Raw genomic sequence first — 144,179 nt, 5'->3', positions numbered from 1 at the left:
CTTGTGTTTATAGTTGGGCGAACAACACTCCTTTGAAAGCAGCTCATTATACCTCCCAGAGCCATCTTAACGCATGGGCACGCTAGGCAGTTGCTCGGGAGCCCCACGACCATAGGGGCCCCATAGGTTTGACAACTTTTAGTATTCCGGGAATTTAATTCAGAACCTTCAAACCCTCTTTATGAAAATGTTTAGGTGGACTAATCATCTCAGAAATTTTGCAAATGTTTATGTTGAACACTTGATTAATAATAAATAATCAATTTCGTAATTTCTTACTGTGCCATCTCTGGGCCTGATTCATTAAGGAAAGTAAGCAAAGAAATGAGTAAGTTTTCTCCTGGACAAAACCATGTTACAATGCAAGGGGTGCAAATTAATTTATTATTTTGCACATAAGATAAATATTGCTGTTTTTTCATGTATCACACAAATACTTCATAGCTTTATTTGTACACTGAAATTTAAAGTTGATTGAGTTGATGATGATAACGTTGATTTAGAACATGACTTAACCCAATTATAAATCGGCCATCACATTTTAAATTTGCCTCCCCCCACCAATGCAACATGGTTTTGTCAAGGTGCAAAGTTACTAATTTTTGCTTCGCTTTCCTTAATGAATCAGGCCCTCCGTCTGTATGATTTACCAACTGAGTACCATTTTTATGCTGAATTTCTTGTTTTTATTTACTTAAATCTACTTGCATTTTTGGATTGTTTACATAGAACCTTCACATCACTCAGCCTTTTACCGGTAGTACACCTCCAACCCATTCTGCTGTGCCCAGCTTTCCATCAGGTCTAAAATTGTCCCCTCCACATGTAGAGTAGACTGGCTTAGGATTACTTCCTCCGTAAACATTTGAAGTTGATTGTCTCATAGTAGAGCCAGGAGAAGCAGGAAACCATTGCTTAGAACACAGAGGAGGAAGCCAGGCTTTTACACAGCTGCTTGGTGGCCATGTAGAAAAGTCCTACATGGCCACCTGGTATTCAGTGTTCTCCTATTAACACTTCATCTTTGAGTTCCAAGATTTGTTTCCTGGCAACTATATTAAGCTTGGACTCCTATGCAATGTAATGAAAACCAGAATCTAGTACTGAGCATCAGAAAACAGTCAAGTTAAATACATCTCAAAGGTCGTTTGTATTTTTGAACGGGCAAACAACGTGAGCGTTAGAATCAACCCTGTCTCTGACAATTTTATTTGGGGTCTCTAGTCCTGAGTCTTTCGTTGTCGGAATCTTTTTCCCAAACTGACATTATTCTGCACCCAAGTCCGTGTCCTCCTTCACCGTGAGATTATAATGACACCGGAGCACTGTATAGTAAAATGACTTTGAATGTATCTGCAATGAAATATCCTAGTTTTGGGGCCTTTTTTTCAACTTTTCCTATACTCAATAAAATGAAAAGATCTGGTAGTATTTCTTAATCAAATGTTGTGAAAATTAGACTAATAATACTTAGTTGTAAACCAGTAAATATACTCTAAAATTTGTCTTTGCCTAATTGTGGAAAACATATGTTGCACATAGTTTGGACAGCACAGTGGCTTAGTGGTTAGCACTTCTGTCTTACAGCACTGGGGTCATGAGTTCAATTCCCAACCATGGTCTTATCTGTGAGGAGTTTGTATGTTCTCCCCATGTTTGCGTGGGTTTCCTCCGGGTGCTGCGGTTTCCTCCAACACTCCAAAAACATACTGGTAGGTTAATTGGCTGCTAACAAATTGACCCTATTGTGTGTGTTAGGGACTTTAGACTGTAAGCCCCAATGGGGCAGGAACTGATGGGAGTTCTCTGTATAGCGCTGCGGAATTAATGGCGCTATATAAATAAATGGTGGTGATGATGATAGTTTTAGTCTATACAAGCTAAGAGCACTCTTAGGATGTTAAATCGCTCTTCCCTTTGCTTACTGCAGTGATGACTAACCTGTGACACTCCAGGTGTTGTGAAACTACAAGCCCCAGCATGCTTTGCCAGTAGATAACTAGCTGATAGCTGGCAGAGCATGCTGGGACTTGTAGTTTCATAACACCTGGAGTGTCACAGGTTAGCCATCACTGGCTTACTGTCTGACAATTCCCCCCCCCAGACCCTGCCCCTCATGAACACTATGTCATACCGCACCCCCAGTTACATCAGACCCACCCCTGCTACAAGGGCAGTCGTACGGCATTATCAGGCAGAATAATATTGAAAGCCGAGCTTTCAGAGTAAGTATTGTGACTCTGTCATTGACGCTAGATGTTTTTATTAATTCATTTCCAATTTTTCACTTTGGAGGAATTTAAAATAAAAAACAAAATAGGGGTAGGGTGCAGGTCCGCCGAAAGGTTGTTCGGGTCCTGATGCAGCAACTTCTTGGACCCTTCTGCAAAACCTGGTGCGATGCACCTGAGCACATAAGGACAGTTGCACAGACTATAGGTGTATAATATTTTATATTGAAAAAAAATCACCCTTACAAAATAAGGGTGCTGTACTATGCCAGTTTGTGTGGCACATCTTGTGTGATATCTCTGCACATGCCCAGATATTGGGTAGTACGCATAATTCTGGCACGTACGCCCACCTGCGTCTGGAGAGGCGGAACTGGTGAGGGGAGGGGCATACAAACGCAGGCTGAGTACACTAAAAGCGTGTTCATGCAATTGTGACTCATGCCAACCTGCAGTAACACATGTATACCTGTTAGGAGGAGTATGTGCTGTACCTGCTAGAGGGTAGAATGAAGTACACACTGATGATGACTTACCGCAAACCGGGCACGTATACTGCTGACACGGGGGTATCTAGGAATGACTGCGCTCTGCAAATGGGGGAAATATTGTTGTGTTCTGTGCTCTTTATTTAAGACTATGTTACTCCTGTTTTGCATCCAACTCTGCATTAGCCCGGGGTATTTAATCTTTAGTGGTAGAAAAATGTTAACACTTTTAATACTTGAAAAAAAATGTGCCTACTGTCTTCTTATAACCATCCAGACAGATGTTAAGTAACTTATCTGGCACTGCAGCGACTGCTACCAATGAGGTAATAATGGGGAAGTGGAAATGGTACATTTGGCTCACTGGCCAGTCCTGGGAATGTATTATAAAGGAATACTGTCTAACAAATAGACACCATCTCCTGTGTATTAGGAAATCTCCAGAGCCGTGATGTAGATCACAGTGAAAGAGCCTCTGTGTCCTCATACTCTATTCTAGTGTTTCCTCTATTCTCTCCGTTCCCACGTAAGCTCCTGTGTCCCATGTACGACTCTGTGGTGATATACACAGTCTCCTGCAGAAGTATTTAAACTCTTTTGAATTGCCTGCACACCTCTTTCCAATCTTTATTTTGTATTTCAAACTCACACGTTGAAACGAGATGTTTTTTGAAAGACAAAATGAATTGCTTAACAGGATATATCCTAAAATAGACCGATTATCTTTGCATGGCATTATATAATCTGTGTGTAGGGATGGGTGTGCATAGATTACTTTTTAAAGCTCTCCAATCTGTCTTTAGACATCACGAAACTTACAAACACAATTACTTGTTGAGCTGCTGTGGTCCTTCCAGGGCTGATTTTCCAATAGGCTGACTAGGCTCTAGCCTAGGGCGCGAGGCTTTCAGGGTGGGGGGGGGGGGGGTGGGGAGTGACAAGTGGTGCAACATTTTGGAAGTGCAGCATTTTGAGAGGGAGAGATGTAAACTAAAATCCATTCTAAACTGTAAGAGAATAGTTGTTCTCCAAAGTATAAAGAAAACATGAAAGAAAATTGTAGTAAGATTTTAATCTTGACGTATACCCATGGCAAAGGCTGAAGACAATGAGTCACCCTCCGGCGGGATCTTGAGGGTAAGCGAGTAGGAGAGGCAAAGTGACGGCCATGACAGCCCCTTTCCTCCACCTTCACATATTCACCATCAGTAGCGCTCGTTCACGCGGCCGTTCTGCTATATATTTCTGATTTTAATGAAGAAAAAATGATGAGCCTTTAAAAAAAAAACAAGTGGAGCTGAGTTTTGAGGCGGGAGCCTGAATTTTAAATTAAGGACAAGTTCATTTTTACCTACCGTGTATTAGACTGCCGTGAAATGGCGAGGGGGTGCTACCAATGCATTAGCCTAGGGGGGCCTGAACCCTTAATCAAGCCCAGGGTCCTTCTCCTCCGATTTTACCGCTGTTACCTGCTTGGCACAATTGGAGCCTGAATGCCCAGGATGTCAGGCAAATGGCGTTGGAACTGCTTGAGTGAAAAGTGCACATAACCTTTCAATGTTCGTGAAAAAGCATTTAGAGAGTCAGGAGACACTGGGATACAAACTACTAGAGAATGTATCTACCAACTTGAAGCAGTTTGAATAGATTCAGTAATTAAAAATTGTCCTTAAACATGTTGACTCTAAAGTTCCAATCTGTTCCCAATTATTTGCAAAACTGGTCAAACATTAATATTCACTATATGTGACAAAATCATTGATGGACTGTATGTAAGTCCCTGTTTTTGACCTATATGTTTTGAACCCCAGGGAAAATTGTTGGTGTTGGAAAGAAAGCTTTCCAAAAATTTTGGGCTCAAGTAGGAGCTGAATCAAGGTTTCCCTGCAGTGAATAGAGAGAGGGGGAGGGTCTCCATTCGTTAGAACCATTTCAGGTCTTCTAACCTGCCAGAGTTTGTACACATAGAGAGGGATTCTCTAATCTATTAGTTAGTCGGACAGGGTAGGATTTATTATTGTTGATTTATTTTGCTTTTCCTCTAGTAGAGCCTAGCTGTACCAGAACTTTCGACTGCTGTGACTTTTACGGCTGCTGTTTGAAAAGGTGCTCTGTCTACCAGGAGATGGCGTCTGTACCCTAATCTCGTGACAATTATTTTTAATGGGCAGTAACTATTTTGTTTATTTATTGTTTATACATATTATAAGGAAAAAACTGTTTCCTCCTCATGTGCTCTTATTTGTCTCCTCCAGAATATGACAATCTCACGTCAATTAGTGAAACAATGGAATGGTGCTGCATACTGCCTGGTCCAAATTAGAATGTTTATATGTTTATTGCATAGGAGAGCTGGAAGGTTTACTTAAGCCTGAAAATACCCAGATGGAGCAGAAATATCAAGTGTGTTGTATAAAATATTAAGAATAAAGATATTAAGAATAACTACCAAATTACAATTTTTCCCTGAATATTTAGCACTTGACCCTGAAGAGCTTTAGAATTTGTACTGGAAGATCAGCAAAAAGAGCAACATAATAAGTTCATTATTTATGTCCTCAAAAAATGCATCCTCCAACAATGGATATAATCAACTCCACATTCCTTATCGATGCTTATAGAAAACTTGGAAGCAGCTTTGCATAAAGAACTAAAGAGTTGGACACTTTTTCATGGTGCGGGAAAGTCTTATTGCAACACTTTTTGGAACAATCAAATCACAGATTAAAACCTGTTTCCAAATTGGACGGTTTAATTGACGATCCGCCAGTCCTGATGTAGGTTCTCGCATTTGGGATACCCACAAGAGGTCTCTGACCCCCCCCCCCTCCCCCGTTAGCCCCACCTCTTAATTCCCAGCTACCCTTACCCACCTGCAAATTCATTCTTACCCCTTGCAGGATTACCTTTTGTAATTACAAACAAATAATATTATTTTCAAAAATGAGGACATCAAATGTATCTCTTGTGTTGCGACTTATATATCGTTGGCTATTATAATCGCTCTGAAAACTATGTTACAGTTATACTTTCAATAAAAACTTTTAAATACAAAAAAATGATGTCCTCAAATAGACACATAGGGGCATATTCGATTGGCCGCTTTACTGCGCACTATTGCCGATATTACGGTATTACTATTACCGATATTACGGTAACAGTGCGCATTATTACAGTTGATACAGTAATTTCAACTCCCTGAGCCGCAAGCAGAAATCAGTGTTAAAATTACCCTATTAACGGTAATAGGTTTAATTCTGCGTTACTTCGGGGGGGGGGGGGGATTGAATTGCCCCCCCCCCATAAGGCCTAATTCAAGTCCAAACATAAATTGGACATAATTTCCGTATTTAAATGGAGAATGTAACTTTTGCGTAGTTCTGCCCTTATTCAAATCAAACAGTTTCTTAAGATACATTACAATTTGAATAAGGGTGGAAATACTCTCTGTACAGACAGTAATTTCCATATGCAGACACATAACAGAATGAAGTATACGCACATGCGTATGTACAATCATTTTAGAAAGCAGATCGTTTTTATTTGATGATAAAATAAAATAACAACTGCTAGCGATATAATACATTTAAAAAAAAGAATTCAAATATAATCCATATATTTTTTTTGTAGTTTCATAAATTATTTTACATTAACTAACTAAATAATTAACTCTACAATGCGTTTTGAAAATTAAATATTAAACTGAGGCGCAAACGTGTAATTGTTTAATCAAAGAGAACGCTGTGTCGGTCATCACCTGTCATTTATAGCTGCCCTGTAGCCTTACTGTACATGGGCTACGTTAGTCCCCTCTTCCCTCCCCCGTTACACCTCTCAACTCGTAAGGGGTCGTAAGTGTCAGATGTGTGCGCGAAGTCTGCTTCTGGGCATGCGCAATGCGGAATCATGCAAGATAGGCTACACAAACGGACGGACGTCTGGACTCCGGACTTGAGTCAGGTGCAAAATCACTGTTGTAGTGGTTCAGCGTGACTCTGTACCTGTCTAAGAAATGCACAATACCCCTTTCCGTCTAACAGAACTGCAAATTTTAATGAGGAACACTCTACAAACAGAAGGTTTTCCAGCTGGCAGGGAACGTGGAATATTTTATACAAGCTGTTCCAAAATAAGATTAATTCAACATACCTAACAGTCATGTGCCAGAATCTGGGCGGGTTGCAGTCAAAGAACCGGGTCAGTGAATTTCTTAGGGTGAATTTCCATTGACTCATGCCTCTACCTACTTGTCTTGTACAAATCGCTGCTTTTCACCACCAGCCCATCATGTCAACGGCAACATGTTGATGCAAAAATGTATATTTTTATGACCCGTGCACGTTCCGCCTTGAGTTCTATAGACATTGGCAATGGCTGTGAAGGCAGCACTGTAGTTACATTCATGATGTGCTTATTGTGAGCTTTGGAATTCCAACCCTGCCACCCATTATGAAACATGCCGTAATATCTGTAAATAAATTACTACATGACTCAATGTAGCTATTCTATTCAACATCACGGTTGTGTAAACTAAGGGGAGTGCTCCATTCACCATTACCAGTCATTTTCCAATACATAGGCAGTAAATGTATCTATAGACCATTTATGTAACACCAGAATATAGATGAGGGAAAGTGCAAAATTTAAAGTAATTCATGCCTCAGTAATACGAGGAATTAGCTATTGCCAAGATTTAACCTTTCCTCTCCAAGGATGCCACCAAAAACATCATCCATGCTCTTGTCATCTCCCACCTTGATTATTGCAATCTTCTCCTCTATGACTTGCCTGACAAATGTCTGTCCCCCCCTGAAATCTGTCCTGAATGTGGCATCTCGACAATTCCCTCCTCACGCTCCACCTGCCCCTTTTACTCCACCTCTATCGCCTAATCCTCTTAATATTAACTCTCACAAGTTTGGCCTCTCTGCCTCCTATTGCCTCATCCTTTTTGAAATGTTTCCTTTGTTCAAGTTGTGTCTTCTTATGTAATTGCTCTCTCTGTAGTCTCTTGTGTTTATTTTTACTGATTCTATAGTTTATCTTGTACCTTACTTCACTGGATTTTTTTCAGTTTATTTTTTTGTTAACTGCGGATTATGTGGAGCCATATAAACAAAGATAATTGAGGATGGTTAGCAGCTCCCTGTCCCTGATTGGTTACATTCCTCCTGCCTCAGCAATGTCACTGGTTCCTAGTGAATTGATAGGCAGTGCTCACGTGAATATTGGTTAAACCCACAAATTGGCCACCGAAGTAATGTCCTTGGTTCTTAGCGAGTTGATAGGTGGTAGGTCCATCAATATTGGTTTATAATGACTGCCTATACTGCAAGTAGATGAAAGGTGAACTTTATTTCGGACTGAGAGAAATGAAAACACTAACTAAAGCTCCATATAAGAGGCAGTTATTTGTGCCCATGAAAGTTATCAATGGGTAACACATAGTGACATCAGTTCTATAAGCTCATTTCTTGCTGATTGAAAGTAGACATGAAGATCTTTCTTAGGTAGTACCATGGACGCCAAGAGGAATTGCAGGGCCCGGGATAGAAAGTTGGGTCACACCATGTTGGGGTGTGACTGTGCCTCATTAAGGGCTAGCAGGCCCAGGTCCTGGTACATTGTACCCCTCTCTCATCACCCCTGGCTGGTACTGTGCCGTGTATGCCCAGTGTATAGAACACTTCTACTTATATCCTATTATTTGACAAAAAAGGAGTTACAGGAAGATTGATGATAACAAGCACAAACCATTCAAATTAGTGGTATTGAAAGCCTGTCCTATGTCTATTGATGATTCTATTATTATTATTACCATTTATTTACATAGCACCACTAATTCCGCAGCGCTGTAGAGAGAACTCACTCACATCAGTCCCTGCTCCATTGGGGCTTACAGTCTAAATTCCCTAAAACAAACAGACAGACAGACAGACTAGGGTCAATTTGTTAGCAGCCAATTAACCTACTAGTATGTTTTTGGAGTGTGGGAGGAAACCAGAGCACTCAGAGGAAATTCTGCATCTCATTTTGTAAGATGATTCAGTTAGAAACGTGTTGAATTGTTTTGCTGAAGTTTCTGCTGTCATGGAAGTTTATATTCTCTTCAAGTCAGGTATTTGGGATTGAATTTCTCAGAAACTGGACATTATTCAGTGAGCACAAACTCAAAAAACGAAGATAAAACTGAGAGAGGATTTCCTGAGTAAGCAGAGCTTCCTCACCACAACGTTAAGGCGAGGCAGTGCAATTCACTAAACACAACTTAAAGAGAGCTTTAGATATAAATTAAAGGGGAATAAAGTCTAACAACACAGCCAGGACAACGACACAGTATAGAGTCTACATACCAGACATCAGCGCTGCATTGTTTTATAAGGTAAGTATATAAGGCCATTAAAAATAAAAATAAAATAAATTTAAGGCAGAGAACCCTTTTAAAACAGAACATTTTCAGCGAATGAGGAAAGTTTTTTTTCTACTGTCAAAATCTGTGTTTCTGTTCCAGGCACCTTTCCAAGTAAAGTTTTTTTTTCCAATTTACATATAAATGATTCATTAAATAATTGTCAAATCCAATGTCTATACTATTAGCACATCACAGACACTATTTATAATGGAGCTACGGATCATGTCTGCAGATGGGGTTAAAATTCACTGAGCAAAAAGCCAATTCCTGTGTGGACAGCAAGTTGAAGATCCTGAGGTTTTCTGCAGGAATTCTTCAGCTATTTTGCTTCAGATAACATATCCAACATTCTTATAATGTTCTGTGAAAGTAACAAAGCTGTGAGGAGTGCCAACCATTCTCCTGCTAATTATCTTCTCCCACAGTCTGTATAACATGATTTACTGAGAGAAACATTGTAGTCAGGGCTAGATGCCTACAAAGGACCTGATTCAGTAAAGAAAGTAAAGCAAAAAAAAAGGAGTAACTCTGCACCTTGGCAAAACAATGTTGCATTGAAGGGGGTGGGAAATTTAAATGTGGAGACAGATTGATCGTTGGGGTAGGTAGGGCATGTCCTAGGTAAATTTTACATTTCAGTGTAAAAATAAAGTATTTGTGTGCTACATGAAAAAACAGACAGCATTTAACTTATGTGCAAAATAATAAACTAATTTGCACCCTTTGCAATGTAACATGGTTTTGTCCAGGAGAAAATTGACTCATTTTTTTCCCATACTTTCCCTAATGAATCATAATGTCGACAGTCACAATGTCTACATGTTAATAATGTCTAAATGTTTACATGCAAAATTGTGTAAAATAATGTCTACAGGGTTGTAATGTCGAAATAAATAGATGTAAACAAAAAAAAGGGCGATGCGTATAAAGAGAAAAATGGCAATAAATGTAAAAAAAAGAACGGTGTGCCCCATCCCCAAACAGCTTAACCAACCATAGTGCTGCTGTCACAAATTCTTGCCAGAACTGAAGGTTACTTGCTGGTATTGATGCTGCTAAGCTACGAGGCACGGAGTCTAACACGCCTCCGGTCTTCACCAGGGACCCCTGCAAGGAAGTTTGGGTTTTGCTGCGAGAGACGTGCAGGTTGCGGCCCTCCAAGTTAGCCACCAGCAAAGCAGGTGGTGAACAAGTGTAGTTATGCTGAGAGGGGTCAAACCAGACGGGCACATAAGGTACCGAAGGAGCAAACAGAAGCGAATTCAGGGAGCCAGAGGTCAAACCAAGGGCTGATCCAACAACAAAATCAGAGGAAGCCGGGTCAGAATCCAAGTAATCAGGCAGGTTGCAAAATACAAAGCAGGTACGCTGGAGCATAGGAGACCTAGATACTCTAGCACCTATCTAGTATCAGAGGTAGGTTTAAATAGAGGAGCCAGCACCCTGATTAGTGGCAGTGGCATTTCCTTCGAAGTTCATATTTCTATATACGTGCTTAAAGAGCCTTCAGGTTTTACCTGGGTCTCCCAAGATTCTCACCTAGGCATATGGCTCTCTAATTTACACCTAGTGGTTCTTTTGTGTTTACACTACCTATTGAAAGGAAGTCAATCAGAAAGTGGAATACATCATCAAAACAATGGATGTCTAGGATCTGCATATCTTAAGCTGGTCTCCTCACAAAGGGCCTGCTCAACCTAATTACCTCCTACTGAGCTAATTGACCAAATGTTTTAAAAAGGAAACAAACATTTATCTGAGGGGAAAATCATGTTAATTTCTATGTATCAATGCAATATTTTATTTATGCCCTGACATTTAATATTCTATTTCATCATATCAGATTTATGCTCTCATCCTGATACCTATAAAAAAGATAAAAAAATAAATGTTATATATATATCCCTGATCTACCGGTAAGAGCTCTTAGGAGCTAGTTTTGCATTTTGTATGAGAGTTTTTCTGTTTTGCAAACCCAAGGGTCCCTGGATCTATTATAGATGAAAAGCCTGCATCTGGGTGAACACTAAGGAGGATGAATGAGGGTAGTGTAGGGGTGTTTTTGTTCTAAATAAAATTATTTTTACACTTGTGTCTATGTATTATTTTAATTTTTCCTTGGTCCATTATAGATCCTATAGGCCCTGGGTGACTGGGATGCTGGCCCTAGAGGTTCCCCAAGTGCCAGCATGCCTTGACAGCCATGGGTATGCTGGTGCTTGCAGTACTACAAGTGACAGTGTGCCCAAACACTTAATGGTAGCCTGGAGCATGCTGGAACCTGCAGTGCCCCAGGGACAAAATGGATTTATAAATTTGAACAATTATTATTACCCCACACACACCGCTCCATTGGTGTGGGAAAAGCCCTAGTGCTATCAGCACAGGGCTGGTTAAACTTATGGGGGGGGGTTGCAGACCCAGTCTCTCTAAGGAATCCAGCCCTGTGCTGGCTGCCTGGAGCTGGTTTGGCATTATGGCAGGGGTACCCCACAATGCTGCCTTCCCCCCCCCCCCCCGATTTTGCTAGTACCAGCCTAGGCTGGCATCATTAGTGCTGGGTAAGCTGTTTGGGAGGGATGGGCATGCCTTTTTTTATTTTACATGTATTGCCTTTTTTTTTTTTTACATTTATTTATTTATATTGACATTATGACCCTGTAGACATTATGACAGAGTGTATACATTTTACATGTCGACATTATGAACATGTTGGCATTATAACTGTTGACATTATAACAGTGTAGACATTATGAATGTAAACATTTCGGGCTTGAGTCATTAAGGCATACATACTGAGGAACGGATCTAAATAGGACCAGATTAAGGGCCACATGGGCTGGGGCTGAAAATTATAAAGTGCTTTAACAGAAAGATACATGAAAAAAGCTAATTTTCAGGTTTTTAACATTAAACAAAGTACAGGGTACTGAAAACTTAAGAAAAATAAGTAAAAAAATAATACTGGAATCTATGTATCAATATGTATAAATACTCTGTCTATTGTATGTATCTATATTGATCCTAATATATAAACAATCACTGTCCACTTTATTAGTTATACCTGAACACCTGCTAGTTAGTGCAAATATTAAATCAGCCAATCATTTGGCAGAAACGCAATGCATAGAAGCATGTAGACATCAGGGACTGGCTCAGCTGGGGGGCAGGGAGAATCTTCTCCCCAGGCCTATCCCATAGTGAGTGGGCTACCTTGGGCTGGGTCACTGGGCCACCTGCATTTGTTTTCCTTTAAAATGTTCCTAAAAGGCTGAGATGAGTCTGCTCCCCCCCCCCCAGGCTAAAATTTGCCAGCCCTTCCCTAGCAGACATGGTCAAAAATAACAAATGTAGTTCAGACCAAACACCAGAATGGAGAGGAAATGGGATCTAAGTGACTTGTAAGGAATTACTTTAAAATTTGCACCCCCGACCACTAGAGGTCTCTGTATTTGCAAACTTGCCCCTTAGATTTGCCCTTATCCAAGATGGCCAGTATGGCATCAAAGAGAAACCATCTTGGATCCTGTTTCTTGTTTGGGCCTATAAATGGCACTTCCTGGTTCTGACATATGCTTGAGTATTCTGCTAGCTCAGCGCCAGTTACTTGCTACTCTACCTTGCATCTGTGATTACCCTCTTGTGTACCGACCCGGCAAACGTGTGACCTCCCTCTTGTGTACTGACCCGGCAAACGTCTGACTAACCGCTTGTGTACCGACCCGGCAAACGTCTGACTACTCTCTGGATATCTACTCGGCTATTGTGCTTCAGATAATACCACCAGTATCGTTACATGACTTTTACTGTGGAACGATTGTTGGTGCCATACAGGTTGTTTCAGTACCTCAGGAACTGCTGATCGCTTTTGATTTTTCAACACAACAGTCTCTAGAGTTTACAGTGAATGGTTCTCAAAACCAAAGCAACAGTTCTGAGGGTAGAAACGCCTTGTTAATGAGAGACGTCAGAAGAGAATGGTCAGCCTGGTTCAAGCTGACAGGAAGGCGACAGTACATCAATTATCCAAGGGTGGTATGCAGAAGAGCATCTCTGAATGCACAGCACATCCAACCTTGAAGTGGAAGACCACACAGCACCGTTGTAACCGCCATACAAGCCACAGCACTCTTGTGACCGCCAAACAAAACATAGCACCCTTGTTACTGCCACACAATACAGAGGGCAACCTTGTGACCACCACACAATACATAGTACCCTTGTGAATGCCACACAATACACAGTACCCTTGTGACCGCCACACAATACACAGCACCCTTGTGGCCACCATACAACACATAGCTCCCTTATCACTGCAAAATAATACAGAGAGCAACCATGTCCCTATCACACAATACACAGCACCCTTGTGGCCGCCATACAACACATAGCACCCTTGTTACTGCCACACAATACAGAGGGCAACCTTGTGACCACCACACAATACATAGTACCCTTGTGAATGCCACACAATACACAGTACCCTTGTGACCGCCACACAATACCTAGCACCCTTGTGGCCACCATACAACACATAGCTCCCTTATCACTGCAAAATAATACAGAGAGCAACCATGTCCCTATCACACAATACAGAGGGCAGCCATGAAACCACCACCCAGTCACTATTCATATTGAGTTTTTTTCGTAATCGCTCTATATTTGTTGTTTGCGCAATGTAATTTATGCTATGCACTGTTTAAAGATTGAAAAATGCCCTAATAAAATATGTTTTTTTTTAAAAAAAGAAACCTCCACCCAATACAGAGAGCAAAATATGATTTTATTGATACAAACTGTGCAGTTAATGTGTGAGAATGTGATTATCAGCTGTTGGTCATTTTCATACCATCTAACGCCTGAAATGGCCAAAGGGGAATGTATAAGATTCGTTATATATAACTATTCTTTCTTCAAGTATTCATACATCTGAGCAGACTTCAAAATACAAATAATCAAACACAGTTACCTGTCAGTGACACCAGGGTATAATCTCCAGTGAAAAAGTTGGTAATTTTCTTGTAAGAAAAGGAACGGATCCCTATGCTAATACACACGGGCCATTCACACATGCAGGGGCGCACCCTCCCCTCCGCTAAAGAAGTGCCCCTACATAGCGGCACTTTACTATATAGCAGCCGCGGCGCTGTCAAAGAAGCGTCTGCGGCGGTGCTGTATTGTATACAGCACCACCGTGGACGCTTCTTTGACAGCGCCGCGGCTGCTGTATAGTACAGTGCTGCTGAAAGGGAGCTTCTGCGCGTGCGCGGGCGCATGCACAACAGCTCTCCCGCCCCTGACATGAATATTATATTTTCGCATAACCCATGTTTTTTACAGCTATTTCAAGCTGTGTCATTATATACTTAAAATAATTTTTGTTACAATAGCTTTAGAAATGGTGTCTCATAGCGCATCTGAACCCACTCTCCCCAAACCTTCCCGTTCTTCCCTTCTCTAGTTTTAAACAACAAAAAAACAAAAGAGAAACACTATCTAACTTAATGCTGACTATGATAGAAAGGTGTCAGAATACACAGTGCATTGCAGCTTGCTGTATATGGGCTGCGTAGCAGCAGACCGGTCAGAGTACCCAGTGTGACATAAAGCGCCAGAACTGGACCATGGAGCAATAGAAGAAGGTGGCCTGCTCTGATGAATCAAATTTTCATTTACATCATGTGGACGGTTGGGAGTGTGTGCGCCGTTCACCTGGGAAAGAGATGGCACAAGGATGCACTATGGGAAGAAGACAAGCCGGTGGCAGCAGTGTGATTTTCTGGGCAATGTTCTGCTGGGAAACCTTGGGTCATGACATTCATGTTGATGTTGCTTTGACACATACCACCTACCTAAACATTGTTGCAGACCAAGCACACCCCTTCATGGCCAAGGTATTCCCTGATGGCAGTGGCATCTTTTACCAGGATAATGCACCCTGCTGCACTGCAAAAATTGTTCATTAATTGTTTGAGGAACATGACAAAGAGTTCAAGGTGTTGAATTTGTCTCTCGTTGCACCAGCTGGTCCCGTATAATTGGGGCACACTTGTTCTGCATATTCAACTCAGTGAACTGTGCCTAAGACAGACATATCTCTGCTGGGGATTGGAGCGTTACTAGCTGAGTAGCAGAAAGGAGTAAGATAACTCTGTCTGGGTTTGAATTCACAAACAGCAATGGAGGAGTTCTTGGTTTGAGTCCTAAGGCAGGTTTCATTTTTAGGCATTTGAATGTTGCACCAGACTGGTTGATAACGTTGAGAAAACTAACCTAGAAATACTGATGGCAAAAGCTAGCTTAGTTGTCTAAAAGCCCAGTACTTACCTGGTTATGATGGCAATGTCTATAAGCCAGGTACTCATTTGATTGTGATGGTGGAACTTGTTACTTGAATCCCTAGATGTGTTCTCTCTTACTACCATGAATGTTGCTCCTGTCTGGTTTGTGATATTGAGAGAAATACATGAACTTGCCCAGCAAGCCACTGTCAGTGATGGTAGAGTTCCAGGTTTGAATCTGCAGACGGGTGTAATTTTAGTACTTAGTGAACTTTAGAAAAGTTTTACCTCCTATAGATACTGTGCTGGGTCACTGGACTAGTACCCATGTGTTCTTCTAACAAAGATGTTGAAGGCCTGTTTTATATTCCCCAGGCAACAATCTGTTAGTAGATTGGATGTTGCTCCAGGCTGGTTGATGACATTAAGCATAATCCCCCTGCAGTACCTAACAAACAAGATGGCTCTGTAGACTTGTGTGCAGATTCTATGTTTACAGCTAATGATAGAGTCTCTGGTTTGAACCCCAATAGAGTCTTCTTTTAACTACATTGCCTGATGCACCTGAATGATTTATAACACTGAGGACAACCACTTACATAGTCTTAAGCTGGCTCAGAGCACTAGTAGCCTGGTTCTCTGCTTGTAGAGATGATTGAGATCTTAAAACTTAGTTCAAATCCACAAATAGTTGTAGATTTTGGACTTTGGATTTTATAACTGGTTTGTTGAAGACATTGAGAAAAGTCTCACCACTTGCTTGCACCATATGTTGGCTCAGCTGAGTAGTAGACTATGCTCTTCTACCATTACATGGCTGAGATCCTGGTTCAAGTCCCCTCTTTGAACATTGGTTGGTGCACTTGGCTGGTCCATGACATTGAGAAGAGGCTTTCTGCTTACCTAAAGGACTGACTGACTTTCTTTATTCACATTGAAGGCATAAGTTAGTGTGCATGCAGTCAGTAAAGTGCTCAACTGACAGCAGAGTTCCCAGCAAAAGAGAGTAAGAGTGGAGTAGGCAAGGCAACAAATGTAAGAAAGAGTTCTCTTTTTCATAAACTGGCTGTTGTACGTTTGGATACTACATTGCCTGATGCACCAGGATGAATTATGACACTGAGATAAGCCACTTATGTAAGCTTAAGCTGGCTCAGAGGACTAGTAGCCTGGTTCTCTGCTTGTAAGGGTGACCAAAGTCTTAGTTCAAATCCTCAAACAGCTGTAGCTTTTATATGTTGGATTCTACACCTGGTTTTTTGAAGATATTATGAAAAATCTCCCCCTCTTGCATAAGCCCTTTGTTGGCTCAGATGACTGGTGCACACAGTGCTCTCCTGTCAACAGTGATTGCTGACATCCTGGTTCAAATCCCCCCAGCATATTGGCCTGTGCACCCAGCTGGCCCATGACCCCAAGAAGAGCCATCCCAAACAATGCTCTATCTTTATTCACATTGAAGGCATAAGCTACCATGCAAGCAGCAAAGCACTCACAGCAGAGCTCCTCCCTGTCTTGTGGGGACACAAGACAGTAGTCCGGTGGGGACACAAGACAGTAGTCCGGTGGCGACACAAGACAGTAGTCCGGTGGCGACACAAGACAGTAGTCCGGTGGCGACACAAGACAGTAGTCCGGTGGCGACACAAGACAGTAGTCCGGTGGGGACACAACAATGTAAACAAAAGTTTCTCTTTTTATAAAGTGGCTGTTGTACTTTTAGATACAACAGCCTAGTATATTAAAGAAATCTATACAAACAAGTTACCATATCATCACCAGAAGAGAACCCAATAACCAGCCACAGACCAGGCTAATGACTTAGAAAGACCATCAAGCCTGTCTGGGGATTCAAACCAGGACCTCCAACATCACAGTCAGTAACCTTACTACTAGCCAACTGAGCAAGTACATGATCTAAGCAGCAGTGAGACTTTTATCAATACCATCAAGGGGCCTGGGGCAAAATTAAAAAGATCTCTAAATGTTACCTGGTTGGGGATTCAAACCAGGGAATCTATATAAACCATAAACAGGTCTCCTACCTACTGTGCCACCAAGCCAGAACATATGTTAGCCATATGGAGAGACTTCTCATGGAGTTCATCAAGATTGTTGCAATATGAAACATGCTAATGAGGAAGCCACTTGGAATTCAAAGCAGGGCCTCTACTATGACTGTCCATGGGCACCTCACTAGTAGTCAACAGAGCTAATTACACTTTTCTCAATGTCTTCAATCAGCCTGCTGCAACATTCAATTTACTAAAACGATACCCAGCAGGGGATTCAAACCAGAGATTCCTCAGTACTGCATATAAAGAACCTGGCAACTAGCCTGCTGAGCCACTTCTTCCTTCAAGAATGGTGAGTGATTTTTCTCACTGTCTTCAATGATTTTGTATCAGGAATGGGCCATGTTTCTGAACTGCAAGTCCCAGCAAACTCTACAAAACCACTTAAAGGAAGAAGTGGCTCAGCAGGCTAGTCCCTTGATTCTTTGTATGGAGTGCTGAGGAGTCTCTGGTTTGAATCCCCTGTCTGGTTTCATTTTAGTAAATTGAATATTGCAGCAGCATGATTGAAGACATTGAGAAAATAATAAGTCAACTAGTATCACATATCTCCCACACCTGTCGTAGCTTGGTAGTGCAGTAGATAAGTGATCAGTTTATGGTTTATATGTGTTTCCTTGTTTGAATCCCCAACCAGGTAACATTTATATTGCCTTTGATTTTGCTCCAGGCCCCATGATGACATTGATAAAGTCTAATTGCTGCTTACAACATGTACTGGCTTGGTTGGCTCAGTTGACTAATAGCCAGATTGCTGACTGTGATGGTGAAGGTCCCAGTTCAAATCCCCGGCACAGGCTTGACTGTCTTTCCCCCTTGTCATCCTGCTCACTGGGCTGATTGTTGGGTTCCCTTCTGAAAGTAATGATGTGTTAATTTGGTTGTCTAGCTTTGTTTAATAAACTTGGCTGTTATGGTACAACAGCCAAACTCTAAAAATACTATTTTTTTTTTTTTACTAGCTTATCTTTTCACATCTTTGTTACATTCCTAACATTGTTAGGAACACTGATGCCAGTTGAGCACTTTACTGCTTGCACACTTACTTATGCCCTCAATGTGAATAAAGACAGACCGTCCTTCAAGTAAGTACGTTCTTCTCAACATCACAAACACAGTCATGTGCATCAACCAATGTGCAAAGGGGATTTGAACCAGGATCTCAGCCATCTAAAGACAGAAGAGTACCTGGCTACTAGTCAACTGAGCCAACACACAGTGTAAGTAATGCTTGAGACTTTTGCTCAATGTCTTCAACAAGCCAGGTGTAAAATCCAAGTACAAAAAGCTACAGCTGTTTGTGGATTTGAACTACGACCTCAACGACCTCAACGACCTCAACGACCTGGCTATTAGCCCTCTGAGCCAACATATGGTGTAAGTAATACTTGAGACTTTTCTCAATGTCTTCAACAAGTGAGGTGTAAATCCAAGGTACAAATGCTAGAGCTATTTGTGGATTTGAACTAAGAACTCTGAGCCAGCTTAAGTTGATGTAAGTAATTTTCCTCAGTGTCATAATTCATTCTGGTGCATCAGGCAAAGTAGTTAAAATAAGTCTGTCCTGGGGTTCAAACCAGAGTCTCCACCATTAGCTGCAAACAGAGAATCTGGACATAAGTCTACAGAGCCACCACGCTTGCTAAGGATGACGATAGATTATGCCCAATGTCATCAACCAGCCTGGCGCAACATCCAAGGTACTAATAATGCTGTCTGGGGGGAACATAACCAGGACATCAACATCTCTGCCAGTAGAGCACATGTTTACTAATCCAGTGAACCAGCACAGTATCTTTAGGAGGTAAGACTTTTCTAAATGTCACCAAGCATGGGCAATATCCTAAGTACTAAAATGATACCTGTCTGCAGATTCAAACCTGGAATTCTACCATCACTGGTGGTGGCTTATTGGACCAACTCATGTACTTTTCTCAATGTCACAAACCAGTCTGGTGCAAGTATTAGCAGCAGAGACACTTATTCTGTGCAACACAGACCTTCAGATTTGATGACATTGAGAATAATCGCCCTCCCCCCATACTTTGCAAACAAGCTAGTTCTGTAGACTTGTGTGTAGGTTCTTTGTTTACCGCTAATGGTGGAGTCTCTGGTTTGAATCCAACAATAGCCTACTTGTAATTACTTTGCCTGATGTACCAGCATGAATCATGACACTGAGGAAATGCACTTAAATAAGCTTGGTTCTCATCAAGGGGCCTGGGGCAAAATCAAAAGATGTTTAAATGTTACCTGGTTGGGGATTCAAACCAGGGAATCTATATAAACCATAAACAGGTCTCCTACCTACTGCACCACCAAGCCAGAACATGTGGTAATGATGGAAGCCACTCAGAATTCAAAGCAGGGCTTGTACTATGACTGTCCATGGACACCTCACTACTAGTCAACTGAGCTAACTTACACTTTTTTTAATGTCTTCAATCAGCCTGCTGCAACATTCAGTTTACTAAAATTAAACCAGACAGGGGATTCAAACAAAAGACACCTCTATCACCGCACACAAAGAACCTGGCTCTTAGCCACTTACGCCATTGTCTGCCAACCCTCCTTGCACTGTTAGTAATTCAAACCACCACCAATTACTGGGCACATTTAGGGCTCATACACAATTGTTACAAGTGTTTTCTTGCAGATGTTTGCAGAATTTCACCTTTGTGGTGATCGCACCTGGATAGTCATTTATTATTATTAAGGATTATTTTTAATGCATTTTTGAAACACAGACTGGCAACTTTTGCCTTGCATTGCTTTAGAGATGACCCACTGTGTCTTTAGAGTTTCCTAAATGTTACTACAACCAAATTCCAGTAGTTCTAAATCCTGCCTACTTTTTGTATTGGCCCCACTAACAGTTGCTTTGGTCCCGCCCACATGATTCCACTTCAAGAATTTTTCTAGGACCACTTTATGTTTCCAATCCGTCCATGACTGTAGGCTTCCTTAGTGTTATAATACATTCACTACTGACTTTGTGCAGCAATGATGGGAGTAGGTACAAATTTCTTGACCTATCATATTCTGCTATTTGTCCACCACACGTGCCGCAAGACTTTCTGAAGCACTATAGATTGTGATCCCCGCTGCCCTTCTTCTGGTGATATGTCCATCTGACAATGGGGCTCCTATTGCAGTGATGATTGTTACCACGGTAGGACTTCTAGCAGAAGGCCTGCACAAAAGAGGTAACAGGAATATAATTAATGGTGCCTGGGAGCAGGGCCGCCGAGAGGGGGGGGGGGGGGGGCGGGTATTATTTATCCAGGCTTGCCAGGGGTCCCGGTCTGGGGAAGGGGGGTTCGGCAGTTCGGCTCCGCCCCTTCGTTGGCGGGGGGGGAGCAGCGACACCGGCGTCCCTCCTCCTTCCTCTCTGCTCTGTTTACACTGACTGCCGGGCATGACGTCATCAAGTCACGCAGAGAGGACCAAGAAAGAAGCAAGAAGAGAGAAGACAGAAGTAAAGAGAAGAGAAGAGAGGAAAACAGCTATGAGGAACAACGGGGGGGGGGGGGGGGGGGGAAGGCACACCATGAGGAAAAAGAGGGGGAGAGAGCGGCACAGTGTGAAGAATAAGGGGGGAGAGGCACAGTATGAAGAAAAAGGGGGAGAGAGGGGCACCGTATAAAGAAAAAGGGGGGAGAGAGGGGCACCTTACAAAGAAAAAGGGGTGAGAGAGAGGCACAGTATGAAGAAAAAGGGGGGGAGAGTGAGGCACAGTATGAAGAAAAAGGGGGAGAGAGTGAGGCACAGTATGAAGAAAAAGGGGGGGAGAGTGAGGCACAGTATGAAGAAAAAGGGGGGGAGAGTGAGGCACAGTATAAAGAAAAAGGGGGGGAGAGTGAGGCACAGTATGAAGAAAAAGGGTGAGAGAGAGAGGCACAGTATGAAGAAGAGGGTGGGGAGAGAGAGGCAGCTATAAGGGGGGCCCCATGAAGTTGTTGTACCGGGGCCCTGAATTCCTCTTGGCAGCCCTGCCTGGGAGAGAGGGGCTTGAGGGTTTACTGGCCATAGAATTGGGCCCAATAGGATCAGTCATTAAGCATGAGCTCCCAATGACCCGATCTGTACAAGTTTTAGATCCAGAACTCAGCCTAAGTGCAATTAATTGTGTAGGTGCAGCCTAATGCTAGATCTGCACTTTGTTAGCCAATCATTCACAATATATGTTTATACGATACTCTTCCATTTTCCATTCTATTTTTAACATTAAGAAAACATGTGAATTGCACGAACAGTAATTATGTTTGGTTTGCAAACCGGCTGTGTGTTTGGTACTTTTGTATTGCTGATACTGGCTCGCTCTTGTTTTCTCGTGTCAGAAGGTTACTCTATGAATTAAGAAGGCTGGAACAAACGCCATATGTAAACCAGCTGGTTCAACACAACCCAGCAAACCTATCGGAGCTGATTTATAACAAGTCATAAATATGAATATCATAATGTGTGTGTGCTCCTCTAGACCAGAGAATGTATGTATTGGACACGTGTCATGAAGCTATACAGAATATGGGGAGCCAATTGTTAATTAGTCATTTTGTCTAATAATTAATAAACCTGCACATAATTGGTTTTTGTGCCACAAAATAAATTTCTCTGAATTACAACTGATGTAACATAAATGTTACTCCAGATGCACAAAAAACAGATGGTGCAGTTATAAAATAAATTGCACAAAATCAATGTAATAAAAAATTGATTTCGTGCCACAAATAAATTGGGTGATATTAAATAGTTTTTGTGGCACAATTTTGTGTACTACAAATTAATTTTGTGCTAAAATTGTCCGGTGCAATGAAATTACTGCTGAATACAGGTCATTTTTTTTTTCATTTGGTGGGGGGTGGTGGGAGGTGTAAGGGGGTTTCTGCTCGTGAGTCTCTGCCCAGTCTTATATTCCAGCCATGGAGTTCTTAGTTGAGATAACGTCATCCTTATCGCGCAGGACTAAATACTTTCCTGCTCACTCTGCAGAAAGCTTCCATGGTTCCATCCTGATGGTGATGGATGTCAGCCACGTCTGCACAGGTAAGGACAGTGGGCTGTGGCTGGTGTGGGCACTCTCTGTGATCAGTGTTGTTACTCGTACATTCCTAATTTATCTAATATATTTATGGTACCGGAAGTGGGATTCTTTACCTGTGTTCCTAATTTATCTCCTAATATATTTATGGTAGCGGAAGTGGGATTCTTTACCTGTGTTCCTAATTTATCTCCTAATATATTTATGGTACCGGAAGTGGGATTCTTTACCTGTGTTCCTAATTTATCTCCTAATATATTTATGGTACCGAAAGTGGGATTCTTTGCCTGTGTTCCTAATTTATCTCCTAATATATTTATGGTACCGGAAGTGGGATTCTTTACCTGTGTTCCTAATTTATCTCCTAATATATTTATGGTACCGGAAGTGGGATTCTTTACCAGACGTAATGGCATTCTTGGAGTTAAAATTGTATGTTAGCACTTACACTTCGATTGAAATATCTGTACTTTTGAGATATTTACAGTAGCACTGATCTTTCTCACCTAAGTTGTTTTGAAATTTGTATTTGAAGTTCTAATATGTCATCTTAAATTATAACAAAGTTTAGTTCCTCTTTCACTCTACGACGAAAGTTTATATCTTTTATCTATTTTTAGTTTTTTGTTCTTCCCATCAGAAATGTCCAAATTAAAGTTATTTCATATTTGTGTGTTTAACTCTAAGATCGACATACCTGACAACTGCCATGCAGTGAGGTGGTAGGCGGACGAGGCGCTCTCCTGCCAACAGTGCACCCGGCAATGCAGGATTTTATTTGTAAGGGGGAGTAGAGGACAGCCTAACGCTTCTCACGTGCTAGCCACACCCAGACAAGGTCATGCCCCCAACACAGGGTGGTCATGCCCATTTTGTGATGGCCCACACACTCTGTCCTAATCATCTATGGAGGGAGCCCCAAGAAGCTGCTGTATCGGGGGCCCCAAATTCCTCTTGGCGGTCCTATGTATAGAAGGTTAGAACAGAAATGTGTAAGAGATCCCGTTATGAGATCCCGTTACGACAGTGTTCTAAAGATGTGGAATTGGTTTCGGTAATGGAGCATGGAGGCAACGCTCTCTCTGTCAAGCCTCAAGAGAACAATTTATTTGCCTTCATGCTTCACATATGAACTTTTAGTTATGGGAGTTCAGTGGCTCTTTGAAATATCCTGAATACTAGTATTTTGTCCCCGGGTGGCTGCTAATATATACAGAGCATTGATGGAGCAAAAATACCTTGAAATCTCCAGAGTCTCTGGACTAGAATGAATTAAGACCATTATGGAGGTTCTGCCGGCTAGCAGGCCAAAGTGTACCATGATCATAGCTTAAAACTTAGTTAGAATTGTACAAATAACAAAAATTAAACGCTTGCGCCAATCATACCATTTCACTGATGGATGCGATAAAAGTATAATTATGTCATTTTTCCAAAACAACATTCCCCTATTCATCTTCATCCCAAATAGTGCTGCGATTTTACAGGCCACCTGGTGTTGGACTGCACTAACATGTTAACAAGCAAATGCTAATATTAGACTGTTATTATACACACTCTCCAGCCAACATTAATAGCTAATTTAATTGTAGCTATGTTGCTAGTTTCTGTGTAAATACTCAATGAGGTGACTGTTGCATGGAGAGTGACAAGAAAGTGAAGTCTAATTCTCTACACCTAGCTTCGGGCGATTGTGAAGGTATAGACCAACGGCTCCCAAAGTGTGCGCCGCGGGTCCCAGGGGTGCCGCGGCCAAGAAAAAAAAGAACAAAAGAAAATGTAACCAATCCGGCGGCGCCCGGGACCCAGCATCCTCCTCCCTCCTCGCTTCTCAGCCGACATATTCAGTGAGAAGCGGCAGGAGAGAGGAGGATGCTGGGCCCTGGGCGCCGCCGGATTGATAAGAAGACAGAAGAAAAGACAGAAGAAATAGAAGAAAGAAGGTCAGGTATGGTAAGTAAAGAAACGGAGGGGAAATAGTGATAGGAAACAGAGGGGCAAAAGAATGAAGTGGAGTGAGGATGAAGAGGGGCAGAGTGAGGATGAAGGAGGGCATAGAGTCAGGATGAAGGAGGGCACAGAGTCAAGAAGAAGGAGGGCACAGAGTGTGTAGATGAAGGACCACAGAGTGTGTGGATGAAGGAGGGCACAGAGTGTGTGGATGAAGGAGGGCACAGAGTGTGTGGATGAAGGACCACAGAGTGTGTAGATAAAGGGGCACAGAGTGTGTGGATGAAGGAGCGCAGAGTGTGAGGATGAAGGGGCACAGAGTGTGTGGATGAAGGAGGGCACAGAGTGTGTGGATGAAGGGGGCACAGAGTGGGTGGATGAAGGAGAGCACAGAGTGTGTGGATGAAGGAGGGCACAGAGTGTGTGGATGAAGGAGGGCACAGAGTCAAGAAGAAGGAGGGCACAGAGTGTGTAGATGAAGGACCACAGAGTGTGTGGATGAAGGAGGGCACAGAGTGTGTGGATGAAGGACCACAGAGTGTGTGGATAAAGGGGCACAGAGTGTGTGGATGAAGGAGCGCAGAGTGTGAGGATGAAGGGGCACAGAGTGTGTGGATGAAGGAGGGCACAGAGTGTGTGGATGAAGGGGGCACAGAGTGGGTGGATGAAGGAGAGCACAGAGTGTGTGGATGAAGGAGGGCACAGAGTGTGTGGATGAAGGAGGGCACAGAGTGTGTGGATGAAGGAGGGCACAGAGTGTGTGGATGAAGGAGGGCACAGTGTGTGTGGATGAAGGAGGGCACAGAGTGTGTGGATGAAGGAGGGCACAGAGTGTGTGGATGAAGGACCACAGAGTGTGTGGATGAAGGGGGCACAGAGTGCGTGGATGAATGGGGCACAGAGTGGGTGGATGAAGGAGGGCACAGAGTGTGTGGATGAAGGAGGGCAGGATGAAGGAGGGCACAGAGTGTGTGGATGAAGGAGGGCACAGAGTGTGTGGATGAAGGAGGGCACAGAGTGTGTGGATGAAGGAGTACAGAGTGTGTGGATGAAGGAGGGCACAGAGTGTGTGGATGAAGGAGGGCACAGAGTGTGTGGATGAAGGAGGGCACAGAGTCAAGAAGAAGGAGGGCACAGAGTGTGTGGATGAAGGAGGGCAGGATGAAGGAGGGCACAGAGTGTGTGGATGAAGGAGGGCACAGAGTGTGTAGATGAAGGACCACAGAGTGTGTGGATGAAGGAGAGCACAGAGTGTGTGGATGAAGGAGGGCACAGAGTGTGTGGATGAAGGAGGGCACAGAGTCAAGAAGAAGGAGGGCACAGAGTGTGTGGATGAAGGAGGGCAGGATGAAGGAGGGCACAGAGTGTGTGGATGAAGGAGGGCACAGAGTGTGTAGATGAAGGACCACAGAGTGTGTGGATGAAGGAGAGCACAGAGTGTGTGGATGAAGGAGGGCACAGAGTGTGTGGATGAAGGAGGGCACAGAGTCAAGAAGAAGGAGGGCACAGAGTGTGTGGATGAAGGAGGGCAGGATGAAGGAGGGCACAGAGTGTGTGGATGAAGGAGGGCACAGAGTGTGTAGATGAAGGACCACAGAGTGTGTGGATGAAGTAGGGCACAGAGTGTGTGGATGAAGGACCACAGAGTGTGTGGATAAAGGGGCACAGAGTGTGTGGATGAAGGAGCGCAGAGTGTGAGGATGAAGGGGCACAGAGTGTGTGGATGAAGGAGGGCACAGAGTGTGTGGATGAAGGGGGCACAGAGTGTGTGGAGATGAAGGAGGGCACAGAGTGTGTGGATGAAGGGGGCACAGAGTGTGAGGATGAAGGGGGCACAGAGTGTGTGGATGAAGGGGGCACAGAGTGTGTGGATGAAGGGGGCACAGAGTGTGTGGATGAAGGGGGCACAGTGTGTGGATGAAGGGGGCACAGTGTGTGGATGAAGGGGGCACAGAGTGTGTGGATGAAGAGGGCACAGAGTGTGTGGATGAAGGGGGCACAGAGTGTGTGGATGAAGGGGGCACAGAGTGTGTGGATGAAGGGGGCACAGTGTGAGGGTGAAGGAGCACAGTGTGATGATTTTTGTACATGTTATTTTATTTTGTTTGATCTTATTCCTCTGAATATTAGCTGTAAATTATTGTTTGACAGAAATATAATTATTATTATTATTATTATTATTTATTTGTTAGGCGCCACAAGATTTCCGCAGCCCTGTACACAGTACAAACAGTAGACTATACAGGGTGAAACAGTACAGAACAATAAACAAAAATACCAATACTTCAGAAACTCCAGGCAGGCTGCTGCAATAGACACGGAGCAGAAGAACGGGTAAGGAGACAGGAGGGAAGAGGGCCCTGCTCATTTGAGCTTACATCCTAAGGGAGGGTTGACAAACCAGGCACAAGAGGAGCCGGTTGAGGCAATGGGAGAGAGGGGAGAATGAGTGGAGGAGATGGGGGTTAGGTGGATGGTTGGTAGGCTTTGAGAAAGAGGTGAGTTTTAAGTGCACGTTTAAAGGAGCACAGAGTAGGAGAGAGGCGGATGGAGCGAGGGAGGTCGTTCCAGTGAAGGAGGCTGCACGGGAAAAGTCCTGGATTCTGGAATGGGAAGAGGTGATCAGAGTGGAGGAGAGGCGACGGTCATTGGCCGAGCGCAGGGAGCGGGTGGGAGTGTGAATGGAGAGGAGGTTGGAGATATAAGGGGCAGTAGAGTGGGAGAGAGCCTTGTAAGTGGTGGTGAGGAGTTTGAAAAGAATTCTGTAGGGGTAGGGGAGCCAGTGAAGGGCAAGGCAGAGAGGGGAGGCAGAGGAGGAGCGGCGTGAGAGGTAGATGAGTCTTGCGGCCGCGTTGAGAATAGAGCGGAGGGGGGAGAGACGAGAGTGGGGGAGGCCGGTGAGGAGGAGGTTGCAGTAATCCAGGCGGGAGATGATGAGTGCGTGTATGATGGTTTTGGTGGCCTCCTGAGAGAGAAAGGGACGGACGCGGGCGATGTTGCGTAGTTGGAAGCGACAGGCTTGGGCAAGGGAATGAATGTGGGGGGCAAAAGAGAGAGAGGAGTCAAGGGTGACACCCAAGCAGCGGAGTTGGGTGACAGAGGAGATGGTAGTGTATTAAGAATATAGAATTGATTGAAAAAAAAATATAAAAACATTATTTTCCCTTGGATTTATGTGTATTATTTTTGCAAACAATTTACTAAATATTTCTGTCCTGACCTAAATACTTATTACATTAATTTGACCCAACTACTTATAAAAAGGGTCTGCTTGGTAATTATTTTGGAAGGGTGCCTTGAAAACATTAGGAGACTCTAAGGGTGCCGCAAACTGAAAAAGTTTGGGAACGACTGGTATAGACATTAAATAAACAAGTCAACTTATGTTTGTAATGCAGTTTACATTATTATATTATTTCTCCCGAAAATACCTTCTTCTAATGAAAGCGAATTATACAAATTTTTAAAATTATATCCACCAATTGATTTACACAATTTGCAAATTATTGTTATAAGCCTCCTGGTGAAACAATAAGTGCGTGAGCAGTGCCTGACGATCCAATATGCTCTCTAGGCTGCAGCCTAGGGGCGCAAGACTTTTGGGGGCACAGCATTTTTTGGGATGCAAAATTGTGAGAGGAAGAGGTATAAGCTGCATTAATTTTACAATATAAGAGAATAGATGTTCTCCAAAGTAAAAAAGTGAATGTAATAAGGTTTTAATCTTGACGTTTTCTCACGGTAAAGGCTGAAGACAATGAGTCATTCTTGGGCGGGCGCTTGAGGATAAGCGAGTAGGAGACAAAGACAGGGACAGGCGCAGACATGGCCAAATGTCATATAATATGAACTGTTTTTAGTTTTGATGTCTTATGGAAGCTATTATAAATGTTAGTAAAACAAATACAAGGTGCCTCTTCATTTACATTTATTAATGTAATGTGGCTGATGAAGGGGCTATTTATGTAATGTCTGGGCTGGTGGGACTATTAATACAATGTATCAGCAGGTGTTATTTAATATGGAATATCCTTATTGAATGTGAAGGCTATTCATGTCATGTGGGGTTGATGGGGGCTATTAAAATATTGCAGAAGCTAATAATGCAATGTGGGTACTCTATATTTACTGTGGGGCTAATAATTTCATGGCTGGGCTACTTGTGGGGAAAGAGAATTAGTTATTAAATGTGGGTTCTATTTTTTTTAATATAGCAGATGTTTGGAGGGAGGGGGGGGGGCTTTGAGTGTTCACTGCTGCTTGGCTATCCAGGAGGTGAAAATATATATTTATTTTCCAAACAGGACTCCCAACATTCCAGGATCTGGCCAAGTAGCAACAAAGCTTAGGACACCAGCAGTTCAAGCACATGTACCATTTGTTGATGACCATCTGGCATAGCTTGGTGCTGGTTGCCGCTTTGTAGGTGTCACGCCTTCCACTAGGAATATCATTGACTGGTATTAGCGCAACTAAACTGAGAGGCGCGGAGTTTAACGCATCACCGGTGTTCGCCAGGGACCCCCGCAAGGAGGTTTGGGCTTTGCTGCATGTGATGCGCAGGTAGCGGTTCTCCCAGATAGTTACCACTGCAGTGAATGGAGAGTAGTCAAACAGGCCGAGTCGAAACCAGAGGAGCGCAGTACAACGGAGAGAAGGCAAATCGTAGTCAGGAACAGTCCAAGGGTCAAACCAATGCGGGCAGCGAAGAACAAGGGATGACCCGGAAGAGAAGTCAAACTATAGCCAAGGAGCCAATACACATGAGTAACACAGGAAAAACAATGCTGGAGCTGGAAGAACCAATACTCTGGCACTAGACATGTGTCAGAGGCTGCTTTATATACCCTAAGGTGCCTCCTGATTGGGTTAGGGAGATTTTGGCGGTTTAGACATGCTGGCTGCAGACAGGGGACCAGAGATAGCGTTCTGCTGCTAGGCAACAGGACGTGGATTGCGGAGAGAAGGTGCCCATCTCCGGCTCCTGTGGAGAGCGCAGAGACGGCACCTGACAGTAGGTGGGTTCTATACTTGTTGTCTCTCTGCTTTAGTTTAATTTAGGGGAGCCCTACACAGGTTTTTTTTACATTTATTTAAATATTCTATGCTCAGAGCATATCTGAATATGGATCCATATTTATACTGTATTTTGAGTTGAACTTAAGGCTGCAGCTTTGGTGATAGCTCTAAATGTACAACACTGAAATGCCTTATAATTTGTAGAAGTTTTTTTTAATGACGCATTTAAACAATTTAGTTTTTTAATTACCATCAACATCAAGTTGTGTCATCTGAGCAGATCCTGTGACAGTATGCTGCACGGGGGCGAGTGTGGGAGGCTATGTGCATTATATGCAGATTAATACCTAGTTGAAGTCAATTGAAGGAAAAAGACAGGAATGAAGGACAGAAGCTGTGAGTATTGTCCACCAGTGATGCCAGAAGATAATGATTTTTTTCACAGCTATTTACACATATACTGACACCATTCATGTATTATATCATGTCTTTCCATATATCACTCACTTTCTTAGTAAACTCAACCAAATATATATTTTTCTTTTAGTTTTGGCTGGAATTCTTCTTTAAAAACTATTCAAACAGTATTCTGCTCAGTGCTGCTTTAAAACATTAGCAGGCTGCAAGAAAAAAAAAATCAGATCAGACACGTTCTCTGGCTCTTTGCAGAACATGAGTAATAATTTGTAAGACTATCCTAAAACGTAGAGCATATTACATTTCCTCAAGAGAACAGTATATGCCAAAAATAATTTTGTCTTTCTTTCCAGTGCTACAAAAAAATTAGGATTATGACTTCTATTAAGAGAAATATCAGTGTTTTATGATCCAGGAGATCTTACGACCTTGGTCAAGCAACCCCCAAGCAATACTCTTTAAAACAAAAGAAGAGAGGGCGGAGATAGAAGCTGTTTAATGGCCTTTATCGGAACGGCAAACAGGTTACACCATTTACACGTTTTGGCCGGTTACTTATGGTGATATAGCTATTTGCACAAATTGCAAATGTCATTTGCCGCTAATGTTATTTAGGTATTAATGCCAAATCTTGTCTTGTGGATGATCCAGAACTAACAACATCGGATGTTTGAATTATACCTACTCATCAGACTGTGACAGTAGATTGAATCAGATGTGGTGGATTAAACAAGATGCACATCATTAAAGTGAATTATATATATTCTAACTAGCATGTCCAAAGACAAGATCAAACATAAAGGCAGTGTGTACTGTGACACTGCACTGGGGCCCCTGAAACAATGGAAAGAGTCCTCAATCTGGTTACCTCTTACTCTTGTCCTTCGGCATCCATGGGAGATCGGCTGGTTTCCTAGCATGATAAAGAAATAGATGGTGCCGATGTAAGAACATGTTATGTAAAAAGATGGGGACTCATTGGTGACGGAGTGATTTCCAGTCTGCATGGGGAGTGAATCAGACCTAGAAGTGGTGAAGAAAAAATGTGGTGGTCATTAGGACTGTACAATTTAGTATATTAGTAGGATGCTAAGAGGGAGACTCAATTCCCAGCGATGTGGCGGGGGAACATCACCGGCAAATACGGTAGGAATCTCTTTAGGGTGCCAGCAAATATGAGCGGAGATTCCAGCCATAACATGGGCGCGACATGTATGCGTGGACGTTCCCGGAGACACCTTGCGCCGAATCCAATCTCCCAACTAGAATGTATACTTTTGTATTAAGTCACAACCTCTAATGCTCATAGGCACACCCCTAAGAGTAGGTCTAGTTCTGTGCTCAAGTCATTTGGTACCGCTGTGCGCAGATGAGAGGTGATAGGGAAGAAGGGGGGGGCTCAGTTCTTCCGGCACAGGGGTGCGTTGCTGTCTATGTCTTTACAAAATGATGATTTTCCATCCATTGGAGGTGCACTGTATATATTTAGCAGATCATGTCAGCAGCTTTAATTATCAATAGATTACTTTACTAAATGCTATAGCAATACTTGCTGTATTTTTGGCCTATGGGGTATTTAGCACTTTTAAAGCATCACCGCTTCTACTGACCACTAATTTTACAAGCGTCCAAGCTGTGGCTATAATTGTCTGAAAGCGCTGCTGGACAGCACAGTAGGAGGATGTAAAACTGCCCTTGTGTATGACCGCTGACTCACTGAGGTAAATAAACCACGCCCATTGGTTCTAATAACCCACTTGTGGTCGGGAGTATTTTTTGGACGCTGCTTACTGTATTCACTTGCGCACACTCCTCCCTCCACTTTGGACATACATGCAGTGCCCCCAACGTCTTCCTAATACCAGTGGGTATACACTTACCATACAATACTATACACAAAATTGGTTATAAGCGGAGGATGAGTTCACCCGTAATTCTCAACGTGGCCAGCTGAAATGACCATCTATCTGTGAGCGGCGGTAGTGAAGGAGAGAAAGGGCGTCATTATAATGATAAGAAACAAAACCTAGCAAAGTGGAACAGACATGTGTAAAACATAATGGGAACGGGAGGGGGACCTTGGTCCGCTAGTTACAAAACTGTATTTGTTGGCCTCAGAATGAAAGAGATGCCAATCTGAAGGGGCCAATAAAACCATACTGGCCAACTCTCCCTGAATGTCAGGGAGACTCCCTTAAATAGGGGTGATCTCCCTCACTCCCTGAAGAGTCTGGCATTCTCCCTGATGCTGATCCAGTACAAGACGTGGTTGGCTTCTCCATCTGTGGCATGATGACACGGTTCAGAAATTGTGTCCTATGTCCATGTATTGATGCCTATGGAGGTGGCCATTTTCATGGAGACCAAGATTTAATCAAAGACTGACAGGTAAGACAACATGACTTCAGTAATGGAGACAGAAATGTAAAAGACACTTCAGTTTCTAGAGATTCATTAGCTGTTTTTCTTTAACGCATAGTAGACTACTCTCCCGGAATATCTGGGAGACTCTCGCATTTCTGGGAGACCCCCTGGGCTCCCGGGAGAGCAGGGCAACCTCCAGGTTCTCGTCCCCGCAATAGATAAGTGGCGGGAGATGGGGCTTAATGACGCAAATATTGTGTCATCTTTAGCTCCGCCCCCTGCTGTACTTGGCCAAAATTGTGACAATCATTTAGAGGCGGGATCAAAATGATGCGATTTGTCAAGCCCCACCCCTGTACGCCCACCTCCCCCGGGATCTCCTTGAAGCCAACGAGGAAAAGTTGGCAAGTATGAATAAACCATACAATTCCTAACATTAACAAGCCTGCTTTTATTTCAGTAATATACACATTTCATACATTGTACACAGATAAAAATGAACAAACTTTGATTTGCTAACCCACACCGGCACTGGCATTTATGGTAACAAATGCTAAATAGAACACGCCTTGTCCTTCTTTCTATCAAGCTGTCACTAGTTAGCCTAGTATCACGACTGCTAGAAATGTCCTTGTAACAAGAGACCCTTTCTCTGATTTACTGCTGCCATCAAATGTATGGAATCAATGCTCAATGCAAACCGAAATCTTCCAATGAATCAGATATTAATTTTCTTTCTATGATCTTTAGTGAAATATCGTAGCGCTACACGTCCCGGGTCAGAGGCTGACCTAATGTATTGCTTGGTTACATCTCATGAACGTGTATAAAATAAATAAATATAGCAACTTTGTGTTGGAAGGCCGTGATTTAGGTTACGTTCAAAGAAACCAAAAAATGATGAGGATCCTTATGGAGACACCACGTCAGGACCGGGCAGTGATGACATGTTTGAATGACGAGTGATCGTGATTGGTCTCATCCGTCATTCTGACAAAACAATAATAGGATGTCTCAGGAAGACTGCACTGTAGATTAGCCCTTCCAGTGTGGATAGTTATACATATTGTTTTAAGTGTTTATAACACACACAGCAGCCACACTTCTTCGTAAGCCGAGCTGGTCCTCTCTCCTCTCCGAACGCCTTGCCTAGGGAGAGGACCGACACAACCTTGCGTAGCTCAGGCATCGTTTTTTTTTGTCCTTATGGTTTACGGTAAAGTTCGAGACTCCAGCCGCTCCTATGTCACACATCAGACAAATATCTGTATCCTCTCTCGGATGGCTTGCCTACAGATGGGGCAGGAGTTCAGGGACGTGCTGCATTCTGTGCAGGATCCATGGCCGCACTGAAACACCAGCTTGATGTGACTGTCGATGCAGATGGGGCAGGTCATCCGTTCCTCCATCTGGCGATACCGGTTCTGAAGCTCTTCCATTACCTTGCGCTGATCTGAGGCCTCTAAGCTGGAAACGCCGTCGACTTCTGTGCTATCTATAATATAGAACAAAAATCATATAATAATATGTGTTTGTTTAAAAAAGTGTACACACAGCGGAGGAAGGCACTTTGTGGGCTGAGACAATATTTACGACAATACAGCTTATTCATTCACTAGAACCGGTGACATCACTTCAGGATGAGACAAGGGTCAGTATTATCCCCACTAGTTTTTATTGAATATTGGTTTAGTCAACAAAATGGCTGCCTCCTCTGTGAGGAGACGATTTACACTATAAAATAATAAATGTCTAGGATTATATTTATGAAACCTTCTAAAAAGGAAACGTTGAGGTGTTGCCCATAGCAACCAATCAGATTCTAGCTATCATTTATCTAGTACATGCTAGAAAATGATAGCTGGATTCTGATTGGTTGATATGGGCAACACCTCCACGTTTACTTTTTAGAAGGTTTGATAAATCTACCCCTGGAGTGGACTACATTTTCAAAACAAGCAATGTCCTACAAGTGGGCAGAACCTCTTAGTTAGTACATAAGATAGATTGGAGTAAACAGTGAATTAAGGAATGGATTACATAAGCGGCCACTTCTAGCAGTATACTGAACTGGCCACGATGAAAACAAACACTGACGTTGCCACATATTGTGTGAAACAAGTACCTGGAAACTGAGCTAAGAGAGAATTATTTCATAATTACATCAGGAGACCGCGTGATGTTTATTTTTCCCCTCATCTCACGTAAGCTGGAATCAAAGTCCACCTCTATTATCTTTTGATAGCAGAGCGTGATGCCCAGGAGGCCAGAACGGCAACGTTGATCTCCTACCCAAATTTTGAGGATCGTCCCTGACCTCTATTAAAGTCTCAAGGCGAGATTTAAAATTTGGCAAATTAAAAAAATAGAAAATAATGTTAAAGTAACCAGGGGAAGAATACAGGACATGTATTTTTGTGATTTTTACCCATGTGCTCTATATAGGAAGATATTATAATCCACTAGGCTACCAAATGAAAGTTCTATATTTTCTGGGGGGTAAATAAAAATGATTTATTTAGAGTTAAATAATCTCCGGTCAGGAAGGGGTTTAAGCTACTGACGCTCGGGCATTGAGTAAGTGTGCAGAGTACTCAGAGGTCACACTATTCATGTCTATTTGGCTGTACGTTAGCGGGCGCATGAGCGTGGGTAAGCGATTCAAACCCTGCGGTGTTCGTTCGGTGTTAATACTGCCTGCTACGTGCTGGTAAACCGAGCCAGCTTATATGGCAATATTACCCGTCACATAATTATCTCCCACCCACCAGTGCTAAGCATGGATGACATTGCTCCTCTGTATTAGCTCATTCTCCCATATTCTGCACAATACAATCTTTTATTACCCTTAAAATGTTCCTAAGACACAATGGGCACATCACCATGGTTAGTCCAATCATAGATACAACCCAGCCGGTGACACAGTAATTCTGAGACATTGGTAATCATATAATTAGGTTGTTATTCTCCCTCTCACTGAGCACCTCTGCAGGGGTTGGGTAAGCTTTACTGATGTCCACTACTCCGACATGGAGAAGGCCTACAAAGAAAATCCAAAATTATATAAACCGATTGGAAAATAAACAGAATTCCCTTTAACCCGACGCTGGAGATCTCCGATGGGAGCACCATGCTGACAGCAAGTGATTCCGATTGGAGAAGTGTTCGGCACTGCAGGCTGACGTCATCGCGACGTCTGTCAATAAAAAATTTAAAGCGGCAATGTCAAGGTTAAGTGTTTAAACACTTAACCTTAGGGTTCCTCACATTGCCGCTTTAAATTTATATTGACAGACGCCTTGATGACGTCAACCTGCACTGCCAAACACTTGTTCAATCGGAATCACTTGCTGTCAGCATCGTGCTCCATCGGAGATCTCCAGCGTCGGGGTTGAAGCTAAGTCTGTTTATTTTCCAATCAATTTTTTATAATTTTGGATTTTCTTTGTAGGCTTTCTCCATGTCGGAATAGTGGTAATCGTAAAAACGATTACCACCGCTCTGCAGTGGGTTACAGCTGAGGAATCCGGTCTGCTCACCTTGCCTAATCTTTTTGGTGATTGATACTTGACACTTTATGCATTTCTTCATTCTTCTGGAGCATTCTGGGAAAATAAAGAACACAATTAGAGATAGGGACACATCATATTGTTTTTACCAATGATTGGTGACTGAGTAAATAATTTCATCTTGAGCCATAAGCCAACCTTATTACATTACTAACCACAATGGCAGCATGGACCTCATTCAGTTGCTATTTGTTACATAGGTACATGCTTCATTCATTATTTTGTTCCATTAAAATACTGCACATTTATGTCTTAAGTTAATAACGAGAGTGAGGGGACATCTGTGCTGTATTTATTTCCTGTGTCACTATTGTACATTAAACCGGTTTATTACATGGATATTTGTGCACATATAAATAAGAGTTTCTCTATCAAAAGCGCCTGTGTGGTGCCCTGAAGCGCTTTTACATATCGCGCCAAACAAAATGAAAACCTAAAAAACAGGTAGCGTGTGAGTGCACCCCTCCCACATTCAGCCAGGAACACACAGGTTTCCCCATCAATCACATGTTGTCCCCTCTCACACACTTGTCCTGCCTATCTATGCACTTCCAGATTTGCGCACAACAGGCGCATGATGTCACAAAACAGCATTTGTACTGTGTGTCTATTGTTCTGCATTCTCATAGTTCAAATGAAAATCATTTGTGATCACTGATTACTGCATACTATGAATTTACACAATTGATGGCAGTTGTGTTTCAATATTGAACAGGTTGTTGCATTCCGTTTAATAGTTAATGTCTCTCTTCCCCAGACATCTGTCAGAGATAAAAGAACCAGCCTGGACTGTACGGACGCTTACGCGGTAATGGACAGAGGGGCTGATGGGTAATCTCTCCTCTTACCTTCACATACTATGCTGTGCTGACAGGGGAAGAAGTTGATGAGCACTGCCAGCTCCGAGCAGACGAGGCATTCTGAGGGGCTGGTAGCACTGGGCATGCTGAGGTTGGTCATTGTATTAGGGGTAGTGTGTACCCTGCGGAGAGTGCAGCTGATAGTGGCTGAGTCAGTTTCAGCCTGTTGTTCCCTGAAACCAACAGAATGCAACAAGGTTAAGAAGACAAACCCTAGGCAACTCGATTGGCTGACCTAAATCTCCCAGCATGCTCTGCATTCTCTACTCCTGAACTAGGAAATTGTAACATAAACAGCCAGAAGCAGCGTCTTTATCCCCCACTTCATACAATTCTCACCATTGTATATATGTATAACAAATGCGGAGTTTTAACTCCCATTGTAAACTTACAAAGAATACATTATCCATTAAACATAAGTTTTACACTATGATTAACTAATCATCTTCCATCTTACACCCAAGTTATCATTGTCAATATAAATTATGTCTGTGTTTGTACTATATAATCCACTGAATTCTCCTCCTTGGACTCCTGTTCACAAGTATAATACATTACGGTTGCTGTATCTGACAATGTTTTGAGTTATTTTTACAGCGATATGTTCGTACCTGAATTTCTGCGAGAAGTTTTTCACCAGGTGTGCTAGCCTTCCATCAGTGATCAGGTCTAGAGGGGATTTTCCACGGTGATTGGCATAGTTAATGTCTGCGCCCGACAGTGCCAAAAAGCAGGAGATCGCCATTCCGACATTCAGTTCCATATTGCCAAGCAATCCAGTGTCCTGCAGCTAATACAAAGATATGAAGAGCTGCAAATGACTCGGGTCTGAGCACTTCATTGTGTTCAGTCTTCAACTCCGGCTCGTCTGCTATGACCCCAGTTTTTAGCCAATCGAATCATCTAAATGTTCATAGCAGCACAACGCATTTCATTGAATGGGGAGGCAGTGACCTGTCCATCCATGTGATTTTGTCAGTGGGGACAGGGCTGCATGTGACAGAGGATGTGAGGGGAACAGGGAATGCAACTTGGATTCCCTTATAATTTTCTCCAACAAGGCAGCCCCCCCCCCATCCCCCCCATCACTAGGTGCACCATAAACACCAATCGGCAGATAGCCCTATAACATACAAGTAGACAAGAGCCAGAGCTGGAGTCTGACTCCCAGTTGTCTCAATGACAGCTTATTACACGTCCCCCGTGCACAGCGTCATCTCTCCTTACCTTGCCGAGAAGAGCTGAGCCGTTGCCGTCTGGCTCCAAGCTGGTGAGGTGCTGCTGTACTAGAACTATGTGCATCGGGGTGTCCCCATCCTCATCCTCCGCGTTCACATCCGCCCCTTCCGTCACCAGCACCTGCACCTGGTTGATGTGCCCGTGTGTCACTGCCAGGTGCAGAGGAGACTGGTTTCTGTTGTTCCTGAGATTTACATCACAGCGGCCCTGTACCCAGGAAACAAGGAAGACAAGTATTATCGCTGAGAAGCGCCTTTCTGCCCCTTGTAGATGACCTCCTCTGTATAAAGACGCACCTCTTTGATCAAGATGTCCACGACTTCCTGGTGGTTGTTGAGCGTAGCTAGATGCAGGGCAGTGAAGCCATCCTCCTTCTTGGAGTCCACCAGCTGCCGTGCCCTTTCGAGAATCTTTCTTACTGCCCTGAAGAGGAAACCACACAGTTTATACTGGTGCTACATAAAGAAAACTCATGAAGAGGTTTGGTTACACCAACACAGATGTGAGTGCAGTGTTGACTATTGACAGGTCTATGATATGAGCGAGGTTCTCTGTGAGTGTTACATTCGTTTTTTTTTGAGTGTCCCTTTAACAACCCCACAAAGAATAGAAAATTGACTTCTTGAGCTTCAGTAATTCCATTTGTGATTGAGGGCAGCTGCTGTGGTCTGTGAGTAGGATTGCAAAATATGCGATGGAAAGGTTGATGGAAAAGAGCTAGATTTCACAATGAAACCACTTATTTGTCAGTGTGTCTAGGTTATCTCCGTTATACCCATTCGTCAACTCATTAATCAATGAGGCTCATTTACCAAAGGCAAAAATGTGGCACCACCCTGCTTCATTTTTGTGTCAGTGCGCCTAATTGTCTGCCCGGTGCATTGCAAGGCGCATGTCCACTTCCAGAGCAATTCTGCAATCTGGGGATGATCCTACTTTTCCAGATATTCTGGAAACTGCACACGGTGAAAACAATAAAATCTTCACTTCAAAAGTACAACCTACTTCCACGTTAGAACAACAACCTTCATTAGTTTGAACTTTTATGGTTTTCTGTTAAAATACAGCTTGTTTTATCCTCACTTGTCTTTTTTTCCAAAATATTTTTATTGCTACATTTAAACGTACAATAAAAGGAAAACATTGCATAAGAGCATAATAAACATGACAAAGACAATGAGAGTTGGAAGGTTTGCAAACTGTTGTTAATCAGACTGAACATGATAAAGTCCAACATTAACGGTGGGTTAGACTGAGCCTCAAGAATTTAACGTATGTCTACTTTTCTTCCTTAGCATTACAAAGACAAGGATGTCCCGTAACAGGTATGATATCATGTGTCACTAGACAAATGTGATCATCAATCGAGCATAACAACTAAGTAGATGAAAAAAAAAATCAAAACTATAACAGGAACATAGGGAGTATATATTATTACATTGGCTGGTTTACATCTGACGCCCTCCAGTAACTCTATGAACGCCCCCCTAAATGCGTCCTCTCCACCTCATTTAATTAATCTCACGCAGCGTAAAACAAATTCTCTAAAGCAAAGCCGGCCACAAGCAACCAAACCTCTCCCATCGGCAGTTTCACCTATCTGCACTTGTGCAAAAGTGACATTGTAAAAAGAGCATTTGCTGTGCGGTTTGATAACTAAGCATTTAAGTCTTTCTTAAATGCTTAGAAATAGCTAAGCTATTTCTTATAGCTAAGAAATCCTTGAGCTTCATTACTCGCCCGAGTGGATGTGAGTTGCATGACTCTCCAGTGACCGATTCCTCCACGTAGACCAGATGTGTGTGTGACTCACACTCACATGTCATTCCAGCTTATTACTCTCAATACAAATAGTGAACAGAGTATCATAACCCCAGTAACAGAGGGTTATTCCACATTAATGATACTGCTTACTCATTGACCTACATACAACATTTGTTGATGACTATATGAGTTTAGTTATGTCGTCTTGGACAGAAGAGGATCGTCAAGACTACTAATCCCGTTATGTTTGCAGAAACCTCCATCTCTCCCACCCTCGCTGTGTCTCCAAACTTAATCAGGAACTCACTCTTGATACTGGCTGTATCATGTATGTCTAACAGTATCCATCAGACAAGCACAGGCTACTCTTAGAGAGGAGCAATCACAGCTGAATTACTTAAAATGTTTTTCCATTTTCATGTGGCTTTAATTCATTGAATTTCACATGCCCTCCCAAAACTTTTACGAAATACTTTTTTTTTTTGGAATATCTCTCTAGCTTCCTTCTGTGCTTTTCAGCCATGTCTGCATATTTTGATGCCCTTGAATACAACACAAAGCTGCTCTTTGAAAATGTGGCTACAACTGTATCCAATACAAGAGAGCCTAGCAGATTGGTGTGACGTATTGCAGGGCAACGGAAATGAATCCTCCCGATGATATAAAGACATGGCTGAAATGTACAGTACTCAATTAAAAAATAATAACTTTCAATCATTTGCATGGGAAAAACTCATGTTTTAGAGTGCTTTTTTACACACGGTCCATTCTACTACCACAAAGTCAACCAAAATAGGCTGCATATTTTAATTACCACAAGGATGAATACCACTGTCAGTGCCGGCCCAAGTAACAGTCAGACCAGGCAACAGCCTAGGGCACCTGATTCTATGGGGCTTCAAAAGACAGATTGATATGTCTTAATTTATATTTTGCATCCAGTAACGTAATAGGTACCAGAATTCTCTAAGTATCCATGGAAACGTATCTTATGTTCCAGTGTTAAGTAGCACATTAGCTCCTCCCATTCTGTGATGCCAGCACATGTTTTAAATTGGCTCCTCCCATTCGGTGTCTCAGAATGGTTTGGGATGGCTCTGGCTACTGTGTGTGCATTGTGCAAAAATAAAAATCTGCATAACTAACTTTCAAATCCACCAGTCTTCCCTTGTGTAAACTTTGTGCTCGGATTTACTCCTGTAATACTTAGTCATATGTCCTAACCATTTCAGTTTATAGCAGGATTAACTCAACCTTTCATTATTTGTTTTAGGATTAAAAAGTTGAATGCATAGGATATTTATAACATAAGCTGAATTCCATTCCAAAAGGAAATAACTGGAATTCCCGAAGCCAAGGAAGGTTTGGGTCATTTAAGTTTCCAAAAGTCAAAGACACTGGAACAATTGGGAACCGTCACAAAAAGCATTTTACTTGCGTCTAATGAGCAGTCGCTGTAAGGGATTAACCTGACCAGTTACCACGATATTCTACAGAGCCTCTGTTTCCAAATCATAGGCTTTAGTACACTTAAGAATGGTATGGGTTGTAGTGGATCTCTCCTACTTACTACTATGTAGCTCCTACTGAAGATTACCCTGGATATGGCATCTGTAACGGCACAGAAACCAGTGGCCTCTGCACGAAACATGGATAAAGCGGATACATTAGGTGGGACACAAGAACTTGTACAGTTCTTAGAGGGTTAAAGAGGACATCTGCTATAATTATTTCCCAATACTCGTCATTTCCCAAGTGGGTCCACAACTTAGAATTCTCTACATTTTGCTGGAGAATTTAAACATAGGTGGAAACCAAGTTGGGAGATTGTGGAGGACAGCCCTTCAATTAGGGTATACATCTAAGTCTATGAAAGCGTTTATGTCATTAGCGGGGGGGGCACAAAATACTGTAAAAGGCCAATGGGCTTTCTCTCTGAGAAATCAAATCATAGCCTGTAAAGGAGCAAAGTATATTTAACGCCTTTCATTCTTATGGTGACCGCATCATGACCGGCAGGTTTATCCCCTACATGACCAACCGGTTTATCTCCCATCAAGACCGGCAGGTTTATCCCCTACATGACCTGCAGGTTTATCTCCCTACATGATCGGCAGGTTTATCCCCCTACATGATCGGCAGGTTTATCCCCTACATGACCAACCGGTTTATCTCCCATCAAGACCGGCAGGTTTATACCCCTACATGACCTGCAGGTTTATCTCCCTTCATGACCGGCAGGTTTATCCCCCTACATGATCGGCAGGTTTATACCCTACATGACCGCAGGTTTATCCCCCTACATGAGCGGCAGGTTTATCCCCCTACATGAGCGGCAGGTTTATCCCCCTACATGACCGGCAGGTTTATCCCCCTACATGACCGGCAGGTTTATCCCCCTACATGATCGGCAGGTTTATCCCCTACATGACCAACCGGTTTATCTCCCATCAAGACCGGCAGGTTTATCCCCCTACATGAGCGGCAGGTTTATCTCCCTACATGAGCGGCAGGTTTATCCCCCTACATGATCGGCAGGTTTATACCCTACATGACCGCAGGTTTATCCCCCTACATGAGCGGCAGGTTTATCCCCCTACATGAGCGGCAGGTTTATCCCCCTACATGAGCGGCAGGTTTATCCCCCTACATGAGCGGCAGGTTTATCCCCCTACATGAGCGGCAGGTTTATACCCCTACATGACCTGCAGGTTTATCTCCCTACATGAGCGGCAGGTTTATCCCCCTACATGACCTGCAGGTTTATCTCCCTACATGAGCGGCAGGTTTATCCCCCTACATGATCGGCAGGTTTATCCCCCTACATGAGCGGCAGGTTTATCTCCCTACATGAGCGGCAGGCTTATCCCCCTACATGATCGGCAGGTTTATACCCCTACATGACCGGCAGGTTTATCTCCCTACATGACCTGCAGGTTTATCTCCCATCAAGACCGGCAGGTTTATCTCCCTACATGAGCGGCAGGCTTATCCCCCTACATAATCGGCAGGTTTATACCCCTACATGAGCGGCAGGTTTATCCCCCTACATGAGCGGCAGGCTTATCCCCCTACATAATCGGCAGGTTTATACCCCTACATGACCGGCAGGTTTATACCCCTACATGACCGGCAGGTTTATCCCCCTACATGAGCGGCAGGTTTATACCCCTACATGACCTGCAGGTTTATCTCCCATCAAGACCGGCAGGTTTATCTCCCTACATGAGCGGCAGGTTTATACCCCTACATGACCAACCGGTTTATCTCCCATCAAGAACGGCAGGTTTATCCCCTACATGACCGGCAGGTTTATCTCCCTACATGAGCGGCAGGTTTATCTCCCTACATGAGCGGCAGGTTTATCTCCCTACATGAGCGGCAGGCTTATCCCCCTACATGACCTGCAGGTTTATACCCCTACATGATCGGCAGGTTTACACCCCTACATGAGCGGCAGGCTTATCCGCCTACATCAATGGTCAGGGAACAGGGGTAAATTACCCCAAATGGGGTAAAAATGTAATTCCTTGGGGTAATGCTGCCGATTCACTTGCTGTCAGTTGGATTGTAGACCCCTTTAAATGTGAAATTGCTGTTGTACCAGAAGAGCCTCAAGGGTTGGCAGAGGCACTTTTTGAGCTGCGATGCAATAATGACGCATGTATTGCATTTGAAAACAAAGCAGATCTGTCATATTTTTGGATTTCAACAGCTGCAAAGGCATCAAAATTGCACATGAGGAGGCAGTCAAAAAGTTGCTGCATTTTGCAACAACCTACCTTTACGAACAAGGATTTTCCACTCTAACGAACATAAAAACAAAGCAGAGAAATTGATTGGACGCTGAAGACTGTATCCAAATTGCTCTGACATCAAAATGCCCCAATATTGATGCTCTCGTATCAACAATGAATTAACATAATTTCTCCAAAACCTGAAGTTTTGAAGTTGAAGCTTTCAAAGAAATTTTTAATAGATTCAATAAAATTTTGAATTCCAATAATTAATAATATGTGATTTCCTTCCTTTCAAATCAGGGGGGTAACATCGGCGTATCTAAATATATTTTGGGGTAAAAGGTAAAAAAGTTCCCTGACCCCTGCCCTACATGATCGCAGGTTTATACCCCTACATGACCTGCAGGTTTATCTCCCTTCATGAGCGGCAGGTTTATCTCCCTTCATGAGCGGCTGGTTTATCCCCCTACATGACCTGCAGGTTTATCTCCCTTCATGAGCGGCAGGTTTATCCCCTACATGAGCGGCTGGTTTATCCCCCTACATGAGCGGCAGGTTTATCTCCCTTCATGAGCGGCAGGTTTATCCCCCTACATGAGCGGCTGGTTTATCCCCCTACATGACCGGCAGGTTTATCCCCCTACATGATCGACAGGTTTATCCCCTACATGATCGTCAGGTTTATACCCCTACATGAGCGGCTGGTTTATCCCCCTACATGATCGTCAGGTTTATACCCCTACATGACCGGCAGGTTTATCCCCCTACATGATCGGCAGGTTTATCCCCCTACATGATCGACAGGTTTATCCCATACATGATCGACAGGTTTATCCCCTACATGACCGGCAGGTTTATCCCCCTACATGACCGGCAGGTTTATCCCCCTACATGACCTGCAGGTTTATCCCCCTACATGACCTGCAGGTTTATCCCCCTACATGACCTGCAGGTTTATCCCCCTACATGACCGGCAGGTTTATCTCCCTACATGAGCGGCAGGTTTATACCCCTACATGACCTGCAGGTTTATCCCCCTACATGACCGGCAGGTTTATCCCCCTACATGACCGGCAGGTTTATCTCCCTACATGAGCGGCAGGTTTATCCCCCTACATGAGCGGCAGGTTTATCCCCCTACATGACCGACAGGTTTATCTCCCTACATGATCGGCAGGTTTATACCCTACATGACCGGCAGGTTTATCTCCCTACATGATCGGCAGGTTTATACCCCTACATGACCGGCAGGTTTATCCCCCTACATGACCCGCAGGTTTATCCCCCTACATGACCTGCAGGTTTATACCCCTACATGACCGGCAGGTTTATCCCCCTACATGACCTGCAGGTTTATCCCCCTACATGACCTGCAGGTTTATCCCCCTACATGATCGGCAGGTTTATCCCCCTACATGACCGACAGGTTTATCTCCCTACATGATCGGCAGGTTTATACCCTACATGACCGGCAGGTTTATCTCCCTACATGATCGGCAGGTTTATACCCTACATGACCTGCAGGTTTATCCCCTACATGACCAACCGGTTTATCTCCCATCAAGACCGGCAGGTTTATCCCCTACATGACCGGCAGGTTTATCCCCCTACATGACCGGCAGGTTTATCCCCCTACATGACCGGCAGGTTTATCCCCCTACATGACCTGCAGGTTTATCCCCCTACATGAGCGGCAGGTTTATCCCCTACATGACCGGCAGGCTTATCCCCCTACATGACCGGCAGGTTTATCTCCCTACATGAGCGGCAGGCTTATCCCCCTACATGAGCGGCAGGTTTATCTCCCTACATGACCGGCAGGTTTATCCCCTACATGACCGGCAGGTTTATCCCCCTACATGACCGGCAGGTTTATCCCCCTACATGAGCGGCAGGTTTATCCCCCTACATGACCGGCAGGTTTATCTCCCTACATGACCGGCAGGTTTACCTCCCTACATGACCTGCAGGTTTATCCCCCTACATGACCGGCAGGTTTACACCCCTACATGACCGGCAGGTTTATACCCCTACATGAGCGGCAGGCTTATACCCCTACATGACCGGCAGGTTTACACCCCTACATGACCGGCAGGTTTACACCCCTACATGATCGACAGGTTTATCCCCCTACATGACCGGCAGGTTTATCCCCCTACATGAGCGGCAGGTTTATCTCCCTACATGAGCGGCAGGTTTATCTCCCTACATGAGCGGCAGGTTTATACCCCTACATGACCGGCAGGTTTACCTCCCTACATGACCTGCAGGTTTATCTCCCTACATGAGCGGCAGGCTTATACCCCTACATGACCGGCAGGTTTACACCCCTACATGACCGGCAGGTTTATACCCCTACATGATCGACAGGTTTATCCCCCTACATGACCGGCAGGTTTATCCCCCTACATGAGCGGCAGGTTTATCCCCCTACATGATCGGCAGGTTTATCCCCCTACATGAGCGGCAGGTTTATCCCCCTACATGAGCGGCAGGTTTATCCCCCTACATGACCGACAGGTTTATCCCCCTACATGATCGACAGGTTTATCCCCCTACATGACCGGCAGGTTTATCCCCCTACATGACCGGCAGGTTTATCCCCCTACATGATCGGCAGGTTTATCTCCCTACATGACCGGCAGGTTTATACCCCTACATGACCGGCAGGTTTATACCCTACATGACCGGCAGTTTTATACCCCTAGATGAGCGGCAGGTTTATCCCCTACATGAGCGGCAGGTTTATCTCCCTACATGAGCGGCAGGCTTACCCCCCTACATGACCGGCAGGTTTATCCCCCTACATGAGCGGCAGGTTTATCCCCCTACATGAGCGGCAGGTTTATACCCTACATGAGGGGCAGTAGAGTTGGAGAGAGCCTTGTAAGTGGTGGTGAGGAGTTTGAAAAGGATTCTGTAGGTGAAGGGGAGCCAGTGTAAGGCAAGGCAGAGAGGGGAGGCAGAGGAGGAGCGGCGTGAGAGGAAGATGAGTCTTGCGGCCGCATTGAGTATAGAGCGGAAGGGGGAGAGGCGGGAGTGGGGGAGGCCAGTGAGGAGGAGGTTACAATAATCGAGGCGGGAGATGATGAGTGCTTGGATGACAGTTTTGGTGGCATCCTGAGAGAGAAAAGGATGGATGCGGGCGATGTTGCGTAGTTGGAAGTGACAGGCTTGGGCAAGAGAATGAATGTGGGGGGCAAAAGAGAGAGAGGAGTCGAGGGTGACACCCAGGCAGCGAAGTTGGGTGACAGAGGAGATGGTGGTGTTGTTGACGACAATAGAGAGGTCATGGTGGGATGGGAGTCTGGGCGGAGGAAAGACAATGGGCCTGAGTCATTAAGGCAAGCAAAGGAGTAAATGCTCTCTGGGACAAACCATGTTACAATGCAAGGGGTGAAAATCAGTTTATTATTTTGTACATAAGTTAAATACTGGCTGTTTTTTCATCTAGCACACAAATACTTGCTAGCTTTATTATTACATTGAAATATAAAGATGATCTAGGACATGCCCTACCCAAACTATAAATCTGCCTCACATTTTAAATTTACCTCCCCCTCCAATACAACATGGTTTTGCCCAGGTGCAAATGTTACTCCTTTTTTATGCTTTACTCTCCTTAATGACTCAGGCCCAATTAGTTCAGTTTTAGAAATATTGATTTTGAGAAAGCGCTTGGACATCCAGGAGGAGATGGCGGAAAGGCAGTCAGATACTAAAATGTATGTTGTATTTTTAGAACAGATAGGGTGTTTTTTTAGTAACTAAGTAGATTAGAGATAGGAGAGCACTTTGTTTCCCTGTATATGTACTGTAGCCGGCCCTGAGCCAGTTACTTTTTAACACACATCAATCATAAGTATCAATGTGTATAAATGGTCAACTTGTGCAAACCACTGCAACTTCCTCCCAGGCTGGATACTCTCCTTTGCTGTAATCCTGTGGTGAATACCAGATTGCCATATATAGCTATGTGTTCTTTGTGGCTTAAAAATAACATGTTGTGGAAAAGTGGATGTTATTTCTATTTTTTTTAGTCATAACCATATGGGGATGGAGGAATGCTGAAAACACTTCAAAGAATCTTCTGGTTTCTGACTAGTACCCTGAAGTCCGGCCCTCAGAAATACACACACAGTTCTCATAAAAAGTCTGTTAAAGTGCAACAGTCTCCTGTGGAGGCAGCCATTTTGCGTGCAGTACCAGTATTGACGTGTCTGTAGCCTATCAAATCACAAGGAACAAAGTGACATCACTGAACCACTAACTCCTAAGTGATATATTAAATGGGAAAAAAAATAGTGAAAAATCACAAGAACATGTTACTATTTACACGTCATTTCATTGTCACATTACTAGACATTAGATTTACTAGAAACCCATCACCACCACCACCACCACATAAAGCCCCATTTGTGTCTTTAAATCATTAATTAACCTGTTGAGATGTGAGACAAATGCAGTGTTGATAAGAGAACAAGCGGCTCAGAGAACTTACAGGACGTTGCCTTTCAGAGCGGAGTGATGTAGCAGGTTGAAGCCTTGCTGGTTCTGCACGGTGAAATCAATGTTCGGTACTTCAGTCAGGATCTCGATGATACTTCTGAAATCTGCTGTGATGGCATAGTGCAGCGGGGTGTCCCCGTGTAAGTCCTATGAGCGGAGACAGCAGGTTACCCACCATTCTGTCCTGGAACTTCTCATAGTGCATTGTAAGTTCCTAATGAAGATGATTTGTACATTTGGGGGTAGGGGGTTTACACACACCTCCTTCCTTCACGCTAATATAACAGCCATTATTATTACAAGTTTTCGCTGTGGAAGTTCTGCTGTGGGAGAGCTACCAATGAGAAGGTATCCTGTGCATGGATGGAACTGACAGCCGGCTCCTGATTGGATGGCCAGAGCACTCGTCCAATCATTAGCCGGCTATCATATCAGTATATACATCAGATCTCTCCTCTCCTGAGGCTTTCTACAGGCTCTTGTAGCAGCCCATCAGATACTCCCAGTAAAAGTGAGTATGAGGGACAGCTTCAATGTGGAGATGGCTGTGGTCTCAGGTAGCCAGCGGTGTACATGTGCTCCTCAATTTCAGTTTAGTTTGGTTTACCTACATTGCTGATTTTTTGGGGTTTGAGTCTTAGCAGAGTGCTATCTGCATGGAGGTTATATGATCAACATGGGTTTCTTCCTACGGTCCAAAGACATACTGGTAGGGTAACTGGCTTCTGACTATATTAACCCTGGGGTGTGTGTTCTGTGTGCGTGAGGTAGAGTAAACTGTCTGTGAGGTCCATAGGCATACTTGCCCACCTCCGTGATCTCCCCTCCGGGAGGGGAGAGCTCACTGTCGAGTCTTGGGGGCGTGACCACAAGAAATGTTTCATTAGGCCCCGCCTCTCAGCTAAACATCATCAATTTCAGTCTATTACAGCAGGGGGCAAGACCATGATGACACGATTCGCCGTGAATCGTGTAGATAAGCTCCGCCCCCATCCACTTCACTAACGAAGTAGGCAGGATGCGGGAGGTTGCCCAGTTCTCCCGGGAGGACTCCCAGAAATTCCGGGAGAGCTGGGCAACTATCTCCATAGTAAAATAAAGTGCAATGTAAATGTGATTTTGGCCGGCTGTAGCAGACATGCTGAATGGAGCTCATTTGGACTTTACTCACCCAAGCGAATCTAAACCAGACATATTGTCCTTCTGCTGTACATTTTATGTCACTCATCTTACATTAGTGTATACTGCAGAATGAGTGAAATAAAATGTACTTAGTTCTGTATCTTAACACAATTTTTTTTCCTGCTATTCAAAAAAAGTTGAATCACCCACAAACCGCATTTCACCTCTCTCCCCAAAACCCACCTGGGTATTGATGGCACAGTTGGGGACGCACAGGATCTGCACCACCTCCATGAAGCCTTTGTTGACAGCGATGTACAGAGCCGTGCACTTGGCATTGTTGAGCAGCTCAGCGTTGGCTGCGTTCCCCAATAAAACTCTAACGACGGCAGGCTGGTTTCTGAGAACAATGGAGACAAATGTTATGGAGCAGCTTCTGAGAAGCTGGAAACACGCGACTGGCGATCATTGGGAAACTCATCTTGACTTTAATATGAATTTGCAGAACGTAGGAAGAAACGACTACGCTCTAGGAAAAAATGTGGAAAAGGGACACATGGTGTCAGCAGTTGTTATATAATGTGTCATAACACAGACACAGACGCTGCATTACTAGACATTAAGGTGACAACATCCATCTAACAGATGTTTAGTTTATAATGGTGACTGGAGATTTCCGGGAAAGTCAGTTTATACTAATACGTTTCATTGTACTGGCTTATTTAAAGATATATGTATATATAAACCAAAAGTTACTTTAATGTATGTATAGACTTCAGGAAAGTTCTGTATAAGTTGTGATGTAACTACTTCAGAATTCATTAGGAACTCTCATGTATTATAAGGAATTCCATATATAAGAATAACTCCATTTCAAATGTTACTTTAACCTGTGCACGCTCAGAACATAGTGGGGGACTCAAAAGCGGATGAACACGTATAACAGTCCCTCCTACCCCCAGCTTTGCTAATAGGTCCATTGATTGAGTGCAACACCCCAGTACTAAGGCAGAAATAAGCAAAGGAAATAATTTATCTAAGTCATTCCTAGTCCTTTGGTGAGAGGCCCCTTTGTCTGTGGTTTGTAAATGGACAATTCCGCTATAGTGAGTAAACTGGAGCGGAATCTTGTGTCTCTGTCCTAAACTCGTGTCACCCTGTGCTCCTTCTGCTATCAACTTCTGCAGTGCCCGGAGTGCTGGGGGGGAAGAGAGGTATCTTGGGGGCCAGGAGACATGGTGAACATTTCTGCCGCCCTTGGGATGTTGCTGCCTAAAAAGAGGTTCCCATCTCGCCTCATGGGAGAAATGGCCGTGCTTCCAAGCCAAGCATGCAGAAAGCTGGCACCGGAGAGAGCCGCCGACCTGACTGGGCTGGAGATTTAAACTCCTGGCCCTGTGGGTGTGTACTGAAAGTGGCAGCTGATTGGACAGAAGCTGCAGAACATCCATCCAATGCACACGCTTCTCCTGGCTCCTCTGCATGCAGTCAGTAGATTGAAAGCTGAATGCAGGAAACAGTGGGGCCCTCAGGCAAGGGAACCCCACCATAGGATTGGGGTGGTGCTAACAAGCAGGGTTTATGCAAAACACTTCAATATGATTTATTGTCCTTATACACCATTCCATATAAGCTCAGAAAAGTACGTGCAATATAAATGAATGGGAAAAGGTTAAACATATTAATTTAGTTGGTCTTAGCACATTCAACTCTTACCCATAAGCAGCATAATGCAAAGCAGAATCGCCCTCGTCATCCTTAAGGTCAATGTTTGCATTGGCTTGAAGCAGGACCTTCACCACTTCCAAGTGCCCCAAGTGAGAGGACACCTGTAGAGCCGTCCTGCCCTGATTTCTTATATCCACCTGGCATGGAAAAAAAGATGCAATAATGACCCAAACAAGCAGAGCCCTCATTGTGCGGTGAACAGAGAGGTAGCAGAGCCTCTGAGTACGAGCCTGGCCTTCTTTAACCCTCGCTAGGTGTTATTTTTCCTTAATCTCCTGCCAGTGTGTAAACGTGTTCAGTTTCTGCTGAATATCAGCTGGAAGGAACTTTGGCCAAGGGTGACGGAGGCGCTTATTTTCTGGTTCTGACACGGGTCATAGCGCTGTGTACTTGAAGGCTACGCTTTTACTCGGCCAGACTGACTGTGATGTTAAGCAGCCCAGGCTCTGGTTTGCCTCATCTTACAGCGAGGAATCCTGCTGGATAACGGCCAAGTCCAACTAACCAAGCCACAGGCAATCAAGAACAAGGGAAGGAGGAATCTGTGGGGTGTGTGAATGATCAGACGTAATCCTATCATCTTACTTATTGCAGGGATAGTGATGAAATTAGATTACGGCAGGGTCAGTCCTACGTCATGCCAGACGTACCTTGTCCGGGTGTTTCAGGAGCATCTCTCGCACTCGGCTCGTGTTTCCCTGGGCTGCTTCAATAACCAATGAGCTGGGGCTCTCACAATCAATCTTCTGTGCAAGTATCTTCTCTAAAATGGAAACCAGTGTACCTGCCAATGGGAAACAGACAATCATTTTAGTTGTGTTTTGTCAAAGGCATTTACACATTTGTGTTCTTTGTAATTGACACTAAGGGGGTGATCCAAGTGCCGGCGTAGCGGCACCAAGATGTCCGGCTGCGCGCGTTGCCGGGAATTCTGGTAGGAATCTTCCAGCCATAACATCAGCAGGTGCTGTCTGCAGATGTTCCGGAGATACCTTGCACTGAATTGAATCTCCCCCTAAGTTTTAGTAAGGACTATCATCTATTTTTATCACTTAACTAGGTTGCATTGGCACCAAGAAGAAGCTTGGAAACTGGGTCTGGAATCAACCATTATATGGCATCAAAATGTAAAAAACCTTACTTGGCATCCAAATACTTAGGCTGATTAGCAAGATTTAAACTCATTAGTTTGAATATGCAAATTAGAGCTTAGCGTTGATTTGGTATTTCCCAGAATCCTTTGTGGATTCAGTAAATCTTTAATGGTAACTGGACCAAAATAACTTTTGTTGATCACAACACAAACACAACATTTTGTGAATCCCTTTGACTAAGTCTTGGTCTAAGTTAGAGCCCCCATAGTTTTGAATTTAAAAACCAATATGGCACTCAGGTAATCTTAAATTCTTCCAGTCCATAAAACCAACCCTCATGCTGTTTTTGCTGTGACCGTTAAAGTAGTGCAGCTTTAAGAAAATATCATTAGTGTGGATGCACCAGGGGTGTGTATTATGGTGAAATATACATTATGCCTTAGATATTTCTAGTGGCAAAGAGGCTTATCAGGAGAAAACAGGGACAGAAGGAAACACTAATATAAGCACACGTTGTACAAGAGACGCTCAGGTGATCAAAGTGTGGGGTGCTGGGAAAACACCATGGAGAAATAGAGCAGAGCAGGACATCATAAGACGGCACGTGCAAAGAGTCAACGAGTAGACATATACATGACGCGAGATTTGAGAGGTCAACACAGCTTTAAACAATTCACCCAAAAATGTACATAGCTTGGGCCATCTATAAAAATGAGTCCAACGAGGGTTCCCCCTCTGTACTGCATGTCAGCACGCAACCCACATAATATTAAAAAGTTAACTCTATAAGTTTTATTTTACTTATTGCATTTTTTTTATCATTTTTTCTTTGCTCACTTTTAGGTTCCTTGGCGTTTTCGGTTGTCATCAGGTTGGCATCGTCGTCTCTCTGGTAAGAGGTGAGGCAAGCAGGGTTAAATGTCCATGACTGGCCGCCAACAGACACTCTCATGTCTCCGTCCCCAAACACTTTGATTACTTTGCCAATCTGGCCCAGCGCCTAACGCAACAAACATGGAGAATGTAAAATGAAGTCAGATGACAACAGGCTGGAAGAGGCAGCAGCAGTTTAGGAATTTTCACACCCCTGAGGCTAATTTTTTTTTGCAAAAAAGTAATGTAGATCTTAGTTGTCATTAGATGTCTTTACGGGCGGAGACAAACGTTTCTCTTCTAATTGTTAATACTTTGCATTAGGGTCTGTAGTAGCTTCAGAATAATATGGAAACAGAAGACTAACAGATAAAAGTAAACGAAAGTGTTGCTCATAACAACCAATCAGATTCTAGCTATCATTTATCTAGCACATTCTAGAACATGATAGCTAGAATCCGATTGGATGCTATGGGCAACACTTACACTTTTCCTTTTCACAAGGTCATTTTATAGGGAGCAAAAAGTTACTAAATTCCTTACTAAAAATACGCTTTTTGAATGCTGTTCTTGCTGAGTTAATCAGCTAATTTTTCATTTCTTGGAGAGATGCTTAATTTAAAACATTTTAACGGTGATTTATAAAGTGCCACGCCTACAAGTATCTGTGTACAAATGGCATGAGTGATCTTGACTAACATCACTATATCTATCTGTGTGAGTCCTCATTTGCAAGGTCAACTGAGACACCATCTATTCGGATGTGTGTTGAAGTGTGTTCTAAGGCTATCAGACAGCTTGCCATTTGAACGACAAAACATTTTTACCACAGCAGAGCTCACCTTTCTACTAAAGTTTACCCGTCACCTGCAAACACCGGAGGTGGCCATTTTGTAGCCTGACTAATGTTCATGAGAACACAGCTTTATCAATCGATTAGAAACTAATGACAACACTTCAAAATGGCTACCTCCAGTGTGTTATAGGTGCAATTAGACAAGTTAATGACACAGGGCTATATGCTTTCCCAAAAACGTAGAGAGAAAAAAAAAGGTAAAATGTATTTATACGCTTTAGGTATCTTCTTCCGCTGTCCAATTTTAATTAATATGCAAAGCAAGAAGTCAAGTAAAGAAATACAGCATAATATGGACCGTGAATATTGATTAGAGGATTGTGTTTGTGACAGGTTGTAAAAGTTGACCATATGATATAGAAACAACTTTAGTAATAGGACCCTTTTGCTTTATAACTGTTTAACATTGATATCTATAATAACCTGGGAACAACATTAAAGTGAGCCAAAGGACATTCATGGGCACTACCAGTGTTCAGAGATACGAAGAAAATACAGAAATAAGAAGAAAGCTGTAAGAAATGATCAACCATTTTGAACAAGTTATACACCGTAATTATTGTCTGTAATGCGTAACTAAACAAACAGCCAAATAAAATACAATGTTACAGTAGAACACTGTAGACAAGAGTCATGTTTTGATACAATCCAAAATTAAATGTAATACTCCAAAAACTCACTTGGTAAAATCATTGACTCAAGGGGCTGTCACGTAAATAAAATTGTTTCAGTTAGACTATTGTGCTTCATATGCTAAGCAGAAAATCCCATCTTGCACTGATGAGCTCTAGCAAGGGTGAACTGTGTGTAGGTAGAAATTCTGTCTCGGCACAAACCCGAGTTATGCTCTAAAAACCTAGGATGTGATGGACTGCCAAGTCAATAGCATTTCTCATATCAAGCTATCGATTTTATTATCTCAGTCTTTTCTGATTAGGAGCTACAATTGAAGGATTAATTGTTGGTTGGTTGCTATTTGCACTTTGTTAGTAAATAACCCTTACCTTCTTTTTTTTTTGTGGACATACTATATCTCACATGCTGACAGCAAAGCAAATCACCCAACAATAGGAGTTGCAAACAGGTTGTTTAAAAAGTTTATACTGAAACTGTTAACAGTGCAATTCATATTTTGAGCATAAGCTATTGCAGAACATGAGTATTATGGCATAGGTGTATGAAACATATTGTCTGAGTACATAAAGACAGACAGATGGACTGGGCAAGTGGACTAAGGGGTATATTTAATAAACTGAAGGTTTGAAAAAGTAGAGATGTTGCCTATAGCAACCAATCAGATTCTAGTTATCATTTATTTAGTACATTCCACAAAGTGACAGCTAGAATCTGATTGGTTGCTATAGGCAACATCTCTACTTTCTCAAACCCTCAGTTTAGTAAATCTAAAACACAGAATCTAGGGGATTGGAAAAAAACTGAGGGCAGTGAAATAAACCTCTAACATGACTACATCACTGGTTGGACAGCCCTAGGCTATAAACGGGTACTTTGTTCAAAATGGTGAATTAATATGAAAAGCAATGAGCAGACAGATGAAGAACGGACACAGGACCACAGATTGTTACATGGTGCTGGTTAAGTGGCCCTTTGTAGTTTTAGGCCTGTTATTTTATGTCACTCACAGGGGCCATATCATCTGTCCATTCCCCATGACCAACTTGCAGCTTCTTGACTGTATCCATGTCATCCATCACACGCACAACATCACCAACCCAAATGCTGCTGTGCTAAAAAGGAAAGAAACAAAATAAAAAAAAAATGCTTTTTCTATCTTATGCAAAAGGGGAAAAAGGAGCAACTGATAAAATATAAAATGCGTTTAGGATACTGTAAAGCGCAACTCCGAACTGCGACACTGGGGGGCAGCACCTATCGCAACACCAAGCAGCACAGATGTGATGGGATGTTCCAGTCATTCTTCATACCCGCTAGCTAGGGTAGTGACACCCTGGCACACCAGGTGCCAGTGTACCACTATCCTCACACTCATGGATAAGTCAAGGAGTAAGCAGTAAATGGTTGTATTATATCCACAAATGTGATAACATCTTGATTTAAATAGCATTTCTGTATTTCCTAATAATGAGCAAATTGCCTGCAATATGACACACTTTGTTCTGAATTCAATATTGATTTGGCAGACAAATTATCCATTTGTACTATGGATCTGGGTACAATAATGACAATTAGTTAGAATAGTCAAAAGCAGCAGGATCTATCTATCTATCAATCTATCTATCTATCTATCTATCTGTCTGTCTGTTTCATTATCTATCTATCTATAATATCTATCTGTCTGTCTGTTTCATTATATATCTATCTCAAATATATATCAATCTATCTCATATATTGATCTATCTATCTCATATATATATATATACTTGTCTGTCTATCTATCTCATATATCTATCTATCCATCTATCTCTCATTTCTATGTATCTATCTATCTATCTATCTATCTCATCTATCTGTCTGTTTTATTATCTATCTATCTATCTCAAATATCTATCAATCTATCTCATATATCTATATATCTGTCTGTCTATCTCATATATCTATCTATTTATCCATCTATCTCTCATTTCTATGTATCTATCTATCTAATCTATCTGTCTGTTTTATTATCTATCTATCTCAAATATCTATCAATCTATCTCATATATTGATCTATCTCATATATCTATATATCTGTCTGTCTATCTATCTCATATATCTATCTATTTATCCATCTATCTCTCATTTCTATGTATCTATCTATCTCATCTATCTGTCTGTTTTATTATCTATCTATCTATCTATCTCATCTATCTGTCTGTTTTATTATCTATCTATCTATCTATCTCAAATATCTATCAATCTTTCTCATATATTGATCTATCTATCTCATATATCTATATATCTGTCTGTCTATCTATCTCATATATCTAGCTGTCTGTCTGTCTATCGATCTTTATAATCTATATATCTATCTATCTATCTCATATCTATCTGTCTCTCTCATCTATCTATCTCACATTTCTATGTATCTATCTGTCAATCTCATCTATCTATCTCATATATTTATATCTATCTATATACCTATCTAATATCTATCTGTCTGTCTCGTGTATGTATGTATGTATGTATGTATGTATGTATCTATGTATGTATGTATGTATCTATGTATGCATGCATGTATGTATGTATGTATGTATGTATGTATGTATGTATGTATGTATGTATGTATGTATGTATCTATCTTCTGTACGTATCTAAGCTCTTAGGGTCAGGCTTCACTCTTGACCTTTGGAACTTATTCTAATCACGACAGAGGAGTAAAATCATTCTACAAGAATTTTGCAATTGGCTGGTTGGAGCTTTCAAATGAAGTTACAAACTGTAGGACATTTGCTGATGACAGTACTATGAAGGCCCTGTGAAGACCATCACCCCTGTTCCTGCAGCTCTCCTTTTATCAAACATGGAGAACGTGTGTGTAATGTGCACCAAACAAGACTGTACATAGAGAGGAAAAAGAAGTGATGTTAAATATTCAAAATTCCGGCCTCCAACCTATATGTTTTCCACCAGTGGCGGAAAATAACTTGAGCAAATTATAATGTGGCTCATATTATTTTACCCAAACAACTTAGGAAAGGTCCCTAATCTCCAATCACCTCTCTTCTATCTATGTAACTTATTACATGGTGCTAAACAAAACCATGTACACATTTATCTAGGGAAGTGTAATAGTCCTGTATGTACCTTTGTTAGAGCCCCAGGATGGAAGGTCCAACGCGTTTCACTGTTGTACTGAACTCTGACATCTCCCCGCTCTGTGATCCGGTGAACTGTTCCAGTTTGACCTATAAACTGTACAGCCAGGAACACTTCAGTAGTATAAAGTCACTGCCTATCTGTTATAACAATGCACCATCACACTGTAATCAAACCTAGAGAGCGCTCACATGGACTGCAGGAATAAAATATTATCTTACGGGAACTGTAAATTGTGGTTCAACAACAGCTGACTATGTATAGTGTTACGGGATAGATCCCCTTTTATTATGATTAATTTAATTGCCCTCGCTCTGCCCTAATGAACATTTGTGCTAATAGATGCCGCTACCCATTTACTACACTAGATACAACCTGTCTTCTCCATCAGACATCTGTCTGACTGTATTTACTCTGCTTCCAGTCTCCACCTCTCAGACTGTGTGCTACATGAAAAGCAGACAGTATTTAACTTATGTGCAAAATAGAAAACTAATTTTCATCCCTTGCATTGTAACATGGTTTTGTCCAGGAGACTTAAGTAAGAAATTTCTTGCCTAAGTTCCTTAATGAATCAGGCCCATTGTCACTAATTTGGATATTACCTGTACACAAGCTAGTTGTGCTGGTATTGTCTTAACATTAATGTTGGTTGTATACTACAGTGGGTGGCTGTTTTCTCTCTGCTGCCAGGTGAGATGGACTATATACTCTGACAGACAGGGGGAGCACTTATAGCCGAGCAGTCATTACATGATTCCCTATCTAAACAATGCTTCTATTAGAGTGCTGAATGCAATTCAATAACATTTTTGCACAATAATCAACCTGTGCTTTAAGGCATACCTATCGTGTATTCATAGTGTCCATTAAAACTGAACAAATATTCATGTCAATGCAATGTATTAATTCACTACTAATTAGTAACATCATAGGCATTTTGCACCTCATGCTTCAATGATAAAATTAGCTCTTAGTAAATTGATAGACTGACGACAGTTACTGCCTTTACTGTGAGTCAGTGTGAGGTACACTGTACAGTCCTTTGAGTAACTAGTTCATAATATGCTATTGAAAGTGTACCAGTTATACTCATTTGTTAGCCGACGGTTGTGACCAACTAAAAGGATGGGGCTATTTTTGCCAAGGCTGCAGGGGCAAGTCTAGCCTAAAATAATGATCCCCGCCCCCAATGGTAAAACAATGTATAACGAAAGTGCAAACATATGATTAACATGTCATAAAATTAGTTAGTCATATATAATAGAATAAGAAGATGTTAGTATATAGTATCAACATACCTCCAGCATTCCAGGGACAGAATCGGGATCATGTTGGCCATGCCATCAATCTACCTCCCCAGATCCAGCCATGGATCTACCTCCCCAGATCCAGCCATGGATCTACCTCCCCAGATCCAGCCATGGATCTACCTCCCCAGATCCAGCCATGGATCTACCTCCCCAGATCCAGCCATGGATCTACCTCCCCAGATCCAGCCATGGATCTACCTCCCCAGATCCAGCCATGGATCTACCTCCCCAGATCCAGCCATGGATCTACCTCCCCAGATCCAGCCATGGATCTACCTCCCCAGATCCAGCCATGGATCTACCTCCCCAGATCCAGCCATGGATCTACCTCCCCAGCTCCAGGCATCGATCTACCTCCCCAGATCCAGCCATGGATCTACCTCCCCAGATCCAGCCATGGATCTACCTCCCCAGATCCAGCCATGGATCTACCTCCCCAGATCCAGCCATGGATCTACCTCCCCAGATCCAGCCATGGATCTACCTCCCCAGATCCAGCCATGGATCTACCTCCCCAGATCCAGCCATGGATCTACCTCCCCAGATCCAGCCATGGATCTACCTCCCCAGATCCAGCCATGGATCTACCTCCCCAGCTCCAGGCATCGATCTACCTCCCCAGATCCAGGCATCGATCTACCTCCCCAGATCCGGCCATCGATCTACCTCCCCAGATCCGGCCATCAATCTACCTCCCCAGATCCGGCCAATGATCTACCTCCCCAGATCCGGCCATCGATCTACCTCCCCAGATCCGGCCATCGATCTACCTTGTCAGATCAGGCTAAACCACACCCATAGTCATTAACCCAAAATGCTATACTCCCTCCCTTTCAGACCCCAGAAACTGTGACTATTTAGAAATATTGAGACTGCTGGAGGTATGAGTCAGGTCAATTACAAACGACAACTACAGATACAGAAGTGCTGACCAATTACCTCTGCCATTTTAGGGTTCCATCCGCCATGCCCCTCTTGCATTTCCCGTAAAATTTCAACATCCAAGAGACATTTCACTTTGTCGCCATGCTGGAACGGATGCCGCTCAGAACTCTCTTTCCTTTGTATCTCCGCAGGTTTACCTACAAGGACAGTAAAAGTATCATAAGATGTCCAAAAAAAACCCTAAAATTGCAGGATATATTAGCTACATGTGCTAATATTTCTGTGCATGAAAATGCACTTTCCTGGTGGGTGTTAAAGACATCCCAATGACATTATGGGTTGACATCCATTCTCTGGCAAACATAAAGCAAGTGTAAAAAGCAGTTTGTTTTGCAGGAAGGCTCTGCATCCCTCTGCTAAGCCAGGAAGACCTCCATCAATATACATTCTTCATCCCTTGAAGCCCACAAAAAAAGTCACATACCTATGCAGGCTTGCAGAGTTACATGAATGTATATGGAGACTGGAGAGGGAAGGGTGGTCTACTGTAGGCTGAGTATAGTAAGGGCGTGTTCATGTAGACCCGCACGGAGATGCACCTGTCAAAGCCGTATCAATTGTGGGTGTCTGAGGACTGGTGCAAATACACACTGATGATGATGATGATGATGACGACGGTCGCCAGCAGCAGCGAGATGCTTTTAATTGGCTGATTGCGAATTCACCTCTGAAACCGATAGGTGCTCTCTTCATTGATCATGGATATATTATAGGATCTTGTGGGCTTATTTTACAAATAATATTTTCATGCGTACACGGGTAATATTATATCTGCTGTATTACATCACGCCTAGTGGCTATAAAAACAAAAGTTAACAAAGCTTATGGCCATGTTGTGTGCATGGATATGTGCAGGTATATGCAAGCCTGACGTAAACCTGGCATGTATGCTGCAGGGGCAGAGCTGGAAGCGCCAACTCAGCATAGATACGCTATTTGCACGGGCGGCTTTTTGAGCATAAATTACGTCCAACATCTCTCCAACTCAGCATCAATCCCATATTGTCATTTAATAGTAGCCGATTCACCATCCCTCACTTCTGTGACCAATTCCACCACCTAAGTGCAAGGCCGAATTGTAGACTGTGGTTGAACTGTGTTTCCAGCATTACATAAATGATTTATTAAACCCGTGAAAGAGTTGCCATCCCATCTTACCAAGCTTAGGTAAGTGATCTCTGTAATAATGTCCTCCAGGAGCGTCAGCGATGCATTTCAGGTCTACTTTGCCCTTGTGTCCAACTCTGTAAACATTTGTGGTTCCGTCTGCCCACGTGACGCTCGCCACGCTGCGTCCCGTCTCCACGTCCCAGCCACGGATGTCCACAACTCGACCGACTTTAGTTTCCCCCCCTAGGCATGAGAACAACATCAGCACAGCTATGAGACAAAACATTGTGATAACAGATTTTCTTTACAAAATCTGTGAAAAATAAACACAACCAACGTACAGTTTCATACATGGAATAAAGAAGTATTTTTATAAACAGACGACCTAGATTAAAAAGAAACAAAAAAACCATTTATTTTCTGACATTTCGTATGTGGTAAACTGCACATTTTAATGCATTGGTTATATTTGTAAATTTAAACCTGGTGTTACATCTGGAATCTTATAGACTGCCTTCAGATCATTGCTACATCTTCTCTCTCATATCTGACTGTGCCGATCTTTGTCTCTCATGTGACTCACATAAAAACACATATATAACAAAAATGATCCGGTACGTGAAATCTACGGTATATCCCCAGTCCGATCTTCTATCTCCAATAAGACTTCAATCAAGTATGTCCGTTCATACACTCCAGGGGGTAGATTTAGCAAGCCTTCTAAAAAGGAAAAGTGGAGGTGTTACCCATAGCAACGGGAAAAGTGGAGATGTTACCCATAGCAACTAATCAGATTCTAGTTATTATGTTCTAGAATTTACTAGATAAACGATAGAATCTGATTAGTTGCTATAGGCAACACCTTCACTTGTCTTTAAAGAATGTTTGAAAAATCTACCCCCAAGTGTAAGTTTGGATATATCACTGCCTCGACTATCTATCCTAACAACTAAACAAAGTCACAGGTCAGCATTCCTATGACAACACTGCACAGTGTGTAATGACACACTATAGAAATCCTTGGTACATAACCTATACTCCGAGCTGGATTACATCACTGGAGCCTACAGGCACAGAACCATTGGCGCACTAAAGCCCAGCCACATTTACTAGCCCCAGAGTATTATCTTAGTCTTGCTGATTCTTAAAAACAAAATACAGCACTGTCATCTATAATTTAACCCGCTTCGGTGACAGTAATGTACCTCTGGTTCTCTCACTCCCACTTAAATTTTTAATTTGCCCCCATCGGTTTATGACACCATAAATTTGCCCCCATCAAATGACTGTTTATTAATTTCATCAATTTATTTTTTCAAAGTGGCTGATGACAGAGTAAAATTGTGACATAGACTAAAGAACAGTAGCACAAAACTGGACTAATCCAACGTGTTAAATGGTCCAATCTAATACACTAATATATTTCATACTTTGCCTTTGCCACATAAAATGCAAAACTGCCACCTTGTCACATGATGCAAGAGTCATAGAGGCAACATATTAAAAGCCCTTGTCAGCAACTAGCTTCCAGATTCCCGAAGCACTGGTCTAGTACTCACCATCCTGGTTTCCCCATTCCCAATCAGGTCCCCGCACCACCTTGGCTCCTTGGAAGATCCCTTTGAGCACTATTCGGGGCAAGCCATGGCGTGGTGTCAGCATGATTCTACAAAACGAAGATCAACATTACTGCTATTAATAAGAATATACAATAAATACAATAGACTAGCAGAGGGCCACATATAATGAGCCGTCACAAAACTATTGCTAGCATTTTTAGACAAATGGGGCTAATTCTCCCTTAATAACTGGCTCGGACTGGGCAGTGCAGTAACCACAGGACCGATTGGTGGGCCTCAAACCTAATTGGTCCCTCTTGAATTTATTAAACAAAGAAATTAGTTTACAATAAAGCCCCAAATGCACTTCACATCCATTTCTATATTGCATGTTATGCTGGGGTTGAAGTATAAAATACATATACGATATATACTATATTCAACAGAGGATGCCTATAGTTCATAGTTGCCAACTTTTGACTCTTCCCTGAACATCTCTCTTCCTGCAGGCGACAGTGAAGTTGTGGTCTATATAAGTTTTTGGTGCTTTTGGGACATATGAAGGAATTCTAGCCCAGATATTGCAGCTCTCATGTAACATATATATATATATATATATATATATATATATATATATATATATATATATATATAATATAACATATACACACATATAGATGTAAATATGTAAAAATAGTATACCATTAACTATTTTGCATGTCGCATATATTTGTACATTTTATTCCCAGTGTAATAAATTATACCCATTGTTGACAGATGTTCCATTCAAAAGTTTTGGGGATGAACTATCAGAGCCGTAACTTAAAATTGTAGCTCCTGGGGTGAGAAAGAAAAATGCCCCCCCCCCCCCCCCAAGCCCTCAATTTTAACCAAATTAACCTAAAATATTCATAAACTGTGCCCCCCTTCAGCGTAGCGCCGTGGGCAGTCGCCCTTATCGCACAGCCATAGTTACGGCCTTGTGAATTATAAGTCTTTAGGTTGCAGATCCTCTTGTAGTCTGCTTGTTGGCCTTCAGCTATGCACAGATATCAATAGCAAACGCTTCAATTAAAAAGTCCCCCTATGAATTCACTAAGAACCAGAGACATTACTGAGGTATGAGGCACTTTGTGAGTCTAATTATAAGGCATTAGTCCCCAGCGAATTCATAGGCTGCATTCCACATAAAATACATGTCAACCCTCCTAATTTGTGAAGAAGACTCCTGCATGTTCCCCTCTATTTCTTGCCTCCTAACAGACCTTAAATCTCTGGATCATGGGTCGGACAAGGCAGCTACTTCTGAGCCCACCATCCTCCCTGCTATCACCAACTTGGTGGAAGCCCTCAGTGGGTAATCACTATCCCCAGGACACAAAGCTACTTCCCTCCATAGTGAACGCTGAGAGTAGGGTTCGGTGGAGCGCAGGAAGCTGAACACTATGAAATTGTTTTAAGATAATCTCTGCAGTGACCAGTTTCCTGTCCTTCACTGAACTGAGTATCTGCCAGCGTTCAGGGTGGCAGCGGAATGGAGCCTGGCCAAGGAGCCAACAGAGGTAAGTGATGGGCCCTGGATTGAACAGTGGGGCAACAGGGACTGGGTTCTGTAGTGTGATCTTGGCCACCAGTGACTGGGCAATATATTTTTACACTGAGCTACCAAGTATTGGGCTTTTCAGTGAACACTTATTGACCAGTAATTGGTCAATATATTGTACAAGTGGCCACAAGGGAATGGGTTCTACAGTGCATCTTTGGCCCATAGGGACTGGGCTCTTTAGGGCATACTAGAACACCAGGAACTCGGCAAAATATTGTATGCTGAGCCACCAGGGAGTTTGCTTATACACTTGGTCACTAGGGACTGGGCTTTGTATAGTGTACTTGGTCACTAGGGACTGGGTTCTGTATAGTGTACTTGGTCACTAGGGACTGGGCTCGGTATAGTGCACTTGGTCACTAAGGACTGGGTTCTGTATAGTGCACTTGGTCACTAGGGACTGGACTCTGTATAGTGCACTTGGTCACTAGGGACTGGGCTCTGTATAGTGCACTTGGTCACTAGGGACTGGACTCTGTATAGTGCACTTGGTCACTAGGGACTGGTCTCTGTATAGTGCACTTGGTCACTAGGGACTGGGCTCTGTATAGTGCACTTGGTCACTAGGGACTGGACTCTGTATAGTGCACTTGGTCACTAGGGACTGGTCTCTGTATAGTGCACTTGGTCACTAGGGACTGGGCACTGTATAGTGCATTTGGTCACTAGGGACTGGGCTTGGTATAGTGCACTTGGTCACTAGGGACTGGGCTTTGTATAGTGCACTTGGTCACTAGGGACTGGGCTCTGTATAGTGCACTTGGTCACTAGGGACTGGGCTCTGTATAGTGCACTTGGTCACTAGGGACTGGTCTCTGTATAGTGCACTTGGTCACTAGGGACTGGTCTCTGTATAGTGCACTTGGTCACTAGGGACTGGGCTCTGTATAGTGCATTTGGTCACTAGGGACTGGGCTTGGTATAGTGCACTTGGTCACTAGGGACTGGGCTCTGTATAGTGCACTTGGTCACTAGGGACTGGGCACTGTATAGTGCACTTGGTCACTAGGGACTGGGCTCGGTATAGTGCACTTAGTCACTATAAACTGGGTTCTGTATTATATACTTGGCCACCGGGGACCGGGCTCTGCTTTTGTACACTGCCCCCACCACCCATCTATCAGACTTCCAAACCCCCATTGCCCATTGATTTGCCTATTACCCTACATCCCCCCCACCCCCCCTTGAACCAACAAGAATGCTTGTAAGTCTGCAGTAAGTATCCATTTAGCTCAAAACACGTCTGACTCCATCACAACAGGTACATTTCAAAAGTACACTTGCTTTTCTGTACGGAATGTCCTATGATACTTCCACTTTACTCTTCAGAAAATAATAGGCCAAACAATTTTTGCTTCTCTTGCGTTAGCTTCATATAAAATGTCCTTTTTTTATTCTTGATACTAACATTTATTTCATAATGAAATATGTAATGTTTATCGAAGGTTTATAGAAGAAGCAAATTCACAGAGTTGTTTCTTTGTTCCTGCTGCTAAGATCCTACCCAGATAAACTGCGAACAGCTCAGTAGTCAAGTGCATAAGTGTCTGTAATGCAAATCTCTCTCCACTGGCAACTAGGAACATGATGTAATGAGGGCTCAATGGAAACAGTATACTCAAAATAGTGTACTCCCAGCCAGCCTTACATGTGTGTCACAGATGCCGATACTTGATAACTCTTTCCAGGAAGAGCCTGCTGCTAGGCAGGTGTATCTGTAAAAGCCATTTACAATCTTCCGCTGAACAATCTTGGAGCTAAAAACTAAGATGGACAATTTTGGATCTTATTTAAAGTGCTTCATGCCTGGTGTGGAAAATCAGGATTGAAATAGGAAAGTCTGTCTGGATTGTGCCTTAGAAGAACACCGTCTACACTCTTGTATACAATTCAGTGTTGCTCAATGCTCGATTGCTGTTGACAAACCACTTTCAAATCATGCGCAAAATGCAACTGAAATATGGATTACTGATGAATGGTTCCAAAAATAGCTGCATTTAACATGGCAAAGTACCGTGGGCAGTAACCAGATATAAATGAGCTTTGAAATACAGATGTTTCCTAATTAGAGATGCTGGGGCTCGGTTTTCTGAAAACCGAGCCCACCCGAACTTAGTGGATCCGAGTCGGCTCGCGAGTCGGCTCGGTACTTTCACGCGTCCTCGGATCTGAATCTAGGTAAAACGTCATGTTGCGTTGTTGGATCTTGCAGGTTTTAGATTCCATAAGTACCTCCCTCCCCAGGAGATCCAGCACCATTGCTCACACAGAAACAGGGGTAGCAGTGTTCTTGTCACTCTCCATTCTCCAGTGACATTGCTCAGCGCCATTGCTCACACAGAAACAGGAGGGGTAGCAGTGTTCTTGTCACTCTCCATTCTCCAGTGACATTGCTCAGCGCCATTGCTCACACAGAAACAGGAGGGGTAGCAGTGTTCTTGTCACTCTCCATTCTCCAGTGACACTGCTCAGCGCCATTGCTCACACAGAAACAGGGGTAGCAGTGTCCTTGTCACTCTCCATTCTCCAGTGACATTGCTCAGTGCCATTGCTCCCACAGAAACAGGAGTAGCAGTGTTCTTGTCGCTCTCTATTCTCCGGTGACACTGCTCAGTGCCATTGCTCACACAGAAACAGGAGGGGTAGCAGTGTTCTTGTCACTCTCCAGTCTCCAGTGCCATTGCTCAGTATCATTGCTCATACAGAAACAGGAGGGGTAGCAGTGTTCTTGTCACTCTCCAGTCTACAGTAACATTGCTCAGTATCATTGCTCATACAGAAACAGGAGGGGTAGCAGTGTTCTTGTCACTCTCCAGTGCCATTGCTCAGTGCCATTGCTCACACAGAAACAGGAGGGGTAGCAGTGTTCTTGTCACTTGACAAAAATTGACTGGAAATTAATGTTATTGAGGTTAATAATGTAGGGATAAAAAAAGAGCCAACTTATGTGATTTTAGCACACAAAAAAGTCGGGAATTTAAAATAAATAAATAAAAAAAAATCGGGATCCAAAACCAAAACACTCGAGGGCGGTTTTGCCAAAACCTAAACACGAAGTTAATCCAGATCCAAAACCAAAACCAAAACACGGGGGTCAATGAACATCTCTATTCCTAATATGTTCTGTTTTTAACTTTATCAAAGAATATCTCAAATAATCAACCTGCATTATTTTGTTTCCTTGCTACACGTGCTAGAGGACTGCAATACTTAATAGACCTATCTTTACTCCGCTAACCCTTGACTGGGACAAATATGTAGACAGGGGATTAGCCCTTGAATTTAGGGACAGTTGTTAATTAAGGGTATAAAGCCAGCATACATACTTGGATATTCATTATAGATAAACATATGGATTATGTACCAAAGTTACACGTTTATATCTGAAGGCTAAATAATACAATAGATAAGATGTACTCCTCATAAATTTCATTAATTCCCCACTACCTGCAGGCTAAGCCTGAATGAACCAATTGTCTGTAAGTATATGCATAAACGGATCCACATGCCATTGTGCAATAACTTATTCAGAAGCAGCATTCTGTTTTCTTTTATATAAGCACATGTGGATAGTTGTTGCAGATTAGTATAAGGCTGTATCCAGACAGACATTTTTTAAAATATAACAAATGGCTTCGTTTTCCTCATGCCGCATCCAGAAGTGTGGAATATGAGGCAGTCCTCATTTAAAATATGCTAAAAAACAAACCACCGCCCACACTAAATGATTTATAAGCTTGTGGCAAAATGATCCTCACAAATAACAATACACAAGTGTGCGCACAACACAGGCTATCCGTATTTGTGTTCTCAGACCTTAATATGATCATATTCTCCACCCAGTGGTAAATGTTTTCGCTTTACATCCGCAAACAACACACACAATGACATAAAAACGGCCATTTTAGTTTACTCAATTATTTATCATGGCTACATAATAAGCCCCCGATTATTTCAGATTATTTATGCTTTAGACATTTCTTAGGCTGAATCAACACTTATTAGAATACAGCCTATCAATTTATGAGGAACTGGTGCCACAGTGATGTCACTAGTTTCTATTAAATTGATAGGCTGCAGTCATGATTCTTGGCTCAACTCACAAAATGGCTGCCTTCACTTGAGGTAATATATAAAGAGCAAAAAGATAGAGACGCAGGACAAAAATCAGCTTTCGGCCTAAATCACAATTTTGGCCAATTACAGCAGGGGGCGGGGCTAAGATGGCGCTATAGTTGTGTCATTAAGCCCCGCCCCCACCACTTATCTATTGCGGGGTCGAGAACTGGGAGCCCAAGAGGTCTCCCGGGAATGTGGGAGTCTCCCGGACATTCCGGGAGAGTAAGCAACTATGCTTAAAGAAAAGCAGCTAATGAATCTCTAGAGACTGAAGTGTCTTTTACATTTCTGTCTCCATTACTGAAGTCATGCTGTCTTAACTGTCAGTCTTTGATTAAATCTTGGTCTCCATGAAAATGGCCACCTTCATAGGCATCAATACATGGACATAGGACACAATTTCTGAACTGCGTCATCATGCCACAGATGGCGAAGCCAACCACGTCTTGTACTGGCTCAGCATCAGGGAGAATGCCAGACTCTTCAGGGAGTGAGGGAGATCACCCCTATTTCAGGGAGTCTCCCTGACATTCAGGGAGAGTTGGCAAGTATGGTGTTTAAATTTCTGCTCAGTCTTCGGATTTTCCGCACACCTAGGCTTACTTCTAGTTTGACAGTAGAATCTAGGGGCACCACTGCAAAACCAAGACGTTTCATTGAACGCCTGCAGAGTGCTTCATAAATCAGTTCAGGCAACAAGTATACGTTAAAGCCGATAAATATTTGATTTTTTGTTTATTCTCAGCGTGCCGCCACCCCCCATATACACCGCAGATCTCTCAGTAGAACGTCGTACATGGACGTGGATTTCCCATGTACACAAGAGAAGCTTCTGGTCAATCTCGCAGCCACTCTAGCAGTTTTTACAGTAGATTATGTTTCAACGAGCAATGCTAATTACCACTGGGCTTGTCTCAAATGACTTTGCTGCTCATAACATGCCAATTAGCTAAGAACATGATGTATCTTTCTACCAACCAACAATTATTCCATTGCCAAAAGCATTTCATTTAACGGGGGAATAAAATATACAATTAAAAGAAGTGACAATAATTTTAAAATAATAAAGGTCCACTTTGTATTATAGTAACTCCCATTATGAAGCCTGGTGCACAGCTACGAAAAGGTGCTGCAACCTCTACCAGCCAGCTTACAGTTCTGCAGCGGTTTTCATATATGTTCCCCCTTCCTGTATTCTTTAGAGAGTTATAGAACTGCTCCAATTACTTTATAAAGAGGATGGCTCCCTCTCTTGGTGTAGTGTGTAATTACAGCTGCACAGTACTTATTTTTATCATTGTTTATAAATGAATTTTACTGTCAGACATACATAGTAACATAATGCGGCATACGCCTACAAACAAACTTACTTTTACAGACTGGAATAAGTGGTAAATTCTGCCTTGCTCAGGAGAGCATGCAATCTACAAGGATAGAAAGCATATAATTGCTCCAATAGAGGGGGTGTAGGATAGGTGTAGGGACGAGGTTTAGAGAATTCAGGGAAAGAGGAGAAAGTGGAAGATGTTGCCTATAGCAACCAATCAGATTCTAGCTGTCATTTTCTAGAATGTAGTAAATAAATAACTAGAAAATAACTGGTTGCTATAGGCAACATCTCCACTTTTCAAACCCGCCGGAAAATCACAGCTTGATAAATTTACCACAAAGTATTGAAGAAAAAACTGAAGCCCTTTGGGTGACCATAACAACAGGGGACAAGGCTATTCTTCGTACTGGGGTGAGCTATAGACCACCAGGTCAGGAAGAGGAACTGGACAGGAACCTATCACAAGATATCACTAATATGCCATGAAAAGGAGGTAATAATCATGGGAGACTTTAATCTACCTGATGTGAACTATTTACAAATGATGACAGATGATCTGATGTCAATGTAGATGAGAACCTAGGATCCAGTGACCATCAAGCAGTATGGTTTAGTATAAAGACAGAGACCGACTACTACCACTCAAACACAAAGGTGTTAGATTTTAGGAAGCCTGACTTTGTAGAGATAGGATAATGTGTAAGTGACTCTTTGGCAGAGTGGAGGCACCTGAAAGGAGTGCAGGAGAGGTGGGAAAATCATAAAGTACAATACTAAAAGCAAAAGACCTTTGGTGGGTAAATAGCAGTTGCAGTCTTAGAGAAGGGTCCCCACAGTATATGTACTCTGGTGAGTTGGGGGAGATGATGAGTGAATTGGGATGGATCCCTGTATAAAAATATTACTACCTAAGGTCTTATATTCAACACTGATCATGCTCTGCCAGAACAGCACTGAAACAGAATATAATTGGTGTGCCACTGGTTTGTGGCCCTAATAGCAAATAGAATCACATGCATTGCTGTGATTGGACCCTTCTTAGCTATGTCATTCCAGGCGACTGAATCCACAAACCAAATCATTTGTGTAATATGCCACCATCCAGGGAACTTGATCACCTTAAATGAATGCAATTAATAAACTTTTTAATTAGCTCCTCCTGTGTCCTAAACCTTAACAGCAGAATCTATGATGTACGGCCAAGATTCTTCCTTCCAACAGTGAATCGGTGAATCAATCAGCTGTGAATACTGACACCAGTGGTGCTGTCTGCAGGTGGCCCGGCCTAGCTGTCAAGCTGATCACTTTTATTTGCTAGCAGAGCCAACCAAAGCCACCATGTGAAGGACAAATCTCCAGCATTACATAGTTTATAAAGTCTTTGATTTCTAGTTGTTTGTTGCATACTTGTCAACCTTTTTATAGTGTGATCAATGGTTTGCTTCTCCTTTATCCACCTGTTTTTTTAATTGCAACAACCTGGGCTGACTTAACTAACTGGACTTAAAGGGCCACTAAGCTAAACTAACATTACCTTAACAGGGCAGCCATCTTTGGCTGACCTGGTTTATAGGCCCCCATATGTTCACCATATACTCCCACACTCGGCGGACCGTGGTGAAAGCTGCTTCCTCTTCTACTGTAGTTTTTAGATAAGAAAAGGGTGAAGGACTCGCTATAAAAATGCTGCATCCAGCAGCCGGGTTTGACGTGCACAGTAATGACATTTTATTGCCGTAGCGGTCACATTAAATATTTGCTGTGTTGTTGTACTGTGCCAGGTGCTATGCATGTATCTCGTTTTATAGCACAATTATGAGCTGATGTCAGACTTTATATCGTTCCCCTTTCTGTCTGGCATTCAGCCTGGTCAGGTAAAGAGCTCCCTGTCGCTATTTGGTAACTTCTCACTGAAGCCCGGAACAAGCTGGAGAGCAGACATAGGGGTGAGAATAAAACCAAAACAAATAAATACATAAATAAATTATAATTATATGTAGCTGTCTTTTAAAATACAGTTAATTAATTTAGTCCAAGTTACTGCCGTTGGAAAATAAGCGGTAAAAGCAGAAGCAGGTTCTTATCACCATGGGGTATATTTACTAAATTGCGGGTTTGAAAAAGTGGAGATGTTGCCTATAGCAACCAATCAGATTCTAGCTGTGATTTTGTAGAATGCACTAAAGAAATCACAGCTAGAATCTGATTGGTTGCTATAGGCAACATCTCCATTTTTTCAAACCCGCAGTTTAGTAAATATACCCCCTTGTCTGGTTGGCATGTTCTTCTCTAGTATGCCCCACCTGCCTCTTCCTTACAGTGTAATAATAAGTCTGTTTTTCTTATTTCATTTCTAGTTGCTATAACCTGAAGTGATTTGGTTAAGGGATATTAAATCGGGCTGCAGTCTGAATGCTCCTTTAGGGCTGTTACAGCACTTTAATTGAATGTAACAGTGGGGGTACCAGGGAAAAGACCCCATCTGTCTGCAATATGGGGAAAAACCACATAGTGTATTGGATCTCCGTTTCAGTGCGGTAGAACATACTGTCATTTTTCTGATGAACGTAAGCTGCACAAAGCACCGTGAATAACTGATCTCAATAAAGCTTTAACGCTTTTGTATGGACATAACAGATAGTTGTGCAACAGGGTTTTTTTTTTAATTTGTGTATTGACTTAAGAGTGCAAACTGCTAGTTCTTTCTTGCTCAGCAACAAATACTCATTGGATTTAGGAGTCTTGGTACATTTACCTGGCTCTATGGGGCATTAATTAGGGTGAAAGTGGAGAACCCCTGGTTTACCCAGTAAAACCATTTTCCGATTTCTGATATATTTTACTAATATTTTATTCTGTCAATTATACACTTTTCATGCTATGATGACCTGTACCAGGCCGGGGCTACTTTTTTAAAAAAATAAAAGGAAATTATCTTTAACAGTGTTGAAAGAATGAGACAAAACTATGCCTTCAAAATAGTCACCCTATGTACTGACACACCGCCGACGGCAGACCATGGAAACTCTGCGACATACAAGCTCTATTTATAAAGCGTCCTGGCTCTGTACTTACGGCCGAGAGTGGGCAGTCTCGTATCTCTCGAAGGCGTGGGACAGGTCGTGCTTGTTGTTCATGTAACATTGAGTGCACAGGTCATAGTCAAAGCAGACTTTGCACTTCCAGCGCATGCCGCGGATTCCGTGCTTCTTGCAGCAGTCGCAAATGATATTCGGATGACGGACGCCTGAGAAACAGGATAACCTTTTGTAACCATGGCAACTTATTGAAGACATAACGGATGTTTGGATTTCATTGGTCTCTTCACTCTACGGGTCATTTACCCTGTACCTTTTACTCAGTACAACATGCAACTAGAGAGACCATGCAGTTTACTTACATATAGCTTACAAATAACATTTACTTTCTCATACATGGGATGCCCGCTTTAAAAAAATATTTCTATGCTCTATTCTTTGTAGATAGACCTATTTGTTGTTTTTTTTTGTCAAAGGACATCCTACCTAGATCTGTATTGCCTGTAGCTGACATGATTTAAGGTTTGCATCCATGGAACGTGTCTCTCCCTTGTGCTGTATCATACACACAGATCTCTGTCTAAGTCATACTTGCCAACCTTATGTTGGCCAGGTCCGGGAGATCCTGGAGGTCACGAGGGGTGTATGGGCGGAGCTTCATGAATTGTGTCATATTGGCCCCGCCCCCGGTGATGCAATGCCTGTTTTGGTTCTTTTTACAGTGCTAAAAAGACCCCAAACAAGCATTACATCACTGGGGGCGGGGCCAAAATGACGTGAATTGCAAAGCCCCTCCCCTCAGTACATGCCGGATATAATTTAGTGAAATGGGCAGAATCGCCAGCTCTCCCGGGATACCTACCCGAAATTCGGAAGTCTTCCGGACATTCCGAGAGAGTTGGCATGTATGCAATAAGTTTTGAATGACACATTTATAACAAGCTGGTTTGTGTCAAAATCATTCAAATAAGATAACATTATTCTGTCATCCTTTGGTTGATGCGTAATAATTGCAGGGCCAGTAGAAGGGTATTAAACACCCTAGGTGCAGCACCCCCTTGGCTTTCCCCCTTTCGTTACTATTTACCTGTGTGCAGCAAGTGGGATGGAGAGGGGGATGACCGTCTCAGTGCTGCTCCTCTGCGTCAGTGACAGTTTGGGGATGTGGCGCTACTCTGTGACATCACAGCCAAGAGGAGCAGCAGCATTGTTAACAAAGGCAAGAAGAACGCAGGGTGCGCTCAAGTTAATTAGTAAACACATTCCCTCTGCCCTAATTGTCAGCCTAATAAGTTAGTGGCGTGAGTTTAATTCAGGCGGATGGCGCTCAGTGTGGGTTTACCAGGAAAAATAAATACAGTAAATGCATGACACACTGTCATTCATTCAGTGTTCTAGGAGCCCCCGGAATATCGGCGCTCTAGGCGACCGTTTGAGTTTGCCTAATGGTAGCGCAGGTCCTGAACAATTCACATTCTAAGGGCACTTCCAGAGAGACCGTTATAAAATTTTCAGAACATATAACTTATTTAACTATTTTTGCTTTGTTTACACACATGATGTTGTGTCCGTGTGTGCAGGCGTTAGCACATACCTGTCTGAGCATTATCATACAGCAGCAGGTCATAAGATCCTTGGAATCCAGTACGATAGTTTGTCCTGGTGCCATGATCCCACTGAACAACTACAGTTTTATCAGGCGTGGTAGGGCTGCCCTGCCGTCCAATCTCCACCACGGTGCCCATGCTCCCCTCGCCATTGTCCTGGTTGGCCCATTTCCAGTCGACTCCTCGCACCACACGCATTCCCACTTGCATGGCTGCTGAGGGATCCCAGTCCATCTCAACGCTCCAGTGTAATCGTCGTGCACATCAGGGAGAAAATCCGCAGCTGGCGATAAAGGGACCGGAACAAGTTCCACCGCCGAAACGTCTGTTGATCACTGAGAGAGAAAAGCAGCTAGTTACCACAAGTATAATTGTATGATTCTAAAACAAGCATATTCGTCAACATGAGGCAATGGAAATGTTGCGATCCATTGTGTGACATACAGCCCCCGCACATGAAGCAAATGGGCTATATGGCACAAACACCGAATAAACAGATCAGTGATCAATTTGGGCAATTTGTACTGATTCGGTTCCATACAAAGGCAAGTGTTCATGGTCTGACCAAGATTTTAGTCCTACCTGATCAAATCTGATCCAAAAGACTGTATTGTGATCGCGTACAACAATTGCTATGGATCCCACACATGGAACAGTGGTCAATCTTGGTCATTTTGACCGAACTCATCTACCAATATCACCCCATGTAGGGGGCACTGTATGAGATGGGAAGGATTTTCATCTACGCACAGAGACAATAATGATGGACAGGAACAGAATAGAAAATACAACAAACTAGGAGGATAATAGGAATGTTGAGCTCTGATGGACAAGAGGGAAAAAGGGCGCAATTAATAGCATGAAAATGAAGACACATTTTCCTGAAAATCTTCTCTATCTAGGCAACACAAGTAACGTCTACTTCTGAAGATCGAAGGATGATGCAATATTATAGTAGGCCAAGCAATAAATATGTCAACATTCTCGTATTAGTAAATGTAAATGTACAGATAAACACAGCTTTCTAGTCAGATTAAAGTGCACCTGTCTACTACTGTACACACTGTGGAGGAAGCCATTTTATGAGCTTAACCAAGATAAATGAGAATTCAGCCTATCAAGTCTCTAGGAACTCACTGTGGTATAGGGTACTGAATGCCTTATGCCAACGTAAAGTCACTAGCCTCTAGAAAGTTTATTGGCTCAAAACATGGCTGCCTCCACTGGACAAATCTTAGGAGCCAGGTAGTCAATGCTTCTAAAAAATAAATATGGCTACCACCTGTATTTTGGGAGTCATTTCTATTGGTGTCAATGAATGCACATTTTTCTTGGCTCCTAAAAGTGACAGCTTTGCTCCTAAGTTGTATATTATTTTGGCCATTCCTAGAATCTATTAAGTCCTGGTGATGAGTGCACTTTGATTTACAGAATACCGATTCAATAGTGTAGGTAAAATTGTGCTTTGGGAGAAGGTAGGTATTTTCTATAATGATGGCTGAGGTAACCTAGCACACAGCATCTGGCAGTCACTATTACTTGTAAACACGGATATTCATAGGCAGCACTGGATTGTAAATGGCTACACTGTCATTTCTAATAGAAGGAGAGTTTTTAGAAGGTGTTTTTTTTCCCTCTTCTGACTGAAGACTGATAATTCATTCATTTAAATGCATGGTGCTGTCTGCTGTGTTTGGCGTCAATGGTTTTTAAATTTAATTGACAAAGCAGAATAAAAATCAATGTAATTAGTACACAAGTGAGAAGCTGGTAAGAAAATAAAGCTCTCCTGTGCTAACTACCCCCTTAAAATAATTAAAGTGACCATGTGACCTCCACACAATTTAGGCAGCCATTTTGTGGTTGGAACTCATCAGCAAGTTGTGACAGCAATGAGGCCTCAGTGATGTCAATGAGTCCTAGTGAATTGATAGGCTGTACTCTCAGTGATGTCACCGGTTGCTAGGGTAATTATAAGCTGTATTTTCAAGACTGCTGCCAGAGCACCCACAAAATGGCTGCCTCAGCTGTGTGTAGGTGACAGATACACTTTAACTTTAGCTCATGACTTGCAAACAACATTGCCATTGTCATAACAATTTCCTGAATAACTTCTATTTTTTAAGGAACAAAGAATACCATTGACAGCGTACCAAGTAGACCTAAGTGGCTTTTACATCCATGCATGGTCTGCCTAAAATAAATCCCCATACAAATGTATCTATTTATAGTTTGCCCGTGTGGTGATTTTTCAAGCAGTTGACTAAGTATGATTACATCTCTTTGCTCCAGAGATGCTTGTTTTTTTTAATTGTATTTAGCCCTTATGTATTTTTCAGGACCAAAACATAACAAATCCCTTGGGATTCACACGCAATCGTTATAATATAAATATATACAGTACACCAAAAAACTAGCATAAGGCGAATTCATCAAACCTCATAGCAGGTCTACAGGAAATAACAGTGTATATAGCCTTATTAGGTGGAAAAAGTCTTTCCTATATAAGATGGTGTATAGCACAAATTACTGGTCAGCATCCACGAGTAAGCTCATAAAATATAATACATTACAGCACATGTATATGTAATAGCAGCAACAACCATCTTGCTTCTAGTTAGTTTTACCTGTTTGAATCTGTCTACGCCATCTCACTTACTGGCGGCACCTGACTTGCCATTGGCATTCAATGTGCATGTGATGAGAAAGTATGATCTAGTAGGCTTTCTAGCAAACTCTCTAAATCTACTGATTAGGCAGCTGTGACAAGAAAAAGCTTAATTTAAGAGCTTAACTCCTTCCTTTTAATATTTTAGCCCAGTTTCAATGGAGTGTGAGCACTTTATTATTTATTTTGTAATGGTATCCATAGATAAGCAACAGTGCAGTGTACACAGACAGAACTAACCTACAGCCAATCAAAACAATGGAATGTTCACAGGGCTAAAGTGTTGTGTATCAGAGCATTAGAATGTTCTCATCTGTAGCCAATCACAGCATTGGAACACTCACAGAACTGGACCAAACCACTGCCAATCAGAGCCTTAGGCAATCCACAGGGCTGCCCTAACCCAATACAGCATTAGGGTCAACTGCTATAACAGTAATTCAGTATAGGTTGAAAACACAACTTTATAAAAGAAAATACAACTCGTTTACAATTTTTCTCTCCTCTTCGTTATGTTCCAATATCAGTAGTGACCAAATCTAATCATTTGTGTCCAAATAGCACTGATCCAGTTGTATAGAGACTGTGCCATTCCATGAATGCGGCAATGGGGCCATCTCTTAATCCATTTTCTACCATTCCCAACGAAATCCATCCAGATTTTCATCACGTATGACAAGACCAGACACTGGCTGACCATATCCACCAATCATAATCACACAATGTGTGGCTACCGTAGATATCATTTAGCTCCAGTGCAATGGAGTTGTGCACAGCTCTATTATCTCTAGATACGTAATAAGACATTCCAGTGACATCTATACAGCGGAGAATACAGAGATTAGAGCGAACAAGTGTTCTAGGCCAGAGATAGAGCTCGTTATCGCTTTGCATGATGCATGAGGTGACAATCCAGCCAGCAGTCACTTTGTTTGCATGGGCAAGCCTATTTAACATGCATTGCCACTGTTCTTGTACTGCTGCAAAGCCTGTTCTGTTATACAGAACAAAATCAATCAAAAAGCATAAAGGTTTTAATTTATCAAAAAATAAAACTTCTAAATACATTTTGGGGTCTATTTATCAAAGAAAGAGAAGCCCTAAAACTGGTTTAAGGCTTTTCCCTATGGGGTCTATGTATTTACAATGCAGTGTCAGTAACTGTGCATCTCTGCAAATCTCAGAGATGCATATTTAAGCATCACTGAAATGCACCATAAGGCAAAACCCTAAACCTGAGCTTTTCCTTCCACTGCGCACGCGAGAGCCAGCGACTGCGGAGACTGGATCATCCAATTTACTGCCACAATCTGGGGACATACTGATAAATACGTCCATGCGCGACATATACTGAATTTAATGTATCCCCCCACATAAATTGTTAATATCCCAGCGTGCAGCAATATCCTATTAACACTGCATATATGCCACTGCAATATAAGGTCACTATTTCAGAATTAAACAGTCCCACTTTCCACCAGATTGAATAAACCCCAAGGCATACTAAAACAATACACAAAAAGATGCCATGCTGAAAGAGCAGGCCCCTTGTCATGCCCAGCTCAACGGGACTGCAAAATCTGTGCAAACAAAAAAGGAAAAGTCAAATAACAGATAGATTAAATAATATACAGTTCACTGAAGCAATAAGGCTTAAATAAACAGAAGCGAACCAATAACAGGAATGTCATTTCAGTGTGTGGCCCTGTATGTAATCTGTAATGCCACCCACCTGATTGCCCCTCTTTCTCCCTAAGGCTATCACTGCAGCAGGACATATATTCTTCTTAGTATAACATAGTATGCGGATAGCCATGATGAAAAGATAATGGATAGACATTTATTGTTATTATATTGTCATACTAACAATTTTAGATGTATTTTTGACATCTAAACACCAGCTCTGTTCACTGTCAAGGCAATATAGACATTATTCCATCATAGCAATGTAAAATGCCTATTAGAAGGCGAATGCAATGTAAATGGGCCTCAGAACAGGGAGGTATTGATCACTAGGATGACTGCACTATCAGCACTGACTTAACACTGAATGGACCAAACATGCAATTTGCTGCATCAAGGTTCTTTCCAGGGTTTGATGTCAGTACTGTGAGCAGTAATAGCGTGGTAGGTAATGTGATCTATTGTGTACGCTATCGCCGCAGTCATATTCCAGTGATTGCAGCACAAAACAAGCATTAAGCAGCACTACAAACGTTTATAGGTCTTTCCACCTCTTTTATTTGTCAGCCTCCATATCATCTCCGGGCTAGCAGCAGGGAATTGCATGGCTTACATTGTTTATGAGAGTGAGGGGATATGGGAACTGTATTAGACGTGACAATTTTCTGTGTGTGACGCTCAAGTACCTGCGTCTTGTCCGCTGAAGTGAAACAGAAGCACAAAGTGGGTCGGTGTAAATCTAGGTGCATTCCTCAAAATCGAGGTGCAAGGAAGCGGGCTCTGCACTGTGCCGCTTGGTAAATTACCTCCCATAGGCTTTAATCAAATTTTGCAAAATGTAATGGTATATTTATATGGTCCTTTGTAAACTTGTTTTTACATCCTTACTGAGACATCACGGTACTAAAATATTGGCATATCTGCATTGTAGTTCAATAGTGTTTCAATATAGTACTGCATTCTAAAGCTGGTTTATGGTCATTTAAAACAAGAAATTAATGCACGACCAACAGAGTCACAAACAGGCTGTACAGTTATTGATGCACTGCCGCAGTGAGCTTCCCATTCATGAGGGAGGTATACCAACACTTGCCAAGTGGTAAGAGGAGAGCGACATTGGACTGTAACATCAGGGAACCCGGTAGATCAACAACTCCTGGGGATAAATGCATCAAACCTTCTAAAAAGGAAAAGTGGAGATGATGCCCATAGCAACCAATCAGATATATTATCATTTATCTAGAACATTCTAGAACACCATGGCTAGAATCTGGTTGCTAAGGGCAACATGTCCAATTTTACTTTTTAGATGGTTTTCCGCATTTACATTTTTGGGGAGAGGTCTTCCTTAAGTATAAAGAAAGATAACTTGTACATGGATTTGCATCAACGTATACAATTGTGAGAGAGAGAAAGGTAGTTTATGAAAAATGGAAAGTGTTTAAGAAGCTGCAACAAATCTCTCTCTCTCTCTCTCTCTCTCTCTCTCTCTCTATATATATATATATATATATATATATATATATATATATAACGTTGCTCCTCGCCTTTATAAATACACACAAAACACACAAACAAATTTTGGTAAAATGTTTGCAAATTACTCTTTTGTGTACTTGATTTTCCTCATTTCTTGGGGTTATTTTGTTTGGTTTATTTTATTTTTTTGGGTGGGAATTACCTTTTATAGGATTTCAAGGATCTTGAAGGAGTTTGAAGCCCCAAAGTTGTAAAACATCTAGCCCCTTAAGCAGAATGAACAGAGGTGAGAACATTCCCGATCTGGGACATCCCTAGCTCACTCTGAAAGCCCTGTGACATTTGGGAGATCAATCTGTCCTTACTGACAGCTAAACTCCAAAGGTAGGGGGTGAGAGCTATGTGGAAAAAAAACTTTAAAATCTTCTGCCTTAGACAATAACGTGTACATTTTCGTGAGGGGGTCTATCAAGACTGAAATGTTACATGTTTCTCAATTGTGTGCCCTCTCACACCAAGTCTTAACTAGTAAGTAGTGACTCTGATTTTATTTCTTATTTTATCTTCTGAAACTAATTTGTGCAACATATTGTATGTCTTGTTATTAATTTTTGTAATTAAGCTTTGGAAACATTTTTCAGATTAAATAAATTTAATCTAGTGTGTTCTCCGTGATTCTTTGTGAACTTACCAAGCCCAGGGAGGCTCATGCTAAGTGTGTATGTGATTAAAGTGTGAAACATTAATAAGTTGTTCTGGTGAATGCAAGGACACCATAATAAATCCTTCATGGTGGCAGAAAAGGTGTATTCATTGCTAAGTGACTAAGGTGACGCCAGTCACGGCCAGCTGTTCAGATTGCTGTATCTGGGACAGGCTGGGCGTTCGTGACAGCAGGTTTGCCTGCATGCAAACATTATAAGAGTTGTTAGGCACAAAGTATCAATATTCACGAAAAATATGTTGCATTCTAGATGGAGATAGTTACAACATGATTTGACCACTGGATATGATCATAACACACAATACTGTTACACTCTTTACAATATATAGAATAAGTGCTAGTAAATTGTTTTAAACCGATTGTCTCCATTATTGTAGTGCTGACATTGATGTACCTTTCACCAAGTTGCCCACAGCATGCAAATAGCATACAGTAGACTTCGCCCTGGTAGCTGAACAGAACTATCATTCTGCCAATATGAATGTAGTGGTAGAGATAGTATATCTGGCACTGTGAACACCTGCTGAAATAAACATGTGTTTTTCTGAGTGTTTGGCTGACGTGAGCTGGTTTTCCTGGAAAAGGTCTCCTGTTTGTTTACCTCTGCTCATTCTTTCTAAAGCACATATTTGGTTATCACAATGGCCTTTGGGATCAGTCCAGAGGTATATAGACTAAAATGAATTTAGGCTCCATACAGTGAAGGGGAAGAAAGATGACATAACACATGGACTGGAGCCAATAATTAATAAGTAATGAGATAGCATTAAAATAACCATAGCCAGGGCTGTGGAGGCAGAGGTACGTCAGTGTCCTTTCCTGACTTTTGATTGGATGCCATGCTATACTTCCAACTAATCACAAGTGTGGAAATAGTTTTTAACCTATTCTCATGTTCTCATTGGTTAAAATTATTCAGCAAACAGAACTAAGAGAATATGTAACAACTAAATTAGGAGCAGGTATTGGAAAGCACAACTGTACATTAAACTGACATCTGAACAGAGAACTTATAACTAATCATATATTTAAATATACTGTGCGATATAGCTGTATAGTTCTCATGTCTGTATAAAACAGACATCTTCTGGGCATCTATCTATTCATGATTATTAATGAGAGTGTGAACAGCCCCATGTAGTGGGAGAAGCATAGTCACTGGGCTCCAGAGAAAGATCCTGTGACATCATCAGGCTGCCAGCATTCAGGGCATTGGCTCTAAATGATCACATGACATTATGTCACTGGAGCTTCTTCTCACAAATACAGCTAACTTAAATAACAATAACTATGTTATTTATGAAACTGGAAGGGAAAGGGAACACTTTTCTACCTATTGTATCAGTAAAAGTGTAATACATGGAAGACACATGGGGGTATACTTACTAAACTGCAGGTTTGGAAAAGTGGAGATGTTGCCTTTAGCAACCAATCAGATTCTAGGTATCATTCATTTAGTACATTCTACAAAATGATAGCTAGATTCTGATTGGTTGCTATAGGCAACATCTCCACATTTTCAAACCCACAGTTTATTAAATACACCTCTTGAAGAACTCCTTAAAAACACATAACTAATAACACGTCTAAAACGTGTGTTAGTTTTCATGTGTTTTTACCCATTTTCGCACTGCCTATCTATGAACAAGCTCTTGATGTGACATTTTACAAATGACGGGTACACCTTAAACCTCACTAGAAGAAAACCAGGTAAAATTTAAACTGCAAAATGTCAGGGCTACAACTAATGTTTTCACCAAATGTCTGCAAATGACATATACACTGGTCTAAGTTTACTGTTCACATCTTGTTATAGGAAGGGGGGGAGACAGCTGGTAAGATATTATCTGTTGAAGATTTCAGAGTTACAGTAATCATTTAAAAGCATCAACCATTTAATGTTACTTAAAAGCAGATAACATAAAAGCAGAATAGGAATGGGATCGGAGAATTCTAGTAATGGACTGGGGATTTGCAAGGGCCAGCCACATGCTGGATTGTTACATCACAGAAACATTGAACCTAAACACTGAAACACATGCATTCACACCGTTAATCCTCATTTACAACTGACAAGGCAAAACAGCATTACAGGGACTCGCTGGATAATGCAGCTTTGCTGACAAGGATCATGTATGGGAGTGCACGTAAGGACCTGCAGCCCTGTTGTGACCAAACTGTGTGCCAATATAACCCAGTTCAAAAACTCTATGAACCAACTTGGAACCAGACAGATGGTGAGACCATCTAGATGTATAGAAAGCAGCTCAAAATGTTAGGCACCGGCAGTACATTTTTAGGCGTTTGCCCAGCTGGCGTTAGCAATAGGGGCAAACGCAGGATTTTCTATGGAATGGTTAGATACGCCTCCTTAAAGGCGTATCTTAAAAATGCAACAAAGTCAAAACCGGATGCATGGCTAAGGGGTGAGTTTGATTCGCGTCTCGGCGCCCCTACTGTATTGATCTTACACAGGTACACGGTATTCATTACGCCCCTGACGCTAGCGTCATTAAATCTCGTCTCAATCTCATCTCAACATCTCTTATTTGTAAGACGCCACAAATTGTACAGCGCCAGCCAATATAAAAATCACCCGGATGCGAACAAATTGGCTAAATAAACACAAAGCATGAGAGTGAAAATATAAACACAAAAGTAAAAATAAACATGTGAAAGTTAAACAGAGAAGCATAACAGTCACACAAATAGAAAATAAACAAAGACATAGAAGGTACATTCAAAGTAGACAAAGGAGGTATGATATGGGGCAGGGTAGAGGGCCCTGCTGGGGAGAACATGCAAGTTTCAATGAGACTGCAGCTCTGAAACAGAACTATATAAAAAAAACTAAAAAAAAAATGATATACATAAATTATTGTACAATAAATAAGGTGTATGATTGTAAGTTCTGGTGAGCAGGGCCCTCTAATTTTCTTTTTCGGTGCATGCTCCTGTATTGATATCATGGTATGTTTCAGTTTCTCTTCCTTCTTGTTCATTGCTGTGAAATATGTTAGTTACTGATAAGATAATTATAAGCCTGTCATTTTTCAGTCTGCTTTTTCAAGTCACGAGGCTTTGTATTCACATTGCAAATAGCCAATAGACAAGACCCTAGGCAAAGTTGTCAGGCTGAAGATCCTAGAAGATCTACGTAACTCAGGAACAGCTGCTGGTCAAGCCCTGTAACGTTATAGCATATAATGCAACTCACAAAATGCATTATTAAAACATTCTCCACTCTGCTTTCAATGAAGTTCCACAACAGCTAAACAATCAAATATCCCCAGACATATAATTATAGCACTTTCACAAACATAATATAACACAATAACAATAAATATATATATATTTTTAAAAAAATGATAGCATAATTTGAATTAAATGTATTGTCTGCTCTCCATCTAATCACATAACTCCAGGAGAAAGCCCTATGCTATATATATACAGAAAAAGCAAAGGACAGCTACATACAGATCTATCCTTGTTTTTGCTGACAGCTGCAACAGTGACGTCTGTCAAACCACAGCTCGGCGGAAGCTTCTGTGATTCCTTAATGCTTTCTTACCGTTTAGCAAGCGAAGCCCTTTCAGTTTTGATTGGTGGAGAGCAAAGTAGCGAGCAGATATTAATATGCTGTTGTCAGGTTTCCCCACATAGGATGGTAGACAGACCAGGTTATGCTTCGTGTTGTCATTGGACTTTCTAGAGATCAGATCACCGGAGAGAGCTCTGTCGCTCATGTGGAAATGATTCCCTCGGCCAGATTAGGTCCTATAAATCCACCATGACAAGCATTAGGTGATTATGGATGGGGGACACACGAAAGACTCTCCCTCGTAACAGTCAAACAAATAAAAACAAAAAAAAAGACTTGCTTGAAGAGCACTATCACAAAGCACAGCTTACTACAGCATAAAAACCTTGAATGTGCCTCTAAACCCAGTCTGACACATGCCAAATACTATGGATAGGAGAGAATTAACCTCAGGCTATTTCATTCTTTTGTCCTGTAGCTGAAAAAATAAAGGAGGCGCAGTTTAAATAGGCACCAGACTGATGTACTTGGCTACCCCTGGTGAAAGCCATAAATTATGTCTGATACACAGATGTCATAGAAAGGAGCCTCTAAGACAAGTCAGATGGGCTTTAAAAGGGACGTTCATCTAAAACACATCTACGCCTCCTCATTGTAAATGCAAATGTTCAACATAATAGGCATGGAACAGACGGATGCACCAAGTCCCAGTATACAGAGTGCGGTGTCACATTAGCTGTGGTGACAGCTTCCAAAGTTTGCATGGGGCTGCAAATGTGTTTTATCATCTTCTATTGATAAGTTTGCACTGAAAGAGTTGAACACCTTTTTGGAAGCTAGTTTGCGCAGGTTAAGTTGATCACTAATCTGGAGACAAAGACATGCACCAGAATTTGGTACTGTTAATCACAAGAATCAACAAGCCAGAGCTGACAGTATAGCCCCAAAGTTTCAAAGGACGAAAGCGGAACACTGACGATTATTGTATATATTATTACATATGTTCTCGTACATTTGCAGCATAATTCTGGATGTAAATGATCATAAAATAAAGCCTACTATACATAAACATAAAACATTACAGCCAATTAAGAAATGACTGGTTTATACTTCAGACCAATAACAGGGTCGATTGGGAAGCATAGGGAACTTGGAGGTGGAGCAGAAGAGGATGATGAGGGGACTTGGGTGCCACTGAAAACATCCTCAAAAGCCACCGAGGGTTGCCAACACCTGGTATAATGCAACGCCAGGTTTAAGAATCACCTTTTTTTTAATCCTGAAATACATAAATGTCACATTTTGCCAGTGGAATGGTCAGTAGTACTCTAAGGTAATTATGTCATAAATTCATTATTCTCTATCAAATACCTAGTAAGTCAGCACTGTACTGTCATCAGTTAGATCGCTGGCAGATAGCCCCCAGTATCTGTTGAAACACATAAGTCCCAGGCGTGCATGGTACTTTTTCAGTTGAGTAACCTGTCTAAGTTGTGCAGAGGAAGTCACATGATGCAGAGGAAGTCACATGATGCAGAGGAAGTCACATGATGCAGAGGAAGTCACATGATGCAGAAATCAGCTGCGCGTATAGAGAAATATGTTCATACTTCTCTCTGGTTTATGACCTGCCAGGCTTCATCTGTGGAGCCAACTCGTTTATTTATAAGGCGCCACGGATTCCGCAGCACCGCACAGCAGGGACACAATAAACAAAACAAATACATACGGTAATAATACATATGTACAATACAGCAATACACATAGTTAACATAGTAGAGAGCACAGTACAGAATACTGTATACAGGGTACAATGTAAACAGGGACAGACTGACAGGAGGCACTGGGTAGAGAGGACCCTGCCTACGAGAGCTTACATTCTAGAAGGAGGGGGAGACAGAAAGAGTAAAGGATGGACTGTGAGTGAAGCTCTGTGGGGCATAAAATAAAAAATTAAAGATGGGGCCAATGGGAGAAACGCAAGAAGGATCTGAGGGCCACAGGTGAAATATTGACGGGCCGCAAGTACATTAGAGGTTGTTGGAACATCTTGTGACATAGTCCGTCTCTAGTCTGTTCCTAGTTCTTTAGTGACCTGTGCTCTTGTCTCTGTGCCTGTCCTTATCTGTGGTCTTGTCTAAAGCTAGGTACATACTACAGAATTTTCCACCAACATTTTATGCCGATCGATTTTACATGCGATCGATGTTCCGATCGCTCGTTCCATGGACTACATACACACTAGCCTTGTTTAGGAAAATAAATGGAAGAGCGGACGTCCCTTTAGCGACTTTTTACAGCCATGTTGTCGTGAGCAATGACTAATTTCGTACTCACTGTTGTGGATCGGTCGGAAGTTTATATACACTGCACAGCGGAAACGAGATTGGAACGAAAATATTAAACGGTACGACCAACCAAATGAGGCGACAATCATCCATTTGAGCAGACTTTCGACCATCATGTCACTGCACACACTGATCCGACTTTTGAACGAGTGGTCGTATGTCGGCTGATTTAGCCGATTATTTGTACGAAAACCGTGTAAGTGTTTCTTGACCCTAATCCGTCTGACTACCCCCTCTTGATTCTTGACCCTAATTTGTCTGACTACCCACTCTGGATTCTTGACCCTAATTTGTCTGACTACCCACTCTGGATTCTTGACCCTAATCTGTCTGAGTACCCACTCTGGATTCTTGACCCTAATCCGTCTGACTACCCACTCTGGATTCCTAACCTTAGCCTTTCCACTGACTTTCTATTTATTTACTCCTCAGAACTCAGTTCTCTACGGTTACTCTGCCTGTTTGCACTATGAGCATAAGGTTCCTGTATATCCGCTCTGTCCATTTGAGCTCCTTCCCATTGATACTTCTCTTGGATTCCTTAACCCTCTGCTATTGACAAGTAGTTCCCTGCTGAATAGTTAGAAAGAAGGCAACATACGTGTATGCGCAAAAAGTCATCTGTGTCTACAAGCAAAAAAAGACTCACTCTCCCTTCCTCACAAATGTGAAAAAATAATTAGAATGTCCTCATGCCTGGGGCGCCTAATTAATATTTATGTGTTCTGCATCTCATGGCAGGGAAGTGAAAATGGGTGAAAATAAGTCTTCATAAAACAGAGCCTGTAATGAAAGTTATTTGTTTCTTACTGTGTTCATTTTCATTCGAGCCTGATGCAGGTTTTTTCCCCTTTGTTCGGGATTAATGTAAGAATCTGCAATGTCAGTGCTGGAGAGCATATGATCCAAAGCACTGTTCTCATTAATCTGCAGACACACAGAAACTCCCCTGGGTTTGGGCCAGTAACCTTGTATTGTCACCCAACCACTCTGTCACAATGAATGTTAATACACGACCTCCTGATCTTCAGTTTTTACCCTCGCCCCCTCTTTTCCCCACTTAAAATTAACATTTGAAAAGAACAAGCCTCCTAGTTCTTTAAGTCCCTTTATTCGATAACATTTGGCAAAACATAAATACCATAGAATACAAGCAGGCAGAGCACTGTGCCCATACCAGCTCAGAGGGCCTCGCCAGGATGCCACTTCCACCTACAGGATTCCCGCAGCATAATGGCGACACACAATCAAACCGGGGAGTTCGCCGCTCCAGATGGCGACAGTCGGGGACATGAGGGCCTTTCCTAACCCAGCAGTACTTCCAAACCTCCTCAGCCTGGCTAATCGCTATGGCCGGGGCATTATAACTCTTTAATTGCCTTGGTTTCCTCAAGAAACTATAGGACCCTTTCCGGAGCCCCTTGAAGGGAAATATTGAACAGGTCCAATCTTATTGCGGCCATATGCACACCCTCATCCCTGTTTGGGCCAGATACATCTTATTCAAAATCTATATAGATTACTCAAATCATCATCGACATTTATTTATATAGCGCCACTGATTCCGCAGCGCTGTACAGAGAACTCTCTCACATCAGTCCCTGCCCCACTGGAGCTTACAGTCTAAATTCCCTAACATACACACAGACTAGGGTCAGTTTTGATAGCAGCCAATTAACCTACCAGTATGTTTTTGGAGTGTGGGAGGAAACCGGAGCACCTGGAGGAAACCCACGCAAATATGGGGAGAACATACAAACTCCTCACAGATAAGGCCATGGTCGGGAATTGAATGCATGACCCCAGTGCTGTGAGGCAGGAGTGCTAACCACTAAGCCACCGTGCTGCCCATATACAAACACACCAACCAATTCCAAAACCAATTTGGACATCTTTCCAGCTATTCCCTTGCTTACAGTATGCACCTTATGATACACAGTCCAAAAGGGCTACCTCCAACTAGATCATACGTTTCCTACCCAGCAAACATAAGCACTGCAACACATGACCACTGCACCAATCTCATTGCATGTCCTGCAACAGACCAACCAAATGAGCTGTAGTCAATTCATTACCATCTGCGCAAATCACAAGGATAGAGGGGACTCCCCAAACCCATTGCTTCATCAGACACTCATCCCTCAGTTAGAACAAGTGAAGGCCTCTCCTACCATTCCGCATACAAGTCTCCGAATCTAACCCCGATTACCCGTATGGTCTGACATGCGCTCTCCTCTCAGCCCAGTGCACATAGGAATCTCCTACAATCCCAATAGCACTAAAATAAAAAAATAAAAACAGCTTGGGTAGGGAATGGATATCTTGCAGGTAACTAAAACTTTTACTAAGAACATTAAAGGTTATACAGCTTATATCAGGAAAAGGACCATCTCCCAATGTCTTTAATCACCTCTTCACTCAAACCCAACCTTACAGCCATGGACATTGCCCCGATCCATAAAGAATGAGTACAAAACGTAGGGTTCCATAAAGAATTGCAACACACGTTTATGCAAAGCCTTACAAAACTGTACTCTAGGCCAGTGGTTTCCAAACTGTGCGCCTAGGCTTCCTGGGGTGCCTCAGCGATCTCACAGGGGTGCCTCGGCCAGGGCCAGTGGTAAGCAAGGCTGGGGACTACTTGGTAATTATTTTGGCCTAGGGGTGCCTTAAAAACATTATGGAGACCCTAAGGGTGCCTTGAACTGAAAAAGGTTGGGATCCACTGCCCTAGACAATGGACGCTCATCCCTACATCAGATCTCTCCACACTGAGGCAAACTCCTGACACAATACAAGCAGACATATACTATCCCTTGGTAGGCGATGAAGGGAAAGGGGATATCATCATTATACATTCAGTAGCCATACAATAGGAGTAGGAAACTGTGGCCATCTGGCTGTTGAGGTTAACAGGTCGCCTGCTCTTCCAGTGCAGTAACGTATTGTCAAATATTGTTCTGTTATTTGACTGTGCAGCTCCCTAACGTATTTCATGTTACACTGTGGGTGAAAAAAGACATTTCCAGGTCTAATTTCAGATCATGATGTGGGCGTTCTGTACTCATGTATATATACCTCCATATGTCAATGCAAATGCTCCTTGTGCACTCTTACTTGGCATACCCACACACACTAATAAATAGCAGGGTTTATGCAGCAATATGGAAGGATATTAGTGAACCTTCCTGAAAGTTGTGTTACTTGTAATTAGTGTGTTGATATTTTGGTTGGAAAATCAGTAGCTGCCAAGTGCTATTTTAAAGAATAATCCTTTAGTATACAATTATACAATAATTATTTAATATACAACAAAATATCATTTTTTTAAAATAATTAAATGTCTACCTAATTCAGTTTATGGTACCTAAATCTGCTAAAAAAGAACCTTTTATATTCTGCTATAGAGTGTTTTTAACCGACAGTCCATTCTGAGTCAATTACAGTCAAAACTAAGTTCATGGTCCATCACCATTTATTTATATAGCGCCACTAATTCCGCAGCGCTGTACAGAGAGCTCACTCACATCAGTCCCTGCCCCATTGGGGATTACAGTCTAAATTCCCTAACACACACACACACACACACACACACACTAGGGTCAATTTTGTTTAGCGGCCAATTAACCTATCAGTATGGGGTTTTTTTGGAGTGTGGGAGGAAACCAGAGCACCCGGAGGAAACCCACGCAAACACGGGGAGAACACACAAGAGAATGATGATCATTTACTGTGCTGTAGAATGTGGGTCATTTATTTGGGAGTTCAAAATCGCTTCTGGATTCTGACAAAGACATTTATGAGGATTCAGCTGAAACCTGACATAGTGGATTTGGTTCATGACTAAATATAGATTTATATATCACTGCTCATATCAACATAATATTAAAGCAAAAGTGCTTTAATATTAAATACAGAATGAAAAATCCCATTGGGAAAAACCTTCCCAAACTTGTTATTAGGCATAACCTGCCAAATGTATATCTGGTTAACAAACCAATATATACACAAAGAACTGCTGGTTACTTATAAACCTTAAAATCAGTCACATAAGAAACATCTCCAAATAACCTCCTTTCTACTTTACAGGATAAAAATATATTTAGATAAAACATTTATATTTTGGATATAGTCAGACACAACAGATGTGTGTATGAGTCAACTACAAGATAACAGATACTTATAAAACTAGGGAGTAAATTTATCAAGCTGTGGGTTTGAAAAGTGGAGCTGTTGCCTATAGCAACCAATCAGCTTCTATCTGTCATTTTGTAGAATGTACTAAATAAATGATAACTAGAATCTGATTGGTTGCTATAGGCAACATCTCCACTTTTTCAAACCTGCAGCTTGATAAATTTACCCCTAGGAGCTTTCTAATTGCACCTATAACATAACATCATCAACTGTACCAGGAAAACAAAATATGGATAATTGAATATTATTACAAATTAAAACATACGAACTCTTCTTACCAGTTAATGTTAATTGCCTTTTCATTAACAATATTCAGCATAGCAAAAACTATTTGGTTTTCTGCCAACTAGCCCCCCATACCAGGACCAGTTACCAGTCAGTAGTCCGAGGTGGACTAAGATGAGAAAGGAGAACATCTCCACTGGTGCAGAAGGGGTTAACAAGTGCTGGGTTGTCTCTGTTCCACTTCAATGCTCTGATTTCATACAGGTTCTCTATGAGCAATGTGATCTGACCTATTAATTATGTTTCTGTCTAATTAATTGCTATATTTCACATGCTCCTTTTTTCATTCAATATTTCCCTAGCACGGATTGCTTAGTAGGTTAAGGTGAATACACACAGGCATCTAGTCCCTCTAGTCAACTAGCGAAATGCATTTTACACAGGGCTTTAAAAATGGACCATTAACCTCTATGACGACTGCAAGGGCCATTCACATGACCATTGGGCACAACGCTGGGAGAATGCCCAGCCAGAAAATAAATATAGGTAGAAAACAATAATATAGGATTAGTCTATAGTCCATTGTGCATTTCATGCACATTGCTCCGAATGACCAAATGTTTGTGATCTTTATAAGAATCAATAATGCCGTTTTAAAAAGTACTTGTCACCTGCATATATCAACACAATAAACACCAAAACAAAAAAGCATATAACGAACCATGATACATTTACTGTGTGGTGCACAGGTCTAGTTTCTTCTATATCCACACTTTTATATGTGTGCATGAAGTTAGCCATCCCATGTTATGGCAGGAGCATGCTCATTGAGCTTATGAGAAACGTTGTGACATCATGAACCTGCCAGCTTTCTTTGCATTGGCTCTGAATGATCACATGAGAGATTACTGCCAGGAGACTTCTGCCCACACCGACAGCTAATTTAACAAGAAAAAGCCCTTTGACGTTTATGATACAGAGAGGAAGGGATACAGATTTATAGGAAAGATTCATGGAAAGAACCTTAAAGGGTGCCAATCTAGACTTTTCTTTATTTTAGAAGAGCCACCCTTTCCTAATATCTATTGTTGTAAGAAACAGACTCAGCTCCAATAAAATAAGTTATCCCTCCTGCGGTCCATCCCTGTCTCTCAGCGCCATACGGGCTATGTGACCACATCCTGCATTTTGATTGGTGGACAGTTCCAGCCATCCACCAATCAAAGTTTAGAGACCTCCCACTCCTCTGACTGGTGAATTGCCAGCACCATCCACCAATCAGTGTGTGGTACTGGGTTTGACACTGTCATACACATTAACTTAGAAGCTGGTAACCGGTTGCTCCAACACTACACAATCAGAGCAGAAGGACAAGATCTATCTGCCTCTCTGTCACCAGACATATCTATGTAGTGTGCAACCGCCGGCAGATGGCCAGAGACCATTAACGTTTAACAGCCACGGAGGGCAGATTCTACTCTGCCAGTGACCCAGCCCTCTGGGGTCCTAGGGTCTTAAGCTGGGTACACACTACAGGCTTTTTGTCCAATAATTGGCTCAACCAGCCGACATACGACCGCTCATTCGAAAGTCGGGTCAGTGTGTGTAGTGGCACGATGGTCGAAAGTCTGCCCAAATGGACGATTGTCGCCTCATTTGGTTGGTCGTACCGTTCAATATTTTCGTTCCAATCTCCTTTCCGTTGTGTAGTGTGTATAAACCTCCCACCGATCTACAACAGTGAGTACGAAATTACAGTCATTGCTCACGACAACATGGCTGTAAAAACTCGCTAACGGGACGTCTGCTCTTCCCTTTATCGGGCCCCTTTAATATTTTATTTACCAAATTGGTTGAATACTACACCGTGTGTGGATCAAAATTCCATGTAGTCAGATGGGAATTGATGCGTCGGGGCTATAAGTTGGTTGGGTCGGTATCAGTAGATGGGAGTGTGGAGCAGTGATGAGGGTCCTCGCTGATGTGCGCTACTATAAAAAAGTCTTCAACAGCTCTGGAACATGTGAGAAGCTCACATGCTGCCGTCACTGATGTGAGTGAGTTCTCTGTACAGCTGCGGAATCAGTGGCGCTATATAAATAATTGGTGATGATGATGATGATGCTGTCGTGATCAGTGAGGACCTCACAGTAAATGGTAAAGCTTCGCTGAACGAGGAGAGACTATGTGATAGCAAAGGCAACATGTGAGTAGATTTATTGTGGTGTGGGTGTAAATGTTTGTGTTAGTACACTGCGTATATAGTCATAGGCACCTAGACTTTGCACCCACAATTATAAAACATAACTGATAACCATCTCTCTCCTTCCACAGTAATCTCTGTGTATACACTTACAAGAGACCTGTTATTGTGCTGTTTAGTTGTGGACTGAATTATACCCCCCTTTGTTTATAGGATGACAAGGGAACTGTTTATATGTTTACATCTTTATCTCTAAGTAAAGACTCAACAATAGATTGGCAAATAGAAACCATAAAATATCTGGGCAGATAGTAGACCTGAAACATAGTCACGTCTACAATCACCCTCTCAGATCTCTTCTACTCTAGATGTAATTATAGAGAACCAGATCGGTCCTGCATCTGTTGGTATATGGTAGTAACAAACTGTATGAGACTAGGGGCTAGATTCACTAAGCTGCGGGTTTGAATAAGTGGAGATGTTGCCTATAGCGACCAATCAGATTCTAGCTTTCATTTATTCAGTACTCTCTACAAAATGACAGCTAGAATCTGATTGGTTGCTATAGGCAACATCCCCACTTTTACAAACCTGCAGCTTAGTAAATCTAGCCCTAGATGTTTGCCATGGTGAAAGTTGTGTAACCGAATACTGCTTGAGTAACCCATACGGTGTGTGATTTGGTTGGTCAGTTTGGCACTATTCTGTGCTTCTGCAATATTTCTATGCCTATTAATTTGGGCATCTAGGAAAACCTAGTTTAACAATGGTTCCATCACCTATCTTGAGGGACACTTTTCAATCCTGAATTGCAATCTGGTTATTCAAACACAATTACAACACAAACAAATGTCAATTTGACAAATGACTGTGTGTTGATACCTTTAGACCTGAGGAAAAGAAAGGGTGTGTGTACAGGTCTGTGCAACAAATCCCGCTTTGTAAAATATGCAAAGAAAACAAGTGAATAATGTTTAATTCATCTTGTGATGAAAAGCATGTGTGTGAAAATGATAGAAATAAAGAAACATGGTGACACTGCTAAGGGGAAAAGCTGCCCTTAATGGACAGCCTGGCATAATGTGTCATGTGACTGTGGAGGGAATTAGAGAGACACCCATCAGGAAAGCAGTGAGACGCTGTGCTAAGTGGAACAGAGATCCACCAGAGAACTCACCAGGAAAAGAGTGTGAACCTGTCTAATGCTGAGGGAATAGAGGACTTACCATGGAAAAAGTGTGAACCTGTCTAATGCTGAGGAAAAAGAGAACTTAGCAGAAAAAAAGTGTGAACCTGTCTAATGCTGAGAGAATAGAGAACTTACCAGAGAAAAAGTGTGAACCTGTCTAATGCTGAGGGAATAGAGAACTTACCAGGGAAAAAGTATGAACTTATCTAATGCTGAGGAAAAAGAGAACTTACCAGAGAAAAAGTATGAACTTATCTAATGCTGAGGAAAAAGAGAACTTACCAGGGAAAAAGTATGAACTTATCTAATGCTGAGGAAAAAGAGAACTTAGCAGAGAAAAAGTGTGAACCTGTCTAATGCTGAGGGAATAGAGAACTTACCAGAGAAAAAGTGTGAACCTGTTTGATGCTGAGGAAAAAGAGAACTTACCAGGGAAAAAGTATGAACTTATCTAATGCTGAGGAAAAAGAGAACTTACCAGAGAAAAAGTGTGAACCTGTCTAATGCTGAGGAAAAAGAGAACTTACCAGAGAAAAAGTGTGAACATGTCTAATGCTGAGGAAAAAGAGAACTTACCAAAGAAAAAGTGTGAACATGTCTAATGCTGAGGAAAAAGAGAACTTACCAGGGAAATAATAGAGACTCTATGGAGAATTTACGTGGTGTATAGCATAGATATGCCTAGTGCTGAGGGGAATAGAGAACTGAAAGAAGTAATAGACCAGCTGCTCTAATAGATTTATGTTCAGGTGCTCCTAGGTGTGGGGCAAATCACTGCACAATAAACAAGAAGAAAATCCCCCATTGGTAAAATGCTAAAAAAAGTGCATCTCCCTAATATAAATATGAACAGCCGAGAACTCACAAAAAAGCTGCACAAGTCCAAGCAGCTCTAATCCACTTATAGCCACGCTACCATGAGGGAGGGACAAATGTTTTCAATTAATTCTCCGCTTTTAATATTAAAAGTCTTTTTAACAGAATTTGTCCAATGAGTGTCTGTATAATACAGAACCACCATGAAAATAATACAGATCTGACTAATGCTGAGGGAAACAGGGCGACACTAGAGAACTCAACAGGAAAATAACATGAACCTATTTAACGCTGAGGGGGAATAGAGAGTCCGCAGGGACAATGCTAGGAAAATAATGTCATTATGTTTAAAGCTGAGGGGAATAGAGTCTCCATAGACATCACCAGGTAAATAGTGTGAACGTTATGTAATGCAGAGAGGCCCTTTCAATGCATTAAAAAAATATATTTTTTCCTTTTAGAATTTTTCAGGCCCAATCTGTTATCTTGGTTTAGCCCACTTTAGTTTATGCCTACCCCCCCCCCCCCCCATCCACTGTGGTATAGTCCAGCAAAGTAGTTGCATTATGATTACATAATACCTATTTACTCAAGGAAACTCCACACACACTTTTAGTAAGATTGACAAGTGTCCTGATTTCCCTCACTCAGCAGCCCAGCCATAAATAAGCAGCTTTGTACTTTTTTTTTTACCACAGACAGAAAATGGCCTGGCCAGGTATGCTGAGGTGGATTTTCTCTAGACAGAGGATAGCCACAATCCTTTTTCAGAGATTAATAAATCCCTCTATAGGATTTGGCAGGATTGAAAAATCTTCTGCCTCGCTATTGGCTAAATCAGGTTTCAAGTCTTCAACGCAGCATTAGAATGACTGCACGCAAATGTCTTGGTGGAATGATTAACGGAGTACCCTGTCTATAAATAGCCCAAGACAATAAGCCTTGCTAAGTATATTATCTTAGCCTATGTGTATGGGGAAGCGCTTTAATAAACATATGTGACACTAAGGGAGGGAAAAAAAATACATATAAAAGCAAGCAAATAACAACAAAAAAAGAGGTGAAAGACACAAAACTGACTCTGCTTCAACGGATACGATTCCAGTTGAGGAAAGAGCCAGAATAAATAAATATAATATATATATATATATATATATATATATATATATATATATATATATATATATATATATATAATAATATATAATAAACAGCATTCAAAAAGTACTAATACAAGAACATGGTTCACAAGTCCCAAATGTAGGGAAACACAAATTACACAGCGACCAATCATGATCCATTGTCAAGTGCTGGTTACATTAATGAAAGCAGTCGTCTGATTGGTGGGTGTGGGTTACGGAACATCTATGCTGGAATATTGGGGATATGTTATTAAACGCCCTGAGGGAGATTTCAGCTTATACGGCAGCATCCAATGAGTACTGTGGCGAATGACTTGATGAAACTACATGAAATACAAGTCACAAAACCCATACACTTGCTGCCAACTCGCGTAACAATATCTTCATCAGTCTTTATTGTTTTCCCCATCAATGCCAGGATGTCCTGTGACCCGCTTTAACTTACATTTTATTTTCACATGGTGATTCTTTTAAACAAACGTAGGGCTCTATGGCACCCCCCTGCCCTTTCCCCCTTTGAACTTCAAGCTCATCTGTTAAAGGAAAAAAAAATAAAAAATAAAAATCTTTATATATATCTCAAGGCAGATATAATATCATCATCATCAACATTTATATAGTGCCAGCAAATTCCGTAGCGCTGTACAATTGGTAACATAAAATATATATTCTAATATACCTACCCCCCCTACAGGAAATAAATGTTTATTTTCTGGGGCCAGGGCAATATCCACATTTATTTTAAAATCTCACAGACTGAACAAACTAATTTATTGCAGTAATATAATATTTAATTCCGCCTCTCTGTCTGTTAATGCCATCCGCAGATGACGTCAATTGAACGGGTATAGTGGCGCTAGAGTAAAAAGTCATTATTTAGCATTCTCAGCATATCAAATAGTAAATACTGTGTATATCAGGCACAACTGTCCCCTTGTTACATAATTTTACCATATGTTTACTTTGTTATGCCTGGCAGCGTGAAAATAATGCTAATTATATATTACTGGGGCAGCACGGTGGCTCAGTGGTTAGCACTTCTGCCTTACAGCACTGGGGTCATGAGTTCAATTCCCAACCATGGCCTTATACGTGAGAAGTTTGTATGTTCTCCCCGTGTTTGCGTGGGTTTCCTCCATGTGCTCCGGTTTCCACCCACACTCCAAAAACATACTAGTAGGTTAATTGGCTGCTAACAAATTGACCCTAGTCTCTGTGTGTGTGTGTGTGTGTGTGTGTGTATGTTAGGGGATTTAGACTGTAAACCCCAATGGGGCAGGGACTGATGTGAGTGAGTTCTCTGTACAGCGCTGCGGAATTAGTGGCGCTATATAAATAAATGGTAATAATAATAATAATATTACTGGTTATTTTTTTTATATACATAAGAAAGAAAGTGGCCTAAGCAGCAAAAATGGTAGACGTTAATATACTCAAATCAATTACCATATAGCCCATTCGTGCCATCGTGCCCAGGCAAATATAATCTATGGCATGCTGAATCCAGATGACATATGTTTGTAGGGTGGCATTATCCTTTAAATGTGATTGTTACATCTTGGTTCTCAGGTATATTTACATTTTTTGCTAGGTATTCCTTACACGCTATTTATCATTCATGAGCCACATGCCTGTCAGCCCGTTCCCTAATAACCACCACAGTGTCCTATTTTCCCGGCAAATAACAGATGCAGATTTCGAGTTCACGGTCTGATGTTCCGTTTCAAATCTCCCTTCATGTTTTTGCCTTATTACCATAATATGTTTTAATCACACCCAGTGCTGCAAAGCACTACAAAAGCTGCTTCTTTTGATCTAGTTTGTACCCTTGAGCTTCAACAAGCTAAAACAATGATTTTTTTTTAAATTAATTCAAATAAAGCTGACATACATCTCGGGCTATCAAAGCTTTCAATATGAATAAGACTGCTTGATTTTCTTCATCTGAAGTCCAATATCCATAAAGTCATGGGTCACAAAACATGAAGGCAGCCATCTTGTGAGCGGAACTGGTGCAGCCTAGGGAACAGTGACATTTCTGAGGTAATTTGCAATGTTTTACTGCTCTAATATTCAACGGAGCCTCATCACGCTAGGTTCAGACCTGACATCGTTAGTAATTAAATTCCTTCCATAAGCTCCAGTCTAAGCTTGCTCTTAAATCACCCATTAAAAAGTATTCCACTCAAAATGTGAAAATGTAGATATGACAAAATACAGTTATACTTCAGTGCAAAGTAACATTGACCCCCAAAGGGTTCTCTCTCTCTCCTACTATTGCTTGCATGACTCAATGGGGCCGATTCAATTCGGCCACGTTAGTGTAGGAATAACGCAGCGCTAATTGTATTACCGTTAATACAGTAATTTTAACTGGATTTTTGCTTGCAGAAAAATCAGTGTTAAAATTAGCGTACTAACAGTAATAATGCGCACTATTACCGTATTAACAATAATAGTGTGTAGGCCACATTACTTTCGGCAGTAACGCGGCCAATTGAATTCCCCCCAATGAGTCAGCGGTGTTGTCGAAGCCCCTCCCCAAAGATCTTCCCGCTCAGTCCATGGGGGAGAGGTATTGACATCTGCTCAGTCTATCTGAATCAGGGACGCATTAGTAAGAAAAAGGAACGCAGCATTGGCCCGCTATATTTGGTCACAACAGGATAACTTCATATGGAAGGAAAGTATAACTTTTTAGATTATCTTGAACTCAACGCAAATCTACTTTTCTTATTTTGGGTGGAGTTACTCTTTAAAATATTTTTCCGCATAGTTTTCCTTTAAACGTTTTTACACACATCAAAATACACTATACATCCTCCGGATATGTTATGAAATGAGTGCTATAAATAGATTATTAGATGGTTAGTTTATGAATGAGCACTTTGGCTCTAAGCATAGGAAATTCATTCATGAAAATAATCTTTCTGTGCCATTCCAATCAGGTACTGAGCATTATTAGTAAATGACTAAGTGATTCCTGCTTCCACCTCATATCTTTATTTTCTCATTATTGTTGAGTTTTAACACAATTTGACAGCGGTAATGAAACACAGACATAAGACAAAAGCGCAATTACTGGTCAGAGAAAGACGCGTTCCTAAAAGCTAATTGTTAACGATCAATGACTTTACCCTGCTCTGCTATTCTGATATATTGTAATGTAGCTTCCTGGAAACATGGGAGATGCGCTAGAATTATGGAGCGGCCTCTGCATATGCACAGTCAAGTGAAAGAGATATCTGGGAGTGTGGATAGCAGAAGGCAGGAGCAGAAAAGGCTTATTCTAGTACACTATAGTACAGTGTTGGCTAACCTGTGACACTCCAGGTGTTGTGAAACTACAAGTCCCAGCATACCCTTCCAGCAATAAGCTGCTATATATTGGCAAAGCATGCTGGGACTTGTAGTTTCACAACACCTGGAGAGTCACAGGTTAGCCAACACTGCTGTAGTACCTGGAAATCACGGATGTCGCATTAACGAAACCTAACTCCAAAAATCAATCAAGCTAATTGATAAGTGACACGTTCATATCTGCTCCGAGCGCCTAGTACAATTCAGCAACAACAGGTTTAGAAGCTATATAACTCTCCTAAATAGACTCAGAACTCCTGTTTGCAAATAACACCTACTTGAAGTTAGCGTGTTGAATTGACTTTTGGGGGTGTTCACGGTGGTATGTCATACCGCCACTTCTCCTACTGCTTTAAATGGAAAACTATCAAATTCCATTCCCTTACATTCCTAATAGATTTTCCATACGGCCGCTTCTAAATGTCTTTAGTTTCCATTTGTTTGTGGCGTAAATAAACAAATTTCCAGACTGTAAATGGACATCAAAACCATTCGTATTTAGAACTGAGAAGAGGTTGGATATTTCAGCAAAATAACTTTTTTAAAAAAACACCTGAAAATCCAGCGAGAAGTATAAACACAAAGAGAAATGTAGGATTTAGAACAACCTTCACCGTCCTCAGAATAGGGAATGTGCAGTGTGGTGTCAAATATGCAGACAAGGGATCCTTAGAATGTTTCTCAAACAGATCTGGAAGGAAGTGTGGGAAAATAAAAACAGCAGGATAGAAAGACTCAGGGGTAAATTTATCAAGCTGCGGGTTTGGATAAGTGGAGATGTTGCCTATAGCAACCAATCAGATTCTAGCTGTCATTTTGTAGAATGTACTAAATAAATGATAGCTAGAATCTGATTGGTTGCTATAGGCAACATCTCCACTCTTTCAAACCCACAGCTTGATAAATTTACCCCTTCGGCTTAGTACACACTACAGAAAATGTCTCCCGATGCAATATCTTTAATGATTTTACCAACAATTAACATAAAATAAAATAAAAGTCCCGATCAGCAATGCCAATTCCTGTGTACACACTATACACATTTTACATGATTTACCTTCAGATCTGTGCTCTTCATCTGTCAAAACCATTGTCTGAAAAAATCCTGACTCTGCAGACTCCATAGAGATCTATGGACACTGCCGGTACTGAGTGCTTACACACTGCAGGATTGGAACGACATCGTTCCATCGTTGACCGAGATTTTTAGCCCGGTTTAAACTTCAAATGAAACTATACGATGGGCTTTGAAAGGATAATCGCTCATCGTTGGCGCATACACGCTAATGCGATACCGGACCTAACGGTTGTTTATCATGTGATTGGCCCGATAATCATCTGAAAACCCTGAAGTGTGTACCCAGACCTAGCTGGCTGCCAAACACATCTAGAAGCTGCTATTTCTGCTAAAGTGCTGATTGAAAGGCTGCACAAACGTTTCTATGTTCCATATTGACTTTTTTTGTTTTCTTATTTTGAATTGATTAGAAATGCAAATAAATAGTAATTCTGCATTAACATTTGCAGGACAATGCCTAGGGTTATTTACTAAAACAACTCTAAGGTGGAATATAGCCAACAAATACAGACTATGGGTTAGATTTACTAAACTGCGGGTTTGAAAAAGTGGGGATGTTGCCTATAGCAACCAATCAGATTCTAGCTGTCATTTTGTAGAAGGTACTAAATAAATGGAAGCTAGAATCTGATTGGTTGCTATAGGCAACATCCCCACTTTTTCAAACCCGCAGCTTACTAAATCTAGCCCTATATCTTACCAATAACAAACAATGAGCAATTAGATTTTGTCTAGTGCAAGTAGCGATTGTCATACATGGGCCAAATATTTAATGAGATCCAGGACTCAGGCACCAGATAAGTAATAGAAAAGAGCAATAGTGGATTTGTTTTAAATGCCCTGATAGAAGTGCTGACTTACATAAAAATATCCTACCTTGCAGATGAGGCCGTTTTAAACATAACAGAAGCAAAATACTTCAAATTCATAGAATTATTCATCGTATAACTAATGTGTGGGCCTCATAGTTATTAATAAGCCTAGTTCTGTCCTTGGCACGAGTTTTGTAACTAGCAAGCAAGGTCTCCTGGGTGCTGACCTGATAACTGGTATTCACGTCCCGCTGCAACAGACAAAGAATGTATTTTTAAACGGCACCAGCCGCCTATCTGGTGAAAGCACCTTTCCTAAATAAGGCAACTGGGTGGCAATCTGTAGCTCTAGGCTTCCGTCAATTCTGCAATGAACATTCTTTTAAAAAAAAAAATCCCTTCCAGTTTATTTAATATTTTGTCTACAGACTTGAGGTAAGGTTTGCAAACACACTTGTGATACAGCTGCATTGTTACTGAAAAAAGTCAATCAAGTTCAACTAAATGTGAAAAAAAAAAACGACCTCCAAGAGCCTCATTAAATAATACGCAATGGAAGAGGCCACATACGCTATAGCAGTGATGGCTAACCTGTGACACTCCAGGTGTTTGTGAAACTACAAGTCCCAGCATGCTCTGCCAGCTATCAGCTAGTTATCTACTGGCAAAGCATGCTGGGGCTTGTAGTTTCACAACACCTGGAGTGTCACAGGTTAGCCATCACTGCGCTAAAGTGAAGCTCATTCACCCTGATTGGCTGCCAGGATGACCTAAATGACAGCAGCTGGGTCTCACTGCAGATACAGGGGGACCCGCAACAGGAATGCTACAGTATTTTCTATGCTGTGTGTTCTTGTATCTGGTCTGCTTCCCACTGACACCCAAAAAAATATGGCTGACTGTTGTGCACCATTCTATGACAAGCTGTGGCGATCCTGAAAGTGCAAAGCCTTTCATGTATCTATCTGCAATGCAAAAAAAAGTTCCAACCTCTCACCTACGCTTAATGGAGGCAGCCATCTTGTGTGATAAACCATATTTCATCAGAATGCAGTCTTTCAACTCACTATGAACTAGTGTGACATCACTAAGACTCTTTGTGGCTGCCTACGCTGTTTCTCAATCCTCAGCCATGTCACAGGTTCCTACTGCACTGATTAGGTGGCATTATTGTTTAGCCCCCAACAAAATGGCTGCCTCCACTGTGTGCATGAGACAGGAACAATCTCAGATGAAAGTCTTTCAGAGAGCTGCTGAATCTTTGTAAGATGGCAAAGTGTTGCTCTTATAAGATGAACCTTCAGTTTCTATTATTGGCTTGTGCTGACAGCAAGATACCGTTGCTGTTACATTTTTAACATTTTTGTTTCTTCTTTGCCTTTTGGCATCTAATCTCTCAACTTATCTTTCATCTATTTTTAATGTCCCTTCTTTTGACATTTGTTGATAACAGTTCAGACACTTGTGATTTTCTTTTTTAAAATAAAAAATAAAATAACTTATAGAAATACAACAGACAAACTTAATGTGCGCCCTAAAGCAGTGTTTCCCTCAAGGACTGCTAACAGTGCATGTTTTCCGTAACTCCTAGCAGGGGCAGAGGCCTATTAATGACTGGCATATTGTAATTATTTCATTTGTGATTCTGCAAGAAGACTTGAAAAACATGCCCTGTGGACTGAATTTGAGAAACGCTGCCCTACATTAAAATGAAAAAAAAAAAATTCTTATTTTTTACCTCACATAAATATGCAATTCTGGGTATCATGGGAGATGTAGTTCAGCTGAAGAGATAGGAAGTGTTTAACTTCTGATGTAGCTGGTGCATACAACTAGGATGTATGAATATTGTTTCATAAAGAACCGTTTTTGACACCACAATCTTTGTGCATTAGATTGGCAGGAGCCTTACTCTGCACTATTGAGGAACCTGCTCCTTCCTCTATATAACTCTCAGTCTGTGGTTTCCTACTTGTCTCCATTCCCTTCCTCACATCATGACACTGTCGGTGTCATATATATAACTCTGTTTTTCACTTAAGAGTGGACAGGTCATTGCTTCATTTCCATGGATTTTCTTTGATGATAAGAGCACTACGAAGGTCTTATTGGCTATATATTGTTCTATAAATCCACTTCAAAATTGATGGCACATGGACAAATAGGATGAAATGCCCCCCCCAAAAGACTTTTCAGCACCTTTAGAATAGATAGTGGTGATGTTATAAATCCTTCTCAAACTGTCTCTTTCACCTTTTTATCCCCATCTGTAAACCAAGGTTTTATTGACACAAAACATTAGAATGAAAATAGCATACACACCTTTGCAAAACATGTTTATATTCTACTTACTTGTATAGATTTAAACGTGGTCAATAATAGCTAGATTTAAAATCTATGCACCCAAACACCTGCTTCAGACATTACACATTCCCTGACTGCCAGTCATTCTCCAAAACACTGACAAAAATAAAGGACCACTAAACGTAAAATAACAATTGCTTTATATAAAAGACCATCTAGTAACATTCACAATTATATAAGTAAAGGTTTTAATACCATGACAGAGCACGAGATGTCTTATTCACATTTTAGTTGCACAGTGAAGCTGCCATATTAGTGTGCAATCCTGTACCTCATCCCATGCCATTTTGTGAGTGGTTCAATCTTTAAAGTCTTTTAATAATTAGTTAATTCAACAATGAACTATGAATTGTATTTTGCATTTACACAGTAAAAAAATGGTATTATTGTAACAAAGATCTTGGGGTAGATTTATAAAACCTTCTAAAACGGAAAAGTGGAGATGTTGCCCATAGCAACCAATCAGATTCTAGCTGTCATTTATGTAGTACATTCTTGAAAATGATAGCTAGAATCTGATTGGTTACCATGGGCAACATCTCCACTTTTCATTTTTAGAACTTTTCACTACAGATACAGGGAGAAAATAGTTATTAACGTATCCTGTCTGACAAACTGGGTCAGTGTTCATGGAGAAACAACTGTAAAACAAATACCGATTAAAAGTCACTTTCAATGTGACTTTTAGCAAATAAATCTGCTTCCTTTTTAAATCAACAAATGTATCATATCTACAGTTTAAGAAGGTTGTATAAGGAAGAATGTAGTCTCCATGGCTATTTTTACTCCAATAAGCACACATATTGTACTTATCAACCAACATTACCGCTCAGTCTGCAGACAATACATTTCCAGACAACCAAGGAAATATGGATTAACTTTGAAAGAACCAGTGTCATAAATTGCGATGCTAATTTCCTCGCTTTCGAAAGAGCTGAAGTGTCTCCCTCAACTGGAGTCTGCAGGATGTTTTCTAGCTGTCCTTCCACAGTATGTTCGGTTTGAGCTGTGGTCGCGTTCGCTCGAACGCCATCACGATCATTAATCTCCACAGTGAAGACGTTGTCAGTGCATACTGACACTTTTCCCCGAATGCTTTATAGATCACGAACGCAACGAGCAGCGTTCATGGTCAATCAAATTTTCTGGAAATAACCAGTGTGAACCTTACATTCCCTTTTGAATATTCAGTATACATCCAATGTTGTGATAAAATGGGGGCATATTAAACAGTGAGCACTGTGCATTTTTTTAAAAAACTATGGGCCTGATTCATTAAGGATCTTAACTTGAGAAACTTCTTATTTCAGTCTCCTGGACAAAACCATGTTACAATGCAAGGGGTGCAAATTCGATTTCTGTTTTGCACATAAGTTAAATACTGACTGTTTTTTCATGTAGCACACAAATATCAACTTTAAATTTCAGTGTACAAATAAGCTATCAAGTATTTGTGTGCTACATGAAAAAACAGTCTGTATTTAACTTATGTGCAAAACAGAAAACTAATTTGCACCCCCTGCATTGTAACATGGTTTTGTCCAGGAGACTGAAACAAGAAGTTTCTCAAGTTAAGATCCTTCATGAATCAGTCCCTATATCCTCATTTACACACCCTATGGCACGGCAAATTAGGGGAATATTGTATAAATGTACAAGAAAATAACAAAAAAAAACCAAAGTGCTGTTTACTATCACTTTCAGATCACACCCTTCATTCATTTCAACTTTTTTTCTTTCCTCCTACAACATTTCTCGGTTGTGCCTTATGTATGCCTTAAAGCTACGCTACCACCTACATAAAGGATTTTACCAACATGCCCCTCCCCCTAGCCGGAACCCCAGCGCAGTCCGGTTCAATATTACGAAACCGGCATATTAAGTCAATTCGCCAACCTTAAAAGGCAGCAGAGGGGGGTGCCCAACTCCCCTTATCAAAAGAAGCAAAATTGACATCCCTGTGGGCACAGACATCTATACACCTTAATCTATGTGCTTCCCATATAAACAAGTTCATTTGCATGGCGGGACAAAATGTAATTTATGCTCCGAGCCCCCAATATGGTACTTTTGTAAAAGACCTTGGTTGTAAAGATTATTGCCCATCTGCTGGTAAATAACCTTCTATGTGCGGCACACAAAATATAGGACAGTAGATTTATGAAAGCAAAAAATACAGTTGTACAGTATAAAGTATGAGCGAAAACCCGATTTAAATCATCACATTATCTGGGCCCTGTAGAACAGATGGGGCGCACAGCAGTTCTATACACACCTATAGCTGCCACATGTTTGGCCCTAAAAAATCCCTAAATACCTTATTATCTACTCTGAAGCTGTCAATATTCAGTTGCAAACCTGTCGTCTGCATAAACTGATTTATTCCAAAGCTCAGTTTTTTGGCTATTCTGCCTTCCTTTATAACAATATGCTACAAAGCCAAAGATTCACAAGCTTGCTGGAGAAGTCGCTGATCTAGGAGTAAAATACAAACTGCTTTCATTTCTAAAGAAATGCATCTAGGTCTCTCACCATGTCACATTTAGTTAACAAAACAAAAGATTAATCAGATATATGTTCAATAATTTCATGCAAACTATGGACACCGACTTTTCCGTGTGAATTTTAGTGGCGATGATATTTTTTCTCAAGGTTGACATAGGACAGTGCTTTTCAACCTTGGCTTTTCATGTCAATGTTATCAAAGAAACCCTACGAGGCACGCTCGTGACCTGGGTATGGAAGTTGAGAAATACCTCCACTGGGCAATTTCCATAAAGATGGCCACGGTCAATTCTGGTTCATGTGTCGCTTGGTAGCGGCGGAAAAATTAGCGAGGAAACTTCTGCCTTACAGCACTGGGGTCATGAGTTCAAATCCTGACCATGGCCTTATCTGTGTGGAGTTTGTATGTTCTCCCCATGTTTGCGTGGGTTTCCTCCGGGTGCTCCGGTTTCCTCCCACATTCCAAAAAACATATTGGTAGGTTCATTGGCTGCTATCAAATTGACCCTAGTCTGTGTGTGGGTGTGTGTTAGGGAATTTAGACTGTAAGCTCCAATGGGGCAGGGACTGATGTGAGTGAGTTCTCTGTACAGCGCTGCGGAATTAGTGGCGCTATATAAATAAATGGTGATGATGATGTCCATCCTCAAATATTTGCTTATTTATGCTCGCATTTCATATAGGTGCTAACAAAAATAAGCAAACATTTTGGTACCGTATTAACTGGAAGTGCAACAATGTGGTCATGTTTGGCGGCACATGGCACAGAATTCAATCTGCCTCTTAGGTAGGTTCAATTAACCATAAAGTGCCATGGGAGCCTAATGCGATGTGTTACTGAGGGCACCTCCAGTTAATACGGTACTGAAATCTTCTCTTGTTTTATGAGATGCGAGCAAAAATAAGCAAAAATTTCAGGCCAGACATCACCGCTGGGCCTCATCCTGGAAGGCTCCTGCGGCACTTTGCATAGAGTTAAATCTGTCCATCAGAGCTCACTCTTCCCTAGGCATTGTTTCACCAATCTGCTGTCATTGCCTAATATTTTCTCATGTGGCAATTGCTGTCCTGATCATAAATATTTAAAGTACTTATTTATATAAATATTATATATATATATATATTATATATAAACGTTTATTATAAACGTGTGTATGTGTGTATATATATACACACACATACACACGTTTATCTAAGCCTAGCAGACATGAAGCAATCACTTGCTATCACTTGCTATTGACAAGGATGGCTGTATCATATATCACTTGTGCATTATTATCGAGCAGTTATCAAATCAGGTCATTCAAAATGAACAATACAATTGTGTCAATGCTTTTACAATCCCCATTAATTTCCCCAGGTTAATGCAAACAGAAGTGACTTTCTCCCTGATTTTTAGCCAACCCATGGAACCAGATATTTTTGTCCATAGGGTTTCCTCTTTCCTGAAAAAAATTTGCTGATTACATATCAATATTATAAACCATACTTTCAGCAGTGATGGCACTAGGCACTCCACCTCCTCTTTCCCACTCATCTACAATAAATGCAATAATAATAATATAATGTGCCAATGTAATTACCTATAATGTCAAAGAGGACGGCTGATTTACCTCTACCATTATAATCACAACCTCAGCACCACGCTGGCATCAAAGTATCTAGATATATCGGTGACCCCCAATATTAACAGGACATCTTTAAGGATAAAAAAAAAAGTAGGGGCAAAATATATACAAGTATATTCTAGATATTAACCGTAAACAGCTATACATGGTAATATATTCTAACACTGACATGGCTTCAACATATGTAGAATTTCAACTACCCAATAAAGTATTGCTGATATTTGGGGGGTGAGGGGTGTTAAGATTTCTGTAGGGATGGGGGGGGGGGGGGGGGTCTTGCACTGGTGGTGGCCAGCACTGTCCCTCAATGGAGTTGCATGACAAGAGAACAGTGTAGAAAAAGTGTCCTTGTCACCTGAAAGTACCCAGCCCAGCTCCAGAGATGATTTTACGAGCCACCCTCTACCATTATATTCACAACCTCAGCACCACGCTGGCGTCAAAGTATCTAGATAATTATATCGGTGACCCCCAATATTTCCAGGACATCTTTAAAAAAAAAAAGCAGGGGCACAATATATACAAGTATATTCTAGGTATTAACCGTAAACAGCTATACATGGTAATATATTCTAACACTGACATGGCTGCAACATATGTAGAATTTCAACTACCCAATAAAGTATTGCTGATATTTGGGGGGTAGAGGGTGTTAAGATTTCTGTAGGGTGGGGGGTGTTAAGATTTCTGTAGGGGGGTCCTGCAATGATGGTGGTCAGCACTGTCCCTCAATGGAGTTACATGACAAGAGAACAGTGTAGAAAAAGTGTCCTTGTCACCTGAAAGTACCCAGCCCAGCTCCAGAGATGTCATCCTCTGCTCACAAGCTACAAGGGGGGGTGCCATATACAGGGCAGATGGCATTAGGTACTCACCACGTGTGTCTGGGAGGTCAGGCCAGAGATATCCCCCGTTCCCCGGTGTGCATCCCCCTGTGCGTGTATTCTGCTCACAGCCGCATTTCCCTTTCCACTTTCATCGTTCTCTCTCTCTGACAGTAGCGACAGCTAAATCCTGGCCGCGCGGGGGCCGACGGGAGTTGTAGTTCGCCGACTCCTTCTGTACAAGGGGAGAGATGCGCCGGGGAGACCACAATCCCCGGCATGCACTGCGAAAGGTTGGCAGCCTGGATGGCTTTAGGGCTCCCCTAGTGCTCTCTGCAGTGACTTGCTCACCGGAAAGCCCTCGGTGAATGGGGACAAGACAGGGATCACTAGTGTGTCTCTGTCATGTCATATCCAAACTGGGCGAAGGGAACCTCCTCATTATAATTAGGCCATTAAATAACTTATAGCCATAGTGATATCCATGTTATAGATATTGTTACTTATTATTGCCTATTATTATACAGTGTTTCTGATTTTTTTTTATCTGTTATTCCTGTGAAGATAAAGAAATCTGGCATTGGAAAGTGGAAACACTGGTCAGGATAGATAGATGCAATCCCAGTCATCAGTAGTAGGTGGTCTTAATCAGACATCTGTAGTATTATATCATGCTTGAGAATAAATGCAAATTGCAAGTTATTTTATACATGCAGCAAGCTCCTCCTCCTTATCTATGTCAGAGGGTCTGTTAGTATATAAACAATAGTGTGGCACCAGTTATAAGATTATAATCTACACTAAGGGATGTAGGAGAATAGTCTAATTATCAGTTCTGCATATAGGCCCATCACAAGACACAAGATTAAAAATTTCCTTTATATATATATATATTTGTTTTTTTTATATACTTTTATCTATTTTTTTTACTATTTATTTTTTTATGAGTGGAACTGAAAGCCCAAACCAGCTAGGCAGCTCATTTATGCAGGGCCATCTTTTCCATTGGGCACGATGGGCAGCTGCCCGGGGGCCCCACGGGCAAGGAGGCCCTATAGGCACGGCTCTTAATGAGAATAAATAATTCTGCAAAAGAAAAAAACCTGCAAAAAAAACCTTCAAGGGTCACTGAGCAAGTACATCTATCTATCTATCTCTATATATCTATATCTGTATCTGTATACATCTATATATCTATATCTATATCTATATCTAGGGGCCCCGATGCACTGCTTTGCCCGGGGGCCCATAATGTTGTTAAGATGGCCCTGTCATAGTTGCCCATATCCCATGAGAGTGGCCTAATGAAGTGACCTCGTATTGCTAGGGCAGTATCACTCAGAGGGAAAATATTTTTTCAATAAATTCCCTTGATAAGTGAATTTTTAATTAAAAAAAAAGTGTTTTAATAAATAAACCCCACAATCTGCAAACACTATGTGCAGTATATATAATTAAAGTTACATAAATAGAATCTAAAGCAATTTGGGGCATTGTGTAGAGGGAGACGAGGCCATGATTCCACTAATTGTGTCATTAAGCCCCGCCTTGCCAGGGTTCCAGGGGGGTCCCTGTTCTTCCATGAGTCCAGGAGGACTCCCCGAAATTCTGGAGCCTCCCAGGCATTCTGGGACAATAGACAAGTATTTTACTATAGTAAACAGAAAATATTCTAAGCGCACCAAGTATGCCCTGGAATTGTTTGGTTAATTATGTCCACCCAGAACTTATATATATCAGTTTCATGTACTGGGAGGCGCACCCATATACCTATTGTAGTCTATATGTATTTAGAAGGAGGAGAAGAAATAATATGTTTATTTGATGGGGCACTCTGGAATGTTAAATATAATTAAAATATATTCAATCTTTATTAAATCTCATTAAAACATATATTAATCCTGATTACTTGGACAATAGCAGAATGTTAAAATGTATAAAACCAATCAATCATGTGATTGTGCAATAATCTTGCAATAAAGTGATTTAAAAATGCAGTAAAAAAAATGCTGTTTTATTGTCTATATTTATGATTGTATTAATAAACTCTCTTATTTGTGTATTGAACAAGGCTCTATATCAGTGTTGGCTAACCTGTGACACTCAAGTGTTGTGAAACTACAAGTCCCAGCATGCTTTGCCAATATATAGCAGCTTATTGCTGAAAGGGTATGCTGGGCAAAAGAAAAGGCGTACATTTGCACCTGGGCAAAACCATGTTGCATTGGAGGGGGTGGTAAATCATACTTGCCAACTCTCCCTGAATGTCAGGGAGACTCCCTGAAATAGGGGTGATCTCCCTCACTCCCTGAAGAGTCTGGCATTCTCCCTGATGCTGAGCCAGTACAAGACGTGGTTGGCTTCTCCATCTGTGGCATGATGACACAGTTCAGAAATTGTGTCCTATCCCCATGTATTGATGCCTATGGAGGTGGCCATTTTCATGGAGACCAAGATTTAATCTAAGAGTGAGACAACATGACTTCAGTAATGGAGACAGAAATGTAAAAGACACTTCAGTCTCTAGAGAATCATTAGCTGCTTTTCTTTAACGCATAGTTGCCTACTATCCCAGAATGTCTGGGAGACTCCCGCATTTCTGGGAGACTTCCCGGGAGAGCAGGGCAACCTCCCGGTTCTCACCCCTGCAAAAGTGGTGGGGGGGCTTAATGACGCAAATTTTGCGTCATCTTAGCCCCACCCATTGCTGTAATTGGCCAAAATTGTGACAATCGTTTAGGGGGCAGTACCAACATGATGCAATTCATCAAGCCCAGCCCCCGCACACCCTCCTCCCCCGGGATCTCCCTGAAGCCAACAAGGAAAAGTTGGCAAGTATGTGGTAAATGTAAAATGTGGAGACAGATTTATAGTTGGGATAGGGCATGTCCTAGATCAACATTAAATTTCAGTGTAAAAATAAAGCTATCAAGTATTTGTGTGCTACATGAAAAAACAGCCAGTATTTTCCTTACATCCAAAATAATAAACGAATTTTCACCCCTTGCATTGTAATATGGTTTGTCCAGGAGCAAATTCACTCTGCTTAGTGGAAATATCAATGTAAGTTATTATTTTGAACAAGGTCAAAAAAAAGCTGAATGTCTAGACTGTACACATGGCACGTTTTATACATCCATGGTCCATTCAGACTCAGATCTGGGGCAAACACGAGTTTTCTAACGGGGTGTTCCCTGTTCTGATTCTTATCAATAAAAAAAATGTTTTAATCTTTGAAAAAAGCATTTTATAGTGAATGGAGTTTGTTTATGCTTCCTTTGTATAGATTTAATCTATTTTATAAATAAAATATATTTGTTTACACACACAAACACAATGGTGACATAGAGAAACACACAATTGGCGAATGATATTCTAAGGGAAAACAGAGGTGATAGAAACAGACACACATGAGAACGAGGGCAAGAGGCATAGATGAGACACCCAAACCCACCCAAGGAAGGAGTCAGTGGTGGGCTGAGGAAGGGGTGTCTGTTTTACAAGACGGACCACCAGAGCAGAGGTAAGTGAGTTCTCTGTTCAGCGCTGCGGAATCAGTGGCGCTATATAAATAAATGGTGATGATGATGAAGGGGCTGTGAGCAGTGGTTATAGGCTGCACAGCTCCTCTGCCTTCTTCTGGTAGCTCGATGACGTCATTGGGGCTGCCGTACTAAGGCTAAACCTCCGGTGAGGTCAATTGCTGCCCTCTGCACACTGGGGGTGAAGGTGGAGATTTGAGCATAGGGGGTTTCCAGGCAACTGGACGACCCCCCTACATGTGCGCCTGCACATCCCTATGTACATATATATAGTTACTTATGGATGGATAATAGGGCAATACACAGAGGCGGGCTGGGACGGGGGGCATCGGTCCCCCGGGCCGCTCGGTCTAATCACTTTTAGGGCCGGCCGCCCAGCGTCCCTCCCCCCCCGATGTAATATTTCCTCGTAATAACCGGCGGCCGCATCACATGACATGTGATGCGGCCCGTCAACGCACAGGTGGCCGCATCACATGACAAGCATTGCTGCCGCGTCATCAACGCCGCGGCCGCGTCATCAGCGTCGCGGCCGCATCGCGTGTCATGTGATGCGGCCGCCTGTGCACCCCCCCCCGGGCTGAAGCCTGCCAGCCCGCGCCTGGCAATACAGCAAGTGTGTTCATGGTGTATTCTAGTGTTCCTAAAAAATCCTTATTCCAAGCTATCTCTACATTGCATTCAACTTGTGGCTGATCGGACCACAAGCACATAAAAATCACTACGTCTGGAAGCCTAATGATAAACTGCAATAGACTGCTTAATTTACTTGAAATATATTTTATTTAAATCTAATGTTTAATGTTTATTTATATATTACACTATTTCACCCTGACAGTATTATAAAATAAATCAAAATAATAGCTTTTGCTTCTGTTGGATATGTTAGTGTTTCATTTAGTTTTTATCACACTAGCATATGATTCCATTTTATGATTTTCTGGCATTCAGATTCAAATTTGTTTTTGTCTGCCTACAGTAAATAAACAAATGCATAAACCGGGAAGAAATGAATGCATTGCAATGTGATGTGAATTGTAAGTCAGTCCCACATAAATTTGAGCTGTTATTAGGGTGCTTTCCATTGTCTGTCCACAAGAGGGCATTATCTGTGCTAGCTGAATAATGTACAGTATGATATGTATAGTAGAGATGCTCGGGCTCAGTTCCCCGAGAACCTAACACATCCGAACTCGCGCCCTTGGAATTGAAAACGAAGTAAAACCTCATTGTCACGTTGTCGGATCTTGGGAGCTTTGGATTCTATAAGTACCGCCCTCCACGGCGATCCAGCGCCATTTCACAGAGGGACACAGAAGGGGTAGCACAGTTCTTGGCAGTCTCTAGTGCAGTTGGGCAGCGTCATAGGTAGAAAAGAAAGAGGAGGGGTAGCAGTGTTCTTCAAAGTCTCCAGTGACATTCAGGAGAGCTCCATTGCTATTTGTCATTGCTGAAATAGAAACAATAGGTCTGGCAGGCTTGGTCTTCTAAATCTGCAGTCACATTGTACTGTGTCATATAGGTAACATACATAGAGGAGAGCTCCATTGCTCAATTGCTAATTGTCATTGCTGAAATACAAATAATAGGTCTGGCAGGCTTGGTCTTCTAAATCTGCAGTCTTTGTTTGAAAGTGTATGAAAATAATATTGTGACCTGTGAGGTGGTTAAGATTGACTTGAATTTAGTGTTATTGAGGTTAATAATAATGTAGGGGGGGAAAAAAAAAGCAAAAATATGTGATTTTAGCAAAAAGAAATGGGGATTTTAGAAAAAATTCGGGATCCAAAACCAAAACTCCCAAGGGCGGTTTTGTCAAAACCAAAACACAAAGTTAATCTAGATAAAAAACCAAAACCAGAACACGGGGGTCAGTGAACATCTCTAATTTATAGTATTATATGTGTATGTGTGTGTGTGTGTCTGAGCCCTCATTCTGTACACAGCTTGAGAACACGCTGATGCACTGACACTTTTATTCTGGCATGTTGACTACCACAGCTGAAACCTTATTATCTCCCATCTAATAGACTGTAATCCTTTACATTCTGCTTATCCTCAAGAATATGGTTGCTGGCTGGCAGGCAATAAGCTGATATCTAACATTTCTAGGACTGCCATATGCTTATGCCCAGTGGTCGAAGGGGAAATTTAGAAGTGACGGTAAAAAAAAATGTAATCTGAATGTAAGTGAATAAGATTTGATAGTTTTACAAGGAAGGCAGAAGGAGAAGTGGCGGTAAGTCATACCACCGTATACATCCCTACTTCGTGCACTGCTTATGCCTAAATTGGGAACCCCCCACATGGCATTAAGTGTGCTCAGATTATAATTGCACACGTATCATCATCTTCAACAATTATTTATATAGCGCCAGCAAATTCTATAATGCTTTACCATTGGAAACAAGCACAGTAATAAAAAAATACTGGGTAATACAGACAGAGAGGTAAGAGGGCTCTGCTCGCAAGCTTACACATATAAAATGTATTCTGTAAGACAAGATGCATCAGACGTATAAAATGTAGGATAATACGCTGTCCAAGATCTAGATTGCAAGAGGTAAATATTAGGGCTGTCTTGGGAGCAAGATCTCCACACCCACCTAGAAAGAGCCCTTTACATTGCTTGGAGTGGCCCTGGAAATGATGTCATTGCACTGCTCCACCAGAGGAGGCGCACTTTGCAAGGAACATCTGCCCACCTCCCCTCTATCTATGCAAACTTCTGCCCTCTGCAAATGCTGCTATCGTACTGCCTGCAATTTCAGGCGCATAATCAAGTTGACTTTGCCCTGTACGTCATATTTGTGCTTCGTAAATGAACATATACGGTAATGGACACATACCATAGAATGGGTTTTATTTGTCAATGCCCTGACATGCATTGTCCTTGCATTAAAGTGGAAGTCATGGAATATTAGTATTATATTACTCTCCTAGAGCAGTGGTATTGGCCAACAGTTGCTTCATCTCCTTTTCAGATCTCAAATGGTATGAGACAAGAATGACCCCTCTCATTCTTAATATCAGCGCTATTTATTCAACTCTTCATCATCATGACCATTTATTTATATAGCGCCACTAATTCCGCAGCGCTGTACAGAGAACTCATTCACATCAGTCCCTGCCCCATTGGGGCTTACAGTCTAAATTCCCTAACATATACACACACAGACAGGCAGGCAGGCACACAGACTAGGATCAATTTGTTAGCAGCCAATTAACCTACTCCATGTTTTTGGAGTGTGGGAGGAAACCGGAGCACCAGGAGGAAACCCACGCAAACACAGGGAGAACATACAATCTCCACACAGATAAGGCCATGGTCAGGAATTGAACCCAGCGCTGTGAGGCAGAAGTGCTAACCACTGAGCCACCGTGCTGCAGATGGTGAAGAGACTGCTCAACAGACGGGTCATTCTTCCGCAATATTTCAATATTCAATAGCTAGCAATATTTCATCTACCCTACTAGGTCTTGAAGCCCCCCCTCCGCCAAATTCTTCCTTCTTTCACTTGAGATCCCAACCACTACCAAACACCAGAAAAAGCTACTTAGACATATTGTATTAGTGGCCAGTTGCCAAATAGCTGCAGACTGGAAACAACCCAAACTCCAAACATACAGACAGTCATCAACAGAATCTGGCAAATATAGAAATTTATAACTAGCATTTTTAGTAACACTGCTAAGTCTTTCATCAAAGTGTGAGAACCCCGGGCCTTTTATATACATCTTCCTTTTCTATCTAATCCTTACAGCCTTTCCTCCCCCTCCTCTCCCCCATTACCCCCCGTCCATGGCGGCTAGCCACCATCTCTACTCACAACCTTCCCCCTTACTTTTGATTGTTGTTTCATAGTTTTATTTATTCTTGTTTTTTCTTGCACTAATAAGTGCAAGTCATACACTGTGGATAACCAGCCTTACAGAGCACTGGGGCACAGCCTGTGGGCTTGGACCCCAAGAAGGGTCCCATAACCTGTTTTGGGGTCCGATACGCAGTACATACCTCTTTTAGTATCCCAGAACAGAAGTTCATTGACACTTGGGGCCCCAGAACAGTGACACACCGGCGATTGGGGTTTCAGCTTAAATTTGGTTGAGCACCACAGTTACAGAGTGCAAGTAACTACATTCTAATAATAACGATTATTAATATTTAGACAAAGTTTGTAGTTATGAAGCAATAAAACAATAAAATGAAATTTATTACATGTGCTGTAATTTAAAATATCTCAGCGTGAGAGAAAAATCCTGACCGGGCTGCCGTCCAGGCAAGAAAAAATAACATCAATATTAATATCCCTCCAGGTCGGAAACAAACTTTGACATGCTTAAAACAACTAAGAAATTCAAGGACAGAAGAACGCACCGTCATGTCGTTGTGATTTGCTGCCTGACACTTTGCTGACCAGCCATTCTTATAAAATGCATTGCATCAGCAGTTTCCTAATAAAGTGTGCCGCAGGATTACTTATCAATGTAAGAGTTAAAAAAGTACAGAAAAAGAAGCCTGTAACTTAAAGTGGGTTTCCTGTAACGGTGCAGGAATAAGTCCTTGCTAAAACATACAGGGTCTGATTCGTCTTCGTACGTAAGTTTCCCGTCGCGTGCCGTATCTTGCGTGAAATTGCTCTGTTCATGTTAAGAAACTCAAGCGACACTTCCGACTAGCTACGACTTGAAGGATGGAACGGGGGGCGGGACGGGGTAAATGGACGTAAGCAATGTATAGTAAGGCTGTGCCGAGGTAGAGCACATGCACATTCGTCACAAGCTCTGGGAATCTCTTAGGTACGGGTTTTTTAGCCAAATCAATTGCTACAGCATAGTTGCCTACTCTCCCAGAACAACAGGGAAATTCCCGAATCCTGCCCGCTTTGGTGAAGTGGGTGGGGGAGGGGCTAATTGTGTCAATCTGGCCTCGCCCTCCTGTGTAATAGACAAATTTTGTATTTTATAGCATGGGCGGGGCCCAATGACGCGATTTGCATGGCCACTCCTCCAAGACACACCCAACTTTGGCGATCTCCCGGAGGGGTGATCTACAAAGTTGGCAAGTATGTGCTACAGGCAGGGCCGCCTTCAGAAAAAATCGGGCCCAGTACGGGCCCCCGTGACAACCGCCCCCCCCGCCTGAGCGGGGCCCCCCCCATGAGCGCCCCCCCCCCATGAGCAACACATACTTACCTGGGGCCCGCCGCTGGTAATCAGATCAGAGCACATGATCGCAGGGGGAATGAATCCTCCACCCCTGCGATCGGATCCTGGTGCCTGGCTGTCACGGTGACAGCCAGGCTGAAGACAGAATAACGAAGACCAGCGGCGGGCCCCAGGTAAGTCTGTGCTAAGCTGTTGTACCGGGCCCCCTGGTGAGCCCGGGCCCAGTACAACAGTACCCCCTGTACCCCCCTGATGGCGGCCCTGGCTACAGGGCATGTATAACTGGCGACTGATAGTGATGACTGACACATATACATGCGGAAACGCGTTTGCAAGTAAGAGAAAGTATAAAAATGCATTTTTTTGTACCGTACATCCTGATTTATATATTTCATATAGAAATATGAAAAAAATAAAACGTGTTTTAACATATAATTTTTTTTTTGCATGCGTTTGACGGGACTTTATATTGCTTGTATGCATGTTTGTATCCTGCAGCTTGTTCTGTCTGTCCGCATACAGAACAAACCGTATAACCAGAGCAGACTTATACCCAGATTTATATGGAAACATTTCTTGAGATCTGCTGGTATCTGAATACGGGTGTACGTCCGTGCAAGTTACATTCGTTTTGGGGTTTTTTAAATGCAAGTTGCGTTTACATTGTGTTTGAAGATGAATCAGACCCACGGTGAGTTTGGGCCAGTTTAGCCGTGTATTCCACTGAATTTGGGAAGCTATTGGTATTTATTGCAAAGCGCATGAGTATGAGGCTTGCTGAATACATCTTGGACACTTGGGACAATTCCCGGCTCACAGAGCTGCGAGCAAAAATCAGTGGAGAAGTTACCGTAGTAACGGTAATAATGCTTAGCTACTAACATAGTGGCGGTAATAGTGTGTGCCCTGCGTTGTTTAAATTGAATCTGCCTCTTGTAGAGAGGAGAGTGTGGTGTATTCTAATTAAGATTTACATTTAAACCTAGACGTGTTCAAAAGAGAATATTTCAGTGGGTAATATGACACCAAAAATGTGCCTGCCAGGCATGTCTTTATATCATCAGGCACATTTGTTCATTTTTCTTGGATAAAATAGAACAGAAGATAGCAAACATAAGCAGTTCTGCCTGATTATATAAATACGTGACTGAAAATGTCATCAGTCAGGCAAAAAGGAAAATAAATGCGGATCTTCCAACATGACCCAGTACAAAATACTCTGCTCCCAAACTTCCCAATTCATCAGCAATTGCAGTTATTTATCATCATGATCAGCTATTTATATAGCGCCACTACTTCTGCAGCGCTGTACAGAGAACTCACTCACATCAGTCCCTGCCCCATTGGAGCTTACAGTCTAAATTCCATAACTAAAGTCAATTTAATAGCAGACAATTAACGTACTAATATGTTTTTGTAGTGTGGGAGAAAACTCATGAAAACACGGGGAGAACATACAAACTCCACACAGATAAGGCCATGGTCAGGAATCAAACTCATGACTCCAGTGTTGTGAGGCGAAGTGATAACCAGTCAGCCACCGTTGTTTAATAAGGTTGGGTACACACTACAGTGTTTTCAGCCGATTATCGAGCCAATCAAACGATAAGCGAATAATTTGGCATTAGTGTGTACGCTGCAACAATGTTTAAACTGGACTAAAAATGTCGTACAATGATGGAACAATGTTGTTCCAATCCTGCAGTGTGTATGCACTCAGGACCGGCAGTGTCCATAGATCTCTATGGAGTGTGCAGAATCACAGACTTTTCAGTTGATGGTTAGGACAGATGAAGAGCACAGATCTGATGGTAAATCTTGTAATTTGTGTTTAGTGTGTGCACAGGAATCGGCTGCTGATCGGGACGTTTTTTTTTTCCAGTGCTTGGTAAAATCGTTAAAGATGTCACATCAGCAGAAATCTTCTGTAGTGTGTACCCAGTCTAAGCTGGACAAGCCCTTATCTGTTTGCTTCTTTGTATAAGGTTATGTGATTATAGCGTTATGTTTAAAACAGGCTGATTCAGATTGCATCCAGATTATATTATACAAGGTCCAACACAATCCAAGTTACAACCTGTGAACTCAGCAAACAAGAGACAAAAGACGCACAGTTTATTTGTAATCAATAGATCTGATAATAGTTAAATAATAATTTCTTTTGTGTTGTTAGTAAACACTTTCCACCTGTATTCACTAGAGGAGGTCATAAGGTTATATACCCTGCAGGTGACGTTATTTACACTACAAGTGACATTATTTACAGTACCGGAGAGGTTTGGGTGTTGTTCAAACTGTTTTGTTTTTACTTCTAGCACAAAAATGTATTGTTGGATAATAAGGGGGCAAATCTTTCTTATTATCAATAGTCCACTCAGTCATCTTCTGTTTTCTTCATCCATCATTGTCGTCCTCACAGTGACATCTATAAGCGAGTAGCAAAAACTGCTCAGCTAAATATTTAGTTTCATTCCACATATGCCCTCGACATTTTGTACCTTTGGCTTGTGGAATAAGTGTCTCCAATACTACCTCAACCACAACACACAGAAGAGTGAACTGATGATTGTCATCACAGCTCTGTTTTAAACCATACTTGGCTACTTTTGTAGGCATCTTTCCTGGAGGGGGTCCGTTGAGGGAGGGTGGCCACGCGTGGTGCGCCATTAGGCCCTGCCCCTGTCAAGCTTAGACAATTTTGACCAATCACTGTAGGGGGCGGGGCTACGATGCCGCCTTTAGCCCCCCCCCCCCCCCCCCCCACACCATCTTAAACACCAGTGACAGCTAGATCCGGGATTTTTGCCTGCTCTCTCTGGAGTCCGGGAGAACTCCCAAAAATACGGGAGTCTCCCGGACATTCCGGGAGAGTAGGCAGCTATGTTTTAAACTATAGATACTGGTGAAATGTGAGTTTACAGTGGAACGGTGACGCAGAATCGGAACTTGAAGGTTGCGTCACCGGGCTTCAAGCTCAGCAGAGCAGGCGAAGAGGAGGCAGAGATAACCATTACATTTGCACAGAGGGATAGCATGACGTGAAGACTTGGATACACTTCCGTGTACTAGGGTAATTGCAAGGCCTCATAACAAAATTTGGGGTAGGGCCCATTTGGGCCTTCATTACACATGCACTGGCCCACTCACATGTTCAGGAGAGCAGAACAGGGTCCTCAGTAGAGTGCTGGGGTCCGCTCACCTCTGGGCTCCATAGCGGTTAGTTTCAACTAGAGATGTTCACTGACCCCCGTGTTCTGGTTTTGGTTTTGGATCTAGATTAACTTCGTGTTTTGGTTTTGACAAAACTGTCCTTGCGTGTTTTGGTTTTGGATAACGATTTTTTTCTAAAATCTCTATTTTTTTGCTAAAATCACATATGTTTGCTTTTTTATTCCTCTACATTATTATTAACCTCAATAACACTAATTTCAAGTCATTTGCAGTCAATTTTGACCACCTCACAGGTCACAATATTATTTTCATACACTTTCAAACAAAGACTGCACATTTAGAAGACCAAGTCTGCCAGACCTATTATTTGTATTTCAGCAATGACAATTAGCAATGGAGCAATGGAGCTCTCCTGAATGTCACTGGAGACTTTGAAGAACACTGCTACCCCTCCTCTTTCTATTCTACCTATGACGCTGCCCAACTGCACTAGAGACTGCCAAGAACTGTGCTACCCCTTCCGTGTCCCTCTGTGAAATGGCGCTGGTTCGCCGTGGAGGGCAGTACTTATAGAATCCAAAGCTCCTGAGATCCGACGACGTAACAATGACGTTTTCAATTCCAAGGGTGCGCAAAAGTACCGAGCCGGCTCAGCTCTGTACTCGGATCTGCTAAGTTCGGGTGTGTTCGGTTCTCGAAGCGAGCCCGAGCATCTCTAGTTTCAACATTGCTAGCGACAATTAAGCAAAGACTATTTTTGCAGTTAGCGGCAATTTAAATATAGTCGGTAAAACTGGAATCCCACCCAAAACTCCACCTATGATTTAACATGACGGGGAGTGTTATTCATTACTGCAGGATAGGAGCAGTGATCCATTAGACTATGTCCACAGTCTGCAAAATTAGAATTTAATTTTGTAGTACAGGATATTTATGTGATCTCTTAGGGGTGGAGGCAGCAAGACTAGCAAGGAACACTAATGTCGACTCAAAATCAGTACTTATTCAATTAATTTATGCTCTACATAGATGGAAATAACGCACAATGTACAGATACATGCTCACGTTAGCTGCAAAGATTTATTAGACCTTTTGAAAAGGATAAGTGGAGGTGTTGCCCTTAGCAACCAATTAGAATCTAGCTAGCATTTATCCTGCTCATTCTAGAAAATGATAGCTAGACTATGATTGGCTGCTATGGACAACAGCTCCAGCTTTCTGATAATTAATAATTAGAGGTTTGTAATGTATGCCAAGTACATCCCTTCATTTAAGAGGTGATGACTGTAGCTGTAGAATGGGACTATGGACAGGCCTGGGGAATCTAACACACTGTAGTTTACAGGGTCACCTTTCTCCAGCTGCTCGGCTGTATGCAAATGATACTTTTCATAAACAAAAGGATTTCACTAACCAATAACGTGCTTGCATTTAAATTTACTGGAGTTGAAATTAAACATGATGGATGTAAAGATGCAAACAAGCAGAGGTTTATTCCGGATAAAGAAATAGACATCAAATACTTTGGACAATTTTTAAGCTCCAGCATTGACCGCTGAGGGCAAGGAGAGGGTTAATATAGATAATGAAAGCAGGTTGAACAATACAAGGATGAAACATATTAGCATTGCTCTCGGACTGGTCCTAACTTTCACCCATACTGTGCCCAGTTGTGACGATGAAGAAGTTGTATCTGAATTTGTACATAAAGGAGATTACATTCTTGGGGGACTTTTCAGCCTACACTCCTCCAGGCTCGACAATCTTTCTTACTATACACCTGTCATAGACAGCTGCTCCAGGTAAGACAATATATCCCATTGGTCAGCGTGCCTCCGTCCCTCTACTCTCCCTCTCTCCCCTGCGTTTCTCTGTCTGTCCACCCCTCCCCTTAGATTGTACGCTCCTCTGAGCAGGGCCATCTCTCCTCCTGTTTCCACCACATCTAACTCTGCTCTCCAGCTACTTTGCCCTCCTCCTCGAGGGTCCTCCTCCCCCCTCTGGGGGTCTCCCTGTCTTCCGCGCCCTCCATTTGCGGATACTCCCCCCGCCCTCACTAGCTGTGCATTGAGCTTACTGAGTTACTGTGCTTTATGTTTACTGTACTGTGCTGTCTCACCTTGTATTGTAATTCGTTTTTGTCCCTGTACGGCGCCACGGACACCTTGTGGCGCCCTATAAATAAAAATTAATAATAATAATAATAATAATAATAATAATAATAATAATAATAATGTATTACACCAGATTATTTAGATCTGGGTGTCTCAACCTTTTTTTTGTGTTTAACATTGTCCAGTATGTATGTAAATTTATTTGAAGTACCTCAATGTAATATGATTACATTTATACCACTCCTTATGGGTGTAAATTATTTAGTTTTTTTGTATGTTTTACCATTCACAAATACATTTGGGGGAATTCAATTAGCCGCATGGGGTCTCTGGAATGTTCATGAGACACTTCACGGCGGAGGTTCCACGGAAATCTCTGCTCATTTTTCCGAACGACGAGATGTCTGTGAACCACATTGCCAGCAATTGAATTCCGCCAGTTGAGTTATATTTAAAAGACTGAAATACCCGTTAAATTTATCTGAGGTGCTCCTTGGAGTACACATCTGATAGGCTGAGAATCTAGAATTCATGACATATTGTAATGGTAATTTAAATATTTCATACAGGTGAAAGTTGTGATGAGGTGTAATTACCTTATAGGCAAACATGGCATATGTCAATGATGGCACATTTCATGGGCATCATATTTCATTCAATGTTCTTTATCAACATAAAAAGGTTGTTAAGTAGGGACGTGGGGTTCACTAAGGTGAATTCACTTATAGGAAAAAACATAGAGAGAGCTGCCGCAACATACGGCGGCGCATGCGCAGCAGCTCCATTTCGGCGGCATTGCACTGAACAGCACCGCCGCGGATGCTTCTTTGACAGCGCCGCGGCTGCTGTGTAGTACAGTGCCGTTAGGTAGGGACACTGTTCTTTGCGGAGGGGAGGGGTTTCTGGAGAACCAGAAACCCCCCCTGCGCGCGTCCCTGCTGTGTCATTAAGGAGAGCAAGGCAAAAAAAGGAGTAAATTTGCTCCTTGACAAAACCATGTTACAATGCAAGGGGTGCAGATTAGCTTACTATTTTGCACATAAGTTAAATAATGGCAGTTTTTTCATTTAGCACACAAACCTAGTAGCTTTATTTTTACACTGAAATGTAAAGTTGACCTAGGACATGTCCTACCCCAACTATAAATCTGTCCCCACATTTTAAATTTACCTCCCCCTCCAGTGCAACATGGTTTTGCCCAGGTGCAAGTTACTCCTTTTTTTTTATACTGTGCTCTCCTGAATGACTTAGGCCCATAATGCATCTGTCACCAGGCTGGTACAGCCCTGTTAAGCAGAGCCGGATTTAGACCTCATTGGGCCCTAGGCAAGATACTGGTTTGGGGCCCCCTCCCTGAAAAAATCCATAGCACTATAGTTTTTAGCATAACATATAGCCTTATTCAGGGCATGGCTGGCAGACTTTAGCCCAGGGGGGCAAGCACATAGCACTGTCCCATAAGTAGTGGCCCATTTTTAAAGGTTGGTCTCACCGCCAGCCCTGGGAGGGCCCTCTGGGGACCGCTGGGCCCTAGGCAAGTGCCTAGGTTGCATAGTGGAAAATCCGGCCCTGCTGTTAAGTAGAGCCCACAACAGGAAATCTCTTCTTTAGTCCCTTCTTTGGTCTTGTACTGAAATACATTGTTGGGAGACAAAACATTTCTGGAATTGTTACTAATGCAAGATACCACGTTTCTCCCTTAAATAGTGCAAAAGTCAACCTTGCAGGATATCGTTGCTTCCAAGTGATGAGATTTGCAGTGGATGAGATCAACAACAGCAGTACGCTTCTGCCAAACATAACCTTGGGATATAATGTCTTTGACACCTGCTACATATATAACACCATCCAGCCCGCGCTGAATTTCATGTCACAAGATTCTGCCATTGAAACTGAGAATAGTTATACAGATTACATCCCCAATGTGATGTCTGTGATCGGCCCAGATAACAGCGATGGCGTGGAGACAACTGCTGACCTCTTTAATCTGCTGCTGCTTCCACAGGTAGGTAGTTGGCTCTGCCGCAGATGTCTACTGTAAGTCATTTCCTGGACATTTCCTCTTCCACTGATTTAATTAAAATAAAATGCAACACCAGAATTTTAGAACATTTTTCAGTACAACAAAATATTTTGAATTGTTTTCATAAAATGGTAACAGTTACTTGATTCAATTAATTGTATTTATCTTTATCACTATGATTTTTATGAAGAGTTTAACATATTTTAAGCCTCCAGATGTCACTGTGGCAATTTGTCTGTATAGATGCATTTGGCCTATGGCTGGATCTCTCCATACACAGTAGGAAAGGGTGACTCCTGCTGGCCGCAGAGTAGAAAAACGTTATAAATAAATTGATTGCTGTGGAATGCTGAATCATAGCGCAATGATAGCAGCTTTGATTATTCAGTGGAGATAAATCTAGCACTGTCTAGCTCAGTGTTGGCTAACTTGTGACACTCCAGGTGTTGTGAAACTACAAGTCCCAGCATGCTTTGCCAATCTATAGCAGCTTATTGCTGAAAGGGTATGCTGGGACTTGTAGTTTCACAACACCTGGAGTGTCACAGGTTAGTCAACACTAGTCTAGCTCTACACAAGTTCAATATAGAGCTTACAGCAATAAGCAGCTCACACCAACTAGTCCAACCTTACTTTGTAGACCTACGGTCTGCATCTCCATTAACACAAGTCTACAAAGTCGGCTCATAATAGCAACATCAAATAAATATTGCTCCCGAAAAAGCCTTCATCCAAAGTGAAGTGAGCACAGCACTTGTAGCTGGACGGTTTATAATTAATGTGGCGAACAAGGAACAGTGAGGGGTCCAGCACCGGGTGTGGTAGGATTTTCTGATACTGAATTAGCCGACAATGTTTAGCGTGACCTAAAAAACCCCGAAAACTAACAGCATACTTGCCAACTTTTCCTCGTTGGCTTCAGGGAGATCCTGGGGGTGGTGGTCGTGTGGGGGCGGGGCTTGATGAATCACATCATTTTGGCTAAGATGACACAATTTTTGCGTAATTAAGTCCCCGCCACTTTTCTATTGCGGGGGCGAGAACTGGGAGGTTGCACTGCTCTCCCGGGAGGTCTCCCAGAAATGCGGGAGTCTCCCGAACATTCCGGGAGAATAGGCAACTAGTGTTAAAGAAAAGCAGCTAATGAATCTCAAGAGACTGAAGTGTCTTTTATATTTCTGTATCCATTACTGATGTCTTGTTGTCTTACCTGTCAGTCTTTGATTAAATCTTGGTCTCCAAGAAAATGGCCAACTCCATAGGATTAAATACATGGACATAGGACACAATTTCTGAACTGTGTCATCATGTCACAGATGGCGAAGCCAACCACGTCTTGTACTGGCTCAGCATCAGGGAGAATACCAGACTCTTCAGGGAGTGAGGGCGATCACCCCTATTTCAGAGAGTCTCCCTGACATTCAGTTCAAAATGACGTCAATTTCAACTGTCAGCCTTTGCAGTAGTTGCAATTCATTGTACACTGGCAGGGGCGCACGGAGGATTGTCAGGGGGGGGGGGGGTTTCTGCCCGCCGACCCAAAAAAACCCAAAAACCGAGAGAGAGCTGCTGCAGCACCGCCGCGGACGCTTCTTTGACAGCGCCGCGGCTGCTGTATAGGACAGTGGCCACATAGTTAGCGCAGGGGGGGTTTCTAGAGACTCAGTAACCCCCCCTGCGTGCGCCACTGACTGGTCAGAAATGTGCTGTGTCTGTGTGATGATAAGTCAGTATTTTTCCCATGTCTTCGCGTTTTTTAATGCCACGGTAAACACTATCGGCTAATTCAGCATCGGAATACTGAGTACCACCCCCAGCACCAGGGTGCTTACTGAAATAAGAATGTTAATTTGAAAGTCTTTGCATGCATGCCATCGTTTGCTATGAAAATTGATCATATAACAGAGAGATACGCAGTTCCAGGTCATTTTACTGCGCATGCAGAAAGTTGCGCATAGCGCTTGGTCTTAAATAGGGTCCTATAAAGCTATTATAATTTATTAGGGTAGCGTGCAGTCAGCTACACAAGGTTTTATGTATAAACCTTCCTCTGCCTCTCAGGCACTTTCATGAGCTTGTAATGTTAGTTCAGAGTACCACCAAAAGATAAAAGTCAGGTCAGTAATGGCTACCTACTGTGAGGGTGGCAGGAGGGAAACACTCACAACATTTGGGTGGCAAATGCGCCTGCAAAGAAGGGGACACTGTGTTGCACAATTTGTGGTTGCATAACACTAGGGACACAGCTACACTTGGACCTACAAGTTGTGTAGTACCATGCTCCTTTGTTGCGGGCACACTTCCCCCCTCCCCCAAATTATGCTGCACCATGCACCCAAACATGCTCTTATTGAAGTCAAATTTACACATTTTTATTAGAGATGCTGAGGCTCCGCCCCTCGGGGACCAAACACACTTGAACCTTCGCGATTTTTCGGATTTGAAAACGAGGCAAAACGTCATTGTGAAGTCGTCGGATCTCGCGAGTTTTGAATTCCTTTTAAAGATCCAAAATAACAGTGGGTGGGAGGGAGGGCGGACCCCCATTTTTCTTTTCTGCCACTGCTGTGTGGCAATGTGTCCTAGATGTGGTAGGAACTGCCGTGTGTTTGTGTCATTGCTCTGTCGCTTACCATCCAGCCAGGTCGCTGCAGTATTTGTCCGAAAGTGTATGAAAATAATATTGTGACCTGTGAGGTGATCAAAAATGACTGCAAATGACTTGCCATTAGTGCTATTAAGGTTAATAATAATGTGGGGACAAAAAAGGAACAAAATTATGTGATTTTAGCATATTTTAGGATTTTTTCTAAAAAACCCAAAACCAAAACACACAAGGGGGGTTTTGCCAAAACCAAAACCAAAACACGAAGCTAATCCAGATACAACACCAAAATCAAAACCAGTTCACCGGGGTCAGTGAGCATCTCTAATTTTTATATTTAGCCTTAGACCAGAACTACCACACTCTGCCAGTAGTACTGTGACAGGGTATAGTTAGATTTCCCCCATTGCAGGTAACAATTACTTCCCTGGCTCTTCACCCTATGCAACTGTACATTCGTTGACTTTTGTCTATATATACACACAAAAATAACTTCAAATATTTGCAATTCACTTTTATGAAATCCTCCCAGCACAAGGGATTCAATCCAAAAATAATATAAAGATAATGAAGCCTCTCCAAGAATGTTGTAAGTCACCAAGAGTTTGTGGCTATAGGCTGCAGACCAAGCGCCTTCAGGAAAGGGCACAGAACTTCCAGGTATTTAAATATAAATATTTGTCCTTGTTTATTTATAGATTAACATTTTTGCTACAAGTAGAAGGATGAGCGATCCCAGACGGCTGTCCTTTTTCCAGACCGTTCCCAGCAGCCGCGTGCAGCAGCAAGCCATTGTAGACATTCTCAGCTATTTTAATTGGACTTGGATCGCTGTCCTGGGAAGCTCCGATGAATACGGAATCCAAGGGGTGCTGCAGTTCCTAGACCTCATAGCGGATATGAATATCTGTGTGGCTTACAAGAGCTTCTTACCAAATAAAGCACTGGATACAGAGTGGAGAGATTCCATAGATCATATTATTACCAATATCGCCCTTACTAATGTCAACGTCATCCTGGTCATTTCTGAAGACGTGATCCTTCTTGATTTTTTTAAAGAGATAGTAGACATGAATCTGCCATCAAAAATCTGGCTCGCCACTGAGACTTGGTCGTTATCTAAGGGCGTTTACGATTTGCCAAATATCAAGCAGTCAGGGGTAGTATTGGGCATTGCTCTGAAATACGTGAAGGTCCCAGGCTTTGATGAATATCTTACGAATGTGTATTATCAAAATAGAAGCAATTCTGGGAAGTCGGTGGTAGAAGAGAACTGCAACCAGAACTGCGATGACTGTCTCAATTCAACCCTCAGCAGCTTTCTTGGCTCTTCGGAGAAAAGAGTCAGCTTCAGCATCTACGCAGCAGTATACGCTGTGGCACGCGCTCTGCATAGCGCACTTGGCTGTAATCGAACGTATTGCAACAAAACAGACATCTATCCATGGCAAGTAGGTGTCACTTTCTGAAAGCTCGATGTTAATTTGGAAATTATTGCATGGCGTACCTGTCATTGTTTGCTATATAATTGAACTTTAATAATGTGGCATAATATTATGTTTCAGTTTTGCGTGATAAATAGCTAGAATTACTACATTTAAACATAAAAATTATTTGTTGACATAGTAGCTAAAACCGAATAGAAAGCACAATAATAGATATGGCATGAGTTGATTAACTCAAGTCAGCTACACTGCCATTGGGCAGTGAATATGGAGCCTGGCGATACCGGCCGATTCGCAACCTAGGCCCCTGATCTGCTCCTTTGACCATGTGCCTAAGCCGGCACACATGCTGTGAAGCCCCATTTGGAACTGAAAGTTTAAATGGAGCTGAAGGTAAGCACTGGAGGAATGAGCCCCCCTCAAATGTTGCTATGGGCCGATCAATGAAATATTACACCCACATATACTTCATTTTAGAAGTGGATAAAACCCCAAATTCCATTTCAGATTGCAAAAAATATACTGTATTTGTAATTACAATGTATTCATTAATGCAAGAAAATAATCAGTTACCGCCTCACTCACTAAGTAAAACTCCCTATAGGGTATATTTACTAAACTGTGGGTTTCAAAACGTGGAGATATTGCCTATAGCAACCAATCAGATTCTAGCCATCATTTATTTAGTGCATGCTCCATAATGATAGTTAGAATCTGATTGGTTGCTATAGACAACATCTCCACTTGCAGTTTAGTAAATATACTCCTATGAATTTCAGTTTGTCCAATTATCGTTACTACATCGTCCCTAGTTCTGCCAGAAATAGTAAATTTAGCAACAGGATGTGACATTAATCATTAAATTCTAAACGAATATGTAAGGAGGAATGGTGGAGGAGGAAAGATATCATGTTACTATATAGACCAAGAATATTTAATTAATGTTTCCTGCAGGCACTACTTTTACAGTACAAGTCAGCCATACAATGCTACAAAGCTATGCTGTGTATGTCAGTGTGTAATGGAGAAAGATGAATGTAGTGAGAAATAAAATGTATGCAAGTCTAGGCACCATCACTGTTTGTATAGGTTAAAGGCCTCTGAAAATGGCTGCTGTCACGGATTAGGTAGATGGATGGTGCCTACTTGCTGGGATTGGCGCTACTGAGTGAGGAGCCGCGAAGACTAACGCGCCCCTGGTTTTCGCAAGGAACCCCGGCCAAGTCTGGAGCCAGAGGGAACACTAGTACAGGAAGCAGGATACAGGGTAGGATCGGGTACAGGTACGCTGGCGTAATGGGAGACAAATACTCTGGCACCCTTTGCCTAAGAAAATATTGAGTGGAATATATCACTATAATACAGAATATTTTTTATAAATATATATATTTTTTGTACAGTTTCTGGCTTTGCTTGCTCACATTTAGTGGACCACACTAACATATCTATTTTATTCCTCATTTTAGATCACAGAAGCTCTCAGGGAAGTGAACTTTTCATTACTGAACAATCAAATAAGCTTCGATCAGAATGGCGATCCTTCTGTCGGATACGATATTGTCTTCTGGAATTGGAGCCCACATTCCCAAACACCATTTGAGAATGTTGGGTCCTACAATGGGTTAGGAAACCTTGATATCAACCCTGGCAAAATGAATTGGCAAACGACAAATAATGTGGTTAGTTATTGTGATTGATATTTTATTTGTAATAGGTCAAAAAAGATCATGCAATAACTTGTCAGATAAACCACTCATACTTTACAATATAATAACTTTTGGTAATTGCGTACATATCCTATGGACAAATTAAGACGGGCACCTCAGAATTAGTTAATTAATTTGTTCCTAACTAGGATATTGCTGTGTGACGGTTCATACAGTGAAACCGTTTTTGACCTCTGAATGACCTAACGAACAAGTAACGCTGTGTGATCGCGCCAAGCTTTTCCATGTGTGTTGAATGTTGTCCGTGTTGAACTTTTCCTTAAAGATATATATACTATATTTAAAAACAACGGTGACCTAAAGTAAAATATTGTATTGTTATGAATAATTTTTACACTTTTATAAAATAATCAACTTGCTATGATTCATTTAGGCACTGTGTCCAATGCCTGCATAGCTATTTGCATGTTACCTCCCCTTCACCTCCGGGTCTGATGATTATCTCATGGATGCACCAGTGTTGGTAATCGTCCGGTCCTCTCCGCACCCTTAGTCACTGCCCTGATGAATGATCTAGTGATTGAGAGAACCAACTATTATCTGGATCTGATTCACGGTCTTGCTGTTTTGACTGTCCCTCCTTATTTATTAGGTGCCTTCGTCTGTGTGTTCTCCTGAATGTTTACCAGGGCAGGAAAAGCAGCAGAATGGGCAATACCAATGCTGTTTTATCTGTGTCAGCTGTGCGGCAGGGACCTATCTCCACCAGAACGGTTTGTAAATCACATCTCCAAAACAGTAACGATTGGGAAAATCAGTCCACACCCCAAACCCCCCCAAGACTATGATTGCTTCAGCCCCAAATCCCTAAATTGTGACATCTGAGCCTTAAATCACAAATACCTACCATTTTTTACCTCACAAATCAAGACGGCTGTCCCTAAATCGGGACTATTGGTGGGTATGAAATCATATCTAGTCACTACCAATAGTATTTACCAAAAACCACAGATATCTGAACAGACAACATGTATATTATTGATGCCTACTCTCCCGGAATGTTCAGTAGAGTCCAGGATAATTGGAATACTCCCCAGACTCCGAGGAGAGCAGTCAGTTTTCCCTAATGCATACCTCCCAACTGTTCCGATTTTGTCGGGACGTCCCCGATTCCCGGGCCACAAAAGAGACAGGGCTTAAAAAGAAGGTGGAGTTTTACGCTAGTTTGAGCATGGGTGTATGGATTTTGGGCCTTCCCTGTCAGCTACATGTTAACATATCTCATGAGCAGATGTAATGTCAGTTTCTTCTCTTGTAGGAACCTGTGTGGCATGCAGCACGGACCAATGGTCAACAGAGAAAAGTACCTTCTGCTACAATAAAATCAGATGCTTTTTGACTTGGCAGGATACCATGATGGTACCTATATTTGTGATCACCATCGTATGGATGCTGCTAACTGTTGGGGTCATGGTGACCTTTGCTGTCCACTTATCGAGCCCGGTGGTTAAAGCTGCCGGTGGTAGAATGTGCTTCCTTATGCTGACGTCTCTGACTGTGGCCTATCTCAGCATCTTGGCCTATCTGGGAGAGCCGACTCTAATTAAATGTACCATAAGATATCCTGTATACAGCAATGCCCTCACCATCTGCTTCTCATATATTTCAATACGGTCCTTTCAGGTAGTCTGTATATTTAAGATGGCTTCAAAGCTGCCAGCCACCTTTGACTACTGGGTAAAAGAGAATGGGCAGTACATTTGTCTTGCCATACTGTCTAGTGTCCAGATCTTTATCTCTTGTGTTTGGGTTGCCATTAAACCTTCTAAAGCCATGACCAAGGAACTGAGCTCAGACCACCTTCTCATGGAGTGCAGTGAGTTTGGATCCGTGTACAACATCTTACAGTACGGCTACAACGCTATTCTCAGTCTTCTATGTTTTACGTTCGCCTATATGGGCAAAGATCTGCCCAAGAACTACAGCGAAGCCAAGAGCATCACGTTTTCCATGTTGATCTATTTTGTGGTCTGCATCTTCTTCTTTACGGCTCAGCTCATTGACATAGGGGAATACGTCACCGCTGTCAATGCAAGTCTGGCTTTGCTCAGTCTAATGGGCGTCACAGGGGGTTACTTTTTCCCAAAATGCTACATCATTTTCTGCCGGCCTCAGTTTAACACCACAAAGCACTTCCAATCCACCATCCAGACCTACACCAAGAGAGGAAGTGGGAGCACTAAGTAATTCCCAGATACTTACACGTGCGTGGGAGTCTTCCGCTGCTGCACAGTACAACTGCCCTGATCAACTCTTCATCACGTATAGATAATTAATTGGTAAATAGGAATAAAATCCACGGGTAAATAGATTGTGTATCTGTGATCTTTGTGGTAAATTAGGTATGGAAGTGACAAATCCTGAAGCTTATCCCTTATGTCAATAAGCTTTACCCCAATGCTAATTGTATGATATCCTCTCATTCACAGCTTTGTTAATGGTGTCTACTGCGTAGTAGAATAAAGTTAAGAAAGGTTTGCTAATTGTTCTAATAAATATATAACAAGATGGATACATGAACTTTGTAGGAGAAGTGGCGGTATGGCGTACCACTGTATGCAACCCACTTCAGCAACTGTATATAGGCATATTAGACATCACAATCTCCCAAACTAGTTTGTCAGGGGTCTCATTTCTGGGCTGTTGTTAATGATCAGATGTTCGGATAGGCTACACGTTGGCTCAGTCCGTCCCACTTCAACCACGCCTACATATGGACTCACAGGAGGTGGATGAAATTAAATGCTCTGTGTTGAGCACATTCATACACTCTTATTGTCTAGTTTGGTAAAGACCGCTCGCCTGCAGTCTTGAAGAATGAATGGAATAGGTGCTCAGACCCTACACGCACCTCACCATATGATTAAGTGGACATCGTGCCGCAGTGTGTCAATCAGTGGTTAGGCAACTTGAGGTTCAATGATGGTTGATAAATAAAGATATTCATAAACTCTATCGCTGTGTATTTGTCCAGACTCCCATAAATACACACTCAACTGGGCACCGATACTCTCCCGGTATTGCAATTTCAGCAGCCACTTTTTCTCTTTACCTGTATGTAACCAATAGGACATGTGTGGCAACTGATGAAACCATGTAATAATACATATTATGCATTAAGGCTCATTAATGGAATGCAAAAAAATGCAGACCCTGACCGCTTCTTTATTTGTGCGAATGCGCCTGTTTGTCTGCTTAGTTCATTGCTTAATTGGCCTTAGTATTACCACTGGGGAATAAATCTGCCCCATGGTTTGCAGAGCCACCTGTAGAAGTGCATAGTGCAAAGAGTGAAACCTCAGTTTAAAGTGCAAACGATTAATCCTTTAGGATGACCCTTGCCATTAATTTCAATTCTTCACTTTTCCTTCTAAAATACTGCTCAGTTTGCTTTAATGTATGTGGTATTTGCTTTTGGGTGAAGGGTGGGACCATTCATGCACCTAATCCATATTAAGCACAGAACACCCCCGATCCACCCCATTCCTCCCATCAGACAGAATGCAAATTGTTGCATCTGAATTGAAGGATGCAAATTTACATATATTACTAGGGAAAAGATCTAAAAGGTCCCCAATCATATTCATGTCCTCAATGAGGTATGTTAGAATACCGATCTATAAGTTTAGGTTCTTTGTAAATAAGGACCGAAGAGCAAGTATTCAATGGCATTACCTGTAACCCATCCAAAAGGAGGAACAGCAAGGAAGCTTTTCACACAAGGTGGTCCAATCAGTCATGTAAATCTACACACATTCCAAACACAAACTCTGCACGTATGGTATACTTTACAGCATTCTGAACAAAACATGCCCATAATTTGCATTGGTAACACCCACATGGTTTCATGGTGGATCTGGTAATTGAACTCTAACCAGATGTGACCGACATTCCAACTTAATGAAAAGACTGGAGACAAATTTCCTGTTTAAATGGCCACAGCTTCATTAATCAATACATTTTTATTTTTTTTAAATGATAACACACGCCACTAATACAACTAACCAGAAGACAAACACTACTAACATTATACTTACCTTTGGTGGGAACCCTATTTAACACTACTCGCAGTTTTTAACGTCAGGCTATAGCAATAAGTCTACCAATCTGAAGCCCAACTCTCCAATAAACTTCAAATGTAGACCCATGAATTATTAGACCAGCTGGCAAGTATGAACCCTTCTCAACCCAATGAAGAAAAATATAAGAGGAAGATAAAGAATGCTGTGACAATAAATAATGAAATGTTAAACTAACAGAGCTGGAAAAACCCAAGGACGTCTGCCCTGTCGTTTGTATGTGTCCAAGGTGAGAAACCCAAATTGCATGGCTGCCACGTCATCCAGAAACACCCAGAACAAAACCTCTAAAAGTTGCAGAAAAACCCATAAACAGCATTTTTAAATAACAAATTAAAAACAATACCTTCTCCATGCACCAATAAACTTTAAATGTAGACACATGAGATTTTAGACTAGCCTGACAAGTGTAACCACGCCATCTTGACGTATACTTACCCATGCAAAGAAGCTAAAGCATGGACGAAGGTGGTCTGCACCAGAAACATCAAACTTCTCATTTAGGGTTGGACATTTATGCCTCTCACAGTTATTTTGTAGCAGCTCAAATGTGCTCAACTTGCGCCCCTATTTTGAGTTAAGCTTATCGTATACTTGCGGCCCCTTATGCTTGGAAATGTAGATCAGTAGGGCTTACAGTTAAGATCAGTGCATTAAGAGTTACACATATCTCTTAGAGGCGCTTTTTAGGAGGCTTATTTTTGTGTGTACATAAGCTTAGTGCACCCTTTTAGTTGATGATGATGAAGAGTGCCGTTCGAGACGCATCCAAAAACTCGATTTATCGTTGTTGGAAGACCCTGCTGTTTAAACTATAACCAGTACTCTGAACGCTTAGATGCACAAAACACATTTGAATGAATAGCCAATGATCCCATTCAAGAAGGGTGATGAATCGAGATGCTCAAAATGTTTCAGCAAAATTGAGAAGTTAATTTCAACCTGTCCAGTTCCACTGCCTCAAACTTGTTTAGAGTTTGTATGTTCTCCCTGTGTTTGCGTGGGCTTCCTCCGGGTGCTCCGGTTTCCTCCCACACTCCAAAAACATACTAGTAGGTTAATTGGCTGCTATCAAAAATTGACCCTAGTCTCTCTCTCTCTGTCTGTGAGTGCATGTTAGGGAATTTAGACTGTAAGCTCCAATGGGGCAGGGACTAATGTGAATGAGTTCTCTGTACAGCGCTGCGGATTTAATGGCTATATCAGTGGCTATATAAATAAATGATGATGATGATGATGACAACAACATTTTAAAAATAACATAAAAAAACATCTCTGGGCTGGGATGCCAATTTTGGTCCTTCTTGCCATTTGTTGTAAGTGTGGCATCCATACCCCTAAACCTTCTGTGGATTCCTGCCTTTACACCATTAATGTGGTTCTTAGGACCGATGGCTCTAATGGTAGCTTGATAACAAATTGTAGCAATAATGTGTCAGCTGCCTAAATTTAAATAGCAATTTCCACCAGCCCCATATACTCAAACACTTGTGAATTGTGATTTACTTGTGGATTAATTCAAGGCTTTCGAATTCAACAAATGACAAGAACAACAAACAAATCGTTTTGCTCATCTTTAGTTGGCAATGTGTCAATGATATGCAGTAAAATATTTTGCTATATATGAAAACATCAATCTCAGGTTCCCTAGTTTCTAGGAATATGAAAATAGAGGATGCAAATTAGCAACCACTGGAGCATGCAAAACAGGAATGATGTTTAAATAAAGATGTTTGTATTATTAAAATGAGTTTTAATCTTTTTGTGTTTACTGTGCAAAGCAAGACAAGATTAATTGTACAGGGCCTACAATGTTCCAGTTCTGTGTTCCAATATCGAGAAAGAGACAATGATTGTCCGACCTATCACAATGTCAGCATTGTTAATTAGAGACTACAATGCCATTTGTATCGTGACTCATTAGAAAGTTCTGCAGCAGACAAATCTACTGAGAGGTATGTGATTTTTCTCTGTTAAATGAACATTACAGATAAATGGACCTTACTGTTATGAACGTTTGCAATAAATTCCTATTCCTTTAACATTAACAGTGCTTTAATATTTAGCTGCATGGTAAAAAGTCAATGGATATTTTAGTGGTAGGAGAGTGTTTTCACACTCCTGAAGCAGAGCTGACAATTTTCAAAGGACGGTGCATAAAATGTACATTAAATATATATATATATATGACCTGGTCATTGTACATTTTCACTGTAAGTTTAATTCAATTAATTAATTATAGAATTACATTTATAAAACAACTGTAAAATAAATATAACTATGGCCACACTCATTATTTTATAAATATTATACTAGTGAATATTTATACCTGCACAGGGCACGACTACTTCCTGCAGACAAATACAAATGTGAATTTAGAAGAAAAACAACATGGCTGTAGCAAACAGTAAATGAGATCAATATATGTTTGTATATTGGGTGGTAGTCATTCCTCCGAGCACCATCATTCCAACATCACTTGCAGTGACAGGAAAATTCAGAATGCTCTAATTCAGACACAGGGCTAGATTTACTAAGCTGCGGGTTTGAAAAAGTGGGGATGTTGCCTATAGCAACCAATCAGATTCTAGCTGTCATTTATTTAGTACTTTCTACAAAATGACAGCTAGAATCTGATTGGCTGCTATAGGCAACATCCCCACTTTTTCAAACCCGCAGCTTAGTAAAACTAGCCCATGGAATAAATTCAGACTTGATTAAAAAGTGACTGTGAAGAATTCCGGCAACACAACACACCGTCAGTGAGATTCACGTCACTTCAAATGGCGACTGTTACATTGATGCTAATAAGGGGGCAATGCAAGGACCCAGCGGGTGTCTACTCTCCAGGCCTTCCTCAAAAACATCCATTAAAAATCCATTATTGCTGTAATTTGTCAAAAAAGTATACTGGTCCGGAATGTCGACTTACTGCTCCACTGGGCCAGTTCTGCAGCTATGCGCATGCGTGAGCCAGCTAGCCAGCTTTCCACTTCATTTATCAAAATAAGGTTTAAAAATAGAAAAAAATATTTAAAATTATTTTTAAAACCTTTTCACATAAACAAAAGTTTATTCAAATCCTGAGATGGCGTTAACAGTACAAGTACCACTGTGGTACTTGTTTAATCGGCTTCTATTATACCACTGATGGAGGTAACTGTTTCATGTATTCGGCAAAGTGAGAAAAAGCCTAATCTCTGGCACAACATAGTGTGTTTGAGACCTAAGGACAGATTTGAGAACCACTGCTGCTGTCTTATATTAATGGGACTATCCCTTTTGGACAATCTGTCCTTAATCAGACATACCCTCCCCATGCCCCCATGTCAAAACTCTGCACTGGGAAGCTCAGTTTGTCCATAGTAGAGATCTGACCCCCGTGAAGTGGTTTTGGTTTTGGATCTGGATTAGTGTGCCAATGTGTCCTAGATGTGCTAGGAACTGCCGTGTGTTTGTGTCATTGCTCTGTCGCTTACCATCCAGCCAGGTCGCTGCAGTATTGGTCCGAACGTGTATGAAAATAATATTGTGACCTGTGAGGTGGTCAAACTTGACTGCAAATGACTTGCAATGAGTGTTATTGAGGTTAATAATAATGTAGGTACAAAAAAAAAGCAAAATTATGTGATTTTAGCATATTTTAGGATTTTTCCTAAAAAATACAAAACCAAAACCAAAACACACGAGAGCGGTTTTGCCAAAACCAAAACCCACGAGAGCGGTTTTGCCAAAACCAAAACCAAAACACAAAGCTAATCCAGATCCAAAACCAAAAACCAAAACCAGTTCACGGGGGTCAGTGAGCATCTCTAATCTTAACCTATAAATCTACACACTTCCCTTTAACAGTGGGTGCAATTAGACAAAAGAAGTCACGTTGCATCACAAAGGATGGTTTGCACTGTGGTTTTAAACTTTTCCTTTGTTCATTAGTGACCTCACTGTTTACTGTCACACTTTTTTCATCAGTATTGTTTGTTTATACGCTTTTAAGAGATGTAAAAAGTTAATGTCAGTTTACGTTTTACAATGCACCAAGACATTGGATTGTGTTCTTCAAAGTTTATCGCTTCGTAAAAGTCAATCAATTATTTTATCCTTTTCTATGACATATGGATTAATTTTTCCTACAGACATAGCAAACTTGTTCTAAATTGTTGACAAATGCAATCATTTTCCGTTCAGCTCTTCTCCAAATGATGTTCCCTCTGCAAACCTCACCATTTGACTGCACATCCTGACTCTCAGCTGTGAGACAAAGATTTTAAAATACTCAAATATTAGGGTCAGTGACACAGACGATCTGGATAACAGCGGATTATCGACTTTGTGATGTTTCCGATCTTTGTGTTTCGGCTTGGTGTTGACATTAGCTGTAATCTCCTGTTCAGTGATGTGTGAGTAGTAATGTGTAAACCTTTGTTGTCTTTCTCACAGTTATCTCCAACTATTGTCAGAGCTATGATCGTATGCGTGGTCTTATTATTAGGATTCGGTGCTAGGTTCATACTGGCTAGCACTGAACCTACAGCTTACCAAATATTTAAGAAGTCCGGGGAGTTCATGATCGGCGGCCTCTTTCCATTTCACAACACCATTGATGACTTGGAAAACCACTGGAAGCCAGAACCACTGACCTGTTCAGGGTAAGATTGCCAATTATTCTTTGGGGAGGCAGATAGGACATTCATGCTAGACCTCCATCCTCAGGGGCCCACCAAGGCCAATGTGTTTTTTGGTTTCTCTTTCTTATTCCTATTTATATTAGCATTATTATTAATTATATTTTTAGCAATAATAACATTAATGGGACCATATTACAACCATGTCCATGCACAAACAATTGGAAACATGTAACATATTGAATGGTTTGAAAAAGTTGAGATGTTGTCTATATCAACCAATCAGATTCTAGTTATCATTTATTTAGTACATTCTGCAAAATGACAGCTAGAATGTGATTGGTTGCTATAGGCAACATCTCCACTTTTTCAAACCCGCAGTTTAGTAAATATACCCCCATGTCTTGACACTGAGATGTATGATGATTGATTGGGTTCTTTTCCTGATAATAGATATCTAGGGCCTGATTCATTAAGGATCTTAACTTAAGAAACTTCTTATTTAAGTCTCCTGGACAAAACCATGTTACAATGGAAGGGGTGCAAATTAGTATTCTGTTTTGCACATAAGTTACTGACTGTTTGTTCATGTAGCACACAAATATCAACTTTAATTTTCAGTGTACAAATAAGCTATCAAGTATTTGTGTGCTACATGAAAAAACAGTCAGTATTTAACTTATGTGCAAAACATAATACTAATTTGCACCCATTGCATTGTAACATGGTTTTGTCCAGGAGACTGAAATAAGAAGTTTCTTAAGTTAAGATCCTTAATGAATCAGACCCCTAGCAATTAAAAAATTATTGTAGTGTGTATCTATGTGTATTTAATCTCTTGGTTAAATACCTTTCGTGTCTTGATGGAGCAAAATACTGCTCCTATTTTTTAATCTGTCACTGGTTTGTGCTGGTACAAAACATTAAAGCTACGAACGTTAAAACATTCTAGTCAGTTTAGGGAGCATTTGAATAACTATTGAGCACACTATTATCCACAGGTGAATAGTGAGCAGTGATAGAACTACCTTACTCCTAATATTAACCACTAGACTTCTTTATTCAATATAACTCTGATCCAGAGAAGATATATAGCACATAGAGGCAAATAATGTCCAATGATTTATCCTTTCCTTGTGAATCTTTATCCCAAATAACGCTGTAAGGAAATTGCTTTGTGTCGGCAGAAAAGATTACAATTCCATCCAAAGATCCAGAAAGGCTAGCAATGCTGTGAATACAGAATCATTCGAAAGACAAATGTCGCTCTTGTTACTCTTGCTGTTGCTATATATGCACAGTATAAATAACTAAAGTTGTTAGTGAAACATCAGACCTGGGGGTAAATGTATCAAGCTGAGAGTTTACCGGCGGGTTTGAAAAGTGGAGATGTTGCCCATAGCAACCAATCAGATTCTAGCTTTCATTTTGTAGAATGTACTAAATAAATGATAGCTAGAATCTGATTGGTTTTTCAAACCCGCCGGAAAACTCTCAGCTTGATACATTTACTCCCTGTTGTTAATAGCTGGAGTTATTGATATATTAATGGAGGTAAAGTGGGTTCCACTTAAATTCTGGAGCTATCCACACTTCTCTGTGTGCTGGCAGGCATATACTGCCTGTTGTGTGCAGTGATGGTACTGCTCCTCGTTCCCCTAGACCCGGGGGGTTCTGGGTAATCCCCCTCCATATCTCCACACACAGGGCTGCAGTCTGTGAATAGCAACAAAAAGTGGCCTCCAAACAATATCAGTCCAGTCTTTCAATGGCGGTAGATGCTTCCAAACTTAATCAGCGCTGTAAGGTAACAGACCTACGCGTTTCACCACCCAAGGTCAATTTCCTCAGAGGAATGCTCAGCCTTACTGCAGCCTATATGACAGGGGGTGGGGGATTATTGAGCAGGGGTTGGACAACCCCTTTAATGTATATGTCTACTAAGGAACTATTTACTTCAGTTTACGCCCTACAGGTTTTCTCCAAGCTATAGCAATGCAATTTACTTTGGAAGAAATAAATAACAGCACCACCCTGCTTCCAGGAGAAACTCTGGGATATGAAATCTACGATACCTGTCTTAACTCACTGGTCATTCTCCACCCTGCGATGCTATTCCTAGCGAGAAATGGGACACAAGACATGGAAGTTAGATGCAATCTGACTGAGTACAAAACCCGAGTTCTGGCTGTGATTGGACCGTCCTCCACAGCGGAGGCCACCGTCACTTCCACATTGTTCAGCACCTTCCGTATGCCACTAGTAAGTCGTAAAGAGTATCAGTATTATTTTACAACTTCTGATAATAACCTGGTAGCCCAAATTTTGAAGACAGAAAATGGTTCTGAATCATATACCGATGACATAAAAATGCATCCAAGCACCTGAATCACTATATCTCACTTTCTCTTATTTGTATGGTTTGAGCAGACTTCCTTAAGTTTTTGGTGACTAAACAGGATGTATACCTTTATGACCTGACCAATTTTCATATACTTGTGTCAGGTAAAGAGGTAGTCAACTTTTGGACATACTTCCCCCTCTAATGTCCTACCATGCATGTAGCAGAAAGGTGGGATCCATTTCCCAAGGACCCCAACGTGACCTGACATTGGGAGTGATGGTAGCCGCTGCAATTCACAATCAAAGTAATAGCCTGTGGAATAGAACCATGAATAGACTGTGTTTTTTTGCCCCAGAGTAAATCCCGGTGGAGGATACCTCCAAATTACTACATGGGTGGAAAGGATATAAGGAGGGACTTGTCCAAAAGTATACAACCCCTTTTAATGCATGAGAAAATTTTAATGTCCTGTGTGACATCAGAGTGCTCCCTGGAATGGGAGGAGGAGGAAAAGAATGCTGCCAAAATCCCATTGGGTTTGTCTGGAGTCCCCCCTAAAAGTTAAAATGAACTTATATATTTTGGGAGATAGGCGCATAGGGCATGGGGTATGGTGGGGGAAGGGCAAAGAAAAACTGCAATATGTATCTGACAGCGATATTAATGTTAATTTATGTATCTATTAAAATCAGATTAAAGTTGCACCCTTTCTCAGGTCTGTGTCCCTTGCAGCGTTCACTGAATCCAAAAGATATAGGTGAAATGTTCTCTGCCTAAATTCCAATTGAAGGTAGCGTATAAAAAACGTTCATGTCCACAAGTAATCTGTGAATTCCAATTCAATCATACAATATAATTTTTTTGGGACTGCACCCACTCTATGGAATTCTCTCCCTCGCACAATAAGACTCTCCTCTGGTCTACAAACTTTCAAGCATTCTCTGAAAACCCACCTCTTCAGACAAGCTTATAATATTCCTCAACCACCCTCTTAACATCACTAGATTACCCTATTACCACCCTTTACACAATTTCATACAAGACAACTACCCCCTGACCAACATTGTTGTGTGACAGGATCATTTAGCTTATGAGTCACTTTTACCTTTGCAGTCTGGCTGGACCGAAATGCAAAATGTAGATTTAACCTCATGTATCAAACTCCCATTGCCCCATAGATTGTAAGCTTGCGAGCAGGGCTTTCTCCCCTCTTTGTCTGTTTTACCCAGTGTGTTTATTAGTTTACTATGTTTATCCCCAATTGTAAAGCTCTATGGAATATAATGGCGCTATATAAATAAATGATGATGATAATGATGATGATGATATATCCAGAAGTCCCGTAAGTCTTCGTGGGAAGACAATCTTCTTTGGACTGCTTTACTGCGTCTGCCATTCGTCGATGTGGAAATCCTGTGACATCAAAATATCCAGCAGCACTAGTTGTATGTCTTATACGCCCCTACGTGTTTTGTCGGGATGACTTCATCAGTGGATCATTACAGTATTGATGTAAGTGTTTTATAAGTAATCCCTTGGACCAATCTCATTCGGTAAAATGGTACAGTTCTCCTCCTGGCTGGCAGGTAAGGCTGCAGTCCAGATGTACTGATGTCTGATGCAGAACGCTGGCCCAGGGGCAAATTCTGGATTTCAAGTGACGATGTCCAGGACTTTAGGCAGAGAAAATGTCACCTATATCTTTTGGTTTCAATGAATCCTGTAAGGGACACTGACCTAAGTAAGAGGTCAACTTTGATATAATTTTTTTAGATACTTACATCAATATTAATATCGCTGCTAGATATATATTGCAATCTTTATTAACCCTTCCCCCACCATAACCCTTGTCCTCTACACCTATCTCCCAATACATATAAGTCCTTTTAATAAATGAGTAGTTTTATGACAACAAGTTGAAACATTTTAGTATTTATATTGCCATAGTATTAAATTATATTTTGGTATAATAGGTCATTTTAATTATGTTTTTTTAAAAAACGGTCAGCCTGTAGATTCTGTGAAATGTCATAGCAAGGAGGGGAATGGGGACTGCTTGATTTAGGGCTGATGTTCTTTCTATTTTGATCAGTGAAATAATTTGTTGAAAAAAATCAGTCTGATCAAACAAGAAATAGTACATCTCTTGATGAGGATTCTGTTTCTTTAAAAAATTCAATTTAATATTTAATGTTTAGAGACATACCAGAACCATTATTTTTATATTAAGCTCTCCAGACAATACATGTCTCAAAAGTTAGGGTCTGCGTTTGCTTATTTTAGATTTTGTTTGTTTTTCAGATCAGTTATTCTGTGAGTGCTGATGTATTTAGTGATAAAAGTATCTATCCATCCTTCTACCGCACGGTTCCGAGTGACAATAAACAAGTGAATGGGATGGTTACGTTGATGACATTCTTCAAGTGGAACTGGATAGCTGCTGTTGTCAGTGACAACGATTATGGTGTAGCAGCTCTTCGACAGTTCTCTTCTTCTGCCATGGCCAGTGGGAT

General features: G+C 41.8%; 2 protein-coding genes across 5 annotated transcripts; one reads left to right on the top strand and one right to left on the bottom strand.

Annotated features, from left to right (window-relative positions):
- Positions 1–32,709: 32,709 nt before the first annotated feature.
- Positions 32,710–109,043, bottom strand: MIB2 (MIB E3 ubiquitin protein ligase 2). 4 transcript variants are annotated; one of them, XM_075189824.1, is made up of 20 exons: positions 108,874–109,043; positions 88,651–88,757; positions 74,024–74,371; positions 72,467–72,638; positions 62,337–62,443; positions 60,826–61,020; positions 59,662–59,804; positions 57,398–57,505; positions 55,276–55,380; positions 52,741–52,903; positions 51,460–51,593; positions 50,798–50,946; positions 49,325–49,481; positions 47,952–48,106; positions 38,243–38,369; positions 37,935–38,153; positions 37,319–37,497; positions 36,696–36,880; positions 35,818–35,883; positions 32,710–33,773 (listed from the first exon to the last, which is right to left on the bottom strand). In XM_075189824.1, exons 3-20 carry the CDS (start codon positions 74,268–74,270, stop codon positions 33,532–33,534), a joined length of 2,853 nt encoding a protein of 950 aa, XP_075045925.1. In that variant the 5' UTR covers positions 74,271–74,371; positions 88,651–88,757; positions 108,874–109,043; the 3' UTR covers positions 32,710–33,531. The 4 variants fall into 4 exon arrangements, with proteins under 4 accessions (XP_075045925.1, XP_075045924.1, XP_075045923.1 ...); XM_075189823.1 differs by lacking the exon at positions 88,651–88,757 and adding an exon at positions 84,162–84,367; XM_075189822.1 differs by lacking the exon at positions 88,651–88,757.
- A 15,522-nt stretch (positions 109,044–124,565) lies between these two features.
- On the top strand, positions 124,566–133,004 carry TAS1R3 (taste 1 receptor member 3). The gene is made up of 5 exons (XM_075189634.1): positions 124,566–124,823; positions 128,145–128,897; positions 130,358–130,570; positions 131,211–131,331; positions 131,877–133,004. Exons 1-5 carry the CDS (start codon positions 124,566–124,568, stop codon positions 132,803–132,805), a joined length of 2,274 nt encoding a protein of 757 aa, XP_075045735.1. The 3' UTR covers positions 132,806–133,004.
- Positions 133,005–144,179: the final 11,175 nt, after the last annotated feature.

The sequence above is a fragment of the Mixophyes fleayi genome, chromosome 11, assembly GCF_038048845.1.
Source record: "Mixophyes fleayi isolate aMixFle1 chromosome 11, aMixFle1.hap1, whole genome shotgun sequence".
NCBI lineage: Eukaryota > Metazoa > Chordata > Amphibia > Anura > Limnodynastidae > Mixophyes > Mixophyes fleayi.
This window is presented reverse-complemented; position numbering and strand designations above follow the sequence as displayed.

What these genes read in the sequence shown, in the direction of transcription:
- MIB2 (XM_075189824.1), bottom strand. Translation starts at nt 74,270, where the DNA reads ATGGACTGGGATCCCTCAGCAGCCATGCAAGTGGGAATGCGTGTGGTG. An exon ending in TTGCATTATGCTGCTTATGG is followed by an intron (nt 49,482 to 50,797) that starts GTAAGAGTTGAA and finishes CATTGTTCTCAG; the next exon opens with AAACCAGCCTGCCGTCGTTA. An exon ending in GCACAGCATAGTATGTGAAG is followed by an intron (nt 35,884 to 36,695) that starts GTAAGAGGAGAG and finishes TTATTTTCCCAG; the next exon opens with AATGCTCCAGAAGAATGAAG.
- TAS1R3 (XM_075189634.1), top strand. Translation starts at nt 124,566, where the DNA reads ATGAGATTTGCAGTGGATGAGATCAACAACAGCAGTACGCTTCTGCCA. An exon ending in ATCTGCTGCTGCTTCCACAG is followed by an intron (nt 124,824 to 128,144) that starts GTAGGTAGTTGG and finishes GTTTATTTATAG; the next exon opens with ATTAACATTTTTGCTACAAG. An exon ending in CAGACATCTATCCATGGCAA is followed by an intron (nt 128,898 to 130,357) that starts GTAGGTGTCACT and finishes TCCTCATTTTAG; the next exon opens with ATCACAGAAGCTCTCAGGGA.